Below are 118,015 nucleotides of genomic sequence, written 5' to 3' on the forward strand. Positions count from 1 at the left end.
TGTATAACTCCAGTTCCAGGGGTCCAGCACCCTCTTCTGGCCTCTGTGGGAACTGTGTACACACAATGCACATCATATGTGCAGGCAAACACTCATAGGCATAAAACAGAAATAAAGCTGGGCGTGGTGGCGCACGCCTGTAATCCCAGCACTTGGGGAGGCAGAGGCAGGCGGATCTCTGTGAGTTCAGGGCCAGCCTGGTCTACAAAGCGAGTCAAGGGCAGCCAGGGCTACACAGAGAAACCCTGTCTGGAAAAACAGATAGATGGATAGATAGGTTAAAAAAAAATTCATAGCCTAGAAAGTTTCCTCTCTTATCTCCCTCCTTCCTCGGCCTTCTGAGGCTACTGTGTGACAGGCACAGGACACTGTCCCCTTCTCTTTGAGGATAGTAACACCGTTGTTGATTTCTTGGAGGTTTTTGTATATTTTCCACCTGTGTTCTCTGTTCTCTGTTGATCATGCTCTGCCAAGAATCTTCTCCCTGAGTGCCATTTGCAACTTGTTTAAAATAAAATAGTAAATGTTTTAATTAGAAATAAATTGCATATGCAAAGGCTGGGTGAGTGAGTCAGAGATGGGAATTGGCCACCAAGCACAGAATAACTTCTCCACACAAACAACAACGGAAACTCTGTTCCATGCACAGGAGAGACTGGTGCTCTCTGAGGCTCTCGGACCCAGCAGCATCAGAGCCAAAATTAGACCCCTGCTCTCTCTATAACTGACCTCGCTCTAGTATCCACATGGTCTGGATGACTCTGGAAGGCTCGGCCCCCGGGCTGTATTTGGCCCTTTCTGAGGAAGTCTGCTGGTCTGGCTTGAAACTCTTAATTGCAAGTCCCTAACTCCCCTTTTCTGCCAGGAAGTAGCCATCCAGTCGCTGTGCACACTGGTTTGCAGCCACAACCGGCCAGTGACTTGCATGGAAAAAGGCTGCTTTCCCTTCCTTAGTAGTGTGACATCCTCGGGACAGGAACCCTGGGTCATCCGAGGTCACTTCTGGACAGTAAATGGCGGCACAGTGGGCTGTCCACACAGAGTGCTTAGAGCGTGGCTCTACAGGCTTTCAGTGCTGTGTACTTCAAGCTGAGTGTGGCCGGTGCATAGCCCTTGTCTCAGGACTCAGGACGCAGAGGCAGTCGGACTTCTGTGAGTTCAAGGCCAGTCTGCTCTACAGAGCTGGCTTCGTGGTTAAGAACACTGGCTGTTCTTCCAAAGGTCCTGAGTTCAATTCCCAGCAACCACATGGTGGCTCACGACCATTGATAATGAGATCTGGTGCCCTCTTCTGGAAATAAAGAAATAAATTTTAAAAATAAAACAAAACAGCGGTCCTGAGTTCAGTTCCCAGCAACCACATGGTGGCTCACAACCATCTATAATGTGATCTGATGCCTTCTTCTGGCCTTCAGGGGTGCAAGCAGGCAGAGCAATGTATACATAATAAATAAATAAATAAATCTTTTTAAAAAGTGTCATTTTAAATAAATAAAACAAAACAAAAAAAAGGGGGGAATAGAGAAGTGCCTCATGGTTTAAGAACACTGGCTGCACCCACATGGCAGCTCACAACTGAAGGAGAGATAACCCTGTTTTTGTTATGATCCCACGTGTGGGATGGGGAACGGTCTTGTGAGAGAACAGGTGAGGTTTATCCCCTAGAAGACCAACCACCTCGTGTGGGAGCTTGATTGTTGCCAGCTGAAAAGATCGGTGAACAGACTCTGGGAGGAGATAAAGATATAGATGAGCCCAGAACTGGGGGCGGGGCTTTTTGGAGACTTGGGATTGATTGGCTGTTCATCGCTCCACTCCAAGTCGCTCCTAGAGAGACCCGCTCCAGCGATGGCTGCTGCTGCTCCAGGTTCCAGTTGCTCCAGGTCCCAGCAGAAGAAATCTTGCCAACTACACCAGGAGAACTGCTCCTCGGAACTGATACCCAGAAATTTTCATTCTTGTGTTCTTTAATCTCCTTTTCCTCTTGTTTAGGTTAGTCAGGTTATAAGTGAGGTATGCTCGGTTAATAAGTTCCTAATAAAATATAATTGTTAAGAAAATTGAGCCTACACACAACCGTCTGTGACTCTGGTTCCAGCAGATATGACAGCGTCTGGCCTCTATAGACACCAGGCAAAAATACACATAACAAATAAAAATGTAAGTGGCTAAATAAATAGGATTCTTTTTTTTTTTTTTCCCAAGATAGGGTTTCTCTGTGTAGCCCTAGCTGTCCTGGACTCACTCTGTAGACCAGGCTTGCCTTGAACTCACAGCGATCCGCCTGCCTCTGCCTCCCAAGTGAAAAGAGTTAGGCTTTCTCTCAGTTCCTCTGTGGTAAGGATGCGATTTCTGCTCTTTTGGGTGAAGGTTTCACTTTGTAGCCCAGTGTGGCCTCGAATTCCTTATGGTCCTGCCTGAGCCTCTGGGTCCATGGGGTGACACTGGGGAGAGGACTTAGCTACCCTGAGTGAGTCACTGGGCCGCATCCCCAACATTGCATAAACAAAGCTTGCTGTCGCCTGTCTTCTCAAAAAACAGAGGTAGAAGAGTCAGAGGCTTAAGGCCATCCTTGGCCACATGTCCAGTTTGAGCTAGCCTTGGCTACATGAGAACATGTCCAAAAAGAAAAAGAAAATGCAGGTAGCAGGCACCCAGCATAGTCCTTGCCTGTCCTGTAGTACTTCAAGGTTGAACTTGCCTAAGGAGCCACTAGGGTAGCGCCAGACAGGAGATGACATTCAAACCTCCAAACTCAGAAAACTGGGCCACCAACATGCCAGCAGGTTTTTCCAGCCCTCGGAGTCCAAGGCATAGGCTGTACCTAGGTTGCTTGGGCTTGCTGGAATTCTTCCGCCGTACAGCAAGCTGACCCCATTGCAGGGCAGGCAGAGGAGGGGGAGGCTGGGTTCCAGCGCAGCCTGTAGGTGGCAGGAACCACTTGTTTCCTACTGTGCTGCTCCCTGGTGGTACAGCTCCAGTTCAGAATACTCCACTAAGGGGTTCAGGGTATAGTTTGGGGTGGAGCCACGCCTGGAAATTCCCAGAGAGGGGCTGGGGGCGTGGTCATGGTGGAGCCCCGCCTAGAAAGTCCCAGAGAGGGGGCTAGGGGCGTGGTCAGGGTGGAGCCCCGCCTAGAAAGCTACAGAGATGGGCTGGGGACGTGGTCAGGGGCGGAGCCACTAAGAATCCCCAGAAAGGGGTTGGGGGCGTGGTCAGGGTGGAGTCCCGCCTAGAAAGCCCAGAGAGGGGGTTGGGGGCGTGGCCAGGTTGGAGCCCCGCCTAGAAAGTCGCAGTGAGCTTCTGGGCCCAGGCTTCCACACTCTATATATAGAGGTGTGGAGGAACATTCCCCTGCTGTGTGAGTCTGAGGAAGCGGGAGGGACGGCGCCTCTGGAATGTCTGCGCCCCTGCCTGGGCTGTGGTGGCAGCCTAACCCTTCACGCCCCTCCCCCAGGCTTCTGCCAAGTCCAGACAGAGAAAGGAATTCCTGGCTAAGTCTAATATAAAACAAACAAATAAACAATGTTTGGAGGGAGGGGAATGAGAGGAATGTGGGCGTGGCCCCTCCCTGAGGGAGGATTGGGGCTCGCGACTTGCAGGGACAGAGGTCACCGTGACCCCAGCAACCGCCCCCATCCCTCCCCCCTGCATGGACCTGGAAAGCACTATTAAACCCACCTCAACCTCCAGGATTACTCTAGTTTATGGCCTTTTTGCTCGGCTGGCTGCAAATTAGGAGAGGGAAAAAAAATAATAACCCACAGGAGGCGGAGAATCAAAGAACAGGGTCCTGATGGGGAAAACCTTTGTTTCTTAAAGCTGGGCGGGGCTCTTGCAGGAAAATTTGGGCTCTAGACTTTGTCAGTGTTTTCCTTCAGAATTTCTCAGGTAGTTTGGAAACAGTGAGGCTTTTTGTTTGTTTTTAATTGTATTTCTGCAACATAGGTGGGTCTCAGTTGCCATCTCAGTACTCCAGAAGCTGAGGCAGGGGGATTGCTGTAATTTTATTTTATTTTTTTATTGTTGGTAATTTTAGTTTTCTATTTTATTTGTTGTTATTGTTTCTGGAGACAGGGTTTCTCTGTGTAGCCCTAGCTGTCCTGGACTCGCTTTGTAGACCAGGCTGGCCTCGAACTCACGGAGAACCACCTGTCTCTGCCTCCCGAGTGCTGGGATTAAAGGTGTGCGCCACCACACCGGTCCTATTGCTGTAATTTTAATGACTGGGCTACATGAGACCTTCCTCAGCTCAAAACATTGTTGCACACTGTCATCCCAGTACTCAGGAATTGGAGTCAGGAGGATCAGAAGTTCAAGGCTATCCTGGTCTACCTAAGACCTAAAAAAATATATTCTAAGCATAGCCTCATGGCAAAGCCCTAGTGTGGATTTGTCCATATAGAAAAATAAAACACATTTTTGCTGAGCCCCTTCCTGACGACCTTCCTTTTTTTGTTTGTTTGTTTTTTGTTTTTTGAGACCGGGTTTCTCTGTGTAATCTTGGCTGTCCTGGACTCGCTTTGTAGACCAGGCTGGTCTCAAACTTACAGGGATCCTCCTGCCTCTGCCTCCCAAGTGCTAGGATTAAAGGCTTGCACCACCACTGCCCGGCACCCCTCAGAATTCTACACACTACCTGGAATCCAAAAAACATCTTGGAGGCCATGGTTTGCCAGTGGTAGGAAATAGGAAAAGTCACTCATGTCTGTTTTTCTAGCAGGAAACTATTTTATCTGGATTTAGAAAGGAGCCTGTTCAGAAAACACTACAGTGAGGGAAGTGTGGGGAACTGTGGTTGACAGACCTGACCGATGAACCAACTGACCAACTGACCAGAGCGACAGACCGATTCTAGAATTCTCCAGGATAAAGTCTGTGAATTTTAACCCTGTTGGGACCACAGAGAAGTTGGGGCATCAGGCACAATGAGTCTCCACAGGGATCTCTCTCTCACACATTTGTGTGTATGGGTGTTTTGCCTGCACAAATGTCTATGTGCTGTGTGCATGCCCAGCACCCATGGAGGCCGGAAGAGGGTTTCTGAACCCCGAGATTGGACTTTAAAGGTTGTGAGCTGCTACGATGGCAATCTTTTATAACTAAAATAAGGTATAAGGCAATAAGGTAATAAGGTCCCAGGAAGCAGATAGTATGTTATAGAGGAGTTTATAAAGTGAGCATGGGGAGAGAAGAAAAGAAGAGGGGTACCCCAGACAGATGGACAGGGAGGGAGAGAGGAAGAGTAAGAAAAAGAGAGGAAGAGGAAGGGTCAGGGTGGAGCTGCCTTTTATATAGTCCTGGGCAGAGCCACGCCCCAGTGGCAGGTGGGCAATGACATCACAGGTAGGCAGATTCCTAACACAATCAAACTGGGTTCTCTGGAGGAGCAGCCAGTGCTCCTAGCCCATGGGTCACCTCCTCGGCCCCCCAAAAATGAGAATGCAACAGCACCAGCTTGTGTTGTTTGGGGAGTCACTGGGACTGCCCCAGCTCACTATGGCAAAGGCTCTTTCCTGCCTACTCCCAGCTTCTGGAGTCTGTGGTTCTTGCCGAGAGCATTGTCAGCCAAGAGGCTCCGCCCCCTTTAAGATATATGTGTACATATCGTGTATTTTAGGGAAATAGAAAATAAGGACTCTATTCAACAACCTTGGCATTGTCTCTCCTTCTTATTCCTCCTGCTTTCTCCCCCCTGCCCCCGGAGACAGGGTTTCTCTGGGTAGCCATGGCATGGCTGTCCTGGACTCCATTTATAGACCAGGCTGGCCTCGAACTCACAGAGATCTCATTGACTCTGCCTTCTAAGTGGAGGGATTAAAGGCGTGTGCCACCACACCCAGCTTCTTTTTCTTTTTTTAAGATAAAGAGAAAAAAATAAAGTTTGTTGTGAAGGGAGGTGGAGAGGAGTTGGGAGATGGGAAAAATATAATCAAAATATATTGTATGAAAAAATATTGCAGCCGGGCGTGGTGGCGCACGCCTTTAATCCCAGCACTCGGGAGGCAGAGGCAGGCGGATCGCTGTGAGTTCGAGGCCAGCCTGGTCTACAAAGTGAGTCCAGGATGACCAAGGCTACACAGAGAAACCCTGTCTCGAAAAAACCAAAAAAAAAAAAAAAAGAAAAAATATTGCTGGGCGTGGTGGTGCACACCTTTAATCCCAGCACTCGGGAAGCAGAGGCAGGTAGATCGCTGTGAGTTCGAGGCCAGCCTGGTCGACAAAGGGAGTCTAGGACAGCCAAGGCTACACAGAGAGACCCTGTCTCGAAAAACAAGCAAAAACAAAACAAAACAAACAAACAAAAAAAACCAAAACCAAACCAAAACAAAACAAAAAAAAAAAAAGAAAAAAGAAAAAGAAAAAAATATTAATAGGCCTGAAGAGATAAACCTGTTTTTGCTGATCCCAAGTGTGGGCTAGGGAACAGACTTGTGAGAGAACAGGTCATGTTTATCTACTTAGAAGTCAAACCACTTTGTCAGGGGCTTGATTGTTGCCAGCTGGAAAACATCCTTGAACAGATTCTGGGAGGAGAGATATACATGAGCCCAAAACAGGAGGTTGAGGCTTTTTGGGTCTTGGTATTGTTTGGCTGTTCGTCGCTCCATTTCGAGATGCTCCTAGAGAGAACTGCTCCAGTGAAGGCTCCAGGATTTGGCTGCTGCTCCAGGTTCCAGCAGCAACTTTTGTTGAGTTGCTGGTCTGCTGAAATCCTGCGGACTATGCCAGGAGAATCACTCCTCAGAACTGACACCCAGAAGGTTTCATTCTTGTTTTCTTTAATCTTCTTTTCCTCTTGTTTAGGCTAGTTGGGATATCAGGGAGGTACGCTCGTTTTATAAATTCATAATAAAGTATAATTGTTAAGGAAATTGAGCCTACATAGGCCAGCACTCGGGAGGCAGAGGCAGGCAGATCCCTGTGAGTTTGAGGCCAGCCTGGTCTACAAAGCAAGTCCAGGACAGCCAAGGCTACACAGAGAAACCCTGTATGGAAAAAAAAAAAAAGAAAATATTAGTAAAAAAATAATACAAAAGCCGGGCGTGGTGGCGCACGCCTTTAATCCCAGCACTCGGGAGGCAGAGGCAGGTGAATCGCTGTGAGTTCAAGGCCAGCCTGGTCTACAAAGTGAGTCCAGGATGGCCAAGGCTACACAGAGAAACCCTGTCTCGAAAAACCAATAATAATAATAATAATAATAATAATAATAATACAAATCTAGCCTTAGCTACAGGGTAAGGCACTGTCCCAAAAGGAAATGCTAGCCGGCTGGGGCAGAGGGTGAACACGGTGCTGCTGAGGCCAATGCCCTGAGGTAGCTGCCGTAAACAGTCCTCTGACCGTCCAGCTTGCTGCATCGCACGTGCACCCACACGAAATAAAGAATATACATGTACAGTGTCTTCTAAAAGAAATGAGAGAAAGCCTGGCCTGGCAGCGTACTTCAGGAGGCCCTCTGCCATGTCACGAGTCTGAAGAGAAGGAAAAGAGTGCTGACTCTTCAACGCTGTGTGGTTTTTCTTTGCCATAGGAGGCTGCGTGATGCTCACCAGGCGGGCCTGATTGGTTACATGAGGGTCATCCACTGGGCTGGCTCTAAGGGTGTCACCAGCCGACTGCACTAGAGCCACCTGAGCCGCTTCCTGGGACCGAGATCAAGTGTGTTGCTCTCATCTGGTATGAATTATTGATGCTGTAAAGATCATCACCCCCGCATGCTGTCAGCACCCCATCTCCAGTTTCCTGCGTTGCCCTTGATAAGCCCCTGGGGAGAGTGGTGACCAAGGCCAGCTACACGCTTAGCCCCTACATTCCCAGGGGTCCCACCTGCAGCTCGGTGGCATTCCAAGTCCAGGACACACGGGGACCGGACCCCAGGGCTCAACATCAGGGAGCAGTTTGGCTTTGAATGTCCTATTTCTTCAGAGATAGGGTCTCTGTATGTAGGCCGGGCTGGTCCTTCCCCAGAGCTGAGATGACAGATGTCATGGTGCCCCAGTGGACACTGTAGTTTTAATTGCACCACACATAGGGTCTCCCACTGGTGCTGTGGACATGGGGCCAGGTCTTTTTTTTTTTTTTTTTTTTTTTTTTTAAGAAAACGTTTTTGAGGACGAATTCTAAGTAGCCCTGCTTCTCCTCCTTCTTCTTCTTCTTCTTCTTCTTCTTCTTCTTCTTCTTCTTCTTCTTTCTTTCTTTCTTTTTTTTTTTTTTTTTTTTTTTTTTTTTTTGGTTTTTCGAGACAGAGTTTCTATGTGTAGCCTTGGCTGTCCTGGACTTGCTTTGTAGACCAGGCTGGCCTGGAACTCATAGTGATCCACCTGCCTCTGCCTCCCGGGTGCTGGGATGAAAGGCGTGCGCCACCACACCCAGCTTCTTCTTTTTTTTTTTTATAATAATTTATTTAGTTTTATTTTATGTGCATTAGTGTGAAGGTGTCAGATCCCTTGGAACTGGAGTTACAGACAGTTGTGAGCTGCCATGTGGGTGCTGGGAATTGAACCCGGGTCCTTTGGAAGAGCAGGCAGTGCTCTTAACCACTGAGCCATCTCTCCAGCCCTGCCCTGCTACTTCTTACCCAGTGTGAACCATACATATCGCCAGAGACCAGCCATTGTCCCTGGGACAGCTTGCCCCTGGAGGAGACACATTCCTTGTACTGTTGGGACCCCTGACTGCATGCTTTACTTTACCGCTGTTTGCTTTCTGGGTTTTTTGGTTTTTTCTTTTTCGGTTTTTAGAGACACGGTTTCTCTTTGGAGCCTTAGCTGTCCTGTACTCACACGGCTGGCCTCGAACTCACAGAGATCTACCTGCCTCTGTCTCCTAAGTGCTGGGATTAAAGGCGTGCGCCACCACTGCCCGGCTATTTTCTTTACATTAAGGTGTCACCCGTTGTGGTGGCATACCCCTTTAATGCCAGTACTGGGGAGGCAGAGGCAGGTGGATTGCTGTGAATTCAAAGCCAGCCTGGTCTACAAAATGAGTTCCACAACAGCCAGGGCTACACAGGGAGACCCTGTCTTGATTTGTTTTTTTTTGAGAGAGGGTTTCTCTGTGTAGCCTCATCTCAAAACCAAACCACATATCCTTACACCTGCTGATAACAAAAACTGAGGTCTAGATGCCACAGAGGTCCACAAGGTGGGTGACCCCTGAGAATTCACCTGGTACTATTGGCTGGAGGGCTCCCCATGTCCCGTTACCCCACAGAAGACCTGGCAGCAGCTGGATCCTTTCCAGCTGGGCTCCGGTTCCCTGTCTTATCTAGACATCTCTCTTGTAATAAATGTTGCAAGGCCACAGAGGTAGGCCTGCCTGCAGATGGGGCCTTTGCTTTCCAGGTCGGTCTCCATGGCTGCACAGAGGCCCGAGCTCCTGCCCCCCCCCCCCCCCCCGGGTGTGCTGGATGCTCAGCAGCCTGTACTGCAGCGATGTGAATGTCCCAGCAGCTCAGAAAAAGTCTTACTGTGGTTCAGTATTGGAAATTCCAAGGATGAGACCCCAGGCCAGTGCAGGGCTGTATCCCATCTGGATTTCTGTGAGTTCCAGGCCAGCCTGGTCTATAAAATTGAGTCCAGGACAGGCAAAGAAACCCTGTCTCGGGAGGAAAGAAAGAAAGAAAGAAAGAAAGAAAGAAAGAAAGAAAGAAAGAAAGAAAGAAAACAAAAATCACCACAGGAAGCACGCCTGTAATCCCAGCACTTGGGAAGCAGAGGCAGGTGGATCACTGTGAGTTCAAAGTCAGCCTGGTCTACAGAGCAAGTCTAGGACAGACAAGGCTACAGAGAGAAACCCTGTCTCAAAAAACCAAAAACCAAACCAAAACCCCCACAGGACGGTATTTGGTTCCTCCCCACACCTCCTCCATGTGGCTCTGGGCCTCTGTTGTTGTCTTTTTATTTATTTATTTATTTATTTTTGGGCCTCTGTTTCTTGGCGAGCCCTCCTGACTTTTCCTAGGGTGTTTCAAGTGGGGTCTGTTCCTACTGCAGTGTATTTACCCAGCATCTTCCTCCCCAGGGTCCAGTGTCAGTCACGCAGGGACCAGCCACAGGCTCAGATGTAGTATGTACCTCACGGCTGCTGACTATCGGTGACACAAGCATTCAGTGCTCGCATTGGAACCCAGGACCATTAGCATGGGAGGAAAGGACTGGTCCACCCCTGAGCCCCTCACTGGGGGACTCTAAGCAGAGGCTCCACTGGAGACACTCCTAGTATTATTTTCACTGTTTTGAGATGGGGTCTTATGTAGCCCAGGCTGACCTTGACCTTCTGTTCTCCTACCTCCATCTCCAGGGCACTGGGACAAAGGCCTGTGCCACCATATTCATTTTATGTGGAGCTGGGAATGGTACTCAGGGCTTAGCATGTGGAAGCCTGTTACCCACAGAGCCTACTACAGCTTCAGAATAACTTAAAAACAACACCAACAAAAGTTTATTGTGGCCAGGCATGGTGGTGGCGCACGCCTTTAATCCCAGCTCTAGGGATGAAGAGGCAGGCAGACTGCTATGAGTTTGAGGCCAACCTGGTCTACAGAGCGAGTACAGAACAGCCACTGCTACACAGAGAAACCGTGTCTCGAAAATCCAAACCAAACTACACTGAAAACACTATTGGGCTGCATATGATGGCAAACACCTTTAACCCTTGCACTCAGGAGGCAGAGGCAGCTGGATCTTTGTGAGTTCAAGGCCAGCCCGGTCTGTAAGAGTTCCAGGACAGCCAAGGCTATAATAGAGAGATACTATCTCAAAAAAAAAAAAAATCGGAAAAGTTTTTTTGTTATTTTTTGAGACAGGGTTTCTCTGTGTAACAAGCCTTGACTGTCCTTGAACTCCTTGTGTAGACCAGGCTGACCTCAAACTCACAGAGATCCACCTGCCTCGGCTTCCTGAGTGCTGGGATTAAAAGCGTACACAATGTCCGACATCCAATATCTTTTTACATGTGGTTGCTGGGAATTGAACTCGGGACCTCTGGAAGAAGAGTCAGTTCTCTTAACCTCTGAGCCATCTCTCCAGCCCCCGTTTTTGTTTGTTTTAAGTTGTTATTATGGGTGTGTGTGATATGCAGGTGTGGGTGATGTCCTCGGAGCTTTTGCATGCTGGTCAGAGAATGAGTCCAGGAGAGGGGTCTCCTTCACTGGATTCCAGGGGTCAAACACAGGTCATCAGGCTGGAAGCAGTTCTCCTGTTCAGCCATCTTAGACGATTGTAAGTAATTTTATTTCTTTTGGCTTTTTGAGACAGGGTTTCTCTGTGTAGCCCTTGCTGTCCTGGACTTGCTTTATAGACCACCGCCTGGCATATAATTAAAAAAAAAAAAAAAAGCCTTTAGGTAGAATTCACATCTTATAGAAGTTATACCTGTGAGAGACTTAAGATCTTCCCTTCTTCAGAAATAAAGATCTTGAGCTAGGCGTGGTGGTGCACGCCTTTAATCCCAGAATTTAGGAGACGGAGGCAGGTGGATCTCTGTGAGTTCAAGTCCAGCCTGGTCTACAAAGTGAGTCTAAGCCAAGGCTACACAGAGAAACCCTGTCTCAAACAAAAAAGAAAATAAAGAGTTCTGTTGGAGAGAGAGAGAGAGAAAAAAAGAGAGAGCGCGAGGGACCATTCATTTCTTCAAAGGAAGCCATGCCCCCATGCCCAGCCCCAGCATTTATGAATCCATCCACTTCTTTTCTCTGGCTCTCTTCTCCACGCTGCCTATCATAGAGTCCCACATTGTGGTCTTTTGTGCTTGGGTGTCTCACTGAGTGATGTCTTCAAGGTCAGGGCCTCATTCCTGCTTGTGGCTGTGGAGGAAGGGCTGAGTTGTGTACGCCCTACTATCATGGATGTACAGCTTGGCTGACTCCTCGGACACACAGGCCTAGAGACCTAGGGGTCACACTGGGTAGCCTGCTTGTGCCCCCACGGCCGCCAGGGATGGCCAAGGAGCCAGGGGAGCCGGTGCACAGGCTGACCACTCTCCCGCTCCATGGCTGGCTGTGCTCTAAAGCTGAGTGGATCTAACAGGGAGTGGTAGGGTTGAGTGGCCAGGGATTGGGGTCGGGGTGGGGTGACAAATGAGTTGATCTAAATCAGGGATGGTGACACAGGGCAGATTATTCTCAACAGGGAGGTCCCTTCAAGGACATGGACAAGTTAGGAAAGGACTCTGCTGTCACTGGCTTCCATCTTGGTGGTCAGTAGGGGTTGGCAGGGCTGCAGAGGAGGCTGGATGTTCTGAGAAGCCCTGTCCCTTCCTGAACCACCTTCTTTTTTTTGTTTTTTTTTTTTTGAGACAGGGTCTCTCTGTGTAGCCTTGGCTGTCCTAGACTCCCTTTGTAGACCAGGCTGGCCTCGAACTCACAGCGATCCACCTGCCTCTGCCTCCCAAGGGCTGGGATTAAAGGCGTGCGCCACCAAGCCCGGCTTTTGGTTTGTTTTTGAGACTGGCTTTCTCTGTGTAGCCCTGACTGTCCTGGACTCACTTTGTAGACCAGGCTGGCCTCAAACTCACAGAGATCCACCTCTCTCTGCCTCCCTGAGTGCTGGGATTAAAGGCACACTGCCGCCATCAAGGCTCCTTCCTAGATCCCTGGTGACACTGCAGCTCAGACACACAGCTCTGGATGACTAGCACTTTTGAGGCTGTGGGTTCCATCCCCAGCAAACAGAAATAGAAAGGACAAGCTGGGCATGGTGATGCACGCCTTTAATTCCAGCACTCGGGAGGCAGAGGCAGGTGGATCACAGTGAGTTCGAGGCCAGCCTGGTCTACAAAGCAAGTCCAAGACAGCCAAGGCTACACAGAGAAACCCTGTCTCAAAAAACCAAAAGGAAAAAAAAAAACAAAAAAAAAAGAACCAAGAAGCACAGACTGTTTCCTTTGGTGGAAACACTGGGCTTGTATCCCTGTAGTGGAGGAATAAACTGAGCTTGTCCCTACCTTCCTTGTATTGTTCAGAGAGTTTCGCTTGGCCCTGGCTCTGAGGGCCCCTCACCCCTGCCTCCATCTCCTGGAGCGGAGTATCACTTTCCCTGGTAACAAGCAGGCTAGTGTGTCTCTCAGACAAAGGCCAGGTGAGCTGTCCCTCCTTACCTCAATCATTCATGAAGACAGCAGCTGGCAAGGCTGCAGTGGGCGCTGGGCAGGCAGGAGACAAAGTCAGGCCAGCCATGCAGGATAAATAAATAATACGGCAGCCTGGGGCATCTTCACCAACAGGTGTTCTGCACAAGGACAGGGGGACTTGTAAAATGGCTGGTCACTAAGCCATGGCTCCCTTAAAAGGCAGCTCCTGGCAACCTGGGGTGCAGGGACGGAAGGTCATTCCCATCCTGAGATGTGAGCGGCGGTGGACCCATGTTCTGATGCCCAAAGCCCACCCGTGACCGAGGCATGGGACTCCAGACAGGAATCAGGACACAGTGAACGGTGGCCTGGGTAGAGGGAGTGGGGACTCATCTTTTTGTAGATGCAACTGGGGGCCCTGAAACTGAAATTATCCAGGTGGGTCAGTAAAGGCCAGACTTAGAGGCAGTGTGAAGATGGAGACCCAGACAGGGCAACTCTGCCCTCCACACCACTTGTAGAAGGCAGTGTGAAGACAGAGACACAGACAGGGCAACTCTGCCCCCTGCCCTCCCCCTACCCCCTGGAACTCAGAGTCTGGGAGAGGCAGGAAAGACACTTCCTTTACAAAGCCAAGCCTCAGACTTCTGGGCTCCAGATACAGAGCTCAAAACTGTGATGTCAGAAGCGTCCAGTGTGTGGGGCTGCATTACAACATCAATACAGACTATTAATCAATTTTAAAATGCCCTGGCAGCATGGGGAATGGTAGCCAGAGCCTCCTGCATGCTAGTCCAATGTCCTGCTGCCCAGCCACGCCCAGCCCCTAACTGGGAGACTAGGCAAGGCGCCACACCAGCGCCAGGTCTCTTGCCCTCTTTCCTAAGTTGCCCAACCTGGTCTCGAACTCACTGTCATTCCATCACTCAGGATCCTGAAACAGGAGGATCAGTGCAGGCTTGAGGCCAGCCTGAGATCTATGAATTCTAGGACAACCTGGGTCACACAGTTGAGACCTTGTCTCAAAGAAACAATTCTAGAGCCGGGTGTGGTGGCGCACGCCTTTAATCCCAGCACTCGGGAGGCTGAGGCAGGCGGATCACTGTGAGTTCGAGGCCAGCCTGGTCTACAAAGTGAGTCCAGGATGGCCAAGGCTACACAGAGAAACCCTGTCTCGAAAAACCAAAAAAAAAGAAAAAAGAAAAGAAAAGAAACAATTCTAGTTGGGTATGGAGGTGCATGCCTTTGGTCTCGGCACTCAATAGGCAGAGGCAGGTGAGTCCTAGGCCAGCCTGGTCTACAAAGTGAGTTTCGGGAAAGCCAGGGCAAAGCAGAGGGACCCAGTCTTGGAAATGAACCAGCCAACCCAAACCCAACAACCCATGCTGTACTCCAGGCTGGTCTTGAACTTGCATTGCAGTCTTACTGCTCTGCCTCTTGCATGCTGGGATGATAAGGCCAGCCTTCCGGGCCTTTATTCGTATTTGGATAAAGTGTCTTTGCTGAGCCTGGGCTATGCCGTCACTGTCTATGGCTCTGTTCCTCTCTTCTGGGAAGGCCAGCTCCTTGGGGCCACTTATGGAAGACTTGTCCTTAATGCACAAGCCTCCCTAAGACCAAGGTGAGCTGGCTGAAGCCATGTTCTCTGCAGCGCGGAGCTGAACTGCCGAGCTGTCATGGTGGGGCAGGGCACTGGTTTCCTGTTTGCTGGCAGGTAGGCTCTGAGTTAAGATGTAAGGAGAGTCAGGGCGGTGAGGCGAGCCTGCCCCAGGGTACCATGGTGAAAAGGCCCTGAGGCAGGGCTTGAAGAGACAGTCTGCAGGTTAGAGAGCCATCCGCACTGATCAGAAACCGGCCAGGAGTTGGAAATGAACAAGGCCATTCAAGTGTTCCGGGAGGGCTCCAAAGTAGCTTTCAACACACTCTGCTAGTGTGGACCTGTGCTTGGAAACCAGCAGTCTCCACCTTCCCTGGCAGCCACCCATGCAGGTTGGCTTCGGAGGGTGGGGCCCATGCTTGGCACCAGCCACCCACCGGGAGAACAAAGACTAGCAGCCAACCTTGGCCCTGATGGTCCAGGCAGGACCCAGGAGTCCCAGAGGGCTCAAATCCTACACCTCCGTGTGGGGCTTTTTGTAAATCCGCAGGGCCTTCCAGATTAGTGACTCTGGGCCTTCAAGCTAGCTGCTCTACCGGCTGGTGGGGCCTCAAAGGCCTCACTCCAGGCTCGGCCTCCGTGGAAATCGGCAGCCGCCCCTAATCCATGCTGGAATCCTCTGGCACCAGGCCCGCGTTGGGGCTCCAAGGCTGTTGGGCCCCAGGCCAGGTCTGCAAGAAACCAGCGCGGCTGCCAGGCTCCTTCCAGCCCTGCGCCCAGAATCACAGAACAGGGACTCCGGGTGCTGGGCTCACCTCCCATGCAAGGCGGAGGAGAAACTTTGCCCCCTTACCTGGGCTTTTTTTTTTTTTTTTTTTTTTTAGCAGATAACCAGGCCGACAAGAATCACCCGAATTGTTTGCATCTTTGGGAGCCCTACCAAAGGCGCCAGGATCTCTGCTTGCAGCCTGCACTAGGTTCTGGGCAACCCGTCTGGGCTCGCTTGCGGCCCCTCTGGACTGGAATGCAGAATCCTGCCTTCTGGGTCTATTTGTAGTGCATGCAACTGGACACTTTGGCAGAGCCTTCCTCAGTTTCCCCATTTCTGCAACAGAGGTGGAACTGGGCTGCTGTAAGGGTAGACAAAAGACGGAAAGGAAAGAGTCACAATCAAGTCGCCACTGCGCCTGCGAGGCACGTGGCCTCCATACCGCTGCTCTCCAGTCCGGGGGGGGGGGGGGGAAACCTAGCCTTAAAGTCGAAGTTTTGGCCACGTGACCACACCAAGCTGGGGCATTAAGGAGTCGCCTTGCCCGGTTCTAAGATGGCGACGCACCTCGCTGTGCCCTCATGTTTGGGGGGCCAACGGCTTCCATTTGCCCGCTTGCAATATGGCGGCAGCCTCCCCACGCTCACTTTTCTGCGCCTGAGCCGCCACGTACCCACTCTCAAGATGGCGTCCCCCGGGTGGTGGGGGAGTGACCAAGGCTCGCTCATTGGCTCACACGCCATCACGTGCTCCCACCCATTCACGCCCTCCCCCTCCCCCACAGGCCGTTTCCGTCCCCCGCCTTGACTGACAGCCACTTGGCCCAGTAGCGTTCTCCTGCCCGTCTGAGTTTCGCTCTCGGAGTAGCGATCTGACCAGTGGGAAGCCCTGAAAGGGGCGGGTGGGGTTAGCCACGCCCCCAGGCCGCGGCGGGAGCCAATGAGCGTCGCGCGCGGGGGACGTGTGCGGGCGTCTCCGCCATCTTGTGAGTCTATAACTCCGAGCCGTTGGGTCGGTTCCTGCTATTCCTGCGCCTCCGCTCCGTCCCCCGCGGGTCTGCTCTGTGTGCCATGGACGGGTGAGTAGCACCGCGCCCCTCGCCCGCCGCCCTCTCTGCGCGGCGTTCCAGACCCCCCCCCGCGCTGCCGCCCGCCCGTCCGCTCGCTGGGGCTTCCCCCCCGCCCCGCCGCCCCGTCCAACCGCAGCGGCGCGCGCGTGGCCTCCCTCCGCGTGGCGCGCTCGGAACCTCCGGCGTCCGAGGCCCGCGGGGAACCCGGCCGCACCCGTCCCTCGCTTAGCCCCGTCGCCCGGCGCACTTCCGGTGCCCGCGCGCTTCCTCCGGAGCGACCCGGCGCCCCCCCCCAAGCCCTCGCCGTGCACGCGCGCGCGCGCCCTCTCCTCCCCGGGAGCGGTGCTGCCGCTGCTGTGGCCCTTCCCGCTTCCCGTCCTCCCTCCCATTGGTGGCCGGTCCCCGCGTGCGTAGTAGCGCGGCGCGCGCCCCGCGGCGCGTGCGTGCCTTCGTGCGTGCGTGGGCTTCTGCTGTGGGGCGCGCGCCCTTCCCGCCTCGAGGGGAGTTGGTCGGGGGGGACGCGGACCGAGGGGCGATGGGGCGGGGGTCGGTTCCGTCGTCCCGCGTGCACCCCTGCCTCGCATCCGGGTCTCCTCCTGCGCGCTTCCCTGGAGATGCCACTGCGCTGGGCAACTTTTTGTTTGTAGTTTTGAATTTGTTTTGGAGACAAGATGTCGTTGTAGCCCAGGCTGGCCTTTCCGTCAGACCTGGAGCTCGTCTGCTGCTGTCCCCCGGGTGTTGGGACTGAAGGGCGTGCGTCACCAGACCCCAACTTTTTCCTTGAAACTTTTTTTTTTGTTTGTTTGGAGCCGAATTGACCTTGAATTCCTGATTCTCCCACCTTAGACTTCCTAGTGCTGCGAGTCGCCGGGCGTAGTGAGCAGCTTTTCTTTTTTCTTACAAGACTCAATTCTGTAGTTTGGCTTAGCCTCAAGCGCAGTACCCATGGCAGCCCTCCTGCTTTCAGCCTTCTGAGTGCTGAGGTGACAGGCAAGACGCCTTTTTAGCAACTTAAGGAGGGTTTTTGAGCCGGGAGTGGCGGTGCGCACCTTTAATCCTGGCAGAGACAGGCAGGTCGCAGTGAGTTCCAGCACAGTCGGGCTGTGTAGAAAAGCTTTGTCCCAGAAAGAATCTCTGAAGACACTAAAATCAGGTAGAGAGGTATCCGGCGAGGGACATGGCACAGCACAGCCACCACTGCCCGTGGGATCCCCTCTGTAGGCAGTCCTCCCAGAATCACTTGGGAGCCTGGCCAGCCATGGCAGGCTTGCTGCTGCCTGTCAGCAGGCTGGGTGCAGCAGGTGGAGCAGGGAGCAGTCACGAGGACCCGGGGTTGATCAGTAACCTGCGCAGCCCTGTCGGTTTGTAAGTGGTGACAACGCTGCTCTGACTGGCCCTGTGGCGCCCAGCCCCCACCCGGGAAGCACTGTCCTTGGGTTGCTGCCTTTACCTGTGTTTCAGGCTCCCGGCGTTACAGGATGTTTCAGGAGTTGATCACTGGTAGGCCTTGCAGAAATTGGGCCTTAACAGTGTCTTGGTCTTGTGTGGGCCCAAAGGAGGAGGGGCTCCGAGGACAGTGGTGGCCCCCTTTCAAATGGGCAACTCGCTTCCCTGCCGTTCTGAGCCGGACTGGCAGAGGCCCTAAAGCCCACACTGCACTGATGTCTGTTTTTCTCTCCACAGCATTGTCCCAGACATAGCAGTCGGTACAAAGGTAGGTGTCTCTAGCATGGCATTGCACCCTTTCCCTGCCACCCCAGCCCTGTGAGAGCCTAGGACCCTTTTGGGGGTCGGGTGGTTTTGGCTCTGTGCTGGCCTCTTTTTGTCTGTTCCCCCCCCCCCACCCCTGCCTTGTACTCTGCAGCCTTCAGCTAAGCAGTGGGCTCAGGCCATGGGGCATTGGTGTTGCCTGTGTGGATTTGGCTTGAGAGGAAGGCTACCCATGTTCTGATGGGAAGGCAGGCAGAGTTGCCACCTGTCGGTGCTGTCTTGTCTGCTCAGTCTATGCTCCTCTCAACCGAGGACTCCAATAGCTTCCTGAGTAGCGGGGGAGACAGTAAGCCTGCCTTTAGTTCCACTGGTACTTGGGGGTAGGGCCTGGAGCTAGAAGGGCTGCAGGTGTCCAGAGCCTTGAAATGACAGGCTTGTGTCAGGAATCCGTCTTGTGGTGTTAGGTAGACCTGGCCTGTTGAGCTGTAGTAGGTAGCAAGTGGTCTGCTCTCCTGGAGTTCCTCCCTCAAAGGCCCTGCAGGCGACGCTTTGGCCACTCCAGCTGCTGGCTGGTTTGCTACCAGGCTGCTGGCTGGACTAGTTGCGTTCTTTCCTGAGTGGACACTATCTCCACCTGCCTGCTGATCTTCCTCAGATAAACCTGTGTGTTCAGTGGTGGAGGGAGGGAGCCCCTCTTAGGCCCAGGCCTATAGGTGACAGGGTATGTCTGGGCAAATGGCTAACCTGGATTGCCTCTCGGCTGCTTGTTTGTCTGCACAGCTAGCCACACAGGGCATACTGGGCAAGTGAGGAGCAGGGCAGGTAAACAGGCTGGGCCTTCTGGCTCGGGATTGCAGAGAGCAAGCAGCCTTTGGGAAGGTGTGCTGACCAGTGGCTCCCTGGGCTGTGCTCTCACATGTCTGCCTGGGGCTGGTAGCTGGACTTGAGGGCTTCTGAAGAGCCTGTTAGGGCTCTGGCAGCTTGCCAGCAGTAGAGCTACAGGAAGTACTGCTCCCAGGCCCCCCTTCCAAGCCAGACGGAAGCCACCTCCCACCAAGGTCAGCACAAGGGACCTCATGGGTGAGTGGCTGCCAGCAGGAAGTGACTTCCTGCAGCTCAAGAGTGTGGACATGTAATCCCAACACTCCAGAGGCAGAGGCAGGCAGATCGCTGTGAGTTCGAGGCCAGCCTGGTCTACAAAGCGAGTCCAGGACAGCCAAGGCTACACAAGAAACCCTGTCTTGAAAAACCAAAACCAAAACAAAACAAAAGTGTGGGTAATGATGTTCTGAGCTTTGCATGTCAAGCTGGGCAAGTCTAAGCCCCTTCAGCAGCCCTTGCTCCTGAGGCCTTAGTGTGACCATATGCTCTTAAACTGCTCAGGACTTGGTGGAAAGCTCCAAATCCTGTGGGTGTAGGTCATGGGGGTGCTCAGAGTTCCCCTTTCCTCGTAGGAAGAAGAGTGGGCATGGTAGGGCTTTTGGTCTTTAGGCCTGTCTATAGGCTCACAGCAGGTGCCCTGGACCTCCCATCTTTGTGAGTCCCAGATAGTGTTGGGCTTGGGGGAGGGGAGAGCGGAGATGGGGGGCGAGAAGCTCCTGAGTAGATAGACCTTGTCTTGAACCAAATGAAACAAGCTGTGAATGAGATGGTCCTGACTCCCTGGGTGTTAAGAGTCCCTGGCTTCAAAGTCTGGCTGGTTGGGAGTAGCTAGCAGAGAGCTCTGCCCTGTGAAACCTGTCTCCATTGCTGTCCTGGTGAACCTGGATCTCTTCTGGCTCCCAGGGGTTGGCTGAGCCAAACTAATGAGCACAAAGCACTGCTTCTGGGGAGGAGACCTTCTTACCCTGGGGTCAGCTTGGGAGTTCCCCAGTGAGCTGCTTCCACCACTGGATGGTGCTACTCAAGGGTGCTGCCAAAGTCTCTCTCGTCCTCCTGGAGTGCTGGCCTTTGTTTCTCCAGAAGCTGCCAGCAGCCCTGCCAGGAGGGTACCGCAAGGCTGGCAGCTGTGCGCTCTGGGCAGACGACCTGCCAGGCGGGGGCCTCCCACATGGCTCCTGGCACGAGGCCCCAGTGACCATTGAACGGGGCTGGTAGTGAAGAGGCCACAGGCAGGCATGGGGCATTGTGCAAGTCCCTGGGGGCTGTGGGTGGGACTGCGGGAAAGGCGGATCAGCCTGGCGCTGAGGGTAGTTCATGCTCTCTCCCCAGCGGGGATCCGACGAGCTCTTTTCCACGTGTGTCAGCAACGGCCCCTTCATCATGAGCAGTTCTGCCTCAGCAGGTGAGAGGCCCTGGGGGATAACCCTGTCTTGGGGGCTGGAGGGGCCGGGGGAGCAGTGCTTGGCCACAGGCAGGGAAGGGAGCCTGCAGCCTCTCAGATGCACCTACCTATCCCTTCTCAGCCAATGGAAACGATAGCAAGAAGTTCAAAGGGGACAACAGGAGCACAGGAGTCCCTTCCAGAGTCATCCATGTCCGCAAGTTACCTGGTGATGTCACTGAAGGAGAGGTCATCTCCCTGGGGCTGCCCTTTGGGAAGGTCACCAACCTCCTTATGCTGAAGGGGAAGAACCAGGCCTTCATTGAGATGAGCACGGAGGAGGCGGCCAACACCATGGTCAACTACTACACATCGGTGGCGCCTGTGCTGCGCGGGCAGCCCATCTACATCCAGTTCTCCAACCACAAGGAGCTCAAGACCGACAGCTCGCCCAACCAGGCGGTGCGCCTGCGGGCAGATGGGCGGGTGGCCGGGCTCTGCCTCAGTCCTGGCTCCCAGCTTATGGCATGGTGGTTCCTCCACAGCGCGCCCAGGCGGCCCTGCAAGCCGTGAACTCTGTGCAGTCCGGAAACCTGGCCTTGGCTGCGTCCGCAGCTGCTGTGGATGCAGGAATGGCAATGGCAGGCCAGAGCCCCGTGCTCAGGATCATCGTGGAAAACCTCTTCTACCCCGTGACCCTGGATGTGCTGCACCAGGTGGGCGGCCGGGCAGATGCTTGTCCCGCACCGAGTGGGCCGGTGTCGTGTGTCGTCCCCCCCCCCCAATCCACAGCTAGGGCTCACATGGGTCTCCTTGTCGCAGATCTTCTCTAAATTTGGCACGGTCCTGAAGATCATCACATTCACCAAGAACAACCAGTTCCAGGCGCTGCTTCAGTATGCTGACCCTGTGAGCGCCCAGCATGCCAAGCTGGTGAGTAGGGGTGTCCTGGGTGGGGGACCCTGGGCCTGGCCCACGCTCACCTTCCTCTCCCTGTAGTCGCTGGACGGCCAGAACATCTACAATGCCTGCTGTACGCTGCGTATCGACTTCTCCAAACTTACCAGTCTCAACGTTAAATACAACAACGACAAGAGCAGAGATTACACTCGGCCTGATCTGCCTTCTGGAGACAGCCAGCCTTCGCTGGATCAGACCATGGCCGCAGCCTTCGGTAAGATGCTGTACTGAGACACACCAAATGAGTGGGGTGGGACAGGCCACCTAGCTATCAGGGCATCCTGGCACTGCACAGCCCAGCCACTCAACAGTCCTGCCATGCCTGTCCCAGCCGTGAGGTGAGGTGCAGTGATTAGTGTCTGTTTGTTTCTAGGTGCGCCCGGCATAATGTCAGCCTCTCCGTATGCAGGAGCCGGGTTCCCTCCCACCTTTGCCATCCCTCAGGCCGCAGGTACTCACGCTCATCCTGACCCCGGTGCCTGCATGACCACACAACCCCATAGCTGCCATACATGATCAGGATGCCATTGGCCCCGAGTGGCAGGTCCCAGGCCCCCTTCCTGGGAGAGAGGGGAAGGGGCCTCCGACAGCATCCACACAGCTTAGGGCAGGGTAGTAGTCTCAGGCAGGGCTGGGCCAGGTGCCCTGTGTTGGCAGTAGATATAAGCCACTAATCATTCAGTCTTTGGTCTGGTTCCCTTCAAGCACCTCGGGCGAGGACGAGGACGCAGTGTCCCTAGTAGATTGAATTTAATGGCCTGGTAAGCAAGTGGCCTCCAGGGCTGAGGAGCATGGGCCTCGGGCCTCCCGTGTGCCGCCCGGAGCCTGCATGGAGGAGTGGGCGCCGCATGCGTGCACAGCCAGACATACCTGTGGCAGGCCCTGCTTGCAGAGGGCCCGTGTCCACCAGAGCTTTTGTGCTGTCCAGGCGCATGCAGTCTGATCACACCCGGATTGGCCGTGGTGTCAGGCAGTGTGTGTGGCCTCTGTGGGCAGGTCATAGCCAGTCTGCACCTTGTGGCTAAGTGCCTGTCCCCTCTTGGTACAGTCAACCGGCTCACATCTACACTACCTTCCTTTGCAGGCCTCTCCGTCCCTAATGTCCATGGAGCCCTGGCCCCCCTGGCCATACCATCTGCCGCTGCTGCAGCCGCAGCTGGCCGCATTGCCATCCCAGGCCTGGCAGGTGCCGGGAATTCCGTCCTTTTGGTCAGCAACCTGAACCCCGAGGTATGTGGGTGTTGCTCTGCTTTGCCTGTACCTGAAGTGGTGGGGTGCTGGCTGAAAATGGGTCCATTCTAGGGGGTACACTGGTTGGCAAACGGGCTCTGGGTGTCCCAGGTGCCCTGGGCACAGATGCGCTGCTGCCCTTCTGTCTGCTGCTGTTGGCCTCCGCTCTTCCAGCTGCTCTGAGGTTTTCCGTTTTCCTCTCGGCTCCATTCACACCCTGGCCCTCAGCGCTCAGAGCCGCGGTGTTTTCCTTGCTGTACAAGACAATTAATTTGGCATGGCAAGGAGGCCTGGGAGTGCCCGTTGGGAGGTGGCTCGGACCAGTGCCGGCCAGCCTGTCTCGAGCCCAGGTGGCCTTGGAGCTTAGCGGTGCCTTTACAGGAACTGGTCTTGGTCTGCACATGGCCGGCCCTGCTCCAGCCAGTTTCCTCCGGCCTGAGCTCTGCTCACCACCTGGGAGCTAACAGGCCCCACCCCTTGCCTCAGTTCTTAGCCTCAGCCGCAGCGCTGGCCGGCCGTCGTCCTCCAGCCTGCGTGCAGTGCTTCTCCTTGTATGTGTGCGTGTGTGTGCACGTGCGTGTGTGTGTGTGTGTTACGAGTATGTGCGCAGATGTGTGTATGGAACACTGCCTTGTTTTCCTATGTATTTACTGACCTGTGTTTTGCTACTTTTTTCTTTCCTCCCCTCCCCTCCCAATTTTTTTTCTTGCCTGATCCGGAATTTCTTTGCCAACTGACTGCACGGTTCTTCTGCTTCCTGTTGTTGCTTGAAACAAAACATAAATCAATAAAAAAACAAAACTCCCCTCTCAAACCCGCTCTCCGGAAACCAACCTGCCCTTGAATATTAACATCCTGACAACTTCATCATCATGAACCTGCTCGCCTGCGGGGACTGTCTTCCTCGTGGACGATTGACACTCAACCCCTTGACCTCTCCCTCTCCCTGTCCCCTGCTGCCTTCCTCTGCTGTCTCTAAAGAGAGTCACACCCCAAAGCCTCTTTATTCTCTTCGGTATGTTATTCTCACTTTTATTACCTTGGTTTCGTTTAATTGGTTTATTTTACACCCTGCGATGTACTATTGAGTTTGTGTTTGGCCTTCTGCCTCGTTCCGTGATTTGCTTCCGGTTTGCGGATTGTACTGAGTAGACACGCATGGTTACCACCCTGCATGCTTCCAGAGCTAAGCGTGTCAGTAGCATGTGGACGTGGCTGCTGTGACAGCTGTCTGGAGTCCTGCGCCTGCCTAGTGCAGCACCCGTTAGCAGGCCTGGGCTGAGACTCCTGGTGCCCACTAAGCAAACCTGGCCCGCCGGGAGCTGGGACCGCGAGGGCGGGTGGTGGGTGTTGGGAGAGGTTAGGAGACCTGGCCACTCAGCCTCTGTCCTGGGTTTCAAAGGTGTCTATGGTGACGTGCAGCGAGTGAAGATCCTGTTCAATAAGAAGGAGAACGCGCTGGTACAGATGGCAGACGGCAGCCAGGCGCAGCTGGGTGAGAGCCCCTGGAGGGCGCGGCTGGGGCTGGGGCTGCCCCTGGTGGACTTGGGGTTCTACCGCTCATGTGCCTCCCACACTCTGCAGCCATGAGCCACCTGAATGGACACAAGCTGCACGGGAAGTCAGTGCGCATCACACTGTCAAAGCATCAGAGCGTGCAGCTGCCTCGTGAGGGACAGGAGGACCAGGGCCTGACCAAGGACTACGGCAGCTCACCGCTGCACCGCTTCAAGAAGCCCGGTTCTAAGAACTTCCAGAACATCTTTCCACCCTCTGCCACCCTGCACCTCTCCAACATCCCGTAAGTCAGCCAGACTGGCAGCTTGTCTTGTTCGTTTGTGAGGCCCAAAGGACTCCTCCCTCCGCCCACAGGGCCCAGGGCGTGCATGGTCCAGCCACATGCCTCTTGTCTCCCCACTAGGCCCTCCGTGTCAGAGGAGCACCTCAAGAACCTCTTTTCCAGCAATGGTGGTGTGGTCAAAGGCTTCAAATTCTTCCAGTGAGTGCAGCTCTGCCCTCCTCACCCCTACCCCCTCAGCCACACCCCGGTCCTTCTGATCGCCCCTTGTCCGCCCTGCAGGAAGGACCGCAAGATGGCGCTGATCCAGATGGGCTCCGTGGAGGAGGGCGATGGAAGCTCTTATTGAACTGCACAACCACGACCTGGGCGAGAACCACCACCTGCGCGTGTCCTTCTCCAAGTCCACCATCTAGGCGCCGCGGCCTGCGGCAGCTTCCACCATTCCAGAAAAGCCACTTTAAAAAGCAGCTGAAGTGACCTTACACACCAGAGATTTTATTTTTTTAAAGAGAGATCAGTTTACCTGTTTTTAAAAAAATTAAATCTAGCCCACCTTGCCGTGGCAGGAGATGGCTCGGGCCACAAAGGCCCAGTCAGGCCCGGCACCATGGTTTGAGGGGCTCAGGCGTGAGGCCACAGCGGTGCCCCAAACACAGCCGCTTTCTGTGCCTTACAAAACCAGCATGCCTCGCAGCCGCACGCCCACCCCCTCAGGCCACCAGTCTCTAGACTGTAGGTGAGCCAGGTGGTCCATACCATAGGCTCCCCATGCTGTGCAGGAGCTGGGGCCACCCCACCCCCCTTATAATCAAGTGACATGATTCTCCCATGTCCCTGGCCAGCCCAGAGGGCTCAGGCCATCCTCAGCTGCAGAGCCTTATGTGACCTTTGTGTTCTGTTCTGTGTGGTCGCAGACACCTGTGCCTAGCAATATTCCCACTTGACCAAATACCCAACTCTTTCCATTTATATGCAAGAGATATAGTTTTAAGTAACTTTTTATAGCAGTGTACAATGGTATGTGTATTCTAAGCTTCTGTGTCCCTGCGCTCTTACCTTCCTTCCTGGTGACCAACTTGCAGATGGGCCCAGGCCAGTGCTGCCTCCACCTGGGAAAAAGCTCTGGGACCAGTGGGTTCCCACCTTCAAATTTTGGACCAAAGTTTTGTTTTCTGCTCGCCTCTTACTGGGCCCAGTTGTGGGGCTAACCTCTAGGCCTTACTGCCCCCCCCCCCAGATGCTCACCTCCATCCTAGTCTGCCTCTGTGGGAGGGCTTCCGTGGACCTCGGTTCTCTGAAGGAACAGCAAGAGTGTACATATTTATGATTTTTATACCTGTGTGGGGCTCAGGTGGTGCAGCAGTTTTTTATGGTGACAGATGTATATTTTGGTAACAACTACAGGCTCAGTATTGTCCTGGGGCCGCCCTGGCCACATTCCACCCCATCCCAGATGGTGTATTGGGGGGAGTTTCCATTAAAGCAGTTTTATAACCTGTGCCTTCCCTGAGCCCTTCATTCTGAGCTGTAGAGGTGTGGGCCAGGCTGGGCCTGGACTCAATAAACGCCTGTGTCTTGCGCGTCTGCCTGTCATTGGGGATGGTGTAAGGTGCGCTGGGGGGGGGGCACAGCCCACTCAACTTTGTGTGGGACTTGTGAGAGCCCTCCCTCACCCTGTCCAACGTCCACCAGAAGGACCATCCTGGCAACAGTGTAGTGCCACCATCAGCCTTTTTATTGGTGCTATAGACACCCAGTGCCCCAACCCTTTTGACAGCTTCCACCAGGCTCAGTCCTGGTACCTTCGAGCCTGCATCCTCCTGTAGTAACTTTCCGCTTCAGGCTCCACCTCTCGTTCCCCCAGCCCGCCCACCTGGCGCCTCAGGGTGGATTCCCGGCTACCTGCACCCAGGGCCCCTTCACTTGCTCCTGGTGGGGGCAGACCCTCACCAGTGGCCAGGTTAACGGTGGCCACACCTCCAAACCGTGGCTCCTCCTGGTCCACATCACTGGCTGGAGACCCAGGGCCTATCCCAGGCTGTTTGCAGCTGCTTCTGAAGCCGCGTGCCAGATCCCCCAGCTCATAGCTACCATCACCCTCCACCACCTTGGCCTTCCACTCCCAGGGTGTGCTGCCGGCAGACAGGTGCACCACTGGGTGGTGAGGTGCGTGGGCATCAATTGTGACGATGCTGGCAGAGTCACGGTCTGATGGTGAGCGGTACTGGGAAGAGTCGGAGCTGGCACTGGATGATGAAGCTGTCTCAGCCTTGGGGCCCCCTGCTGCCTTGGACATGGCAATGACCTGCAACAGCCTCGGTGGGTTGGCCACCCGTGGCTGTGATGGACCCACAGGCACAGGGGCCCCACCCTTCTCTGCCATGGACACCCACTTGGCCCTCACTGAGGAGCTGCTCTTGGGTGACAGGCCAGCTGCAGCCTGCACTCCTTCCTCAGGGATGTGCACAAGGGGCTGGGGGGGCCCTGGCCTCGGAGGCAGAATGACTCGGGGCCCAAGCCCTGGCCGAGCCTGGACGGTAGGGTACAGAGAGGGCGGCACGGGTCCTTCCTCCTCCTCCTCCTCTTCTTCCTCTTCCTCCTCCTCCTCTTCCTCCTCCTCCTCTTCCTCTGCCATGGGCTCCGCTGGGGCCCTCAGATGCACAGGGCTAGCCTCGTCAGGCAGCCCCAGGCCACGGCCCTCCAGGGTCTTCTGTTTCCACTCACTGATGAGCTGCTTGGAGCGGGAGGCGTCGAGGGGCACATGGATGGTCATGTGGCGCCGCGCGGGGTCATCCAGCGAGGGCGTGCTGACACGGGGCAGTGTGTTGCTGAAGGTGACCATGCCCTCTTTGCCCATGGGGCTGCGTGGAGCCAGCAGGTCCACATCCACACTGGCTCTCTTCAGGCTGCCAAGAGACGTCTTCTCTCGGGCTACAGGCCGAGGCACACTCTCTAGCCTCCCTGGAGGGCCCAGCTCATCTGTGCTGACAGACTTATTCTGCTGATACATGGCCTCGTGGCCCCGCTGAGTCAGCGCTCGTAGGGCATCCTTGGCAGGCGCTGGGGTAGGCACCTTCTCTGCAGGCGGTGCCTGGAAGTTGCCCACAGCGTGGCAAGCCTAGGGAGGATAAGGACTGGCATGAGACCCGCTATCCAGCAGGGGGCAGTGCCTGCAGCCCACAGGGAGGTGGTGGCAGCAGCAGCATCCTACAACTTGCAGTGAGAGGAGCCTCCTGCCCTCAGACCCCAGGCCTCTAATGGGGGCAGGGGCAGGGGGTGGGGTGGGAGAAGGGCCTCCCCTCCCCGTGTGGCCATTCGCCTCCCTCAGACCTTCTCGTTAGCCCCCCCCCCTCACCAGGTAGGCAGCGATGCCAGCACCAATAAGAAAGCCAGCATAGACGTCCACAGGGTGGCTGCGGTACTGGGTGATCTGTGTAAGGCCGCAGACTCCAGCAGCTATGGCAAAGGCGAACACAAGGATGGGCTTCAGCAGCTTTGTCGTGTCCGAGATGACTGAATTGAAGTACATCTGGCCAACAACAGGTGGGCAGGGTCAGGGTGTAGCCTCGGTCCACGGGTGGACACAGGGTACAGCGTTGGGGGCCATCACTCACCGACACATAGACAGCAGCGAAGGCCGACAGAGTGGCATGCTGGGATGGAAAAGTCTTCCTACAAGAGGTACGGTGTCAGCCAGCCCTGCTGGTCTGGAGGCAACTAATCCCAGCCTCAGTTTCCCAAGCCAGTTCCCCTACAGTAGGGGGTTTGTGGCAGTCCCACCGCAGGGCCAGGAGTCCAGCTTACCGTGCCGATAGGATGGCATGGGTATCGTGGCCAGAGCAGATGTCCTGTGTGATGTAAGGGTTCGCCTCACAGGAAGTGCCCAGCAGGGTGTAATTGGGTTTGCAGACGGTTAGGAAGAAAGGCGTGTGGTAGCCCGTGGCCAGCTGGATGACGTCCGTCACCAGAGCCGTGGCACACAGGCCAAACACGTGCACACCTGAGGGCGAGAAGGCCAGGCCAGGGAAAGGGAGCGGGGAGGGGGGTAGGGGCGTGCCCCCCAGAAGCACATCTACTCCATAACCCCCACCCCCGTGGTAAGCGGACATCAAGGCAGGATCAGGGAACCCCGCGGCCACTCACCCACAAAGCGTACGGTGCGTCGGAGGAACGAGTTGAAGTTACAGCCTCCCGCGTTGATGCTGCCTTCTGTGCCCCCTCGACCACGGCCCCAGAGCCGGGACTGCAGACAGTAGACCATGCCCTCGCCGACCATGATCTGCTCACACACACACACACACACACACACACACACACACACACACACACACACACACACACGAAGGGACAGGCGAGTCAGGCAAGGTCACAGCGAGAGACCCTAGGCCCTGCAGCTGTGGCACAGGCTACTCACAGAGGCTGCAGGTGCAGCGAAAGCCAGGCTCAGCAACATAAGCAGTGGGATCAGCTCTTCGTTAGACTCCACGTAGGGCATGGACAGCGAGCGGTCGTAGCACTGAAAGCCCACCTTGGCCGGCTTGAACAGGTCAGTGAGCTCCAAGAAGTACAAGGACACAATGGAGGACGCCACGATGGGCAGCTGGGGGGTGGGGTGGGGGGGGGGGAAGACGGAGAGGGGGAAGACAGTGGCCTGGGTCACTGGCCGTACCACCACAGGCTTACCACGGCCCACAGATTCACACACCAATTTCTGCAGCCCCCGGCTACATGGTGAGAAGGAAGGAAATGCTTCAGCCCCACCCGCAAAGCCTCCCTCAACTCTCAGGCCCGTCTGTCCATCCGTCCATCCATCCTACACACACACACACACACACACACACACACACACACACACACACACACACACATGACATGCTTGCTTCTCTTTCCAGCCTCCCTAGGTTGCCAGGCTATGCCCCCTAGTCAGGCCTGCTTGCCAGCCTTCCTCACAGGAGGTTCCCTACAGGCACTGCCTTGGCCCTCCCTCCCTCCCTCCGTCACCCACCCACAACACAGCCTTGAATGGCAGCCAGCGTATGGCGGCTGCTGCTGAGCTCCCTCACTCCTACCTGGGTCTTCCCTACCAACCAGGCATGTGTCTCCACCCCCACCCCCGAGTGAGTCACTGCCCCCTTCCAAAGGATAGGGGGCCCTTGCTCCTGGAACCAGAGCCCTCTGGGCCCAGGTAGGAAAATGACTGTCGCTGAAGGCACCTGAAAAAGTGAACTGAGGGAGCTGTGTTAACGGCAAAAGGTGTGCAGCACCTCCTGTCCCAGCTGGCCTCAAACTCACTATGTAGCTGAGGATAGACCTGAACTCCTGATCTCCCTGCCTCCTCCTCCTGAGTGCTGCAGTGACAAGTAGGGGCAGTCACAAGATGCAAGTAAGAGAGATAAAATGGTGACAACATCTTCCCGGGGTCTGTTGTGTGCCCCAACTTCCCAAACTATAAAACAGTAAAAAATAAAAGTTGTTTTTTGGCCGGGCGTGGTGGCGCATGCCTTTAATCCCAGCACTCAGGAGGCTGAGACGGGCGGATTGTTGTGAGTTTGAGGCCAGCCTGGTTGACAAAAGATCCAGGACAGCCAAAGCTACACAGAGAAACTCTGTCTCAAAACAAACAAACAAACAAAACAAAAAACAATAAAAAGTTGTTTTATGCCGGGCGTGGTGGCGCATGCCTTTAGTCCCAGCACTTGGGAGGCAGAGGCAAGCGGATCGCTGTGAGTTCGAGGCCAGCCTAGGCTACAGAGTGAGTTCCAAGCACAGCCAGGGCTACAGAGACACAATGTCTTGGGTGGGGGCTGGCTGGAGAGATGGTACAGCACTTAAGACCGCTGCCTGTTTCTAGAGGGAGCAGCTTCGGGTCTCAGCACTCACAGGGCAGCTCATAACCTTCTGTAACTCCTAGTTCCAGGTCCTTCGCTATCCTCTTCTGGCCTCTGTAGGCTCCAGCACACGCATGCGGCTCACGGCAAACAGCCAGAAACAGAAATAAAAATCAAGTAGCCAGGACCAGGCGGCGGTGGTCCATGCCGCGGGAAAACACGCAAGGTCAGCCAGGGCTACATGCCCAGACCCTGTGGGCTTGCGGCTGGGCCTCAGCAGTGAAATGACACTTTGCAGCTTCAGCTATGCAGAGGATAGTCTGAGTTACCTGAGACTACTCAGGTAGTCTACTCAGGCTCAGCGTAGGATGGTGCCGGCCACACAGTCAGGGCTGCTCTGTTTTACCCTGTCTTTCAGTGTCTGCCACGCTGCATGACGAGTTTACCATGGAGATTTAAAACGTCTCATGCCGGGTGATGCCCCACCCAGGAAGGGGCCCTCACCCGGCCTGTCAGTTGAGGGGACAAATTCTCTCCTCTCCTCCTCTCTCAATTTATATATTGTATTTGTACATATTCTGCCCACAAGCCAGAAGAGGGCACCAGATCTCATTATAGATGGTTGTGAGCTGTCATGCGGCTGTTGGGAATTGAACTCGGGAGCTCTGGAAGAGCAGCCAGGGCTCTCAACCACTGAGCCAACTTTCCAGCCCCCAACCACTATGTACCTGACCTAGAACGCACTCTATAAAGCCAGGTAGTGCACCCCTTTAATCCCAGCACTCAGGAGGCAGAGGCAGGTGGATCTCTGTGAGTTCGAGGCCAGCCTGGTCTGCAAAGAGAGTCCAGGACAGCCAAGGCGACACAGAGAAACCTTGTCTCGAAAAAACAAAAAACAAACAAAAACAAACAAACAAACAAAACCAAGCCCCTCACTCTATAGGCTGGCCTTGAACTCAGAGATCTACCTGCCTCTGCCTCTAGAGTGTGTGTGCCACCACTGCCTGGCTTAATTATTACTCGTGTGTGTGTGTGTGTGTGTGTGTGTGTGTGTGTGTGTGTAAGGACAGCTGTGGGAATCAATTCCATCTTTCCATTATGCGGGGTCCCAGGCATCGAACTCAGGTTGTCAGGCGCATCTGAAGGCGCCTTTACCAGCATTGTCAACCTATCGGCCCCTAAGTGTCTTTCTCTATGTAAGAGTTTCCATTTATAGGAGTTTGTTGGAGCCATGGCTCCAACAGAAGGGAACCAGCATCTGCACCGAAAATAAAATAACAGCCGGTGAAGAGAGTCCTAGGCCCACACACTGGGTACGACCTGCTGTTCACACAGGGCACCAGGTGCCAGTGTGGGCAAACACAGCAGGGCGTGTGAAACGCTGCACTTGCCTCTGCCTGGAATGTTGGGACACACCTGTCACCCTAGTATTTGAGAGGCTGAGGCAGGAGAATGGCTCTGAGTTCTGAATCAGCCTGGCACACACCTTTAATCACAGCACTCTGGAGGCAGAGGTAGGTTGATCTCTGTGAGTTCGAGGCCACCTTGGTCTACATAGTGAGTTCCTGCACAGCCAGGGCTACACAGAGAAACCCTGTCTCAAAAAACAAAAAAACAAGGGGTTGGAGAGATGGCTCAGAGGTTAAGTGCACTGACTGTGCTTTAAGAGGTCCTGGGTTCAATTCCCAGCAACCACATGGTGGCTCACAACCATCTATGGTATGATCTGATGCCCTCTTCTGGCATGCGGGCAGAGCACTGTATACATAATAATAAATAAATCTTAAAAAAAAAAAAAAAAAGACAAAACAAAACAAAAGAAGAAAGAAAGAAAACTACCCTCTCCAACATGTTTTCTAGGGTTCCTCAATCTGTCCCCTCCACTTAGAGAATGACACTGGCTGGCTTTTCTCAGAGGCAGGTCTGTGCAGCAATGAAGATTCAAAAACAAGTTGGTATCCTGATGTGGAGGATGGAGTAAAAGGGCCCAGGCACCTTGTGGGTGCTGCTAAGTCAAATCCTCACTGGATAACAACCCTGTCTAAGAAGCCGGATGTGGTGGTGCACGCCTTTAATCCCAGCACTTGGGAGGCAGAGGTGGGTGGATCGCTGTGAGTTCGAGGCCAGCCTGGTCTACAAAGCAAGTCCAGGACAGCCAAGGCTAGCACAGAGAGTCCCTGTCTCAAAAAACCAAAAAACAAACAAACAAACAAAAAACAACCCTGGGCCGGGCGTGGTGGCGCACGCCTTTAATCCCAGCACTTGGGAGGCAGAGGCAGGTGGATCTCTGTGAGTTCTAGGCCAGCCTAGTCTACAAAATGAATACAAGCAGCCAAGGTTACACAGAGAAACCCTGTCTCGAAAAACCCAAAAACAAAAATTTAAAAAAAAAAAACAACCCTGTCTAGGGCCGGCAAGACAGCTGAGCATGTAAGGATGCTCGCTGCCAAGCATAATGATCAAAATCCCTGCCCCCACGTGGTGGGGGAAACAACTAACTCCTGAACGCTGCCTCTGACCTCCAAGCCACGGTGCGCTTGCACACATGAACACACGCACATAGGCACGCACGCACGCAGGGGCCGGGACCCGAGTTCCAGTAGTCAGCACCACAAAGCAAGGTGGGCGTAACTGGGTGTGCATGTAACTCGGGTATTGCAGGGTAAGGACACGTAGACCCCAGCAAGCTTCGAGCCCAGTGAGCACTGGAGGGAGACACCTGACATCAGCCTGCGCTCTGGCTGTTGGCACGAGCGCCTAAGCACTGCCACACAAGCGCAAAAGGGGCATCTCAGCACTGCGTGGTGGTCTGTGCTTGGCATCCCAGCATCCCAACACCAGGGAGCCAGAGACAGGAAGGCTGCCTGACCTGGGTCATACACCCAACTCCAATCCAGCCTAGGCTACAGAATAAAATCTTGGATTGGGGCTGAGCACCTGGCTCAGGGGTGGAGCCTCTACCAGAATCCACCAGTGAGGGGCTAGGGGCGTGGTCAGAGCACAGCCTAAACCTCGAATTCCCAGTGAGGGGCTGGGGGCGTGGTCAGGGTGGAGCCCCTGCCTAGAATCCCCAGTGAGGGGCTGGGGACGTGGTCAGGGTGGAGCCCCCCCTAGAGTCCCCCAGTGACAGCATGGGGGCGTGGCCAGGCATAGAACCCCCTTATGATAAGGTCCAGGCCCCGGATTCTATAGCCAGCACTAAAGACATATGAAAATAATTTTAAACAGTGAGGAAAAAAAAATAGCCTGTAAAGTAATTTCTGGAAGGATTTCAAAGGATTCTGGTGAGATTGGGCCTGACGGACTGGGCTAATCTATTGTCACACTTAAATGCCATCTTGGGACATAAGCATTCCCCCTAATGCTCTGTGGCCCACACCCGTCACCTGTTGGGGAAGGAACCGCTGTGGGGACAGCAGGCTCGGCCTGGCTCACAGCTCCTGTCACAGTCTTGTCATTCAAAGGGGGAAAAAATAAAAATAAAAAACCCTCAACCCTCCACATTTAGTATGCACCAAGTGAATGCATTTATTGTCTTCTATATTTAGACCCTATCAGTTCTCCACCACAGCTGGCTAGATCCACCAGCGGGTTGGGGAGCTTGGGGGTGGGGGGGGGCACAGCCTACCATTAGCAGAAGGGCATTTGAATTTAGATGCACCCCAGGGTACTATAGAGCCAAGTGCCCAGGATCCACCCTCATCAGTTGGGGTTTGCTCACCACCAATGCCCCAATTTCTACCCCCTCCAGTCAGCTTCTCGGCCCTGTCCTTAAAGAGAGCCCAGCGTGCTAGCATTCTCCCGTCTGCTCCCACTGTCTAAAGGACCCTTCTGCACCTTTGCAACTCCTATTCGACCTGTAGAGCCCTCTGCCTTAGACCCAGCCATGTCCCCATCCCAGCTCCAGGTGGGCCCGGTTCCGCGGTGCAGGCTCCTGCTCCCGCAGCACGGAGGGCACGGTCTTGGAAGCTCCATGCCAGGAAGACTTCTCTCCGTGAGCCCCACTCACCTCCACGAAATAAAAGCAAGGCAGGAGCGTCATGCTGTCCTTGGGCGTTTTATTCTTCTCCTTCATAGCAATCATGGTGACGCGCGGCGCTGTAGGCCGAGGTTGCGGGAGGGGAGGGGGGACAAAGGCAGGCTGGAGATCAGGAGGTGCGCAGATGGAGTCCCCAGGTGAGGAGATAGGGCTGGGGGGGGAGGGGCGGGGAAACTGAGGCTGGAGCAGAGAGGGGGAACTTGGGGAAAAGGAATGCAGGGACCCCCGCGCGCTCACGGCTCGCTCACCTGGCGGGGGCAGGGAGGGCAGAGTCCACTGCAGAGCGCGGACACAAAGCCGGGGTCCCCGCGTGGGAGGGACGCGAGGCCCTGCGCGGTGCGCGGGGCGCGGGCTCTTTGTCTGTGCGCTTTGCAGCCTGCTCCGGCCCCGCCCCGGCCCCGCCCCCGGCTCGGGCGCCTCCGCCTCCCGCTCTGCGGGTCCTGGGGTCTCTGGCCCCACGAGGGAGATCGCGATCCGGGTCCCTTTCCTGCCCCTTGCGCGTGCCCTCTGTGCGCCCTGCGCGCGCGCGCGATCGGCCTCGGGGGGCTGAGGGGCGCGCGGCCGAGTGTGGGGAAGGCGAGATCCCGCGGCCCCCAGTCACCTCCCTGCGTCCTCAGCCCCCACGGATCGCTGGAGTCCGTTTCCATGGTGAGGTCCCCGGGCGCCAGTAGCGAAAAGAGACAAAGAAACAGGGGTGGAGAGGCTGTCCTCCCCCTCCACTGCCCCTCCCACCTCTCCTTCAGGCCCCACCTCAACATCCTGACCCTGGGCAGCTAGTGCCTTGAAGATAAATGATTGTAGTGTGCACTTATGTAGCGCTTGCTGTTTGCAAGCATTTGCCTCTGCAGAGGCCGCCCTGTAAATGTAAGCGCTGGTTGACCCCACCCCATCCTAGATGGGTCAAACTGAGACCCAGAGAAGTTAGGGTATCATTCTGTCAGCTCAGTCGCTCTCTACTGAGTGCCTACTGCATACCGGGCCCTTAACAAACACTTGTGACTCACTAGGAAGTGGGTCTTAAGCCGACAGCCCCCCAACTCTCTCTGTTTGAAGTTGATGAGTGTAGTGGTATGCAGCTGACATCTCAGTATTCAAGGAGCTGAGTCAGGAGGATTGCTGTGAGTTCCACCCCAGACTGACCTACACAGTGTGACTCCGCCTTCATTTTTTTTTTTTTTTTAAAGAGGGGACCTGAAGGACCCAGAGGGTCCTAGAAACCTACAAGAAGAACATCGTGACTGGTGGATCGGGGCGCAGGGGCTTCTGCTCAAACTACTGCACTAACCAAGGACAATACAAGTAGTAAACATCGAACGCCTATTCTGATCTAGCCAATGGACAGGACATTCCCCACAGTTGTGTGGAGAGTGGGGACTGACTCTGACATGAACTCTGGTGCCCTGTATTTGACCACTTCCTCTTGGTGGGGAGGCCTGGTGGCACTCAGAGAAAGAATAACCAGGCTACCAAGATGAGACCTGATAGCCTATGACCATATAGTGGGGGAGGAGGTCCCCCTTGGTCATAGACCTGGAGGGGGATAGGGTGAAAGCAGGAGGGAGGGAGGAATGGGAGGATACAAGTGATGGGATAACAATTTAATTGTAATCTAAATAAATTAATAAAATTTTTAAAAAGAGGGGGGCTGGAGAGATGGCTCAGCCTGTAAAGTTGCAAGAATGAGGACCTGAGTTCGAATCTCCAGCATCACACACAAAGCCAGCCATAGTGTCAGGTATCTACCCCTAGCGCTCGGTAGAGGAGGACCGGAGGATCCTGGAGCTCTCCAGCCGCCAGCTTTACCTAATCAGCCAGCACCAAGGCAAGGGGAGACCCTGTTCAAAATGTAAGGCCAAACCAGGGGTGAAGCTGGGTGTGGTGGCGCTCGCCTTTAATCCCAGCACTCGGGAGGCAGAGGCAGGAGGATCACTGTGAGTTCAAAGCCAGCCTGGTCTACAAAGTGAGTCCAAGACAGCCAGGGCTACACGGAGAAACCCTGTCAAAACTAAAAACCAAAACAGCAACAAGAACAAAAACTGGGGTGGTTGTGCATGTCTGTAATCTCAGCTGTTTGTGAGACAGGCCGAGGGATTCCTTGGCCAGCTACATACTAAGGCCTGATTCAAAAAGCAAGACAAAAGTAGATAGCTCAGGGGATACATGAGTTACACAGGCACCACACAGCACACATGCACACACAATCAGGCACCACACACACACACACACACACACAGACACCATATGGTACACATACACACAGACACCACATGACACACACACACACACACACACACACAGACTCCACATGGCACACACACACACACACAGCACATAACACACACACACACACACAGACACCACATGGCACACATACACACAAACAAACCCCACACAGCACACACACACACAAACAGGTGCCACATGGCACACATACATGCAAAGGCACCACATGGCACACATACGAAAAATAAGAAAAGAGCCAGGCACAGTGGTGCACATCTTTAATCCAAGCACTTGGGAGCCAGAGGCAGGCAGATCAGATCGATGTGAGTTCAAGGCCAGCCTGGTCTACAAAGCAAGTCCAGGACAGCCAAGGCTACACAGAGAAACCCTGTCTCAAAAACCAAAAAAAAAAAAAAAGGTCATCTAGGCCCAAGGGCATCACCATCCACCAATGTCATGGGAAGGGGAGAGCCCAGTTCCCTGGGGGGATCCTTGGCCATTTTTCCTAGGTTGCAGGGCACAGGTAAGCTCCACTCAGTCCTTACAGGGTCCCAGCTTCAGGGACTGACGGTGGAGAAGCCCAAAACGGGAGACAGAGACTTAGCCAAGCCCTAGGCCTCAGTCTCCCTGTTAGTAGGGGAGGAGTTTGCCTGACCCCCTGGGAATTCCAGGGTTGGAAGAAGGGCCCCTAACTGTCACTCTTGGGGAGAAGGAAGAAGCTGTGGCCTGAGGGGGACTAGTGGGGGAGGGGCGCTTTGGGTCTTCCAGGGTGAGATCTACAGGTAGAGCAGGGGACAGTGGACTCTGGTGAACAATGCACGGCCTGGCTGAGGAGTCAGGCACTGGACAGCCATGGGTGAGCTCAGAGCAAGGGGTCCCAGCACCGGGGAGGCAGAGGCAGGTGGATCTCTGTGAGTTCGAGGCCAGCCTGGTCTACAAAGCAAGTCCAGGACAGCCAGGGCTAACACAGAGAGACCCTATCTCAAAGAAACACAAACAAACAAACAAAAAAGTAAAAGACTTCAGGGTCATTCTCAGCTACGAAATGGTCAGAGGCATGAATAGGCAGGGATCAGAGGTCCGCTCAGGCCTGGTCAGGACATAACATTCCTCCTGGTTCCTCAGGTGGGCATGAGACAGAACCAGATGTCCAGTCACAGGGCAGAAGTCGGGATGCATTCTCCCTGCAGCGCACAGAGGCGGGCGACAGCCACCCCAGGGACACTGAGGTGCACAGAAGATGCCGGTGGACAAGGAAGAGGAAGTGTGATTGCTTTCAACCAGCACTGACTCTGGAGTCATCACAGCCGTTGTGTTGTGTAAGAAAAACCCGGGAACAGAGAGGCAGGTCCCGGAACCCGCGGACCCCTGCCAGCCAGGCTTCATTTCCAAACCAAACCACAGGACCTTTTCTTTTTCCTTTTTTCTCCCAGTCCACTGGCTCTGTGGCTTCTTTCTCTTTGTAGACCAGGCTGGCCTCGAACTCACAGCCTGCCTCTGCCTCCCAAGTGCTAGGATTAAAGGCGTACACACCACCGTGCCCGGAGAGGCGATGTCTCCGAGATAAGGTGGAGAATCACTGAGGAAAATACCTCACATCAACAACCTACTCTGATGTGGTAGGGCGCGCGCGTGTGTGTGTGTGTGTGTGTGTGTGTGTGTGTGTGTGTGTGTTCATGTGTGTGTGAGACTGCGCGCGCGCGTGTGTGTGAGTGCCTGTGTGTTTGTACTTGTGTGTTGTGGGCCTCTACAGGCATGTGCATCCCCATATATGTCTGTGCATAAATAAATAAAATAATAAAAACAAGTTTAATATATATGTATGTATGAAGTAGAAAGAAACAGAAACAGGAAAATCATATACATATGTGAAAACGGGGCCGGGCGGGGAATGTAAAGAGAAAAGGATAGGAAATTGTCTCGGTGTGTGGGAGCGCACGCCCAACACCTAGCACGCACGAGGCTAAAGCAGGGGATCAGGAGTTCAGGGTCATCCTTGGATAATACAGAGTGAGTTCAAGACCAACCTAGGCTACATGAGACCCTGCTTAAAACGAACACACACACACATGCGTGCACGCGCCTTCACACACAAGTACAAACACACATGCACTCACACAATGCAGTATCACACACACACACACAAACACATGCATGTGCACACACACAAGTACAAACACACATGCACTCACACACACGCACTCTCACACACATGCCCTGCCACATCAGAGGAGAAATAATGAACTCCCACAAGAAAACCAAGGCATCAATGGGGTCACTCAAGGCCTCTTGTCCTAGGATCCTGAGCATGGCCTCCACAGAGACCCCTGTATGCTGCCTCACTGTGAACCGCCCTGGGCCCCTTTGCCGGTAGGAGGAAGTGGGACCCAGCTTCAGCCGCAGTTCAACGACTTCCCTCAGAGTGGGGCTATAAGAGGGGCCCAGCACGCAGCGGGCCAGGAGCCTAGCCATGCCTGGAAGCCACCGATCCCCCAGTGGGGTCCATCCATTCCTCCTGTTGGCCCTGGTCTTTGGTGGTGAGTGGGGCTCTGCCTTCTAGAACAGCGGGGGAGACCGAGGCACCCCCTGGGTAAAACATTCAGGAGGCAGAGGATAAAGAGGGGAGCCCTGAGCCGGGCGTGGTGGCGCACGCCTTTAATTCCAGCACTCGGGAGGCAGGGGCAGGAAGATTTCTGTGAGTTCAAGGCCAGCCTGATCTACAGAGCAAATTCCAGGACAGCCAGGGCTACACAGAGAAACAACAGCAACAACGGAACAAAAACAAAAATATTCAAAACAAAACAAAATAATAGAATTACAAGCCAGTCTTTTAAAAATTTTTTATTTATTTTTATTTTGTGTGCAGTGGCGTTTTGCCTGCATGTATGTCTGTATGAGGTGTCAGATCTTGGAGCTACAGACAGTTGTGAGCTGCCATGTGGGTGCTGGGAATTGAACCTGGGTCCTTTGGCAGAGCAGTCACAGCACTTAACTGCTGAGCCATCTCTCCAGCCCCTTGTTTTGTTTTGTTTGCTTTTTGGTTTTTCGAGACAAGGTTTCTCTGTGTAGCCCTGGCTGTCCTGGACTCACTTTGCAGAATAGGCTGGCCTCGAACTCACAGAGATCCACCTGCCTCTGCCTCCTGAGTGATGGGATTAAAGGCGTGCACCATCATCGCTTGGCCAGTGGTGTACATCTTTAATGCCAGCACTCTTGAGAGGCAGAAGCAGGCATATCTCTGAGTTCAAGACGAGCCTGTACCAGAGCATTAGACACTATCTCAAAGCAACAAAAATAATAAGCATAGATTCAAGGCAGCTCAGCCCCCAGCTCCTCCCCAGGCAGAGGTCTCCTAGAAGCCATAGACAGAACAGACCATGGCAGGAACCTTCAGTCTGCCGTCCTGACACCTACCTCCCCAGGTGCAGCCCAGGCCTCCCGGATTGTGGGTGGTCACGAGTCTCAGCCCCATTCTCGGCCTTACGTGGCATCCCTGCAGCTGAGCAGGTCTCCTGGGAGCCACTTCTGTGGTGGCACGCTGATCCACCCGAGATTCGTGCTGACAGCTGCGCATTGCCTGCAGGACATGTGAGCACCAGGGGGCAGAGAGGGCAGGCGGGTCTGAGCTGACAGTACAGCTTCCTTCGCTGGGTGCCTCAGTCTCCTCCCATTCCAACCCCTCTGCCTCTATACCTGCCTCAGCTCTTCCCTAGAGTCTTCTCCAGTGTACCACAACAGTGAGGGGCTGGGGGCGTGGTCAGGGTGGAGCCCCGCCTAGGATTCCCCAGTGAGGGGTGGGGGCGTGGTCAGGGTGGGGCCCCGCCTAGGATCCCCTAGTGAGGGCTGGGGGCGTGGTCGGGGCAGAGCACTTGGTAGCATGTGAGAAGCGGGGGGGGGGGGGGGGGGAAGGGGTGTCCCTCCCTTCCCCTGCAACAAATAAAGAAAACCCCACAACCTCCACCGCAGCCCGTGGCAGCTTGTGACAGTGGTGCTGGGTGCCCACGACCTGCTGAGCCCAGAGCCTGAGCAGCAGAAGTTCACCATCACTCAGGTCTTCCAGAACAATTACAACCCCGAGGAGAATCGCAATGACGTGCTGCTAGTTCAGGTAGGTCGGGCTGTGGGGATCGGCTCCTGCAGAAGACCTCACTGGACCTACGGAGCGTGGCACTGGGGCCCGTCTGTCAGCCTCTCACCCGGCTGTGTTTCCTGTCATGGCAGACCTGGGCCTAGGGTCAGGGCTCAGGCTAGGCCGTGGTACGGCTAAAGGTATGGTTAGGGCTATAGTAAGGGTTCGGTTTTATTTTATTTATTTGTTTGGGTTTGTTTTTTTCCGAGACAGGGTCTCTCTGTGTAGCCTTGGCTTTGTAGACCAGGCTGGCCTCGAACTCACAGTGATCCGCTTGCCTCTGCCTCCCTCCCGAGTGCTGGGGTTACAGGTGTGCACCACCACGCCCGGCCCTGGTCAGGGTTTTAGTTAAAGGGGGAAACAACCTGAGTTAGGGTCCGCGTCAGGATTAGGGTTAATGGACAGGGCTGAGTGTGGAAGCTGCACAACACACAGTGTCACCTCCTGCTACCTTCACCCCCAACCGCTGTACAACGGGTTCGGACTGTTCGCCAAAGAAGCTTTTAGCTCTGCACAGAACCGGTTCTGGGTGGGGGCGTGGAGATGGGGTTTCTACAAAGGCCAAAGGGAGATATTGGGTCCCCAGGGTGGCGTGCTCACCTCCTTTTTTCTGCAGCTGAACCGGCCAGCCTCCCTGGGCGAGCAGGTGGCGGTGGCCTCTCTGCCCCAGCAGGACCAGTCTCTGTCCCAGGGCACCCAGTGCCTGGCCATGGGCTGGGGCCGCCTGGGCACCCGGGCGCCCGTGCCGCGTGTGCTGCAGGAACTGAACGTCACGGTGGTCACCTTCCTGTGCAGGGAACACAACGTGTGCACGCTGGTGCCACGGCGGGCCGCTGGCATTTGCTACGTGAGTGCTAGGCTGGGTCACGGGAGGCGGGGCCCGAGGCGGGGCGGGGCCGTGGGCGGGGCGATGCCTGTGGGCGGGGCCTGCGGTGGGAGAGGCAGGGCTGCGGGAACCGTGGGTGGTCAATGGAGGGGCGAATCCCCAGGGGACTGTGGGGTCTTTGGGAATGTGGACTTCTGGGGGCGAGGAGATGGGCCTGCCTGGGCTGCTGAGAGTTTTTTTTTCCAGGTGGGTGACCTGGAGGGCGGGCCCCGGGTCGGGAGGCGGGGCTTTTGGAGGGCGGGGTCCTAGAGTAGGTGGGTTTGGAGAAGAGTGTTTCTTTTTGTTTGTTTGTTTGTTTGTTTTTTGTATTTCGAGACAGGGTTTCTCTGTGTAGCCTTAGCCATCCTGGACTCACTTTGTAGACAAGGCTGGCCTCGAACTCACAGCGATCCGCCTGCCTCTGCCTCACGAGTGCTGGGATTAAAGGCGTGCGCCACCACAGCCGGCTTGGAGGAGCGCGTTAGCCCTCTAAGTGTGGCTGCACGGCCTGTCTGTTCCATTCTGACCCATGGTCTCCACCCCTGTACGAGCAGGGTCCGTGTGGGGATGGCGGCCCTGGGCCCTGCAACAAACAGGCTTTCTTTTGTATATGACGCCTTTTGCCTCCACTCTTTGCCCCTTTTGGACTCAGCTTGCATCCTAAAAGAAGCGAGTGGATGGCTCCTGGGCATCCCGCGGGCATCCAACCCACGTAGCTTCATCTCAGCTGGCTTCTGTCAGCTTGGAGACTGATCCTGCTTCTACCCCCAGGGAGACTCGGGCGGCCCCTTGGTCTGTGACGGCGTCCTGCATGGAGTCGACTCCTTCGTGATCCGGGAGTGCGCCTCCCTCCAGTACCCCGACTTCTTCGCCCGAGTGTCCCTCTACGTGGACTGGATTCGCATGGTGCTGCGGGGCGCAGAGGCCTGAGCTGCGCTTTTGCTTTCCGAGCAGCATGATCCCCGGGCGACCAGCGAGCTCTAGTGGGAAAATCTGGAGTGGGGTCTTTCCTCCAGCTGCACTACCCACGCAGCCCCTGGTGTGGAGCCAGCTGGGTCCGGTACTGCCTGTCACCTCAATAAAAGCTGAGATTTATTTAAAAGCTGTCTCCTGTCTGTCTTACCTGGTGTGGACCTGGGATGTGGGCCGGATCTCAGGGTCCCGGGAAGCCACCATTCAGGAAAGAAAGGTGCTGAGAGGAAGCCAGACTCACTCCCCAGCCACACATGAGGGAACCACTGAGCCTGGGTTCAGCCCTTCCCGTACGACCGTCGCACCTCGGTGCCTCAGTTTCCTCACTAAAACCCGGACACATCCCAGCACTGGATAAGGAGCTGTGGCTGGTGGGGTTTGGTGAAGCGTCCCCCAGCTCCAAGCTTCGTGGGGACCTGGCTCTTTTCACATCTTTGGCGGGCACCCGGCGCCTCAGGGCCCGGACAGTCAGGGTGGAGGGCAGGGGGATGGCTGTGGGGTGGGGGTGGGGACCGACACGGTGTCGGGTGCACAGCGAGGCCAGAAGAAAGAGAAACTCTGCTCCAGGGAGGGGCAGACGTGGAAGCGGCCCGCTTTCCCCAGGCGTAAAGAAATGAGCTGGATCCACCCAGGGAGCTAGGAAGGGGGTCCCAGGCCTGCCCCGGAGGAGAGAGCGAGGGGCGGGACCCTCAGAAGTGAGGGGCGGATGCTTTCTGACCTCTTTTGCTGCCGCCACCAGATGGCGGTGTGTCCAACCCAGCAGGCGCCAGAATCCACAGGCTTGTTCCTTCCCTAACCTAGTTTTGGTTTTGGAAGGCAGTCTCTCCCTGTAGCCCAGGCTAGCCTCTAACTCCCTATGTAGCTGAAGATGACCTCAAACTCTGGATCCTCCTGTGTCCACCTCCCAGGTGCTGAGATGACTTAAGCGCGTCATCATTTCTGGTTTATGTGGTGCTGGGCTTGGTACATGCAAGGCTAGCTCACTGTCCACTGAACCCTGGACCCAGCCTCTCATCAATCCTCCCAACACCTGCTGAGGGGGTCTCCAATGTCTCACTGTTTTGGTGTGTGTATGTGTGTGGACTCTGGGGATCTGGGAACACTAAACTGAGGTCAGGGATCGAGAACCTGCTGTTCTGCGGTGCCAGAATATGGAATTCGTCCCTCAACATTACCTGACATGACAGGTAAGGGTGAGCTGGGCGTGGTGGCGCACACCTTTGATCCCAGCACTCGGGAGGCACAGGCAGGAGGATCACTGTAAGTTCAAGGCCAGCCTGGTCTACAAAGTGAGTCCAGGACAGTCAGGGCTAACGCAGAGAAACCCTGTCTCGAAAAACCAAAAATCAGATGCGAGGACATGGAGCCTGAGGCTCGCTGACTGGTGACCCTGAAGACTTCTGAGGGCTGGAACTGATCGTTACTGGTGGCAAGCATCTAAAAAGAAAACAGAAAGAAGGAGAAAAGAGCCGCACACACGTGGATCAGTGAGCAGGCACGGTCTTGACATGTAGAACGACGCCGGCGAGTTCGTGGACCTGTACGTGGCCCAGAAATGCTCCGCGAGCAACCGCATCATTGGTGCCAAGGACCACGCGTCCATCCAGATGAATGTGGCTGAGGTTGACAGGGTTACAGGCTGGTTTAATGGCCAGTTTCAAACCTATGCTATCTGCGGGGCCATTTGCAGGGTGGGCAGAGTCAGATGATTCCATTCTCTGTCTGGCTAAAGCTGGTGTAATTGTCTCCAAGAACTTTTGATCAGAAGAGATCGGGAATACTTGTCATAAATAAAAATGAGAAAGTAGCCAGGCGTGGTGGCGCACGCCTTTAATCCCAGCACTCGTGAGGCAGAGGCAGGCGGATCGCTGTGAGTTCGAGGCCAGCCTGGTCTACAAAGTGAGTCCAGGATGGCCAAGGCTACACAGAGAAACCCTGTCTCGAAAAACCAAATAATAATAATAATAATAATAATAATGAGAAAGTATCTGAAAGAAAAAAAAAAAGAACCGCACACACGCGCGCACACACACTTATGCTTTATGAAGAAGTAAGACAGACTCCAGTAGGTAGGTTTCAACAGGCCTCTTTCAAATTTCTCTTACTTTACACATTTATACACACATACACACACACACATATATACATACATACACATACGTACACACATACACACACATACATACACACACACACACACACATCTTGGTGGAGTCCCATCATGTCAGCCAGCATTGCTCTGGGCCATTGCTCTTGCTTTGACAACCCCAAAAAGTCCCTAGCTTTAGTAATAAGAGTGTACTTTCTCCCCCTGCCCCCCACCCCGACCGCCTCTCTCTTTTTCCAGACAGGGTTTCTCTGTGTAGCCTTGGCTGTCCTGGACTCACTTTGTAGACCAGGCTGGCCTTGAACTCACAGCGATCCGCCTGCCTCTGCCTCCTCAGTGCTGGGATTAAAGGCGTGCGCCGCCACGCCTGGCGGTAATGTTCATTTTAGCAATCTACATCTGGAGACTGTTTTCCAGGGGTGGTCGAGTCATTAACCTGCTCCGGCAGCGACGCCTGAAGGAGATCAAGCATCGTTGCTGTTGCTGTGGATGCCAATGCTACTGCCCAGTGAGGGGCCGGGAGCACAGGTCACACGCAGAGCTATGCTCCATGTTGTACATGGAGTTATGCCTCGCTGAGACACATCCATCGTGGGTTTGCTAACCAACCAGGAGGGGAGCCCCTGCAGCTGTTTTGCTGTTCCTCCTGCACGGCCCCCAACAGGCAAGAAAGAACCCCAACCACAGAGGACTTAGTTCTGGGCCTGAAGCTCGTCAGCGGGGCGCTGGAAATACAAACCTGAAGGCAAACCTAACCCTGCCCAGCCTAGGTGAGCAAAGGTATACAGGTGGTGCTCACTATGTGCAGCTGTGGTTAAGTCTGACCTCCTAATCTGACGTGTAGCCCTCTTAGCCCGTACTCCCTTCAGTGTGATATGGGATGAGATATGCAGCAGGCACTCACTGAGTGCAAGGAAGGGAGGCCAGTTGGTGTGTGTCTGAGTGAGCCGGGGAGACAGGACAGACACTGAGCACCAGCTGAGTGCACCCCCCTCCCCCGGTCTGGGCAGGAGAGGGGAGCTCTCCTCACTGGGGTCCCATGGACTGGGGACTCCAGCCTGGCAGGCGTCGGGCCCTGGCATCCTGCCCACCTGCCCATGTCCGTTGGATCCACCCCGCCTCATGCCCTGTCCTGGAGATGGGACGTTGGTTTCGCAACAGCCTTGGCTGGGGCTCCAGGGAGAGACTGGAGGGGAGCTTGCCACAGAGTGGGGGGCTGGGTCCCCACTGCCGTCTCCATTGTGAAAGGAGAACACTCCCTGTGTGGCTCCAATGGGAACCATACTATGGCCTCAGTGAGGACAGCAGCTCGCTCTCATGGGCCCAGGCACTGATGGGCCCAGGCACTGATGATGGGCCCAGGCACTGATGATGGGCCCAGGCACTGATGGGCCCAGGCACTGATGGGCCCAGGTGGGACTGAGTTCTGCTCTGAGAAGAACCTAGTCAGCTGCAGGGTGCTGTCTAGTCCTGACCCAGCTTAAAATAAACCCCTGTGCTGGGCATGGTACGGCACGCATGGAGTCCCAGCACTGAGAAGGCAGAGGCAGGGGGATCTCTGTGAGTTCCAGGCCAGCTTGGGCTACATAGTGATCTGTATCAAACACACACTCTCTCACGCACACACTCATGCACCTGACAGTGGGTGGGTGCAGCCTCCACGTCCCTCACATTTTTCTGCCTCAAGTAAGAATCCAGTCATTTCCTGTCACCCCAGGAAAGTCAGGCAACACACCCTGTGACAACTTAATATACTTATATGTTGCTGTTATTACTATGCCTGAGGTAAACTGAGGCAAAGGGACTGGCCCTCAGATATAAGCTGCTGGACACAGGGCACCAATGTCCATGGAGGTGGAACCCTGTCATCCCAGCACTCAGGAGGCAGAAGCAGGAGGATTATGAGTTTGGGGTCAAACCTGGGCACCGAGGCACACACCTGTAATCCCAGCACTCAGGAAGCAGAGGCAGGTGGATTGCTGTGAGTTCAAGGCCAGTCTGGCCTACAGAGTGAGTCAAGCAAACCTTGTCTCAGAAAACCAGAGAGAGAGAGAGAGAGAGAGAGAGAGAGAGAGAGAGAGAGAGATTGAGGTTAGCCTGGGCTACCTGAGATTTTATTTTATTTATTTCTTCCTTTTTTGACACAGGGTTTCTCTGTGTAGCCCTGGCTGTCCTGGAACACGCTCTTTAGACCAGGCTGTCCTTGAACTCACAACAATCCACCTGCCTCTGCCTCCCAGTCCTGCGCCACCGCCATCCTGCCCTGAGATCTTATTTTTCAAAAGCTTTGCTGAGTCTTCCTTGATAGCCAGCATCTTTCCACGACACTCCCATGGCCTGTCCCCAGGGAGGAAGTGGGCTGTGGCTGGCATGGGGCAATGCAACGGCCTCGGACTCCAGCTATAAGTATGGCTGCTAGGTAGGGGGGTGGGGACCGCAGAGCCCACAAGCCCACCATGGCCCTCGCCGGACCGTTCAGCTGGACTCTGGCTCCCACGCTGCTGGCCTTGCTCCTGGGTGGTGAGTGCAGAGGGACACATGTCCACAGCTCCTCTGTCTCCATTGGATCTTCCCATGTCCCTCAGGATTTAGGAAAAGACACGAAGGTTTCTAGTGTGGCAAGACCACTATCAGGAAACCGGGGTCCTAAACCTGGAAGGAGTTACCGGGACGGCACTAGGGTCTCATGTCTGGGAATACCCTGGGCAAGGTCCCTTGTCCTCTCTGTGCCTCAGTTTCCCTCATCAACCCTGTCAGTTCTCACTGAGGGTCCAAGCAGCTTGGGCTTCACTCTTTTTCTCCCGTGTGTCCCCAAGGCCAGGCGCTGGCCTCAGAGATTGTGGGTGGCCGGCCAGCCCAGCCCCACGCTTGGCCCTTCATGGCGTCCCTGCAGCGGCGTGGAGGTCACTTCTGTGGCGCTACACTCATCGCCAGGAACTTCGTCATGTCAGCAGCCCACTGTGTGAACGGCCTGTGAGTCCTCTCTCCATCCATCCATCCCTCGTGGGGAGATCAGCGGGGTCTTCCCACCCACTCTCCTCCCCTCTCCACTGCCCATAGGAATTTCCGGTCAGTGCAGGTCGTGCTGGGAGCCCACGACCTGCGGCGACGGGAGCTCTCGCGACAGACCTTCTCCGTGCAGCGGATCTTCGAGAATGGCTTCGACCCCTCGCGTCTGCTGAACGACATTGTGGTCATCCAGGTGGGCCTGCACATGCGCGAGCCGGAGCCTCACGGCCAAAGGCCCAAGGTTGAGGCTTGAGGGGGTTGCGAAGGGGCTCGGGGACAGGGACGCACTGGGCCTCCAGCGAGGTAAGATGTGGCAAGCTGCGAGCAGTATTCCACCAGGAGACTCCTCTTAACCGCGCTTCTCCATCAAGAGACTCCAGTTATCTGCGCTTCTCCACTCCCTGACCCTGTAGTTGGGAAATCCTGGGGAAACATTCATTTCTTCCTCCAGTACCTAAACGTTTCCAGTACTTGGTGGTGGGGGACCAAGGCAAGTGGGGAGGGTCGGCTGTGGACTGTGCCCCGCCTCTCACCCGCTGGCCCTCACTGCAGCTCAATGGTTCGGCTACCATTAACGCCAACGTGCAGGTGGCCCGGCTGCCCGCCCAGGGCCGCGGCGTGGGGGACAGAACTCCGTGCCTGGCCATGGGCTGGGGCAGGCTGGGCACAAACCAGCCGTCGCCAAGCGTGCTCCAAGAGCTCAACGTGACAGTGGTGACCAACCTCTGCCGCCGCCGCGTGAACGTGTGCACGCTGGTGCCGCGCCGGCAAGCTGGCATCTGCTTCGTAAGTAGCGGACCCCAGGGAGGACTTCCTGGTGCTGTGGGTAGGGGCTACCTAGAGGCCTAGCCTCTGACCTCCACGCCTCCGCAGGGAGACTCTGGAGGACCCTTGGTCTGTGATGGTCTCGTCCAAGGCATTGATTCCTTCATCCGAGGAGGCTGTGGGTCTGGAATTTACCCAGATGCCTTTGCCCCTGTAGCTGAGTTTGCAGACTGGATCAATTCCATTCTCCGCAGCCATGGCGACCGCCCCCGCACCCATCCCAGAGACCCTGAGAGCAGAGCTGACTAGGACCTGTCTAGTCCCCCCCCCCCAAGGGTCCCCCACCCCACCCCACCCAGGAGACAACCCATTAGGTTTTTTGTTTTTTGGTTCTTTTTAACCATAATAAAAGCAACGTTTGCTTTGTGCTCTGGGTCTGGTGTTTGTCGATGCTGCCTCCGCCTCGCGTGAGGGGCGCCTCCTGGGATGTTGCAACCCAGCTGGGGCAAAGCCATGGTAGGTGGTGTGTTCCCTACTTTGTACAAGAAGTTGTTGGACAGATGGCCCCTTTTGGTTTCTGTTCCCTAAACTCCATGTTCCGCTAGGTCTCAGCATTCAGGAGGTTGAGGTCCAGAGTGTGAGGACAGCCTGGCTGCAGAGTGGGACCCTGTCTCACAATTAGAGGCGCTGCAAAGCCGCCTCAGCAAGAGTGTGGGCTGCACCCACAGCGGACCTGCTGGTGCCCACATGGCGGCTGCAGCTGCCTATAGCTCCAGGTCCCGGGGACTAACGTCCCCGTGTAGCCTCTGTGGGCACCAGGCATGCACATGCACTCCTCACACATGTAATTAAGAATAACAAAAATAAGCCAGGCGTGGTGGCACATGCCTTTAATCTCAGCACTTGGGAGGCAGAGGCAGGTGGATCGTTGTGAGTTCGAGGCCAGCCTGGTCTACAAAGTGAGTTCAGGACAGCCAGGGTTACACAGAGAAATCCTGTCTTAAAAAACCAATAAAATACAATTAATAAAAAATAACCTAGGGCTGGAGAGATGGTTCAGAGGTTAAGAGCCCCGTCTTGCTCTTCCAGAGGTCCTGAGTTCAAATCCCAGCAACCACATGATGGCTCATAATCATTTATAATGAGATCTGGTGCCGTCTTCTGGAGAGCAAGTGTACATGCAGGAAAACACTGTGTACATAATAAATAAATAAATATTAAAAAAAAATAACCTAATACATCAGCTAGGACTGGTGAAGTGGTTTATCTGGTGAACGTGCTTGCCACGACGCAGAAGAAGAAAATGGACTCCAAAAAGCCCTCTGCAACCTACCCACATAGTACATAAATAAAACAAACAAAATACTCAGGTAAGTGGGGCTGTGGTGGCGCACGCGTTTAGTGTCAGCACTCGGGAGGCAGAGACAGAAGCATCGCTGTGAGTTCGAGGCCAGCCTGGCCTACAAAGTGAGTCCAGAATAGCCAAGGCTACACAGGGAAACCCTGTCTCGAAAAACCAAAAAACCAAAACCAAAACCAAACAACAACAACAAAAACAAACAAACAAAAAAAAACCCCAAAACCAGTCAGGTAAATAATAAAAACAGCTAGGCATGGTAGCCCATGCCTTTAATCTCAGTACTTGGGAGTCAGAGGCAGGAGGATCTCTGTGAGTTCTAGGCCAGCCTGGTCTACGAAGTGAGTTCCAGGACAGCCAGGGATACACAGTGAAACTCTGTCTCAAAAGACTGATGATGGTGATGACGATGGTGGTGATGGTGATGATGTCTGTGGGTGTTCAGGGCTATATACCGAAAGGCCCCATTGCTGTCTGACCCTGGGTAATTGCCAAATTTTGTTACACTGTCACAGGTTCCTGTTTTCACAATCTGGATTCTGTCCTAAAAGACTCTGTTTTGTTTGAGACCACAGGCCTGGCTGTCCAGGAACTCACTATGTAGCCCAGGCTGGCCTCAAACTCACAGAGATTCTCCTGCCTCTGCCTCCTGAGTGCTGGGGCTGAAAAGTGTGCCATGCAGGTGGCTTCTGATTTTAGTGAAATTCCTGGTGCCCAAGATGTCCTGCAGACATCACAACTGCAGCATCAGGTCACCCCTAAAGAGAGAACCTAATTCTCTGACAGGCAGTGGGTCTGCTGAGTCCCTAAGCTCCCCCTCCTTGTCCCAGCCCCTCCCCTCCACAACCCACCCTCAGGATCAGCTTTTGGGAGGAGCTTGTGACCAAGGCTGGGTGGGATTTTGTGCTCTGTCCCTGGAACCACAACTGTGATTGCACCAGGATTGAGCCCTACCTGAAGGCAGAATTCACAGGACATCCCTTTTCATCCCTTAAGACAGCGCTCTGCCTGGGAGGGAGGTGAGAAGCCACAGGCACAGGGATGAGGCTGAACAACCTTCTCTCCAATGGGAGGAGGCAGTGTGTGTGGGAAGAGGATGAGGGGCCGTGAGGCTGAGGGGCCGTCTCCTGCTGCTGCAGCTATGACAGACACCATGCAGGAAGGACATTTACAGAGTCAGGGTGCCTGGTGGTCCAGCCTTAGTGGCACCTATGCCTGGTGCTGCCACATTCAGGGTGGGTAATGATGGTGGGGAGGGTGGGTCCCATGCGGGAGGCAAAGGAGAGATCTCGTGCTCCTGGCAAGTTCAATCTGTCCCAGAAGGGCTGACACATCGAAAGTGGTAGGTTCCCCATTCTCTGGTTGGGTCTCTGCCCAGCAGGCATAGGGTGGGAGCCTCCTGCCCCATAAAACAGCCCAAGGGCTGGCCTGGGTCAGTGGCGTTAAAATGCTCAGCTCTGCGCACCTCATGTCTCTGCTGGTCCTGGGGGCAGCTGTATGTGGTGAGTGAACCAGGGAGGGACAGACAGCCTGACACCCCAGCCCCTGGGCCGCAGCCGCACCTGGAGTCCCCTGCCATCGAATACACTCCCAACTGTGAATCTGCAAATGAAGCCTTCTGGAGTTGGAGGGTTTTTGTTTGTTTGTTTGTTTGTTCTTTGGTTTTCGAGACAGGGTCTCTCTGTGTAGCCCTAGCTGTCCTAGAGTCTCTTTGTAGACCAGGCTGGCCTCGAACTCACAGCGATCCACCTGCCTCTGCCTCCCAAGTGCTGTGATTGAAGGCGTGTGCCACCACACCCTGCAGGTTGGGCGGTTTTATTATCAGCAAGAATCTGGTGACTATAGAATTAAAGAACTAGAATTCAGTTTAGGGCCGGCATGAAGGGTCAGCAGGTAAAGGGGCTTGCGGCCAAGCCTGAAGACACTAGTTTGATCCCCGGGATCCATTTGGTGAAGAAAAAAATGATCGCTGCAAGTTGTCTTCTGACTGTGGCAGGTTCGCTGCGGTCCTTAGGGGTGTGCGCCACCCACCAGACTTCTGAATTTGCCGTCAGTCGGAAATGCACTTTACAGTGAGGGGTTCTGGGTCTGAGGCAACCTAGGGCTTGGAGTGGGTGGGACCAGAGTGGGCTCTCTGTAGGCGCAGCCCACCTAATCCTTACAATCTACCCGCCTTCCTCAGCAGGGCAGCCCCGAGGCCGGATCCTGGGTGGCCGGGAGGCCCCAGCCCATTCTCGGCCCTACATGGCTTCGGTACAAGTGAACGGCACACACGTGTGCGGTGGCACGCTGCTGAACGAGCAGTGGGTGCTGAGCGCTGCACACTGCATGGATGGAGTGTGAGTGGCGCGCGTGGGGTGGGGTGAGGGTAGGGCGTAGCGGGGCCCCTCGGGAGCCTGGAACGTGGATCCGAGGTGCGTCCTTGTCCTGTCCCCAGGATGGAGAACGAGACTGTGCAGGTCCTCCTGGGTGCCCACTCCCTGTCGAAGCCTGAACCCTCCAAGCGGCTATATGATGTGCAAAGAGCAGTGCCTCACCCAGGCAGCCGGCCCGACAGCATTGAGGACGACCTCCTTCTCTTGAAGGTGAGGTAGCTCGGTCCTTCCTACTCAGGGTCTAGCCTCGAACCCTCCTGCTGCCCCAGAATTCCCGTGGTACAGCTTCGGGGCTCATGTCTCAGCCTGCCACTGCTCCCACATTCCGCTCCTCCCACCCTAGCTGTCCCAGAACGTCTCGCTGGGCCCCTACGTGCAGCCTCTACCCTTGCAAAGCAACGACACAGAGGTGGAAGCCGGCACGCTCTGCGAAGTGGCTGGCTGGGGCGTGGTCAGCCACGCGGGGCGCAGGCCGGATGCCCTGCAGGTTCTCAGAGTGCCAATCATGGACCGGAACACCTGCAATCGGCGCGTGCACCACGACGGGGCCATCACCCAGAACATGATGTGTGCCGAAAGCAACCGCAAGGACAGTTGCAGGGTGAGAGAAGGACATGGCCTGGGTCGCTCGGTGTGGGTGCGTGGAGCCTGAGGGGTTGCCAAGGCTAGGGAGGGGCGTGGCTTGCGGGAAGGGTCCAGGAGTCTCGGGATCTACATGGAGTCGTAGTGGCTTGGCTATTGGATGGGCTGTCACTCGTGGCGCCGCCCCACAGGGAGACTCCGGCGGCTCTCTGGTGTGCGCCGACGTGGTGGAGGGTATAGTCACGTGGGGTTCTCGAGTCTGTGGCAACCGTATGAAGCCAGGAGTCTATACTCGCGTGGCAAACTACGTAGACTGGATCGAAAACACCGTTCAAGACTTTGGTGGCGAGCCGGGCGTGGTGGCGCACGCCTTTAATCCCAGCACTCGGGAGGCAGAGGCAGGCGGATCGCTGTGAGTTCGAGGCCAGCTTGGTCTACAAAGTGAGTCCAGGATGGCCAAGGCTACACAGAGAAACCCTGTCTCGGAAAAAAAAAAAGACTTTGGTGGCTCAAGCCTTTAATCCCAGCACTCGGGAGGCAGAGGCAAGTGGATCGCTGTGAGTTCGAGGCCAGCCTGGTGTACACTGCGAGTCCAGGACAGCCAAGGCTACACAGTGAAACCTTGTCTCAAAACACCACCACCACCATAAAACAAAAAACCACACACACACAAACACCCTTAAAGATGTGGCCTAAGGGGACACCTGAGACACGTGTCTCACAATAAATGCATGCATCTGAGCTCTGTGAGTCTTTATTGAGCACCTGCTGCACACACACCCAGGAGCTTCCACACTTAGCCACACAGAGGCATGCGTGCTCTTTTGGAACCGAGGGGGCGGGTCCCACTCCTACCCTACTGAGGTCCTGCTGCAGCCAGGACCATTGTATGGGCTCAGACAGCATTGCCAAGATGCTCTGGAGATGTGCTGGGCGACATCAATCCTAAGAGCAGAAACATGCGCCGAGAGACTTTGGACAAAGCCGGTCGCCAACCCAGCTCCCTCAGAGCCTGGACTGTTTTACTGTGGAGAGTTGGGAATGTCTGTAGTGCCACACAGCTGTACCCCTGTGGGTGACAGTGGACAGAACCCAGACCCAAACCCCATGCCTTCCCTCCCACATGGAGGACAGGGCCACTGAGGCAAAGGGAAGCTCCTGGCTCTGGAGGTACTGGAGACTGGGGTGAAGTCACTGGTGACCCTGCTGGCAAAGGAATTGTTTCTGCTAGGCAGGCTCAGCTTGGAGTCATCTTTAGGAACAAGCACGTATTGAGCACCAGCTGTGTGCTGCTCCCAGGCTGGGGGAGAGGAGTAGCCACCGACACAGGCAAGCCCCAAGTGTGCTCCCTCCGGAGGCTGGTGTGGCAATACTGCTTGTCCCACAATCCCACAGCGTTCCAGCAGAGGCTTCTAGCATTCTCTGCAGGTGGTTGGTCCTCACAGACATGCATGGTCAGCACTCTGCAAGAATGGGTGGGGGCAGCCTCACAGGGCCAGTGGCCAGGTTCCCAGCCACAGGAAGTCAACAATGACTTGTGTTGTCAGAGTAGTGCCTGGGGGCAGCACTGTGTGTGGGGGGGGTGGGGGGGGGGGCACAGGGAAGTCACAAACCCCTGAAGGGGTACACCAGTCTCCTAGGCACATGCCTGCTCTCCCAGCACTCAGTAGAGACAGGAGGGGCCAGGGTTCAAGGTCATCATCAGCTACATTAACAAAATGTGGGGGAGTAAGGGGGGGTCAAAGTTGGGGGACCCTCTTCTCTGTCTGTGGCTTACTCACAGGCCACATGACAGCACAGTGAGGTGGAGTGTAGTGAGAATTCTGGATTCTGGTTTCTTTAAAAACCACAGAACCCGGTGTGGTGGCATAGGATACCTTTAATCTCAGCACGTGGGAGGCAGAGGCAGGTGGAGCGTTGTGAGTTCGAGGCCAGCCTGCTCTATAAGCTGAGGTTCCAGGACGGCCAAGGCTACACAGAGACCCTGTCTCAAAAAACCAAGCCAAATAAACAAAACACAGAAGAATGTTTTCTTTTTTTCTTTCTCTTTTTATTTTTTTCGAGACAGAGTTTCTCTGTGTAGCCTTGGCTGTCCTGGACTCACTTTGTAGACCAGGCTGGCCTTGAACTCACAGAGATCCACCTACCTCTGCTTCGAGTGCTGGGATTAAAGGGGTGCACCACCACACCCGGCAAATGTTTTCATTTTAATTCAAGGAGTAGGACATGGAAGCTGACTATGATTTTGGAATTTGGGGTATTTTTCAGTGGGTATATAAACTCTGGGGTCCTGAGGGCTGTGGGTTGTTGGTTGGTTGCTGTTGGTCACAGTTTGTCAAAGAGCAAAGAAGAAATTAGATATTCTGATGATGAAGCTCAGACCTGCCCCAACTTGGTGTCCCCAGCTGGGAGGAGGCGGTCTAACGGTGACATGGCACCTGCCCCTCAGTCCTTCCTTCTCTATTTAGCGTTGGTGGCTGAAGAAATAACCCACACAATAGGCAGTTGCTGGCTGTGGTGGAGCTCTGCCCAGCCTCTGGAGTGAGGACTTAAGACAGGGCTGTCCCCAGAGCTGGGTTATGTGTGGCCACTGCCCTGCAGTCAGCTCCACAGAGTCCCAGGGAGAAAACAACAAAGCCAATTACCAAGAACCAAGAGCCTGTGCCTGGGCAGCTGCAGGGGGCAGCGATGTGAATGCTGAAGGCAGGCGCCCTGCGGACCATCGGCTGCAGAAACCAGGAGATGGAGACAGCTGGGGGGGGGGGGGTGGCAGAGTCCGCTGAGATACATGTGGGCCCAGCAGTCACTGGATTTCCAAGTGTGAGTGCCTCAGCACAGAGCCCCACCTGGTGTGCAAACGATGGGGGCCACAGGGAGAGATAAGCCTAGTGTCCAAAGAACTTTATTTGGCCTGCCTTCCCCTCCCATAGGTCCGAAAGGGAAACAGAGGCAGATAACCCCAACCTGGACGGGGGCATGTGGACTGTGGATCTCTTTTTTTTTCTTCTTTGTTTTTTGAAGGGTCTCTCTGTGTAGCCTTGGCTGTCCTAGACGAACTTTGTAGACCAGGCTGGCCTCGAGCTCACAGCGATCCGCCTGTCTCTGCCTCCCGAGTGCTGGATTATAGGTGTGGGTCACCACACCCAGCTGACTGACTGAAGACCTTTTAAAGGATGGACATGCAGCCCAGCTCCTTCAAGCTGGCCTGGATGTGACTGTGTGATTTCATGCTCAGGAGGTGGCATGCACCCTGTACCCTCAGAAGGGGCAGACCCGGGCAGTCCCCTGCGTGTGTTCAGAGCATGGCTGTGGCTCAGGGACAGCTGAGCGGCACTCTCCTCCACAGCCCGCCACACAGGCAGTTCTTGATCCACCGCTGTTCCCACTGCTTCACGGCTGTTGTCTTGTTGGGTGACTTCAGCATGGTGACACAGCCACACCTGGGGACGGGCAACTGTTGACACCCACCCTACCCTCCCATCAACCTCACCTGCTTCTGCCCTACACGTGCTGTTTGGCCCACCCACCCTAGGAATGAAGCAAGGCCACACTCAGGGCCTTCCCAAGCTGCTTGGCCCCACAGGTCTCAGGCTGCGGGGAGCAGAGAGAATCCTGAGCCTGCAGGCCTCTCACCTGGTTCAGGCCCCTATCCTGGTGCAGCTCCTCAGCTGCTGCAGCCCCTCACCTGCTGTAAGCCCCTCACCTGGTGCAGGCCCCTCACCTGCTGCAGCCCCTCACCTGGTGCAGGCCTTGCACTCCTCAGTGGGGTAGGCACCCAGGTGCAACCTTCGGAGGTGGTCAATCTTGGGCTGGCCTGGGGTTCTGGGGATGAGACAGGAGTGAGGGGATATGAGGTCTGTGTCCACAGTGCCATGCCATCCAGGCAGCAGAGGGTGGCTTCTGGTGTGTGACCCTGGGGCTCAGCCATAAGAAACACCAGCTGGGGCTCGAGAGATGGCTCAGAGGTTAAGAGCAGTATCTGCTTTTCCAGAGGCCGTGAGTTCAATTCCCAGCAACCACATGGTGGTTCACAAACATCTATAATGCCAACAAAGCAAAACAAGAGCCGGACTGTGGTGGCACACGCCTTTAATCCCAGCACTTGGGAGGCAGAGGCAGGCGGACAGTTGTGAGTTCAAGGCCAGCCTGGTCTACAAAGTGAGTCCAGGACAGCCAGGGCTACACAGAGAGACCCTGTCTCGAAAAACACAACACATCACAATACAACACAACAAAACAACCCAAGCCTCCATAGTGAGATCTGGTGCCCTCTTCTGGCCTGCAGGTGTACGTGCAGGCAGCGCTCTTATTTACATACAGTTATATTCTTTAAAAATACAAAGTTAAAAAACCTCAGCTGATGGCTTTTTCCTGGTGACTATGTGTTGCTGGGACGGCACGCACAGGCAAGGGGTGGAGGCCTCACTGTGCCGGGCAGCTCAGCCCTTTATCAGCAGATCCTGAGGCTAGAGCATCTTGGAGGTGAGAACTGGCCTGGCAGGGAGATGCTGCATTACCAGCCTCAGCAAAGCAGTGGAAGAAAATGAAGTCTAAGTGCAGAGCTGTGAACTTAGAGGCGGAGGCAGGAGGAGCGGAGTTCAAGGCCACCTTGCCCCAACAGGGAGTGTGAGGCCAGCCTGGGCTACACCGAGAAAACCCTGTCTCAAAGAACAAGACAAAAGGCTCTGTCTGTGCACACAGCAAAGGCTGATGCCAAGTTCTCACGCAAAGAGCTGATGAAACAGAACTCAGCTTGAGACACCAGGTCTTAGAAAGTGCTGGGTCCTCTGTGTGAGAGAAGCTGGGGGCACAGCTGTGGTGCGCAGACCTCCAGGGGCTGATGGGCTGGTGAGGGTTTAGGGGGACGGAGGGATGGGTGGGTGCCGCACACCTGGTGAGGCCGTCCAGCTGCAGTGTGGAGTTGCTGCTGGGCAGAGTGGGCGTCCTGCCGAAGCGCAGGCGCAGGGGCTGTTTGGGCTGCAGGCGGCTGACCAGGCCATCGCTGGCCGGCAGCCAGTCCAGGTTGGGGAGCAGCAGCTGGCTGGGCAGCAGGCAGCACTCATCCACCAGGCTCTCGTCCGGTTCACTGGCCGGGCCATCATCACGGCCTGTGGGGGGGGGGTGTGCAGGGGTCACTGCACTGAACAGCCTCCCCAGGAAGCTACTGTCACCCACCAGCACCCACTGTGGCCTCCCTAGGGCTCATGCCAAGTGCTGGCGGGGGCTGGTGGTGGGCTGGTGGAAAGGTGAGAGCAGGGGGGACATCTTACAGCACATCCAGAGCTTGGTGAGCAGCCGGAAGAGCAGGGACATGCTGTCCTGGGTGTCTGAGGTGGCCGTGTAGACGGGCAGGCAGCTGGGTTTCAGCAGGCCCCAGATTCGGATGACAACCATCAACTCTCGCAGCATGCCCAGTGAGGTACCATCACGAAGGAAGCTGTGGCCGGGCCTTAGTGGGGAGCCCTGTGGGTGGGGTGGGTAGGTGGGCCAGTTAGCGGCTAACCCTTAGACCCTGGGGAGGTCTGCAGACACAGGTGGCACAGAGACGGGGGAGGTCACAGCTGTACTCAGCACCCTACAGACCAAGAGTGGCCTAGAAAATGACCAGTCCAGTATAGTCCAGTGTCTAGGTGCTCCAAGGGACCTGGCAGAGACTGGCCCAGGCAAGCATGGCTGTCTGAATCTCCCACAGAAGCCAAGAAGCCAAGGGCTTGACCCTGCAGCCTGGAGGCCTTTGCAGGTTAGAAGCCCCAGGTGACTTGGGACAGGCAGGGAGGTAGAGTCACCCTTTTTGGGGTGGGGGCCATGAAGATCCTCAAGGCGGTTACACAGAGAAACCCTGTCTCCAAAAATCAAAAAGAAAAACCAAAAAGAAAAAAAGAAAAGGAAAAAAAAAAAAGAAAGAAAAAAGAAAAACCAAAACCAAACCAACCAGCCAACCAAACACAACCCACCAAAATAAAGGCTGGGGCTGGGAGACAGGAGTTGGGGAGCACTGAGGGTCAGGGAGGGGCTGGGAGACAGGAGGAGGGGGAGCGCTGAGGGTCAGGGAGGGGCTGGGAGACAGGAGGAGGGGGAGCGCTGAGGGTCAGGGAGGGGCTGGGAGACAGGAGGCGGGAGCGCTGAGGGTCAGGGAGGGGCTGGGAGTGCTACCTGGTTGGGCAGGCTGACCAGGAGGTAGAGCACGAAGTCTCCCACCCACTGTAGCAGCTGCTGCAGTGCCTGCAGAGTGTTCATGTCCAGGACGAACTCTTCAGTCTTCAGGTTGATCATGACCTTGTCGATATCTGTGGGGGCAGTGGAGGGTGCTCAGGGAACATCTCAGAAACACCCACAGGCCCCAGGGCAGGAGTCCCACCCTCGCAGGGCAGTGGATAGTGGACTTCAACCAGCTTCATTCAGGACAGCGGGAAGCCACTGGCACAACTCTGCAGGCAGGAATATCACACAGCTGTGAAAAACACGCAATACACCACAAGGAACAGCTCTGCCTTCTGTTCACACATCTGCAGTGTGAGTGAGATTCTAGGTAACGTAGGAAGAAATTTTTTTTTTTAAAGGCAGGATCTCATGTAGCCCAGGCTGGTCATTAACTTGTTATGCAGCCAAGGATGACTTTGAACCTCTGACTTTCCTGCTGGTTTATGCCAGACAGGTGCTTGTCCACCAAGTCGCACCTCAGACAAACGAACAGAAGGGATGTGGGTGGCTGCACAAGGCTTGGGCTGAGGTACAGAGGTGGGCGCTGCACCCACCTTAAGGGCTCTGGAGTAAACGGTCACTATGACCTTGCTCTTTACAGGCAGGGAAGGCGGCACACCCACCAACGTCAGTGATCTTGGCGCAGATCTCGGCCAGGCGGTCCCCAGGACTCTTGTCAGGGGTGTTGAGGTAGTGTGGGCGCAGCAGTGACTTGAGGGTGGACGTGATGGCCATGAGAAACAGCTTGGTGTGGTAGTCGCACACCCTTGCCACCGTGCAGGGCGACAGCTTACAGAGGGAGGCCTTCATGGCTAGGATCCGGGTGGAGAGGACCTGTGGGCACCACACAGGCGTAAGTGGAGGACCTGCCAGGCGCATACCCAGGGCCCAGGGAATACTCAGTCCCCAGAGCATGGGATTATGGGGAAGGGCCTCTGTGTCAGGGTACTTGCTGGGCAACCCAAGGCAGGTGGGTCACGTCTCTGGGCTTCCCTCTGTGTGATTCAATGGGTACAGATCCCAAAGTCCTGAGCTCTGTGAGGACACTCATTAGCAAGGGTGAGTCCCCACATGCTTTGATGTGCTCCCCCATCTTCCCTGACTGCTTAGCTTTGAGACAAAGTCTCGCTCTGCAGCCTGGACTGACCCCCAAACCATGGCCCTCCTGCCTACGTTTCTAGAGTGAATACTCTGCAAGCTTGCACCCCCATCCCATGCCCCTATAGGGACTCTGAGGTCAGCCACACAGGTGCTGCCTGGGCTCCACCCACAGGCCCATAGAGGGGAGGGGCAGTTTCTGTGTAAGCCCCGCCCATCCACGCAGGACCCCGCCCGCCCGCACAGGGCACCTGCTGCAGGGCGGGCTTCTGGCGCGTGTACTCCTCGTGCAGGCGCTCCACCAGGCTCTGCACCATGCCGGGTTGCACGTGCAGCAGGATGTCCCACCAATCGTAGCCGGTCACCATGCAGTACTCCAGCAGGAACAGCAGGTGCTGCAGGGCCAGCTTGGGCTCCAGCGGGTGGCCCAGGGACGGAGAGATGCGCAGCATGCTGAGCTGAGAGGAGGCCGTGCTGAGGGGGCGTGCAGCCCACCCAAACATCCCCCTCCTCAACCTGCCCTCCCCTCCCGATCTCAGCTGCTCCTCAGTGCCCCTCCCCGTGTGGGCGCTACCTTCCCGTGGTTGTCGATGCCCACCAGGGCCAGCGAGGTCCAGGACAGCTGCATGGCCTTGAAGTGTACAGCGGGGCCTGAGGTGCGCGGGCGCTTCAGGGCGGGCTCATCCAGTGAGCGCGGGCTTGAGCTGTAGAGCACCGCCATGGTCTGCAGCGACAGCCGGTGCACCATGTGCACGCTGCCGTCCTGGAAGGCCAGCGCCAGGCCTGGGGGCAAGGATGTGTGCTCAGGGTGGGCCTGGGAGTTCCAGGGTCTGTCCCATTGTCCTCAGGCTCAGCCACTGCCCCTTTAATGTATTGTCCCACCATATAGGAGACAGGAAAATAAGGACCTAGGCACAGGGAGGCACCCCCACCTCACAGCTGAGCGGCAGGCTGGAGAAGGCACCTGACTGACTTACTTGAGGTACCAGACCCTGGACCATCTGTAATATACCTTGGTGATATGTATTTGTCTCTGCAAAAGGATTTCACTTGTGTTCCCAACTCACTGTCAATTAGCCACAGCACTTTACATATTAAAGAGGACAGCTATTTGGCAGGCTTTTGTTTGTTTGTTGCTGTTGTGGTTTTTTTTTTTTTTTCTCCTCTGAGCCAGGGTTTCTCTATATTATCTTGGCTGTCCTAGACTCAAGGCTGACCTTGAACTCCTAGTGATCGCCTGCCTCTGCCTCCTGAGTGTTAGGACTAAAGGCGTGTGCCACCACGCCGTGCATAGTAGGCAGTTTGTGGGTCAGTCCACACTTATCATGAGAGCAGGAATCCCCAGCACTCAGCATCCACACCCCACCCCCAGGTCCAGGTGCTGGACTGGCTGCTCCTGGGCTTAACCTACCAAGTCCAGGGTAGAACTGGGTGTCGCTGGCCACCTTGAGGTCAGTGTTGGTGAGCGAGATGGGCAGTTTAGGCAGTGCCACTGCTGATACACGGTCCAGGTCGTTGGTGGCTGACAGGATCCGCCACTTTAGGATCATGGGCTGTTTGTCACCAACTGAACAATCAGGGACAGGAAAAGAGAGAGGTGTGGGAGGGGTGCAACAGGCCAATGAGCTCTCCCTCAGGGAAGTAGGGCCATTGCTGCCTCAGGCACAAGAGGCCTATGGCCAGTCAGGGCGCTGCCGCAGCCTGGTGTGTTACAAGACCTAGTCCAGGGATTTTTCTTTTCTTTTTTGAAACAAGCTCTCAGAGATCCTTTGCTCTCAATGTAGCCCAGGCTAACCTTGAGCTTTCCTGCCTCCACCTCCTAGGTGCTGGGAAAACAGGAGTTCCCCACCACATCCAGTTCATTCTGTGCTGGGGATGGCCCCAGGGCCTCATAGGAGCTAGGCAAGCCCCTCCCGAACTCTCTGCTTGGATGGGTTATCTATATGTCAACTCCTAGCTTTGAGACCAGTCCTGACCCCACAGGGAGCCCCAGCAAGTGTCAATCCCAAAGAGAAACAGAGGCTGGAGTGTTTAGAGCAGTCAGGCTTGCTGGCACTGACGGAGGCTCTCATGAGAGGCTGAGGTAGGCGAGGAGTGCATGCCTGTTACCCCAGCTCACCAGAAAGCAGGCCTCAGAGCCTAGGACTTTTCTCAAAACTCAAACAAAAGAGTGACGGAAAGACACACCAGAGGTCAGCAGCCAAAGGCAGCTAGCAGCTGGTGTACAGGGCACCTTAGCCACAGCCCTGCCTTCACCACAGTTTCTGTCACCATGGACACCAGCCTCGGGCTAGGGTACGCAAGGCTGCTAGGCACCACCCACTGAGCGTCTGCAGCAGGCACGGGGACAGGTGCTCGTGTGTGTGTGTGTGTGTGTGTGTGTGTGTGTGTGTGTGTGTGTGTGTAGTGTGGGTGTGGACTGGGGAGCCCAGATTGCCTGGTGATTCACAGCCATCTGCAGGAAACACAGCAGGACACTATCCACATTTAATTACTCGCTGGCCACAATGGGCAGCTTACTGTAACTGCAGCGAGAGGCCTCCTGTAGGACAGGACTTCATTAGGTGGCCAATCAGGTCCCCTATAGCCACCTCCACAGCCAGGAGTCCACTAGCACCCGCCTGCCAGCCCCCTTCCTGTCTGGGTTGGGGAAGGTCATATAAGGGCTGAGACAGGGCACCTCGGGGCAGCCTCAGGAGCTATTGGGGGGCAGAGCCCCATTTGTAAGCAGGAATGGGTAGAGGTCTGGGAGACCTGCAGAGGACTACAGGGGATGATCTGGAGAAGGGAGTGGCCTTGGTAAAGCTGCCCACTCCACTAGACTCCAGCCTCCTCTCTGATGGGTTTCTAGAAGATTCCAATGGCTTTTAAGGCGAAATGCCTTGCTTGGCTATGCACTCCCCAGGACCTTTGCACAGGGCATTCCTTCATCCTGACCAGAGTCCTGGTGCCTTAGCACCCTACTCTAGACACCAATAGCCTCCTGGGGCTATGGAGCAAACACAGGCCACACCGCCAGCCCCGGGTTCGGGAGGCAGAAGCAGGTGGAGTTCTGTGCATTCAAGGCCAGCCAGGGACACACAGTGAGACCCTGTCTCAAACCCCCAAATCCCTTCAGCCTTGAGCCTGGCGGCCCTGAAGCTCAAGTGGGGCCCTGAGCCCCCTCATGCGAGGAGCCAGGGTGACTCACCCACAGGCGAGATCTGCTGGAAGATGTTGTTTACAGGTAGGCCTTCCTTTCGAAGGGACCAGCACTCCACCAGGCTGCTGGTCTGGCTGGACGCACACAGGAGCACCTAGGGGTGGGGCTCGGTGAGGGGGTACCTCCTGGGCCCCCGCCACCCATGCCTGATTGTATCCTCCAGTGGCGAATCCAAAGAGGACTGTGGGCACAATAATGCCAGGGCTTTCAAGAGGTGTGGGGCCTCCCGGCTTCACAGATGCAGGGGCCACACTTACCTGCTCAGACATGTCTCGGGCCAGGAACTTGAGGTGTGTGATGGCAGGGAACCTGTCCTTGCGGTTGGGGTCGGTGGTGCAGCGCATGAACAGGGAGGGCAGGATCTCGGTGTCGATGCGGCACTTCTCGCTCACCACGCTCACGCACACCTTGTAGAACTTCACGGGGGACGCGCTGCTTCCATCTGCCGCAGCCACCACGATGTTCCCACCACCCGTGAAGGCGATGTCGGCCAGAGCCACTCGGCCACGCAAGCGACACAGGCTCTCGGTGGACGTTAGCACTTGCCCGCTGGGCTTCAGGAGGGACACAGTCACCAGGCCACTGACCGTCACTGCAATCCAACCCTCCATCGGCTTGCCACCAAACAGTGTGAGCGAGGGAGAGAATTTCACACGTGAGAACTTCTCTCCGAAGCTGGAGGCACCCGACTGCAAAGCGAGATGGGAGGAAGGGCTTAGGGCTTGCTTAGCTTCTTGAGGCAGCCACCTTCTATGGGCTGCCCCCCCACACCCCCGCCCCCCCCCAGCCCATAGAGAGCTTCAATGTGGCAAGAGCACTGCATGATGGACGTCTGTCTGTGGTGTGCTGCCTCAGTACTGGCTACTCCTGTCTTTATAGCCTGTATTTCCAAATTGGTGCAAATTACATACAAAATTGTTTGTTTGAGAGACTAATGTAGCCCAGGCTAGAATCCAAGTTATCATCCTCCTGCCTCAGCCTTCCAAGTGCTGTGGTAATAGGCATGGACTATCATGACCAGTTCAATATAACTTTGTATTGGGGTTTCAAGACAGGATTTCTCTGTGTAGCCCTGGCTGGAACTTGCTCTGTAGACCAGTGTTGGCGGTTGGGCAGATTCTGTGTCCTGAAATCTGGTTGCAGTCCTCACGTGGGCACTGTCACATTCAATGATCAATGCTGTATAAACAATGCTCTCCAATTATTGCTGGCTGGTTAGTAAAAAAAAGCTGAGCAGCAGCCAATGACTGTGCAGAGGAGACAGGAAGGCTGGCCTTCGCCTTCCATTCCCAGTCTTGGGTCTCAGGTAAGGACCACGAGGGAGAGAAAAAGAGAAGAAAGAAGAAGAGGCAGAGAAAGGACATGGCCTGATGGAACAGACACTGCCCAGGCAGGACCAACATGGCCAGTAACTCAGGGTGTGTGGCTGGGAAGGAGACTAGTATAAAGATTAGAGTAGATCATAACTGCCCAGTTATTGAGCCTGAAGCTTATTAATATGTCTACTAAGTTTCTGTGTCATTTATGTGAGAGTTAGAATGGGTGATGAGAAGAGTAGGGTGTGGTGGCGCACGCCTTTAATCCCAGCACTCGGGAGGCAGAGGCAGGCGGATCCCTGTGAGTCTGAGGCCAGCCTGGTCTACAAAGTGAGTCCAGAACAGCCAAGGCTACACAGAGAAACCCTGTCTCGAAAAACAAAAAACAAAACAAACAAAAAAAGGATTAAACATCTTTACAGACCAGGCTGACTTCAAACTTAAAAGATCTGCCTGTCTCTGCTTCCCAGTGCTGGGAATAAAGGCGTGCACCACCACGCCCAGCTATAAATCATAAAAAACTAAAGTGAAAACAATCTAATTAGCTGGGTAGTAGTGGATCTCTGAGTTCAAGGCCAGCCTGATCTACAGAGCAAGTTCCAGGACAGCCAAGGCTACACAGAGAAACCCTGTCTTGAAAAACTGGAACAAAAAAAGAGATTTATTTATTATCCTGTGCTTGAGTGTTGTCCCGGGATGTATACATGTGAAGCACATAGGTGAGGTATCTGTGGATGTCAGAGGGGGATCAGGTCCCTGCAGCTGGAGTCACAGGTGGTTGTGAGCCACCATGTGGGAGCTGGGAACATGACCCAGGTCCTCTGTGGGGCAGCCATGCTTTCACCAGAGTCACCTCTTGGGCCTCTATATCAAATTTGGCAGCGTGTCACCTGTAGCCCCAGCTGGCCTGAAACTGGATATGTAGACAAGGCTAGCTCTGGAGCTCAGAGAGAGTTTCTCCCTCCCAAGTACTGGGACAGGCCTGTGTCACCAGGCCCAGCCTTTTCTTAAGAGTTGTATTGGGGGCCGGGCGTGGTAGTGCACACCTTTAATTCCAGCACTCGGGAGGCAGAGGCAGGCGGATCACTGTGAGTTCAAGGCCAGCCTGGTCTACAAAGTGAGTCTAGGACAGCCAAGGCTACACAGAGAAACCCTGTCTCAAAACAAAAAAAACAAAAACCAAACAAGAGTTGTACTGGGGGGGGGGGGGTACAGGTAGGCAGTGTGGAAGCTGCAGGGCCCCAGACAGATTCGAGGTGCAGAAGGGAGGCTGGGGGCAGCAGTTTCCAACTGACAGGCATCCCACAGCTCAGGATGCTGAGAGGAAGAAGCAGCTGGCTGCTCACAGCCCCATGTATTATGCCCCTCGGGCCCCTCGGCCCCTCAGTGGGTTGCTCACCTTCTCCACGTGCAGTGCCAGTTTCACACCATTGTGCAGCCAGGACAATGCCACGATGGGGTCCCCCTCCACCTGGCTGCCCACTGAGCTCTCCCAGCTGTTGGCCAGGTGGTCAGCCATACTCCAGCATTTGATCTGCCCATCAGCATCAGCTGACAGGAGTCGGGACCCTGTGGTGACACAGCTGTGTCAGGATCCCTTCTGAAAGGCAGGCCAGAGGCTGTATGCACAGCCCTCCCCACTCTGGACTTCCACAGAGAGGCCGTCCCCTGGCTCTGGGTCTCCCAGGCTCCGGGACTCCCACCCCTGCCTCCAGACTCAGGACTGATGGTGCTCTGGGCTCTGGATTGAGAGCAAATCTCGTGGCCTCACCTGACTGGTCCCACTCCAAGCAGGTGATGGCCTCACTGTGGCCAGAGCTCACAGAGTGCACTTCCCAGGGGTGTTCTGTGTCCAGGATATGGATCATGTGTGTTAGGTCTGCAGTGGAAGGAGAACAGGTGAGGTCAGTGTGGCTCACAGCACCCTACTTTACTCTTCCTCTGCGCTTCCTCCATGGAGGACAGTGACCCGTGTGTGGTCACCCGGCTTTCCTTGGTTCTCTCTAACAGAAGCCTGGCTCTGCCACCAGGACACAGTTTGTCTGGAAATCTGAGGCACAATTGAGCCACCTGGGGTACAGCTACGTACGTGGTCTCTATCCCTAGGGCCCAGGCGGGTAAAGAGCACCAGCACTCACCCTGGTCATCGTTGCGTAGGTCTGTGGTGAAGGCGATGAGGTTCCTGCAGGACCAGGCGCAGGCCAGGGGCAGCGACGGGCAGTAGGTGCTCTTGGTCCACTTCTCCCACTCGCACACGTAGGCCAGGTCCATCATGCCCACCGCACCCAGCACGTTCCCTGGCTCCTGAGGAACACGGAGGCACCGCTCTACAGCAGCTCCCAGCTAAAAGTGGGTCTAGAATGTTCTCCAGGCCCTGAAGCCTCGGGCTATAAATTCCATAACGCCTGGCCTGAAGTCACCCCTCCCTATCCCAGATCTCAGCCTCCGAGCACTAAGCACCCTCCACACACGGAACTAGGTCCACCCCTAATATCTGAGCCTGAGTCCACACTCCAAGTTCAGAACCCACGCTCTGCGCTCCCGACCTAGTAGCTCAGGCCCCGCCCTAACCCATTAGCCCCACCCACCCCCAAGGCCGCGCCCTAAGATCCAAAGCTTGTCTTAACCTGTACTCCAAGTACCTTCACCACGCCCCGCCCAGGCTCGTTAAGCTCCACCCACACCATCTAGGCACCCAAGCTCCGCCTCCAACCCAACCATCAGCCTCAGGCCCTGCTTCTTCTCAGTTTGTGATTATCGAGCCACCGCCCGTCTCCATCAGTCTCAGATCAGCACCCCCAAGGCCCCCGATTCCCGTTAGACTGTGCTCCCTAGGCCACGACCCCCCTCCCCATCCAATTTCGTCAGGCTCCGCCCTTCCGCTCAACTTCTGGCTCCCTCAGACCACGCCCCTCCCCGCGAGTCTCAGACCACGCCCCTCCTCAGCCTAACCACGCCTCTCCACGCCAGGCGCTACCCAGCAAGCTTTGTTCCTTGGTCCGCCCTCTGACCCCGCAGGCCCCGCCCCTCCTTGGATTTCCGCTTGCGGGCCTCGTCAGAAACGTGCCGGCCACGGGTCCAGCGTCCCGCACTGACCTGTCCGCCCCGAGCTCCCAATCGGCCGGGCGGCCGCGACCCACACTCGCCCCAACGCACGGGATCCGACGCCGCCATCTCGGCCACGCCGGGCCCCGCGCACAGACTTCTGGGAGAACCCGGGCTCCGCCTCTAGCCTTGTTAATTTGCATATAGTAATTCCTAGTAACCATTGCGGCTCCATGTGCGATAAAAGACAAATAACTTGTCATTTCTGATCAATGACTAAATCTTATATGATGAATTTAGTTTTATATCAGGAAAATCAATAATTACTATGGTTTTTATAAAAAAAAAAAACAAAGTCACCCTAACTATAAAGAAATTGCAGTATTAGCCTATAAATACGTTTTGTACAAGCGCTGTGTTCGTGCTCGCTTCGGCAGCACATATACTAAAATTGGAACGATACAGAGAAGATTAGCATGGCCCCTGCGCAAGGATGACACGCAAATTCGTGAAGCGTTCCATATTTTGTCATCAAGGCCCGCAAGCTTCGCCCCATTTTTGAATCTCGAGACAAGGGCTCACTTTCGCCCTCACACTGTTCTCTTGTCTCAGCCTCCAGCGCGCTGGGTTCCGTCATGACCGGGAAGCTGAATTGGTTTTTTTCCTCCCTCAGGTTGCCACGCTTGGCGACAAGCACCTTAACCTGCTAAACCATTTTGGGGGGCTCGTGACTTTTGTTTGTTTGAGGCAGGGTCTCACTGTATGACCGCGGCTACGTGCTCACAGGACATCCATCCACCAGCCGCCGGTGTGAGTGTTGGGATTAGTGTCCAACCTAGACCTGTCCATCGCATGTGACCCAGGCTGGCCTCAAAACTCACTTGAGCCAGTCGTCACCATGTGGTTTCCGTGGTGCTGGGGATAGAACCCAGGGCTTTGAGCATGCTAGGCAATCAATCGCTCTCCCCACAGAGCCAGAGCCTAGCGCCCCATCTGTAAGCATTTGACATGGTTTAAAATGAACTAACACAAGCCGCCGGGTGTGGTAAGAGTGCTCTGTGGAGATACAACCGCATGTGCCAAAATCCCGGGATAGGACAGGCTCAGTGTGGGTGTGAGAGGTCACAGCAAGTCCCTGGAGCAAGAGAGAGGAAGGAAGCAGGGTTAGGCAGCGCAGGCCTATAACCCCAGCACTCGGGAGGCGGAGGCAGGCGGATCTCTGTGAGTTCGAGGCCAGCCTGGTCTACAGAGCCAGTTCCAGGACACAGAGAAACTCTGTCTCAAAACAAAAACAAAAAGCCAAGAACCTAAGCATCAAGACTGGGGTTCCTCTGTGAGCAGAGGGCCCACAGCCCTCAGTGACCCACCTCCCTCATCCCCATCCCAGTCCCCCACCCCACCTCCACCCCTGCCAAACCCAAAGACAAGCACACAGCCAGGGCCCGAGCACCAAGGCTTTATTAAAAGTATCCCCTTCCCCAAGCACAGAGAATCACACAAAAAGGGCAGGGCAGGGACCAGGCCTGCTGAGTACATAAGGTCTCTGCTGGGTAGCAGAGGTCACAGGGCGAGGGAGAGGGCACACACACAGGCCAGGGGCAGCAGAGGTGACGGGCCAGGGAGAGGGTACACAAGGCCAGGGGCTTCTGGCTGGAAGTCCTGGATCCCTGGTATGAACAGAGAGGGGCGGAGGAGAGGGAAAGCAGCCTGAAAGGCAGGCAGGGCCCAGGAATTGGGGACATGATACACAGATCACACACACACAATCATGCACACGAGTGCACACACACACACACAAGCATGCACATGCGCGTGCACACACACAGAAGCACGCGCACGCACACACAACAAAGTGCCCCAGGGAGACTGACAGAGTCCTAGAGAGAACCAGCCACCCCAATCAAAGCTGAAACCTGGAGGGGTGAGGCAGGGTCCCCGCAGAGCCCACTACCAGCTGGCGTTTTGCTTGTGCCTCCCTGCTTCAAGAGAAATTAAAATAAATCAACCCCAAAACCCAAAACATGCCAAATTCATTAAAAGTGATTGGAGGAGAAGAAAGAAGAGCCTGCTTCTCCTCGCCTGAGCTTCAGACTGGGCCAAAGAAAGCCAAAGAGAAAAACACAGGGTACGCCCAGGTCAGGTCTCCCACCCAAGTACAAGCAGGAGAGTGAGGAGCTGCAGGGCTGTCCCGTGTGAACCAGGACACGAAGGGGCAAGAGTGGGCCTCAGCGCAGACGGTGGAGGTCTGGGCCAGGCGAGGCGGCAGGCGGGGGCACCGCCATCACTGCTGGTCCAGGTAGGCAGACAACAGCAGCTCTGGAGGCAGGAAGTCCAGGTGGCGGTTGCTGACCTTCATCTGCCTCCGGCCTTCCAGGTCAGCACCTGTGGACAAGCCATTGCGGACAGAGGGCTCCCTTAGCACGCACAGATGGAGCCCTGGAGGCTGGAGGCTCAGAAGTTCAAGGTGACCCCTGGCTATACACATACCACATTGGAGGCTAGCCTGGGCTATGCCCAAGACCCTGTCTAAACTACAAAATAAACTGGGGGAAGGTGGTCTGGCTAGCCATGAGCTGTCCAGACCGCAGCTCGATCCCCACAGAGAAGACTCCCCGACACTAAGACCGTCCCAGTTCCCGGGTATGTGAGGAACAATCAGGCGTGAAGCCCAAAGCATCCTCCCACAGTGGGAACCCAGAGGAGCCAGTCTGAGGTTGTCACGGAAACCATCACCACAGCAACTCCAGGCAGGAGGCAGAACCAGGTACTAGGACAGGGAAGGGCCAGAAGGGGCCCTGGAGCCACCGAGGCTCACAGCCGTCATTAGAAGTGGGTAGTGCTGCGTAGGACAGAGAAAGGCCCATGCTCTGGGGACTTGGTCTCTTTTCTTTCTCCAGGTCTGGGACAGACCTTCCCCACCCCAGGCTGTAACAACCCCACCTCCATCCCCTTCCCTGGAGCTCTGGTTTTTGTTTTTGTCTGTTTGTTTGTTTTTGTGGGTTTTTTTGAGACAGGGTTTCTCTGTGTAGACCAGGCTGGCCTTGAACTCACAACAATCCGCCTGCCTCTGCCACCCAAGTGCTGGGATTAAAGGTGTATGCCATCACTGCCAAGCTATTTTGTTTTGTTTTGTTTTGTTTTCGAGACAGGGTTTCTCTGTGTAGCCCTGGCTGTCCTGGACTCACTTTGCAGACCAGGCTGGCCTCGAACTCACAGCGATCCGCCTGCCTCTGCCTCCCCAGTGCTGGGATTAAGGGCGTGGGCCACCACGCCTGACTTTCCCCGGAGCTGTGAATGGAGGGTGTCTGCCCACTGGAAACCTTTCATGAGTTAAGTCAGTACCAGGGCCCCACGGCCACTGCTCGGCTATGAAAACACCCTGGACTCTCCCTCCCTCTGGGCGCCCGGCCTCTGCTTCCTGGGGGTGAGGGCAGTGGGAGCACTCACTGGCCGAGATGAGATCCATGTACTGGCAGACGGCATGAAGCAGGAGCCTCTCAAAGCTGGGGAGGAAAGGACATGAGTGGCTGAGCCAGAGCGGGCAGCGGAGAGCACGCAGTCCCCTGGCCTCAACCCCTGTACCTGTTGTCCAGCATGGCAGTGTACACAGCTTGCGGGGACACCGAGAAGAACGCCAGCAGTCGCTCTTCCCAAGTCTCCAGGGTTTCCTGTGGAGGTCACAAAATCCCCATGAGGTGCCCTTGCAAGGTGTCAGGGACTCAAACATCACATGTCCCGCCCTGCTTTTGTCTGCCAAACTCCTATATACTCTGCAGCACCCGCTTCTCATTGCCCAATCCTCCTCTTCCTGCCCCTCCCGTCACCTCTTCACCAAGTCAGACCGGTGACACTGACAGGGAAAGACCAGGTTGAGAGGAAGATGGGGCACTCACCATCGGGATGCGGCTGCGCTTGAGCACTGAGCGCAGGCGACGGCTGATGCGCCGGAAGCACTCGTGGGGTGAGAAGGCCGGGTCCTCTGTGAAGGTGGCAAGAGGGGAGGCCCAGGGTGAGCTCAGGCCCCGCCCCCAGGACGCACCCGCATCTGACCCCACACCTGCCAGGGCACCCCACCCCTCTGTGGCCTGGCCCCGCCCCCAGCCAGGCCCCACCTCTCCGTCGGTCCTCCCCACGGCCAGGCCCGCGCCTCCTCTTGCCCTGGCCCTCATCCTCCAGGTAGCGGAGCACTCGCTCTTGCTCTTCTCCAGATCGGTTCATAAAATCATTCCAGACCTGAAAGACAGGGATGCAGGCTCACTCTGAGGCCCCTGGGTCTGTTTCCCCACTTGACAAATGGACACACAAGGCCACCTGGCACACGGTACTCCATCTGTAACCTGCTCACATGTGCGCGGCCTGAGCGGGATGCTGGAACTGGGGTTTTAAAAGCTGCATAGGAGCTCAGCAGGCACAATCCACTCACACTCCATGGCCGCCAGGGCGGGATGCGCCCCTGGGACGCGCTACAATGTGCATCAAATAGTCTCCAAATGGGTCTTTTATCCTAACGTGAAGAGCAGATGGACCCGGGATCCGGAAGCATCCAGCAGAGGAATGGGACACATCTCAGGGGCTGCAGGGGGCCTAGGGCCTCACCTCCATATAGGTAGCATTGCTGCAGGCCTCTGCGAAGATGCCAGGTGCCGCAGGAGGAGTCAGGTCCCCATCTTCCAGCCCTGGAGGGTCCCCAGCTGTCTCCAACAGTGTTAGGAGGTACTGGGCTGGAAGGAAGCGGAGCGTCTATAGGCTGAGGCAGTGTTTGGGTCCCGACTCACTTCCACTGTCCCAAATTTTGTTTTTTTTTTCCACCTGTCTCTCCTTCCCCGCCTTGCGGAACTCCTGTGCACACTCGGGAGCCCTCACTCCACTGTCAGAGCGCACGCGGCTGACACACGCTGACGCACACCCCACTCCCTGCTTACTGTTCTCCAAGCGCTGCAGACTCTTCCTTCCCTTGGCTTTGGGCACCAGGTCGGAATTCCGCACAGCCTGGTTGATGAAGTGCTGCTTACGCCTGGAAGCCGGGACCCTCTTCACCTGTGAGCCGTTGAGCGCCGGCAGGCAGCCGGGAAGGGACCTGTGGGCCAAGCCAAGAGGTCATTAGGGCCACAAACAGGTGCTCGGGTTTCCCTGGCAAACGGGGACTTTACCCTATTCCCACCCCAGGACTCATGTTATGATCTAAGATGGGTAAACTGAGGCTTCTAGGAGGTAAGGCATGGGCCCTAGTCACACAGAAGGTCAGTAGGCCTCTGATCACCCCCCCAACCTTCCAGATTTAAGCCACAAGACATCAAGCGCCCCACCCCCCCACCCCAGGGTTTAGACGCCAACCATGGTGGAAGCTGACCCTCTGCCTCAGTGCTCTGTAAACCAGACCCGCCATAGGGTCTCCAGGCCACCACCTGCCTGGCACCTGACAGGGACTGGGGAGCTGATGGATTCCAGGAAGCTCAAAGAGACCAGCTAATTGCCCCCCAGGAGCCTCTCAGCCTCCCTCTAGGCTGCGTTAATCCTGCAAAAGGATTAGCTGGGCGCCTAGGAGTTTGGCAGGACAGGACAGGGGAAGAGCTGCAGGGTGAGAGAGAGGGCTTGGGGGAGCGTAGCAGGCTCAGAGAGGCCACCTGCCTCAGGTTCCCCTGCTGGCGGCCTCATCCAGAGACCTTTGGCTCTGATGGGGTGTGCTGCCCTGAGAAGGTCCCTGTGGACCATGGGGGGGGGGCTCCCTCTTGAGAACGGGAGTCAGTCCTTAACCTCTACACCCTCGGGGTGCAGCAGGGTGAGGCCTGAGGTTAGGTCAGCTGCAAACTTTCTACCGGGTCCCTGGCAAATGTCCAGGGTTACGTCAGCTCTGAGGTCTGAGGCTGGCCCTAGCTTCAAGCCCAGCCTTCAAAACTCCACACCCCCTGCAGCTGGTGCAGACTGATAACAAACCACAGCAGGAAGGACAGACAGACACAGCAGGGAGGGGAGGCTCGGAGCAGCCTTAAGGATACAAGGACTGATGCGAGCCTGGGTCCCAGCTTCCACAGCTGAGTCCACTCAGACCAAAGCCCCGCCAGACCGGTGATGCCCTTGTTCCGATGCCAACCCTCCCTAGGGTGAGCCCTCGACGCTCCTCGGCCTGGTACTATACGGCACATGGTCCCGTACTCTAGTCTAAGGGTTTGGGGATGTCACCACCCTTTGGTGTGTGTGGGGGGACACAAGCTCTGGGAAACAGACTTGCCCCTGAGCCTTGGCACAGGCAGAGACCTCCAATCGCAAACGCCTCTCCTGGTTCTGCCTGATTCTCGTTTCTGTCCAAATGTCACCTCCCAGAAGGTGGCACTGCCCATCCTATCAGCACTATGGGCTGCTATGTCAATTGGGAACCAGCTGGTCAGGGTTGTTTACTCCTTAACTCCGCATCGGACCTCCCAGGTGTCCAGCAGGCCGCTCCCAAGTGATAGGACTCCTCCGAGCAGCTGGCTGAGTGAATAACCTAAACTTTTGGGGTGTTTTGAGTGAATATTCCTTGCCCCCCACAGCCAGGCCACTTTACAGAAGCAGCTGACGGCCAGGAGGAGGTGCCTGGTGCCTCAGCCTGTGTCTCGCACCTGACGCAGGGCAGACGGTGCCAAGTCTGGGGGGCTTGGGGAACACAGGCCTTTCTTGCATTCTGCTGTTTGGGTCACGGGACCCCCGGCTCCCCGAGACACACCCTGGATACAAACAAACCTTCTTTGGCAAACACTCCCGGAAAGGCAGTGAACCCACTTCCCCAACAGGAAGCTGAGCGGAGATGACTCAGGGCCCCCAACACCCAGCAGGCAGGTGGACACCTGGGTGAGGCTCTGCTGGGAGGCAGTTCACTAAATTAAGCTTATTACAGCACAGCCACATTCAGCATAGCCAGGCGGGGTCCAAGGGGGCGGAGGCAGGAGGCTCAGGTGCTCAGGGACATCCTCAGCTGCACACAGAGAGATTGGGGCCAGCCTGGGCTAGGAGTAACTCTGAATCCAACAAACACAACAAAACAAAGACTGGGAAGGCAGCTCAGTGGTCACAGCAAGGGCCGCTTTTGCAGAAGGGCTGGGTTCCGTTCCCAACACCCACATGGTGCCTGTGACTCCAGGATCCATCTGACCTCTGCAAGCAGCAGTCACACAGGTAGTGCACGCGCAATTTTTTAAATTCAGCCAGGCAGTGGTGGCGCACTCCTTTAACCCCAGCACTTGGGAGGCAGAGGCAAGTGGATCACTGTGAGTTCGAGGCCAGCCTGGCCTGGTCTACAAAGTGAGTCCAGGATGGCCAAGGCTACACAGAGAAACCCTGTCTCGAAAAAAAAAAAAAAAAATTCAGCCAGGTGTGGTGGCACACGCCTTTAATCCCAGCACTCCGGAGGCAAAGGCAGGCGGACTGCTGTGAGTTCGAGGCCAGCCTGGTCTACAAAGTGAGTCTAAGGCAGCCAAGGCTACACAGAGAAACCCTACCTTGAAAAAACAAAACAAAACAACAACAACAACAAAAAAAAAAGGGGGCTGGAGAGGTGGCGCAGAGGTTAGGAGCACTGGCTGCTCTTCTAAAGGTCCTCAGTTCAATTCCCAGCACCTACATGGTGGCTCACAACCATCTATAACAAGATCTGGTGTCCTCTTCTGGTGTGCAGGCAGAATACTGAATAAATAATAAATAAATAAAACTTTAAAAAATAATTTAAATTCAACAAGCAAAAGTACAACCATATAGAACCCCAGATTGCTACAGAACATGGGGAAAGGCTTTGCCCCCGCTGCTGCCCTCTGAAAAGAGGCCACTGTCCACATCCATTCACAGATGGGGAAACCGAGGCAAAGAAAGACTCAGCAACTTGGCCAGGAGGACAAGCCGGCTCTTGGTTGTTTTTCGAGACAGGGTTTCTCTGTGTAGCCCTGGCTGTCCTGGACCCACTTTGTAGGCCAGGCTGGCCTCAAACTCACAGTCACCTGCCTTCTTCTGCCTCCTGAGTGCTGGGATTAAAGGCCTGCGCCACCAAACCCACTTCACCCCACAAAGGTGACTGCCAGGGCGTAAGGCTGATGACACAGGGCCATGGGTCACAGGACCGGAATCCCTGCACACCTGATGCCCCAGCTCACTCCACTGCCCACCAGAGGCACAGAGTGACCAAGGGCGACCCACAAAGGCTGGGCAGGGCCACTGGCAGCACACCTCTCCAGTCCAGCGCCCCCTCAGCCAGCGGGGCGGCTAGGGAGCCCTCCCCTAGGAGCCCAGAGCGGGAGGTCCCTGAACCTGTGAGTGAGCAGCCAGCTAGAGAAAGGGGTGTGGGTGGAAGGGAGGCAGAACTCATCCAGGGAGGAGGGGTGGGGAGGAGGAGGAAGCCGAGGGGAGAAGGGAAAGAGGAAGAGGAGGAGAGAGAGGAGACCCCAGCCTGGGGGCTGGGGGGAGGGGGAGGAGAAAGAGGAGGAGCAGGGGAGAGGAAACCCCAGCCTTGGGGGGGAGAGGAGGAGGAGACCCCAGCTTTGGGGAAGGGGGAGGAAGAAACCCCAGCTTTGGGGAGGGGGGAGGAAGAGACCCCAGCCTTGGGGAGGAGGAGGAAGAGGAGGAGACCCCAGCCTAGAAGGGAGAAGGAGACCCCAGCCTGGGGGGGCTAGGAGGAGACCCCAGCTTGGCGGGGAGAAGGAGGAGAAGACCCCAGCCTGGGGAGGAGGAAGAGGTCCGGGAGGAGGCCCAGCCCCGCTGCCCTGCTCACAGCCTGGTCCCGGCGCTCGGGGTCCCCTCCGGGCCGCCGTCAGGGTCGTCCAGAGCCACCATGGCCTGCAGGCGCGGGTGCAGCCCGGCCTGAGGCCGCGGAGGAAGTGACGCGAGGGGCGGAGTCTGCAGCGGCCCGGGGCGGGGACAGCCCGGAACGGCAGCAGCCGCCGGGGGTGGCCTCGGAGACAGCGGGCGGCGTCACCCACCGGGGCGTGCTGGGGACCAGCGGGGCTGGGGACGGAGTCTGGGCCACCCGGGAGGAGGGGGTGGGACACCCGACCCGGAGGCTCCTGGGTCGGAGACGTGCGAGGGTCGTGCGCGCCCCGGGAACAGCTTGGGGTGACGGAACACTGCGGGGAGACCGAGGCCGCAGACCAGCGAGCAAAGGGGAGGAGGCTGGCGGTGCTGCACGCCCCGGCACTCCGGAGGCTGAGGCAGGAGGATCATTAAGAGTTCCAGGGCAGCCGGGCGTGGTGGCACGCGCCTTTAATCCCAGCACTCGGGAGGCAGAGGCAGGCGGATCGCTGTGAGTTCGAGGCCAGCCTGGTCTACAAAGTGAGTCCAGGATGGCCAAGGCTACACAGAGAAACCCTGTCTCGAAAAAACCAAAAAAAAAAAAAAAAAAAAAAAAAACCAAAAAAAAAAAAAAAAGAGTTCCAGGGCAGCCTGAGCTACAGAATTGGATTGGGGTGGGGGTGCAGATGTGGTGCCCACCTGGCCTTCTAGCATTGGCAAAGAGGATCAGATGTTCAAACCATCAACTAACAGCAAGTTCAAGGCTGACCTGGGCTACGGGAAAGGCACACACATTTATATATTTATTTATTTTAATAAAAAAGCAAGCCTGTTACAAATAAATAAATAAATAAACAAACCGAAAAGTCACCACTCTAAAGCTTTGTGTAGGCAGGCGAAGCAAAGCCCGTGCGCATGGATGAGGCAGAGGGAACCCCGGAGAAGGGTCTGCGAGGAGATTTGGAGGCTTTCGATACCTGGCGTCTAACCGGAGTCACTCTGAGGGTGAACGGGAGAGGAGGGGGTTTCACTCTAGAGCCCTCAGCCTGCAGCTTGCTCCCCGGGGCACTGCTCAGCTGCCCACACTGCCCACACCATCAGAACCCCTAGGCTTTCGCTCGCTGACCCCTCATCCACGCCCTCGGTGCCGGGGTGGACCTGTAGCCTATACCAGATAGTTACACTACCACTGAGTCACCTCCTTTGTTGTGTTCCCCCCGCCCCTTTTAATTCTTTCATTTCTTTATTAAAACGGCAGCCTCTTTTTCTCTGCTGCGTAGTACTCAGAGGGCTTGGCAAGCATAGCCTCTCAGGTAGCGGGGGTGGGGGGAGCCTCTGAGATACAGTGTGGCTGAAGTCGGTTCCTCACTCCCCCTGCTGACAGTTTTCTTCGAAGTGGCCGCTCTCCCGACAGGAGCCCTGCCACTGGGTTAGACCATGGACCTTGTAGCTATCCGCTAGCGCCAGCGTCAGCCAAACGCTGAGGGTCCAGGTACGGCCGCGGTCCTGCCCTGGAGAGAAGAAATGTCGGGTTCTCCGCCAGGGCTTCCCCAGAAGGTGGGCCTGGGCCCACCCGCCTGCAGCCCGGGGTTGAAGCTGACCTCAGACACAGGCAGGACCGTCCCCTGTGTCGTGGCCGGAGCCCCTCCCTTCAGCGGCCCACCCCCTCCTCCTGTCATCCGGGCATAGTTCAGCGAAGAGGGAGCGAGCCGAGCGAGCGAGCGAGCGCAAGGCTCTGAAGCGGCTACTACGCGTGGAGACGCGAAGGCGGGGACAAGGGAGGGGGGCGAGGGGGTATAAGAGTAGCCGCTGCGACACTGGCAGAGGAGCCGCTTTCCAGACCCTGCCGCCTGCAGCAGAGACCAGGGCGCTGGCATCCCGGGAGGAGCAGGGATCCTCCCTCTGGTCCCCGCGGTCCCCGGACCGCAATCCGCGAAGGCTGCCTGGAGGAGGAGGAGGAGGAGGAAGGTGACGGGCGATGGCCACGGAGGCGACGCTAGGTCCCAACGCGACCTGGTGGGCTCCGTCCAACGCTTCAGGATGCCCAGGCTGCGGTGCCAACGCCTCGGATGGCCCGGGCTCCGTGCCTAGGCCCCTGGATGCCTGGCTGGTTCCCCTGTTCTTCGCTGTGCTAATGTTGCTCGGGCTGGTCGGGAACTCGCTAGTCATCTACGTTATCTGCCGCCACAAGCACATGCGGACGGTGACCAACTTCTACATTGGTGAGCGAGCGCCTTCCTGGGGTTCGCGGGTGAGCGCGCGGGGTCCGGGGTCCCAGCTGGGAGCGCGGTGGGGCTCCTCAGACACTAGTTGCTACCGCTGAGCGTCCTGCCTCCCCCCCCCGCCACTCCCCCCCCCACCCCCCCGTCCTTTGAAGGCTGCAATTATAAACGTGGCCAGCCATTTCTGCAAGATGTCTGCGCTATAGACGTGAGAGCCTCTGGGGACGGTGTGCGATACGTAGCTTGGGACTGTCGGGCTGTCTCCAATTTAGTGATAGGGAAACTGAGGCACAGAGTGCAATGAAGGCAGAGGGTGCCTCAGCTTCTGAGGTGGAGGATGTGGGATGGAGAAGTCAGGAGCTCCGGGCACCCCACCTTCCAGCATCCGCGTGTCCCCCACCTGTAGCCAACCTGGCGGCCACGGATGTCACTTTCCTGCTGTGCTGCGTGCCCTTCACCGCGCTCCTCTACCCGCTGCCCGCCTGGGTGCTGGGAGACTTCATGTGCAAATTCGTTAACTACATCCAACAGGTGCGTGGGCTGGGGCATGGTGGGGAGTTGGGGAGACCGGAAGTCTGGAAGCAGGAATGGGGTTGGGGCGGAGCCGGGAGCTGGGCCAGGTGTGTGCTCTGAGAGAGATGTACTCAGCACATGGGCAGGGCTAGAGCCAGGGTGGGTGTGTTTCTGGTCTTTGATAATGTCAGAAGGGGTGGGGGCCTGTTATGGTCAGGGTCTGGGGAGGGCAGGGGAGGGTCATACTCTGAAATGAGGCGTGGTCCTATATTTACTTTAGATTTCCAAAACACAGTCTGTATAGATCAGGCTGGCCTCGAACTCACAGGGATCCACCTGCCTCTGCCTCTTGAATGCTGAGATTAAAGGCGTGCGCCACCGTAGCCGGCTTCTTTTAAATTTGTTTTAATTTTCTTTCTTTCTTTCTTTCTTTCTTTTTTTTTTTTTTTTTTTTTTTTGGTTTTTTTGAGACAGGGTTTCTCTGTGTAGCCTTGGCTGTCCTAGACTCACTTTGTAGACCAGGCTGGCCTCGAATTCACAGCGATCTGCCTGCCTCTGCCTCCCGATGTTTTTATTTTCTGTGTATGGGTGCTGGCCTGCATGTATGTGTGTGCAGTGCCCATGGAGGCCAGAAGGGGGCGTCAGATCCCCTGGAATTGGAGTCACAGGTGTTTGTGAGCGGCTTTGTGGGTGCCAGGAACCGAACCCATGTCCTCTGAAAGAGCAGCCAATGCTCTAACCACTGAGCAATCTCCCCAGGCCCCATGGTCTTACATGGCAGGGGTCAGAGCCTGCTGTGGGCAGGGAGGGGTTAGGGCATCTTTCGGGGTGTGTGGGGTGGGGGTGGGGGTCAGGGTTAAGTCGAGGCCAGGGCTTCGTAAGTAGTATGGAGATCTGCCAGTCTGGTGGACCTTGTCTGGTGTGGGCGTGGTCAGGTGGTGGATTTCGCTGTGACCCCAGGCAGGGGTGGGGAGGGTGAGGTGACCAATAGTCTCGACAGTGTCTTCAACGCAGGAAGGTTTATGATTTCATGCCTAGGCTTTGGGGTACCCCAGTGCTTGACTCACTTCCTCCCTGCGCACTCTGCTAGGCATTAGGTCCCACTGCGGTGTTCCCTCAAGCCATGGCCACTGGTTACTCCTCCCAGGACATGTTCGTGCCCACCTGAGAGGTTAAGTAATGAGTGGGACTGGCGGGACCCACACTCAGACCTTGGCCTTTCCAGGTCTCGGTGCAAGCCACCTGTGCCACGCTGACAGCTATGAGCGTGGACCGCTGGTACGTGACTGTGTTCCCGCTGCGTGCCCTGCACCGCCGCACTCCGCGCCTGGCCCTGGCTGTCAGCCTTAGCATCTGGGTGGGTGAGTGCGGTTTGTAGTCCGGAGAGGGGGCGGGGGGGGGGTTGGACGGGACAAGGTGCTGAGCCTCGGAGGATGTGTGCACCTGGGGCGCAGGCGGGGCAGTCGTGTCCCCACTCCCCAGGCACAGCGCTCATCCTGGGCGGCTGGTGCAGGCTCCGCAGCCGTGTCCGCCCCGGTGTTAGCCCTGCACCGCCTGTCCCCTGGGCCGCGCACCTACTGCAGCGAGGCGTTTCCCAGCCGCGCCCTGGAGCGCGCCTTCGCGCTCTACAACCTGCTGGCTCTGTACCTGTTGCCGCTGCTCGCCACCTGCGCCTGCTACGGTGCCATGCTGCGCCACCTAGGCCGCGCCTCTGTGCGCCCCGCGCCCACTGACAGCGCCCTGCAGGTGCGGGCCGGGATGGAGGGGCATCTGGGAGGAAGGCGGGAGCCTGGATTGTGTGTGTGTGTGTGTGTGTGTGTGTGGCGAGGGGAGGGCGGAAGCCTGGAGAGAGAGAGAATGTGTCTGTAGCAAAACCGGCGTAGGGATTGAGGCGCTGTGTGGGATATCGGATGCCACAGTATGTGTGCATGCGGGGGAGACCCAGGATAGGGATGGAAGGGCTGTTGGGGGTGGGGAGTCGTAGCCTGGGGGACGTGTGTACATGTATGGGGGTATCCAGGAGGAATCTCTGAGGCTGCCTGTCCCGCTAACATCCGTGAGTCCCCAGGGGCAGCTGCTGGCACAGCGCGCCGGAGCGGTGCGCACCAAGGTCTCCCGTCTGGTGGCCGCCGTGGTCCTGCTCTTCGCCGCCTGCTGGGGCCCGATCCAGCTGTTCCTGGTGCTTCAAGCCCTGGGGCCCTCAGGGACCTGGCACCCTCGCTCCTACGCCGCCTACGCGCTCAAAATCTGGGCGCACTGCATGTCCTACAGCAACTCGGCGCTCAACCCGCTGCTGTATGCCTTCCTGGGATCACACTTCAGACAGGCCTTCTGCCGCGTGTGCCCCTGCGGTCCGCAACGCCAGCGACGGCTCAACGTGTCTGCACATTCGGACCGAGCCGCAAGCCACACCGCACCACACAGCCTGGCTGCGCAGGCCCATGCCGCCGCCCGGGGCCGGACCCTGGAGCCAGGGAACCCCGCCGCGGCGCGCTCACTGTGCATGCCCGGTGAACCCGCTGACCAACTCTGAGCAGCCCCCGCCGGATAATCCAGCCCACGCTGCTTGGGGCGGGGGGCGCAGAAGAGTAGTTTAGTTAATCTGTGTGAAGACCTTTCTCGTCTTCTCTTCGGCACCACGGGACCCTGGGTTTTGCTGTGGATGTTTCCATAACTCTGTACTCTGTACGGGGGGGGGGGGATTTGTTTGAAGGTTAACGTCCCCACTTTTTCTACCTACTTTCTCTTTTCTGGTGCTGGGACCTGAACCCAGTACGTTCTATTTATTAGGCAAGTGACGGATTCGACTACTAAACTGACTGCCCAACCTCTTTTCCTCCTTCCCCACTTTTTTTTTTAAATGAAACAGGGTCTCAAGTAGCTCAGGCTGGTCTCCAACTCTATTTAGCTGAGGCTAACCCTCATCCTGTATTACTATGGCCCTGGATCCTTGGCCACCAAAAAGCTTAGCTTTTCTGTTTTGAAACAAGGTCTGAAAATCAGAAGAAGAAGAAAAAAAAAAAAAAAAAAGTAAGGTCATGTGTCATATTTAAATTAAAAAACAAAAAAACAACACAACACACACCCCTTATGGTACCTCATGACTGTCACCAGAACAGACAGGTTTGAAGTCCAAGGCCATACCCAGCTACATCAAAAGCCAGTCTGGCTGGAGGAGACCTGGTGTCAAAAGCAAACAAGCGCCAGGGCATGGTGGCACATGCCTTTAGTCCCAGCACTTGGGAGGCAGAGGCAGGCAGATCTCTGAGAGTTTGAGACCAGCCTGCTCTATGAAGTGAGTCCAGGACAGTCAGGGCTACAAAACAGAGAAACCTTGTTCAAAAACAAGAACAAACAACAAAAATGTTTGAGGGAGAGAGAGAGAGAGAGAGAGAGAGAGAGAGAGAGAGAGACCACTGGCTGCTCTTCCAAAAGACTTGAGTTCAAATCCCAGCCATCCACAACCATCTGTAAGCATAGCTCCAGGGTACCTGAAGTCTTCTGAGAGCCGCAGGAACCAGGCCTGCACATAGTGCGCAGTCACGCATGCACGCAAGACACCCATACACATACTTTTTAATTAAAAAAGAGCTCATCAGCAGGTAAGTGCTCACCCTGTGTTTCCAGAGGACATGAGTTCAATTCCTAGCACCCAGGTCAGGTGGCTCTCAAAGGCCAGAGGTGGGAGCCCCTGGGACTGGAGTGACATAGGGTTGTTAGGTGCTGGGACTTGAACTCAGGTCCTGTGGCAGAGCCTCCAGTGCTCTTAACGCCTGAGCCATCATCACCTGGCCCCCGCCCTGTGGCTGTCAGCTTTGAGATAAGGGTCCCACTGTGTAGCCCTGATAGGCACGGAAGTCACCAGTAGATCAGGCTGGCCCAGCAGGTAAGCTTCCCGCTTTGAGAGCTGAGAGGGAAGGACCTATCTTGCTATGGTGGCAGGGTCTCTTTCTGGACCTGGAGCATGGGATTCCTCCTGCCCCCAGTGCTGGACCCCAGGCCTGGGTTTCTACAGAAGTCCTGGGGATTGAACCCATGTCCTCATACTTGCAAGGGTAGCCCTTCATCAATGGAGCCATTTGGGGGCGGGGAGGGAGCACACTCTGCAGAAGGAAATGGTCCCTTTGCCTCTGGGCTAAGGATCACAGAAGGAGAATGAAGCTCACTCGCCCGCCTGGGGTGAGCACAGGACAAAATCTGTCTCTTCTGCCAGCAACCCACTTCCGCCAGTCCAGCCCTGGCTGCCACTTTCGCCACAGCCACTCTGAAATTAGGTTATCCTCAAGAGGCCCACAACCAGCCTGGTCTACAAAGTGAGTCCAGGATGGCCAAGGCTACACAGAGAAACCCTGCCTCGAAAAAACCAAAAAAAAAAAAAAAAAAAAAAAAAAAGAGGCCCACAAAGCTCCACTCATCGGGAAGGAGGTCTCCAATGGGGGATGGCAAAGCCCACCACACTCCCAAAAGGCTCAGACGACCAGGGGACAAATACTCAATTAGTTGCTTTGGATGCTGTGGTGGGTGGATTTCTGTGAGTTCTCAGCCAGCCAAGGCTGCACCTTGTATGTTTGTTTGTTTGTTTTCCTAGACAAAGTTTCTTTCTTTCTTTCTTTCTTTCTTTTTTTCCTGAGACAGGGTTTCTCTGTGCAGCCTTGGCTGTCCTGGACTCACTTTGTAGACCAGCCTGGCCTCGAACTCACAGCAATCCACTTGCCTCTACCCCTGAGAACTGGGATTAAAGGCGTGCACCACCACTGTCCAGATTAGACAGGATTTCTTTAGGCAAAAGTGTATCCCTGGTTGTCCTGGAACTCGCTTTGTAGAGCAGGTTGGCCTTGAACTCTGAGATCTACCTCAGCCTCAGGCGTGCTGGGAAAAAGGCATGGGCCACCACTGCACTTGTGGCTCACCTCCTGCCTAGCATCCTCCCCGCCCCCAATGAGGGACTGGGCTTGTTCAGGGGTAGAGTACTTGTCTAGCGTGGACTCCATGCCCAGAATCTAAAAGTATAAATAAAATTGAAAATGAAGGCCAGGTGGTGGCGGCGCACGCGTTTTAATCCCCAGCACTCAGGAAGCAGGGGCAGGTGAATCTGAGTTCGAGGCCAGCCTGGTCTACAAAGGAGTTCAGGACAGCCAGGGCTACACAGAGATACCCTGTCACGGAAAAAAAAAATTGAAAATGACGTGGCCCTGTGCAGCGGCCCCTGCGTGTAATTTTAATTTCGTGGTAAACGGATGCAGAGGGATCATGAGTTTAAGACAATCATGAGCTACCCGCTCACGCAATGTCTGAACAGAAAAAGCTATGTAACTTTAGCCCTCAGTTACTCCAAATCCAACTTGGGAAGCTGGCTTTTTAGGTGCACAGGCACCACCTGGCGGCCACCCATCGTTTGATGGAAGCTCCGCCTCCGCGCTGAGCCTCACCCTGGGCGCAGTTCCGCTGGCGCCCGGCAGGGGGCACGCACACCCTGCGGCGCCAGTCCGAGGCCTTTCAAGTCCCCAAAGATGGATCTTGCGAGTCCTAGGAGGAAGTCATTAGGATCGCCACCTGGACCCTTGGCTACATATATCCAAGCCATAAAAAGGGACCAGCAGATTTTGGCTTTTGGCTTTGAATATTCTATTAGAAAAATGACTACTATGAACAGTATTTTAGGGGCTAGCAAAAGCTTAGCATCCTGAGTTGGATCCCCAGAATTCACATAAAGGTTGAGGAGAGAGGTGACTCCACTAAATTGTCCTTTGACCGCCGTGCGCCGTGGAAGCCCCCCTCCCCTTATCATGCGCGCATACACACATATAAATAAGTAAGTAAATAAATAAATGTTAATGTAAAAATATTATTTTGCCAGACATGCTAGTTAGATATAAATTATTTATAATATATATAATGCTTTCATTATCTAGGCAGGATGTTTTTGGGGGATGCCCAAACTCAAAGGGCACCCACAAAATGATTAGAGTTGAGGTCGGTGTGGTCATTGCCCAGGCTGAGAGAAAGATCTGTAAATACACCTGGGTGGTGGTGGCGAACGCCTTTAATCCCAGCACTCGGGAGGCAGAGGCAGGTGGATCGCTGTGAGTTCGAGGCCAGCCTGGTCTAAAAAGCGAGTCCAGGACAGCCAGGGCTACACAGAGAAACCCTGTCTCGAAAACCAAAACCAAAACCAAAAAATCTGTAAGCCCATTTGATGCTGGGAGAAGCTCGGATACAGGCCTAGCTCCACCCTGGGGCCACGCCCCAGCAGCTCAACAGCTTTTTAGCCTCGAGGGCCCAGGCTCCAAGCACCTGTTGCAGTCTCGGGTCCTAGGCCACCCCATCTAACCAGACTTCCCCCCCACCCCCACCGCCGCGCTGTGGCTTTTGGGGGGGGGTGGACAGTCTGCTCAAGATTCCCGCAGCAACCGTCCAGCGAGGGGAACTTGGGGTAGCGAGGGGCTGCCTTGAGCGCTGGCATTACTCACTAGGGTCGCCCCAACTCCTAGCTGAGCTCACAACATGCCTCTGTTTTCCATCCTACAAAATGGGGCCTCAGAAGGCTGGGTAGACTGAGGCAGGAGCTTCCCTGAGCGGGTGGTTAGGGGTTGGTCCTCCTGTCCCTCGCTCCTAGGCGGGGTCATCACGGTTCCTCGCATTTCCTCGAACGCACGCGCAGCCCAACTCTGTGCATTTGCGCACGCACCCCCTTCCCCCCGCTGCTCTAGCCTCTGCGGAGTTTTAAAGCCCCTTTCAGGGGTGTGGAGACTCAGGCTGGGAAGGTTAGGTAGCGCACGGGGTGGAGGTTCCAGCTCCAAGCCTGGCTGATCTATCTCCCGTTCCGGGTGGAACCAGGAAACGCCCGGGGACCCAGGTGGCTCTCTGCTCCGAAGTGCGGTGAGGAACCTTTCAACTCTTCGGGATCCCCCCGCGACCCGGCTCTCGGGGCTCCGCCCTCCCGCTCTCCGCCCGGGCGCCGTAGGCTGCAGGGTGCACTTTGCGCACGGTCCCTAAGATGGGGGCGGAGCGTCTCTCAGTCCGGCTCCCCCTTCCTTTTATTATTTATTATCATTTAAAGGGGCCGCGACCTGAAATTTTCCGTCCACTCTGTGACGGCTCTCCAGCTCCCCTCTACCTCCTCCCACCGTGGGCGTCCTCAGATTGAGTTGGAGACGGGGGACCCCGGGGTGGTGTCCTGGGAAAGCTTGGAAAGGGGGGGACCCTGGAGAGACACCCACCACCTCCTCCTGCGTCCCCGGGGCTGCTGAATCACCGGCGAGGTATTTGCATCTGAGAGCAATTTGTCACACGGCGATTCGTCTGCTGGGTGGGGGAGGGGCGGGGCGGGGGGCCGGTCGCGCGCGGAGACCTCGTCCCTATCCGATCCGAACGGATAGAGCGGTAGATGCAGCCTGGAAACTCGGTGAGGCGGGTGACCCCGGAGCCAGGAGCTTGCACCAGGCACCAGGGGGAAGCCAAGGGGAGAGAGGCCACCGGAGGCCACCACCGGGCTGGACTCTGGGCTGGACGCTGGGCACCTAGGCATGCGCCCCCCAGGCCACCCCGAGCGGTAAGGCCTTTTGCAGCGCGGCTACAGCGATCTCCCCTAAGGGTGGCAGCGTAGGGCACCCTGGAAACCGACAATTGCGGGGTCTCCAAAGTTAGGCAAAGACGTGCGCGCGGTGTGGGGTGCGGGGCTAGGTAGGCGACTCGACAGGATCAAGCTTGGAGCGGCTGTCGGGGCCGTAGATCTTGGAGATCTTCATCCGGTACACGAGTGCGCGGGGGTCGCGAGTGTGCGCTGTCCCTTGGCGGAAGGAAACGGACCCGGTGTGGTGTGGGGTGTGAGTGTGTGTGTGTGTGTGCGCGCGCGCGCCTGCGAGCGTGCGTGCGCGCCTGTGTGTGTGTGTGTGTGTGTGTGTGTGTGTGTGTGTGTGTGTCGTATACGCGCGCAGGGGGCTAGGGGCTGTGCCTGGGGACATGGTTTTGCTTTTTCTTCTTAATTAAAAGAAAATGTTTGAGAGAGGATCTCATTGTGTAGTTCAGGCTGACCTAGAACTCCGCTTAAAGCTCAGACTGGCCTGGAACTCGAGGCCATCCCCCTGCCGCAGCTTTCCTTCCTAAGTGCTTGGGAAAATCCCGGGCCGGGCGGGCCACCACGCCCCGGTGCCTTCAGTTCTTTTTCTCTTCCAAACCTCTGTCCACCAAGGTCCGCGTTCCCTCCCGTTTCGTTTCCTAGCTCCAGTGAACTACTGGGGTCCCCACTGGGCTGGCGGGGTGCACCCATCCAGATCCCTCCCGTGGAGTTCCAGCCCCCCTCCCCCGCCCCCGGACACAAAAGAGGGAGCAGGAAGCGCGGGGTGTGCGCGTGTGTGTCAACTCGCAGCGGGTTTGTCAAATATCTTCCGTTTTTTACGACTTGGGCAGCAGGGGCTCCCCCCCACCCCCCTGATCTCGCTCTGCGCTTTCCAAGAAGCCTTTGAAATCCCGACTACGTTGAGGGGGTTGTTTGTTTTGTTGTTGTTGTTGTTTTACATTCGTCCTCTGGGATGTTTTTGCACACGTCTCCTGGTGAGGGGGGCACGGACACGGTGCCCTCTTTCCCAGCCCCCTCCCCAGCTCCTGCCCTTCTCCCTCCACCTCCCTCGGAGGAGAGAGGGGCCCCTTTCGCCACCCTCGGGGCCCTAGCCTTGCACAACTCCAAATAACCGTGTTTTGCAAGGTCTGGCCGAGCTGGTGACCTCTCTCTCTCTCTCTCTCTCTCTCTCTCTCTCTCTCTCTCTCTCTCTCTCTCTCTCTCTCTCTCTCTCTCTCTCTCTCCATGGAGGGTGGGGGGACAAGGGTGTGGCTCTGGGTCTCCCCAGCCAGATACCCCCCACAAACACCAGCCACCAAGTACCCCCTCCTCTCTCTCTCTCTCTCTCTCTCTCTCCTTCTCAGAGAATGTCATAAATTGAGGGTGGGGGCCAAGGACAAAGGGCTCAGGGGCGGGGTCTCCAAGAATGGGCTACAGCAGCTTGGGGGCACTGGTAACCCTGGTGGGTGAGGGTATGTCCAGGCCTGGCCTAGGACTGCTCCCGGGTTCCCATCTGCCCCCCTCCACCAACACCCGCCCCACCAGTGGAGGCCTTCCCTGTTCCCCTCCCCCACCCCGCAACCAGGAAGGGTCATTAACCCAAGCAGGCCTGGGGGGGGGGACGGGAGGCTGGGAGAGGGGCTTCCTCTAGCCTTTTCCTTGTGAGTTACCCCACCCCACCCTCAAAGAGGGGGCGTCGCTTTCAGCATTTCCGTAGGGGTGTGTGTGTGCTCAGCTCCAAGTTGTCAGAGGTGGGGGAAGGGCGGTGGGCCAAGCCAGACAGTGTCCAGAAATGTCCCCTTCAGCATTTCTTGGGTCTGGTGGACCTGGGTGCCCGGCGGCCGCAGGGTGTGAAAGGACTGTGGCTGTAGAAGCCGAATGGGCCACTCCAGTGCCCAGGCCTTTGCTTTTCCTGTCTTGGGAAGCCTAGGCTAACAAGGGTCCCTTGTGGCCACCCACCTGCCATGGCTCTGCTGCAAAGCCCAGGGCTCCTGTGACCAGATGTCTAAAGAAAGGGACTGGGACACAGACTTCCCCAGTCTCCATAGAGACCTTGAGGGTCCTGCACTGCAGGGGTCCTCTGGGTGGGGGTCCCTAGTGTAAACAACAGCCAGGAGTTATCTGCTCTCCTGACACGCTGAGGTCAGTGCATCCATCCTGGGAGCTATGAATGCACAGATTTTGGGGTTCAGGTTAGGCTGAAGGTGACCTCTCTTCCCCGGAGTCCCTTGATCCCCGCCTGTCAGCCCTGGCCTCCTGGCTGCTGCCCACTGTCTTATTGGTGGCTTATGTGGGGGGCTGAGGGTGTGGCCTGGGGCCAGGTGGCCCCTGGATCCTGGTGCTAGCTGGAGGGAGGGCCAGAGGTGCCCCTGGTAGAGACAGACACTGTATTCTGGGGCATTTACAATCCTGTGGAGCCCTACAAACTGATGATGCCATCCCATGTCCTCTGCAGAGAGCCTTGAGTAGCACAGGACACGCTGATGACAACCACACACACACTGTCACCTGAACGGTGCCCACCTGGCCTGCCTCTCCCAAGTGTGCCTCACAGGAGGCAAACCAAGCTGGCCCAGAGGCAGGCTGAGGTATCTCTGAGAAAACACAAAACTGTATAAGGGGGGCTCATTTGCCTAGGGTTTGTATACAGCAAGAATGTACTCATGGCCACGGTTCCCAGGGCCTCTGTGGGCCAAAAAAACGTCTAGAACTTAGAGCTAGAATCCAGAACCCAGAGGGACACTGTGGTCTAGAACAGGGTACAAACAATAGGAGAGCAAGAATGCCAGGCCCCTCCCCCACTACCCCGCTTATGGGACAATAACCCACGGGGTCCCTGGTGGATCTGACCGGAGGGGACCCAGAGATTCCCTAAGTGTCCACTGCAGTGACCCTGGTCCCAGGCACCTGCCGACAAGTGGATAGCAGAGCGTATCCCCAGCAGGCGTGAGCCTTTGCCGCGGACTTCTGGGGAGGGATGTGTCAGTGAGGCGCAGGTGCAGTCTGACCTCATCTCTCGCTGTGTCCCCTCAGGAGTCTACAAGTGTTTGAATGAGCCCGACACCAGCCTCTGTCCTTGGGTGCCCGACGTGACAACAAGGAGCCCACTGGTCGCCCCTGGCATGCCCCACCAGGCCTCAGCCTGAGTCGGCGGCCCCTGCCCCTGCCCCTGCCAGCCGCCACCCTGCACTGTTCCAGCTCCCCCGAGGTCCCCACGCTGCAGTGCGGCCGAGACCCCTCCCCGCAGGGGCCACCCCCACAGCCTGCCCCTGGTGCCCGGGGTGGCCCGGCCCGCAGGGCCATGAAGCTGCAGGCTGTGATGGAAACCCTCATTCAGAGGCAGCAGCGTGCCCGGCAGGAGCTGGAAGCCCGGCAGCCGCCGCCACCCGCACCCCCTGAGCCCGCCGGTGTCCGGGTGCGGACCGCCGTGACAGAGGAGGACAGAGAGCCTGAGAACGCGCGGATGCATAGGACGCAGATGGCAGCGCTGGCCGCCATGCGCGCCGCTGCTGCCGGCTTGGGACAGCCATCCTCTCCCGGGAGCTCTGAGGATGGACCTCGAGGCTCAGAGGACGAAGAATCAGTCCAGGAAGGGACCCTGAGTTTACCCGCCCAGCACGGAAGAGCTCTGGAGGCCCCAGGACACACGGAGGGAGATGGACATTTGATGGACGTGGGCTCTGATGACCACTCGTAAGTGTTGGGGTTCAGGACAGCAGCATCTAATCGGGTTTTTGTTTGTTTGTTTTTTATAACTGATTTAGCCAGGCGTGGTGGTGCACGCCTTTAATCCCAGCACTCGAGAGGCAGAGGCAGGCGGATCTCTGTGAGTTCAAGACCAGCCTGGTCTACAAAGTGAGTCTAAGACAGCCAAGACTACACAGAGAAACCCTGTCTCGAAAAAAAAAAAACTGATTTATTTTTAGAGCATTGATTGGTTTTTACTAGCATGTGTCTGTGTGAAGGTGTCACATCCCCATGGAACCGCAATTACAGACAGTTGTGAGCTGCCATGTGGGTGCTGGAAATTGAACCCAGGTCCTTGGGAAAGAGCATCCATTGCTCATGACTGATGGGCCATCTCTCCAACTCCATCTAATCGGTTTTGTGCATGTGTGCGTGCATATGTGTGTGTGTGTGTGCGCGCGCGTGCGCATGCATGTGCACACATTTGAAAAGTGGGAGCCAGCCAGGGTCACTGAGGGGGATATGCTGGATGTCTGAGCAACTGTTTATTTATTTATTTTATTTATTGCATATGAGTGCTTTATCTGCAGAAGAGGGCATCAGATTACATTACAGATGGTTGTGAGCCACCATGTGGTTGCTGGGAATTGAACTCAGGACCTCTGGAAGAGCAGGCGGCTCTCTTAACCACTGAGCCATCTCTCCAGCCCCTGAGCAACTGTTTGTTAAGAGCGAAGCTGATTCCTAGAGAGCTCACCACACCGGGATCCTGAGACCCAGTGTGTGTGTCTGGGGTTGTGCCCAGTTCTGCCAACATCATTAAGCTGGCGTGTCACCGGGGAGGAGGTGACCTGAGGAGTGGGTGGAGAGCCGTTCCTCGGGAGCCTGGCGCTGGGAGCCACGTGCGCAGAGGTGCTAGGACAGGAACCTTTGAGAGGATGTTTTGGGGCCCCTTGTGGGAGCTTGTTTAGGGGTGGCATAGGATGTGGGCAGGGACCCACTTGGTGCCTTGAGAGGCCTGTGGCTTCTCTTGTTTGCAGAGGGGAGCAACTGAGGCTGGGGCAGTGAGTGGGCCTGTGCCTGCCCCTCTCCTGACTGGATGGCGCCCTCATCCGTTGCAGGAAGGCCAGGTGGGAAGAGCAGGAACTGGGGGAGGAGGAGGAGGAGGAGGAAGAGGAGGAAGATGACTTCGAGGAAGAGGAGGAGGAAGAAGAAGAAGAAGAAGGAGGAGGCCTGGGTGCCCCAGAGTCCACTACCCTGGGTTCTGCAGGCCTGTTCCCCCGCAAGGCCCCACCGGCCCAGGCTTTCCGTGGAGATGGTGGTCCCAGAATGCTGAGTGGTCCTGAGCGGCTGGGACCTGGCTTGGCCCACCCCAGTCACGTGTCGTCCCAGATGCCACCGCCAGACCATGGAGACTGGACATTTGAGGAACAGTTCAAACAGGTAGGCCATGCGCTTTGGGTCCCGTCCCTTACGAAGTGGACTTTGATCGTCCCACACACACCCCAGCCATGTTGACCTGGGCACTGCAGAATCCTTTGGGAGTAATGCGGGGCTCTGCCAGGTCGTCCTCAGCTGAAAGGTGGTTTGTAGATGGTGGGTTAGTCATGGCTTTGTGGATAAAGAGCTTCCTGTGCAAGCTAGATCACTAAGTTCGGGCCCCCAGCACCCACTTAAAGAGCTGGGCACAGTGGCCTGTACGTTTGTAACCCCAGTGCTGGGAGATTGAGGCAGGAAGGCCCCTGGGGTTCCCAGGCTTATGCAAGACTCTGCCTCAAAGCATAGCTGGGAGAGCAACGGAGGACAGTGTCCAGTGTACCTCTCTGGTTTACACACTCGTGCGCACATAGGTGCATGTGGCTTGGTGGCGTGAGATCAGAGTGTGGTGGAGCCCGCCTCTGGAGAGCTGTGGGGTTCATTTGCCTAGCATGTGGCCTGGGCTACAGTGCTGGATGCAGGGGGTGGGGGTGGGGCAAGGGCTAGGGTCCCGTGCCAGTGCAGTGCTGATTCAGGGTGGTGCCAAGGGACACTTGGTAGCCACAGAATTCTGAGTGTGCCAGACCATCGAGGCTTGAGGCAGACAGACAGTTCCAGGGATGCCGGTGCTGGCTGGCCAGGCAAGGGGGGTGGGAATGCGTGTGTGATCCGTGGGACCCCCACACAGGCTTCCTGGGCCCGGGAGGGGCATGAGGAGGATACTCAGACTGCCCTAGCCCTTTCCTGCAGGCGGCCCAAGCTGGAGGAAGTGGCCAGCAGGGAGTCTTTGACGCCCGGCAGGCCTATGGAAACCAGATGGCTGGCTGGGGCCTGCATTCCAGGCTGGCCAGCTGGCCCAGCCGACCCCTGGGTGTGTGGCCGCGCTGGAAACTGGCTTAGGGGCTGGCTCCAGGGCCGAGTCTTGTGTGGGCTGTGAGGTGGGCCGAGGACTCCAGATGCTCCCTGGGTCTGAGCTCCCCGCTTCAGGAGACAACCCCAACTCCTCTTTTTTTGGTGGGACCCAAGGAACAGGCCTGAGGAAAGGGTCCCCTTCAGACGCCTGGGGACGCTGTAGAGCTGAGGCACCAAGGGGGCTCAAATTGAGTTAGGATTAGGGTACCTGTGGGGCACCCTATTCTGCCAGTATGGCCACTCAGAGGCCCTAAGGTGCGAAGAGAAGTTTCGAGGAACTGAGAGGAGGCTAACCCTCTGTGCCCTCGTGGGACCCGCTGAGACGGGCCTGGCCTGGGTGGGGCGGCCTCACCTCCTGTCTCTGCTTCTCGCCCCGGCTTGCTTAGATGTGTGTTCGGCAGCCTGCCAACTGCCCTGTCAAATGGATGTCACCGCTCTTGGGTGTGACCCAGTCCCACCCCAGGCCCAGAGGTGGCATGGGCTTCAAGACTGGGTCCCCCACTCCCCAGGAGGTCCTCTATAAATACACCCCACGTAAAAGTGTTTGTGCCTCATGGGGTTCTGTTGGCTCCACCTCACTCCGTGACTCAGTTTCCCTGGTCTAGCACAGAGGCAGCCTGGGCCCTTCTGGAGTGGGTCTTAGGAAGGAGTTGACAGGTCTGTGGCCCAGACAGGACCGCTAGTTGGAAGTTCTCAAGGCCCGTGTTTTTCACTGGCGTGGCTGTTTTGAGACCAGGTTATGCTTTTTAATTTTCCTGACTTTTGCTCAGGGCCCGGGATTTAGTTCCCTGAAAACCCCAGCACCAAGCAAGTTAGACATCTCCGCCCCACTGTGTCACAAGCTGAGACTGTCATTTATGATCAGAGACCCGCAGGCAGCCCCTGTGCAGGCTACGCTACCAGACCCCACGAGGCCACAGTGGCCAGGCTTAAAAAGGGCAGCAAGGCCAGAGCCCCCAGTGCAGCGAGACAAAGGAGGGCCTCCAGAGCCGTTGTTGGGACCCTTCTGGGGGATATCCTGGGTCAGGGTCAGAGGTTGTACAGAGACACAGCCTGTGAGGGGGGTTCTGTGCGGCTGGAGACAGTGCAAAACAGAGGCTGATGGGAGCAGCTCGTGCTTGGTCTCATGGGTGAATAGAGAAAAACTTCAAGCTTATCAAAGATGTGTGTGTGTGTATGTGTGTATGTGTGCACGCATGCACGTGTGTGTGTATATATGTGTATGCATGTATGTATGTGTGCACACATGTGTGCGTGTGTGTGCATGTGTATGTATAAGTGTGTGTGCATGTGTGTGTATATGTGTGTGCGCGTGTGTGTATATGTGTGTGCATGTATGTATGTGGGTGCACACGTGTGTGTGTGCGTTTGTGTGTATGTGTGTGTGTGTGTGTGTGTGACTACACGGAGCACTGGGAGCCAGCTCATTAGAGAAAATGTCTGCCGTGTAAGCATGGGACCCAGAGCTTGCATCCCGTGGGCCCACGTATAAAGCCAGGCAGGCTGGTGTGCGTTTGTTGTCCCTGGGGCTGGAGAAGCTGAGATAGTAGGGCCTCTGAGGGAGAACACCCAAGCAAAGGTCCAAGGGTACCAACTATGTGTTGGGGCCAACTGATCTTATGGGAAACCAAGCCGATGACAGCTGGATTTGGGGGTGGTGTTCGCAGAAGCTGGTCCTGCGGTCCGCGGGACTGCCAATTTCAACCGTCTGTGGGAGGTCCCACATTGTGGTCGGCTGCCCTGGCACCTGTGCAGTCTATGTCAACAGTGGTCCAGCCAGCCCCACAGATGTCAGCCCCAGGCCCAGCCCATGTTGACTCTGGCGCCTGCCCCAGTCTCTTCCTGGCACGTGGCGGTGCTGGCTGGCTGGCCACTTGGCACTGTCTCCGCGTCTTCCTTCCAGGTCTCGGCCATGGCTGGCTTCCACCAACTGAGCCCGGACAGCTGGAATCCGCTGGGGGTCTGAGGCCTGGCCACTGGGGAGTGGTCAGTGACTGTGATTACAATCTGGGCCTCCTGGCATGGGACGCACATCCTGTAGCCTTCCTGTCCCTATAGGGCCACACCCGGGCTCTCAGTGGCCTTGCTGTGATTTTTCAAGCTGCCAGTCTTTTGTTTTGTTTTGTTTTGGTTTGGTTTGGTTTGGTTTGGTTTGGTTGTTTGAGACAGGGTCTCTCTGTGTAGCCCAGGCTGTCCTGGAACTCTCTTTGCAGACCAGGCTGGCCTCAAACTCACAGAGATCCTCCTGCCTCTGCCTCTCCCCGAATGCTGGGAGTCACTATTTGTGCCACCGTGTCCAGTTTTATGTTGTTGTTGCAGTTTGAGAATGGGTCTTGCTGTATACTCCAGGCTGTCCCCCTGCCTCAGCCTTCTGAGTTCCGGGATAACGGGCTTGCACTGCCATGCCTGGCTTTTAGCCCATTCAAGGGTCCAAGGTTATGAACCTTCTGTCAAGGTCAGAAATGTTTCAGTTTGTCCAGGTTCATCCCCACAGCTTGGCCACTTGTCACCTACACAGCTGACAACGCTCGCGTCCCTGGCCCGGAAGCTGTACTGTTCTTCCGTATGTCAGAGTCCCCGCTCCTGCCCGTGGCCGTCCGTGTGATGCTCTGGCGTGTGCGTGGACTACCGCGTGCCCATCCCACTCGTGCTGGGTGCTGGGCTCTGCAGCCTCCGCCACTGGTTTCCATGGGTTTATTTTTGCTCCTCTTGGGCGTGTGCCTGCAGTGAAATTGCTAGGTGGACCGGTAGTCAGAGAAGTGCCTATTAGCACTGCCTGTGGGCGGCAGCTGTCTGTCCAGGCTCCCTAGGTGCAGGGTCCTGTCCTGCCATGGCCTCACCCATCCCCTGCTCACTGCATCCCCCAAGCCTGGCCTTGGTGATGCAGAAAGGGAGCCCGCCGTGGTAACACATGCCTGGCACCCAGCACGAGAGAATCGAAGGGTTCAGGGTGCTCGTCTCATCCAGCACTTAGGAGGATGACAGTTTCTGCCTGAGCTACATACTGAGTTCCAGGATACCTGTTGGGGGCTGGGGGAAGGTAAGGTTAGCAGGTTCCTCACTCAATCCACAAGGAAGGAACTGTGGAGGGGAAACTGAGGCATAGATGATCATTGTCCAGGGTGGATGGACTGGGGCCCCAAGGACCACAGGGCTTTAAGGAAACCTGACAGCCTCACTGAGTCTCACTTTACCTCACAGACATGGTGAGTCCTGTGGTGGCGCATGCCTTTAATCCTAGCACTTGGGAGGCGGAGGCAGGCGGATCTCTGAGTTCAAGGCCAGCCTGGACTTCAAAGCCAGGGCTACACAGAGAAACCCTGGCTCACAAAAAAGCCAAAAACAAAACAAAACAAAACAAAACAACAAAAAAACAAAGTGGTGAGTGGCTGGCAGGTCAGAGGTCAAGCATCCCCCTCACATCTAGACCTCAGCACCTGGTAATGTAGCCTAGGCTGGCCCAGAACTCGCCGTCCCTCCTCCTACCTCAGTATCCTGAAAGCTGGGGTCCTAGGCACACTTCCCTCTTTCTTCTTAATCCATTAAAAATATTTTCCATTTATTTATTTACTCTGTGTGGGCAGAGGCATGTGTGTCATGGCCTGTGTGGAGGTCAGAGGACAACTTGAAAGAAAGAGTTCCCTCCTTCCTCCTGTGGGGACTGAACTCGGGTTACGGGGCTTGGCCACAAGCTCCTTTCCCCTCTGAGCCATCTTGCCCCCTTCCCCCTGAAGTCTATGTCTAATTCCGGGACACCGGACAGCATTCCAGTAGAGAGGGAAAATGTAGTATCCCGGGAGGCCTCTGGCCCGAGGGCAGCTGCTGTGACTTTTCCCTCCCTGCCTCTCTCACACAGGGAAATGGACAGACAGCCAGGTGTGGGAGGTGAGAGCTCTGGGCGGGGCTCACAGATCTGTCTGAAGTCAACTCACAGCTCACGTGTCCTTGTCCCTGTTGGCCCCAGGCGGAGCTTTCATGGCTACCGATAGACATAGTTTCGAACACTGGTCACTCACACATGCTGTTTCTCCTGTTATAAATGGCACTGGGAGCCTCTGGGGCCACATGGGGTGGGGACTAGGGAGGAGGTGGGCAGATTATTACCTGCCCTGCCTTGGGGACACAGGGCTGGACTGCAGGAAGGGACATAGCAGCTGGGGCTTTGTTGAGTGAGTAAGAGTCCACTGACCAGGCAGGAACAGCAGGGTCTACTTCTTGGAGCAGGACATTTTTAGAACATTCTAGAAACCCAGAGTTAGCCTTGGTGGGGGCAGTAAGGAGGTAGCGAGATGCTGGGTAGACTTGGAGCCAGGGACTGATGAGGCCGGGAGGTGGAGGGTAGGCTAACATTTTCTGGAGCAAAGGGTGTGCCATGCAGGCCCAGCTACCCAGGTAGTGGCTTGGAGATCAGGCTCCGGGTTCTAATGGTGGGAGCGTCATTATCATCGCTGTCCTCGTCACCATCGTCATCTGGGGCATGTTTGTCTCTGGGCTGACAGCCAATGTTGGCGGCCAGCCCCAGTTGAGAGTCTTCCTGGGGCTCAGGGGTCCCTGGTGCTGGGGAGTCGGGCACTGGAGGTGTCAGGAAGCCCCTGGGCAGCCTCATCAAAGGCTCTGTGGCTGCTGGCACTGTGCCAGAGAGCTGTGGCAGGCACAGGAGGGCGCCTGCCCGCCAGCCCTGGCACCGCGCCCCGCCGGCCCGTGCCAACCCCCCCCTTCCCGGGAACCACGCTGAGTCAGCGGAAGAACCTTATCTGGTCCCTATGCCGCCAACTCGGCCACCAGGTCACCGCCGCTGGCCAGGCTCCCCACCCTGTGACCCGTTGCCAAGCGTCCCGCCCCACGCTTTCTAATAACACACGCCGTGGCAGAGGGAGCGGTCGGTGTCCCTGAAGCTGCCATCCCTCAAGAGGGTGTGGTGGCTGAGTTTACAGCTAGACGTGGGGACGTGACAATGAAGAGCCTAGTGGGCCGTTTGCCATGGCTTTTCTGACTGCAGCTGTGGGGACCGTGCAAGGGGCCACACGGGCGAATCTTCCAGCATCTTTGTGCTTACCTATTCCTTCTGTCTGTCTGTCTGTCGGACTGACTGAATGATTTGTGTCTGTGTGAGTTATGTCCATGTGTCTCTGTGTGTCTGTCTGTGAGATGGAGTGTATCTGTGTGTGTGTCTGTGTGAGTTATGTCCATGTGTCTCTGTGTGTCTGTCTGTGAGATGGAGTGTATCTGTGTGTGTGTCTGTGTGAGTTATGTCCGTGTGTCCGTCTGTGTGTACATGTGTCTCTGTGTGTCTGTGAGATCGAGTGTATCTGTGTGTGTGTGTCTTTGTGTCTTTGTGAGTTATGTCCGCGTGTCTGTCTGTACACGTGTCTCTGTGTGTTTGTGAGATCGAGTGTATCTGTGTGTCTGTCTGTCTTTGTGTCTGTGTGAGTTATGTTCGTGTGTCTGTCTATGTGTATGTGTGTGTGTCTGTGAGTGCCAGTGTATCTGTGTGTGTGTGTATCTGGCTGGCTGGCTGACTTTGTGTCTGTGTGAGTTATGTCCGTATGTGTGTCGGTGCCTATGTGTGATTTGTAGTACACCTACCGGGCAAGGTGTGTGCCCATCCTGGTCTGAGAACAGGGAAGTGGTGAGGGACTGACTGTTTACTGTCACCTTGCAGGTCTTGTGGTCACTAGTTCTAAAACTCCCTGGGCGCACACAGGTCAGCTGCCAGCCGCTGCCCACATGGGCCTGCACTGGCCTGGCTAAGGCAGTGCCTGCCTGTGGTAGCCAAGGCGTGAATGGATCTAATGCTGGATGCTGTACCCCACACCCCCCAAGGGGGCAGGACTCTGCCTGACACCCCCCCAATCTCTGTTTCCCTGCTTGTCATAAAGGCCTGGGTTTTTTGTTTTGTTTTGTTTTGTTTGCAGGGGTGGGGTGTCCGCTCATATAAGCAGTTGTCCTCAGCCAGGCAGGGACCGTAAGCAATAGCACACATGTCACTTGGAAAGGCTATTTCTGGCTGTCAAGCATGACCAACCTTGTCCCTCCTCAAAACCAGACCAGGAACAGGCCAATGTGGCCTGGTGGGTGGCGTGCACGGAGTGGCCACAGCCTGCCCCTTCCCGGCTCGCCTGGCTGCGCATGACCAGGGGACAATTGGGGGGTCACAGGGTTAAATGGTAACTAATGTGTCCATTGAAGGGCCCGGTCTGGGGACACGGCCTTGCCCTATGGTCAGGGCCAGGACAGAGTCTGTGGGTCCTTGAGGAGGTGGGTGGCTGGCTAGTGGGGTCAGCTCCCTGCCCCTCCCCCCAGGGAGGCGGGGATCTGCTTCCCAGCAGACTCAGATGTACTGGTAGACATCCTCCACTGTGCCTGTCACTCAGCTAAGGGGCTCGTGGCAGGCCCCACTGCAGAGCCCTGGGTCCCCCCCCCCCCCACACACACACACCCATTCTAGGCTCAGGAAGCTGAGGCAGGAGGGAGGACTGGCATTTTGAAGCTGGGGCCGGGGCTGGGTAGGTAGAGCACTCACCAGGCATGCTCATGGCTGTTCCCCTGTCATCCCAGCCAGGGATGAAGGGCAGGGAGTGGGCCTTCCGGGTCCTTTATAAACTCTGCCCCACACATCTCCATGAGCAATAGTGAAGCGCCTGTTGTATACTCAGGAGGCACATTCAGAAACCCTGCTAGGCGGTAGCTTGTACCCTTAATCCCAGCGAGGTGGAGCAGGAGGATGTCTTCGAGTTCGAGGCCAGCCTGGTGTGAGTAGTGAGCTCTGTGATAGTTAGGGCTGTGTAGAACCACAGAACAAGAAAGATCCCCGCTGGGGGAGATCCTGTGGGGTGCGCTGGGGCAGGCAGGGTGTGTGGGCCTGTCTGCCTGGGGGAGGTGGGTGTGTCCTCCTGCCTGGCTCAGGGTGCCAGCTGTGTTCCCAGCTGTGTTCCCAGCTGTGCCCAGTATCTCCTCCCAGGCTGGGTGCATCTGTGCCTTTGTGTGGAGCTGGGGACCAGGGGCTAGGAGACCCAGGGGCATGCTGGGGGTAGTTCACTCGTTGGTCACCTTGTCTGCCTAGCTTGTCTCTCTCCAGTCCTCACCTAACTCACCATTCACTCATTTCCTCCTCTCAACCTCAGTTTCCCCCTCCGTAAAACAGACAGGACTTAGCCGGGCAGTGGTGGCGCATACCTTTAATCCCAGCACTCGAGAGGCAGAGGTAGGTGGATCGCTGTGAGTTTGAGGCCAGCCTGGTCTACAAAGTGAGTCCAGGGCAGCTACACAGAGAAACCCTGTCTCGAAAAACAATAAATAAATAAATAAATAAAATTAAAAAGTTAAAAAAAAAAAAAGAAAGAAAAGAAAAAGAAAAAACAGGATTGCTGTCCAGAGCACAGCTGGCTGCTGTCACTTGCTCAGATCTTTGCTAATGAGTGTTCTCATCTGCCTCCACATCCGGTTCCATAGCGGTGGATGGGGTGCCGGCTATATTTATCTGTGATTATCTGCTCTCCATTTCCCAGGGATGCTAAAGTGTGGCAGGGGCTCCCTGTGGCGGGAGGTGGGTGTTTGGAACCACCACCCTGGGCTGGGCTCTGCTGGCCCTTTACTCAAAGTATGGGGATTCCAACATGGACTCTGGATGGAAGGTGAGCCTCCACTTCGGTCTTAGGACATAAGCTCCAACCTGTCCATATCCTGTTGTGCAGCCAGGGAAGGGACACCTGAGACTCCACTATGACAGCCAGGGGACCTCAAGGTCACGCTGGCCAACAGGGAAGTCCCTTCTGAAATTTCAGGGCCTATGCAGGAATACAACCAGAGAAATAAGGCACCAGAGGATTCTAGGCAGGGCTCCACCCTGACCACGCCCCCAGCCCCTCACTGGGGGATTCTAGGCGGGGCTCCACCCTGATCACGGCCCCAGCCCCTCACTGATGGGATTCTAGGCGGGTCTCCACCCCTGACCACGCCCCCAGCCCCTCACTCGGGGGAATCTAGGCGAGGCTCCACTATGACCACGTCCCCAGCCCCTCACTTGGGGAGTCTGGACGGGACTCCACCCTGACCACGCCCCCAGCCCCTCACTGGGGGAGTCTAGGCGGGGCTCCACTATGACCACGCCCCCAGCCCCTCACTGGGGGGAGTCTAGGCGGGGCTCCACCTCTGACCACGCCCCCAGCCCCCTCACTGGAGGATTCTAGGTATGAGCCATTACCCCTGCACCTTCTTTGACTTTGTGTTTTGAGACAGGGTCTCACTAGGGATCACCACGTTGTGCCACGACGCTTGGCATCCTTCCGATCCTTGAACGATTCACCCGCGCTCTGCTCTGCTCTGTCCTTCCTTCACTGAGCTCTGTGAGGGCCACTGATTCTCCGAAGGGCTCCATCTTGGCTCTCGCCCCATCTCTTTTGCTTCTGAAGTATTGGGCTTCCGTGGGGTGTAGGGAGGTCACCGTGGAGGCATTTCCACACAAACCTCTTTACACTTTCTGACAAGTGCCCTTGTCCTGGCCTTTGCGCCCATGTCAACCCCTGTGCCTCAGTTTCCTGGCTGTAAAACTCAGGCTAACACCTGAGCAGCTTTGTTCCCCCACCTGGCACCTCCCTGGGCTTGACCTTTGCTATGCACACCTGTCCTGCCCTCCACCTGGAAACTCTGGGCTGGACTCCTTCCTTCATAGAAAAAGAGGCTCAGGTACCAACGTGGCCCCTGGTCAGATCTAGAGTCTGTTCAGGAGAAAAAGGCAGGCTGAAGGTCTTCAAGCCCCCCCCCCCCCCACAGTCAGGAACCCCAGAGGCCAGCATCTGTGGCAGCTACTCCCGTGGTCCTCCCAGGAGGGCTATTAATATCTGCCTCATGGGTGGGGCGCCGAGCGTGTTCAGAAGGGAGAGGGGCCAGCCTCTGCGGGAGGCAGCTGAGCAGACAGATGTGCAGCCCAGCCCAGAATCAGTTCCCCAATTTCCTGAGAGCCAGAGCTGCCCACAGAACTGACGGGAAATGAAAGAGCCGGGTGGCCAGCTTGGAAGGGGAAGCCCCAGCCCTCAGGTGAGCCGGGAGGCCACCGGGTGGCCCGAAGGGCCCAAAGAGAGCTGGGGCAGCGGGAGGTGGCCTTCGCTGTGTGCCCAGTGCCTGGCATGGCTCTTCTCCCCTGGGAAGGAAGCCAGCGCCGCATGCCCACTAGATAAACTGCTCACCCCTAACCATGCCTATTTTACACCCGCCTCCCCCCTTCCCCCTCCCTCCCCCCCGTCCTCTCTGTACTTTTCATTTTGAGGCAGGGTCTCACCAAGTTACCCAGGGGCGCCTTGAACTTGCTGTGCGCTCCCCTGCCCGCCCCAGCTTCCCAGTGCCGCTGCAGTCCAGCGTCTGCCACTGCCCTGGCCCGCCCATGTGTTAGCGTGCGCCCAGTACACATAATCGGCCCCATACACAGAAAGTGCTCAAGGATGTCTGCAAAAACTGCTTGGATTTCCAAATATGAAAACAGCAACCCAGATCTCCATCCTCCCTTCCCTGGGCTCTGGCGGGCTGCGGAGGGCTGGCCACTGTGAACCCTTGGCTTGCAGAGGAGAGCAGGCTGGGAGCAGCCAGGACCCCGCCCACCCAGCCGTGGACTCTTGCCCGCCCATTCCCCCCCCCCCCCCCGACTTCACTCTTGGTTTCATTTCTTTTTTTTGTTTGTTTGTCTTAGTGTTTTTGTTTTGTTTGTTTTGTTTTGTTTTTTTTGAGCCAGGGTTTCTCTGTGTAGCCCTGACTGTCCTTGAATCACTCTGTAGTCCAAGCTGTTTTCGAACTCAGAGATCCACCTGCCTCTGCCTCCCGAGTACTGGGATTAAAGGCGTGCGCCACCACGGTCCCGCTGATTTGATTTTGTGAACCTATGGTCAATCTCAGGCATCTCTTAGATTCTATTTTGTGTTTCAATACAGGGCCTGATGTAGCCCAGGCTGGCCTCAAACTCTCTATGTGGCCGAGTCTAGCCTTGAACTTCTGACCCTCCCGAACTCTTGATTCTGGCACGGAACTCAAGTTTGTTTGACGCAGGGTCTCCCTATGTAGCCTGGGCTGGCCTGGAAGTCACGGCCATCCTCCTGCATCTGCCTTCTGAGTATAGGATGATAGATACTTACTATTATAACACCCCGGGCTACCATGGAAAAGGCTCTTTCAAGGGCTTGGCTGGTCTTGGCACTCTATTACTCACAGGTCACCTCTGCCTCAGTTTCTCCAAGTAAAGAATGGGTCCCAGGTGAATCTGAAGCAGTCCTCAGTGGCGGGATGGAATGGGCGTGTCTGCCCAGGCGACTTCAAACCTCCCCCCCACTTCCCAGCAGTCCCCCCATATCCACCAGCCCCCCGTCCCCGCCGCCCAGGGCTGAGGGTACCCAAGGCTGCACTGATGTGGGAGCAGGGTTTTAGGAGAAGGACCAGACAGTGCGAAGGCCAGGCCCAGTGCGAAGGCCAGGCCCAGTGCGGGGCGGCCAAACACGGTGGAGGCTGGCAGGGAGGAAGAGGGGGAGACTGGGGACCAGCCCTGAGGTTTCCAGAGCTCAGAGCCCTTCATCCCTGGCCGCTGGGGGAAGGCAGGGTCCTGGTCATGCTAGGGGTTTTATCCAGGCGAGGGAGGAGAATCCCAGCCATTGTATTTGGGCGTTGGTTGTAAACACTGTGAAGAGTCCTGCCTTCATGGTACACGCCAGTAATCCCAGCACTCGGGGGGAGAGGGGGCAGAGGCAGGCAGATCTCTGTGAGTTCGAGGCCAGCCTGGTCTACAGAGTGAGTCCAGGACAGTCAAGGCTACACAGAGAAACCCTGTCTCAAGGGAAAAAAATCGTCAAAGAAGGTGGTGGAGATAAAGGCTCCTGCAGCCCAGAGACAGATGGATGATGGACACACAGTGTGGTCTGTCCATACACTGGAATATTATTTAGCTAGAAACAGGATTGATGCCCCACTGTACTTTGCAGCATGGAGGGACCTGAAAATACTGGTCAGCGACAGACCCAGACAAAAAGCCTCAGAGTCAAGAAGTGGGTACCTGGGTGTCAGGGGCTGCAGAAAGGATGCAGACAATGTTTCTTTTTGGGTGGTAGAATATTCTGGAAATAGCTGGAGGTGTGTGATTTATGAGATCTGAGATTTATTTTATTTTATTTTTTATTTTTTGGTTTTTCGAGACAGGGTTTCTCTGTGTAGCTCCAGTTGTCCTGGACTCACTCTGTAGACCAGGCCGGCCTCGAACTCACAGAGATCCACCTGCCTCTGCCTCCCCAGTGCTGGGATTAAAGGCGTGTGCTACAGCATGGGGCTGAGATCTGAGATTTATATTCATGACTTCCTCCCCCGTCAAAAAAAAGAAAAGCGCCAGGCATGGTGGCCCTCGCCTTTAATCCCAGCACTTGGGAGGCAAAGACAGGCAGATCTCTGTGACTTTGAGGCCAGCCTGGTCTATGGAATGAGTTCCAAGACAGCAAAGGCCTCACAGAGAATTTTAGGGGGAGAAAAATAAAAAAACAAAACAAAACAACAAAAAAAGAGCTCCTTTCAGAGAGTAGGCCTCTACTGAGAGATGCAGATTCATACATTCACTCTTGCCAAGCTAGCAGAGAGTCCCCAGGGTCCCTGTGTCCCCAGATGGTTTTGCTGGGTTCCCCCCTCACCTGGGAGTGGGGGCTGCTGAGTCAAATCTGATCCACATTTTCTGATCACTAAAGAGGAAAGCAGCCTGAGTTCCCACAGCAGGTGCCAGTGCGCCTTTCAAACGCCTCCACAGTTGGGTAGGTGGGGCAGCTGCCACCTGTGGGGCAGCACCAAGGGGGTGAGGAATGAGGTCATAGGATTGCTTCAAGTGAGGCCATCCTGGGCTACAAGAGCCCCTGCCTCAAAAACAAAAACAAAAACAAAACAAAACAAAAAAACCAAAGTGGTTCCATCTGCCAGGGGGGCTAAGCTGGGAGTCAAACCTCGCCTCCAGTGTGCCTCTCTGTGCCTACTGTACCACAAACTGAGTGACTGTAGGGAGTGTCCAGGCTGGGGCCAGGCCAAGCCCCTACTAAACCAGCTTCGTTCCTGGGGTCCACCCTACCTGGCGCCTGTCCCAGGTGGGGCCCTGTGGACTTTGGAGCCCTGGGGAGCCGGCAGGGGGCCTGGGCTGCCACAGCCTCGAGGACAAAGGTTTCCTCAGGGGCCCCCCATACACGTGTACGTACACACACACACACACACACACACACACACACACACACACACACACACACAGAGCAGTCTTTTTTTAAAGGCTGGGGACAGCCAGGGCCCCTTGCTCTGAGGACACCGCCCTGGGCCCCTGTGGGAACAGCCCTGGCCTCCAGGTGTGGTCAGAACAGAAACCTGCAGATGGGATGTGACTGTGGGCAGCTGGGCCCCAGGGCCAGCCAGGTCTAGAAGGCGTGGTGATGGCCGGGGCCTGTCATCCCATCTCTCAGGAAGTAGACGCAAGGCTATTTGGCAGGAGTTCCAGGTTAGACCCTGTCTCAAAACAAAACCCCCAAAAAGGCAGCTGAGAGAAAGGTTCCCGTAAAGGAAAAACAAAAACCCCACAGACAAACAAAAAAAGTTCTTCCTGGTTGGAGCAGGCGACAGTGTGAACCAGGAGACACGCTCCCCCTCCTGAGAAGAAACTGTTTGGATGGCTTGTGTAGGGAAGGCGAGGAAAGGCTGTGTACACTTAGTAAGTGCCTGCTGTATGCCTCTGTCCCAGGTCACACTTCCAGTTTGCAGATGAAGCCAAGAGAGTAGGAGGGGGTTAGGACCACGCCGCAGGGAGTGAGCACCCACTGCAAGGCCCGAGAAACCATGCATATCGAATGGGCATTTATTAGACGCCTGTCGTGTGCCCTGTCTGATTTCAGACAAGAAAAACAGACCAAAACCTGTCCCAGCGCTGGGCCTGTGACTAGAGGAGCCTGGACACTGTCGCCCAGAGCCAGCTCTCCAGGGTGGTACACACCCTCCCAGAGGCCAGCCGGAAGGAGGGCCAGAGCTCCATTAAAGCCTGGGCTTTTACAGCCTGTCTTTGTTGTTGGCCCTTCCCCCACAGGCAGCCGGGGGATCCCTGTGGGTCCTCGGTTATGGCTTTGAATTGACGTCCTGTCCCCTGTAGGCATCTGACCGGGTGCTGCCACCGTCTGGTCCTTCCTACGGGAATGGGCATCCGCGGTGCCTTCCCTAGTGAGGCAGCTACTCGCTGAGCCGGGCCTCAGTTCCCCCAGAGGCACTAATGCTTTGAGGTTCGAGATAGAACTGTTTGTTTGGGGTGGCAGTTGTTGTTTTGCGACAGGGTCTCATGTAGCCCAGGCTGGCTTTGAACTCCCGACCCCGACCCTCTCTCCTCCCCTTCCTGAGTGTGGGAAGGACAGGTGTGCAACCACTAAGATGCCTCCTCCATTTATGGGGTACTGGGGGGTGGTACCCATAGCCTTGCACGTGCTGGATGAGTGTTCCACCTGCTTAGCCGCACCCTCAAACGGCCATGCACTTTTTGTCTTTTGCTTTTCTTTCTTCTTTTTTTCTTCTGGTTTTTCGAGACAGGGTCTCTCTGTGTAGCCTTGGCTGTCCTGGACTCGCTCTGTGGACCAGGCTGGCCTCGAACTCACAGCGATCCACCTGCCTCTGCCTCCTGAGTGCTGGGGACTAAAGGCGTGCGCCACCACACCCAGCGACTTGTCTGGTTCTTTTCAGTGAAGACAGGGAAACTGAGGGAGGAGGGCTCTAACAGGAGCTGTGGAGGGGCTAAGCCTGTGAGTCCTGTGTCCAGGAAAGAGTTTTGGCCATAGCAGTTAGGATGAGCTTCTGGGGTGTGCACAGGGGATCCCCTACCTCCCAGGGGAGGGTCCTTACTGACTCTCCAGTATCTGGGGCTGTGGCCACACCCCTGGTCCCATGTCCCATGCGCCCCACCCTCAGGTAGCCCCTAGAGGAAATCAAAGTGCAGCGTGATGCATAGGTGTGGGGGGGACCCACACCCTCTGCAGCGAAGGCAGAGCCTCCTTGGGAAGATGCAGAGGCCCCAGCCAGGCCCAGTACTTGAGTGTGGCACCGAGAGGCACCCGTGCTGGGCGGCCCCTGCTACCTGCAAGGCCCCGCACCCCTCAGGCAGCCTGGAGAGGGAGAGTGGGCCTCCCTGGACTTAGGAATGTGGGCCGGCCAGTCTGGTGTAGGCTGGCTCAGGGCTGGGGCGGGCGGGCGCACACAGAGCTGGGCAGCTGGGCTACTGACAGCTGGGCCACCCAGCAGAGGCCTGGGCTCTGGGCTCCCTTCTAGGATGGCGTCTACCCCGTCCATGATCTCCACTGAACAAGATGGGGAAACTGAGTCGAGGGCAGGGCCTGTTGGAAAGGTGGCCTAGGGATGGCCCCAGCTGCCCACTCTGAGGCTCCCACCAGGCTTTCGGGTACTAAATGATGGATTATGCAGACCTAGGTGTAATTGGTGGTTTCAAGGCCCCCCACAGTCCAGCCGGCTGCATTCCTGGAGGTTAATTTGGAGCCTGGTATTCAGCTGAGCATGTTAATTATCTCCGCCCCACTTCCCCCTGCTGGGTCAGTGAGTCCCAGTACCCAGAGGCACCCAGGACACAGCAGTCCCCAACATCACCCCACCACCACCAGCCACTGCAGCCTGGGTGAGCAGAAGGTCACTTAGTCACTCTACACGGCAGACGAGAAAGGAGACCCCCAGCCTCCAGGGTGCTCAAGAGTTAAACAACTCTCCTTGTCACTGTGCCTCAGTTTCCCAGAGCTCCTAACCCTTCCTGGGGGCACTGGTTAGCGACCCCTGGATATGTGTGTATGGGGTGCCCAGCATTGTCTGCAGCTTGAGGTGTGTGGGGTTAGCTGAGTTCCTGTTGCTGCCACCCACCCCACCCTACCACTGCCCATCCTGTCACGGTGGGTGGGTGGGTGGGGCGCCGCGTCCCTCCCACCCGCTGACCCATCCCCATTCTGCCCGCAGCTCTATGAACTGGACACGGACCCCAAGAGGAAGGAGTTTCTGGATGACCTTTTCAGCTTCATGCAGAAGCGGGGTGAGCGCGCCTCGCAGGGCAGGCGGGAGGGATGGGGGGACCGGACAGTCCAGTCTCTTGTGAGTGGGGGAGGGCTCCCAAACCCTGTGGCTGTGGACTCGGACCCCCCCCCCCAGAACTCCCTCTCGTGTGGCAGGGGTGGGGGGGGGGACCAGCAGGGGCTGGGTCATTACAATGCCCGTGTTTTCAGGGAGGAAGCTGAAGGTCCACAGAGGTTCCAGGCCTCAGTCAGAGCTGCAGGAAGGGGCGGAGGAGGGGACCCGAGGCCAGCCTCGGCCAGGGCTGGGGCCCCTGGCTTCTGTAAACACAGGCCTTCAGGCCTGCCCACCCACCGGAAAGCTACCAAGAAAGGGGTTACTGTGGCCTCTGAGATTAACCCCTCCGTGTCAGGGTGGAGCAGGGTCCAGCCCTGCTGCCCTCCCGTGTCCCAGGGTTATCGCACTGCCCCACCTGGCCCAGCCCCCCACCCCCCAGACACAGCAAGAGGCCTCCAGCTGCCTCTAGGCCAGCACTGACCCTCCTACACGCCACCCCCGCCCCCACCATCACGGGTCAGCAAGTCGGGCACCTCAATGCTGCAGTATAGCCACTGAGCACGAAGGGCTGTGAAAGTCCGCATCAGACAGGGCCTCCTTCACCATGTCAAGCCAACCAACTCCTCCACATCCCTCAGAACCCCACGTCCCTGCCCGGTCTGGCACTTTGTTCTGAGGCCTCTGGAAATTAGGAACTGGAATTCAAACCGCCATCTCTCGCCCTGTCAGAACCACCTACTTGCCCACCGGGCCCTTCTTTGGGAGGGAGAGATGACCCCTGCTCCTTCGCAGCAAAAAGCAGAGACCTTGAAACAAGTTTCTCTCAGAATTCTCTGGAGACAGGAAATGGAGGAGATGTCTTGCCTGTGCCCCTGCCATCTTCCTCACCCTTTCTCATCTCGCTCCCAGACTTTATATAAACTTCCTCCTCTACCAGACTGGCCTGCCTGCCTCCTGGTCTCCCACTAGGGCCATTGAACAGGGCAGTGGGTTTGAGATCCACCTCTACGTGGCCATCGCGGGGTCCCCCTGACCTGGGGAGTGTTTGCTAATTAGACGTAGGGAAAGTGTCTCCCAGTGCCTGCTTGCTGGGTCCGTGGAGTCCCCTGTCAAGCCAGGCCCCAGGGCCTCAGCTTCCCCGGCAGGAGACAGGCTGGACTGGTCAGCGGATCTGTGGCTGGGGTTGAGGCCTGTCAGGCTCCAGGCTTCTCTGTTGGACACCTGCTGTGTGCCAGGCTGGGTCTTGAGGGCCCTTCCTAAGCCAGCTGGCACGTGCGCGCGTGAGACCCAGCTCTGAGCTGGGCGTGGGGTGCCTATGAAGGGTTCAGGACCCTGTGTGTAGCAAGTTTGGGGATGGAGGTTCTGGGAGGTGAGGTGTAGAGGGATGAACAGGAGGCCGGGACGGAGGGGGGCTGGTGGGGGTGTCACCAGGTGGCTCCTGCTTCTTAAACTGCCACTCCTATTAGCTGAGCCACCCCCGCCCCCACTGGAGTCTGCCACTCTGGGGAGGGTGGAGGCAGGGAGGCCTCTGGGGATGCTTTGTGGTTGTTTTGGCAGCTACTGTTGTTGGAGACGTGGAGTGGGAATACCCAGCACCCTGGAGACTCCCGTGTGTCCCCAGCATGGCCGCTGGCCTCTCCCTTCTAACTCCCTCCCGGGGAGGCCCTGCTGTCTGTTTTGCCAGTGAGCGTGGGCTTCTCTTGGGGAAACTGAGGCAAGCAGGGACGTCGCCTGAGGGCAATGCTGCTCTAGGAAGGGTTAGGGGGAGTTAACCTACGCAACCGCCACACGGACAGTCCTGGTGTGGAGTTGGGGAGGGGAGGGGTGGCACTCCTCACCTGTAAGGCCCAGCGTGCCTGTGCGTGCAACGGGCGTGTTGCCCAGGATGAGTGTTCGGCGGGCGGTGGCCATGATGCCAGGCTCCCCCTGCCTGAGCCCCGCCAGGTGCAGCGGCGCCTGCCCTCAAGCAGCTCCTCCCTGACGTCCCTCAGGCACGCCAGTGAACCGCATCCCCATCATGGCCAAGCAGGTCCTCGACCTGTTCATGCTGTACGTGCTGGTGACGGAGAAGGGCGGCCTGGTGGAGGTCATTAACAAGAAGCTGTGGCGGGAGATCACCAAGGGGCTGAACCTGCCGACCTCCATCACCAGCGCAGCCTTCACGCTGCGGACTCAGTGAGTCTGGGGGGTGCGGGGGGCTGCCCCTGCCCCGCCTCCTCAGATAGCCCGCCACCTCCCCCTCAGATAGCTCACAGGCTTCCTGAAATAGACCACCACCTCCCCCTGAGATAGCTCGCTTCTCCTCAGATAGCCTGCCACCTCCCTCCTGAGATAGCCCACCACCTCTGACCTAAGACAGCTCCTCACCTGTGTTCTGAGATAGCCTCTCACCTTCCTCCTCAGACAGACCTCCGTCTGTCTCCTGAGATAGTGCGCGTCCCTTCCCTGAGCTTGTGGCGCTGCCCCTGGTTTTGCCTCCGGTGCCATCCCCTTCCCCTGCCCACAGGTACATGAAGTATCTTTACCCCTATGAGTGTGAGAGGCGAGGCCTGAGCAGCCCCAACGAGCTCCAGGCTGCCATCGACAGCAACCGTCGCGAGGGCAGGCGCCAGAGCTTTGGGGGCTCGCTCTTTGCCTACTCACCCAGCGGAGCCCACAGCATGCTATCCTCGCCCAAGCTACCAGTGTCTTCTTTGGGCCTCGCCGCCAGCACCAATGGCAGCTCCATCACCCCGGCGCCCAAGATTAAGAAAGGTGAATCATGTGAGGGGAAGAGGTTATCCCTTTATTTCTCCCTGTAACCATGATAAATCCATTAGTGTAAAAGAATTCTCCTGTTCATCAGTGGCTGTTCCCAAGGCAGACATTACTAGTCAATCCCTGCTCTCTAAACCCCCTCCCCCATGAAGCAGAAAGACATCACTAATCTTCATTCCCCAGTTCTTTGCCAAAACAAATATGCCTCAGATATGATGTGCATGATTTATCTATCTATTGCCTGCGGCAGACTTTACTAATTGAGTTCTATTCTTTTTTTTTTTTTATGTCTGCAGTAGGGCAGACATTATTAACCGAGTACTGTACCCCTTTCTAAACCTGGCATCACTAATCAATCATAGCACCCGTGTCTTGTGCGTGGCAAACATTGCTAACTTGTCGCTTCTGTTTCCTTCTAAGCTCTGGAGACCTTTGGCACATACCAGACCCAGCAGACATGTGCAGTGTCGATCATGACACATTGACCCTTGAACCACACTGAGTCTAACGCTGGGGGGTACCCCTGAGCAACTCATTAATCCTTTCTGAGCCTGGCTTGTGAATCAGAGGTGGGAAGCTGCCCGGCTTCTGTAACGGTGTTGGGAGGCGTCCTGTGTATGACGTCCCCAGCAAGCGCACAGCCCAGACCCGCACGTTCTCAGGGTGTCCCCGCTTGTGTGGACCCCCCAGTTGGGTCATTGTCAGCCCTCTTGTCCGCTGAGGTGGTAGTTTGGTGGGTGCAGCATTTGCTTAATGGGCCAGAGCCCTAGGTGCCACCTCAACACCGCGTCATCTCTCATCCCAGTACTTGAGCAGTTGATCAGGAGTTCAAAGTCAACCTAGACTACATGAGACTCTCAAAAACAAATCTGAGGTGCAGGGGGTGTAGACATCTGCTCACCTCTCACCTTGGTGGTGGCAAAGCCAGCTCCCCCCCAGGTCCCCCGCTGACCATCTGCTCTTCTCCCAACTGCAGAGGAAGAGTCAGCCATGCCCATGGCTGTGTCAGGCCGCCTGCCTGTGTCTTTGGCCGGCCATCCTGTTGTGGCGGCCCAGGCAGCTGCTGTTCAAGCAGCCGCAGCCCAGGCGGCGGTCGCGGCCCAGGCAGCCGCCCTGGAGCAACTCCGGGAGAAGCTGGACTCCACGGAGCCGCCCGAGAAGAAGATGGCCCTGGTTGCTGATGAGCAGCAGCGGTTCATGCATCGAGCTCTGCAGCAAAACTTCCTGGCCATGACGGCCCAGCTGCCGATGAGCATCCGGATCAACAGCCAAGGTACCGAGAGCTCGCAACGTCGCCACGTTCCGTGTGTGCGGGGCAGGACGGGTGCCTTGGCGTCCCGCCTGAGTCTGAAAGGGGCAGGTAACTCCATCACACCACCAGAAGAGTGGCCTTCGGGGCTAGTACTCGAAAGACCGAGTCTGTCTAGCTGGGACTCCGCACGCTGCCGTGTTGATGGGGATCTGTTTCACATGGGGTGCTTGGGCTCACAGGTGGCGCTGCTGCACACCTGTTATCCCAGGAGGAGGTCAAGGCTAGCCTGAGCTACATAGTGGCGCCTGGGTCATAATAATAAACAAATGAATGATAAGAGGGTGGAGGAAAGCCGGGCGTGGTGGCGCACACCTTTAAGGCGCACCTTTAATCCCAGCACTCGGGAGGCAGAGGCAGGCGGATCTCTGTGAGTTCAAGACCAGCCTGGTCTACAAAGTGAGTCCACGACAGACAGGGCTACACAGAGAGACCCTGTCTCGAAAAAGCAAACCAAAACAAGAGGGTGAATGAATGAATGAATGAATAAATGAAATAACCCCACAAAAAGGGTTGAGAAGGCCTTCTAGAGGAGGTAGGCAGGAGGCAGGCCACTCCCCAGGGTTACCTCTGACCTGGATGGTGGATCTCTTGCCCCCCACAGCCCCAGAGAGTGGCCAGAACTCAGCCGGGAGTGCAACCAGTGCCAACGGCAGCAACAGTATTAGCATGTCAGTGGAGATGAACGGCATCGTGTACACAGGTGAGGCCACAGCCTGGCCCGTGGCTCTGCTGCCAGGGCCTACAGGAGCCGCAGCCTGGGCCGCACCCGTCTGCCCAGCCCTGTGACATGTCCCTTCCTTTGTCTCTCTCTGTCCCAGGGGTGCTGTTTGCACAGCCACCGCCCCCCACGCCACCCTCCGCCCCCAGCAAAGGTGCCATCGGCAGCATGAGCACCAGCAACACAGTGGGTAACCGGACAGGAGCCAGCGGCAGCACCAGCGGTGGCAGCCAGGTGGGGCTAGCCGGGGTGACTGCGCCCCCCACGTCTTCTACCTCAAATAACTCCTTGCCTTAAAGGAAACCAAGACACGTTGCTGCCGCCCGCCATGCCTGCCACGGGGACCACACAGCCACCAGGGGACCTGGGACATCCATAGAATCCCAGCGGGGCCAGGCAGATTCCCAAGGAGCCACACTGATGCCAAAAAGGAGAGAAAGAAAAAAAATATATATGCATATATAGAGAGATAGATAGATAGATACAAACAGATGAATAAATATCAGGGCAAAGCGAAGGACACTTGAATCTCTCAGGTTCGGGGACTCCGAGAAGTGGGTTTGACAAGGGCCACCAAGGCAACCTTCCCAGAGGCCTCCATGGGGGGTTGGGCTTGACCAGCCCAGTTCTAGCATTTACCTCATCAATCCCGGAACTGTGTGTTCTCATTTCTCTTTCTTTTTTTTTTTTTTTTCCCTTTCTTTTCTTCTTCTTCTTTTGTCTTCCTCAGTCCTTAACCATGGTTCCTTCTGGGCAAAGCAACCAACTGGAGCCAGGAGCGCTGTTTTCTTTTATTCTCCTCGGAAGCTATGAATTTTTTCCTTTTTTTAAATGAGAGCTCGACGTTCAGACGCGACTTATTTTTTAAGGTTTTGGGGTTTCCGATTTTGTAAATATTCTATTTTATTCTTGAGGGTGGGGATTTTAGGGAGAGCCTATCTGTATATCTATATATTTGTGTTCATTCAGGGAAACAGACTTTAAAAAAAAAAAAAAAAAGAAGAAGCAAACTACCAGCTAGAGTCCCCACCCCTGTCACCCCACAGCCTCTGCACTGTCCTGGGAGCCACTCAGTCAGGCAATGCAGGCTCTCAGCACTGTCCACACTTCTCTCAGGCTGGGCCCTGTCCACTGCCTCCTTCATTCAGGGACCTGGATTGCTTACCCAGGGCACAGAATGTTCTAGAAACGGGTAGGGGAGCAGCACATGGAATGCAGTGGCCTCGTGCATCTCAGGGATGAAGGTGCTGGATTCTCTTTGCCTGGGTGGGCTCCTTCAGGGGAGACAAGACCAGTGCAGCAGGCCTAGCTGAGGGCAAGGATCTGGGCTGAGTCATGCCCGATCCCTCGTGTGTCCCCATCTCTCTTTCTGTCTTTGTCAGTCCCCTTGCTGGGGCAGCACCTGAATGTCACAGTACGTCAGCCAGAGGTCTGGCGTCTCCGTCCCATGGTCCAGCCAAACTGGGCATCCTGGCACAGGCCTGTTGTCCCAAGTCCTAGGAGGATCGAGAGAGAGAGAGAGAGAGAGAGAGAGAGAGAGAGAGAGAGAGAGAGAGAGAGAGAGTTCAGAGTTCAGGGCCATCCTTGGCTTCATATGCAGACTGAGGCCAGCCTGGGCTCCTTGAGACTCTGTCTCAAGCAAAATAAGACAAGGTGGTGGCGCATACTTTTAATCCCAGCACACTGTGAGTAGGCTAGTCTGGTCTATATTGCAAATTCCAAGCCACCCAGGGCTACACAGTGAGACCCTGTCTTTGAGAGAGGGAGAGGAGAGAGAGAAACTTGCATTTCATTTTGGCTGGAGCCACCTTGCAGAAATGTGCTGTGTTGGAGGACTGGTCCTGGCCTCGGCCTTGGTCACCTTCCCCAAGGGGGCAGTGTGGACTTTCCTGGGCTAGGACTGCAGTAGGTGCTGGGGGCTGCGAGCTGCTTGTCCGTCAGCCCCTCCTGCTCCTCTTCCCAGTGTAGGCTGTGGGATCTGACCCTCTCTGGTCCTCTGTCTCAGGGTTGTCAGCGTGTCCCCTCTCTATCCTCCCAGGAGGAGGGTGTTGCCTGGCTTGGAGGTGGGGGGGGGCCTCAACTCTTCCTTCTGGAAGCTTCTACCTGCCCCATCTTGGGGCGACTGTCTTAGCCGCACAATCATTCCTGGTCACGGGTTTTGAGGGGTCCTTGTCTGCCCTTCTGGTAAGTCTGTCCAAAGTCGGCCTCTATGGGGAACTGGCTCAGGGAGACGGCAGCCAGCCTCCTGTGTCCCAGGGCGCAAAGGGGGGATGTCTCTGAGGGGGTCGCCTTGGTGGGCACATCCAAGGCATGTCTCTTTCTACCTCAGGTCTTTTGATGCCAAAAAGCAAAAAAAAAAAAAAAAAAAAAAGAAAAGAAAAGAAAAAAGAAATGCGCCCAGGTCACCCATTTCTGTGTGGTCACCTGCTTAATCCCAGTGGGGACTTGGTGTCCTGGTGCTCACTTGTATCTGGAGCTCTGTGAGTGGCCGTAAAGCACCGACCGGATCCTAACTCAGGGGACTTGCCCACCACAGCTCTGTGATTGTAAAGGGGGGTGTCCTCTGCTGGACACACTCGGTGGCCCTCTATGGCCCTATCTGTGCCTCAGTTGCCCCATCTAGCCCTTGGCATTGGGTTCAGTTAGCACTCATGCAGATTGGAGTGGGGACAGGGCTGGACTCGGTCTCTCTCCACCTGGCACCTCAGGGCTTGGCGTGGGCCAGGCGAGACCCCAGACTCAGGGCAAAGAGGGTGGAAGGGCAGGCGCAGGCTGCTTCTAGAACCTTCCTGGTAGCCCTTCTGTTGGCCATCGGGCTGTGTGTCTGTCTGTCTGTCTGTCTGTCTGTCCGGCTGCAGTGAGTGGGTCGGTGGGGATGGGCTTGGGGACAGCTGGGTTAGTGTTTTCTGAGAGTTAAACATCTGTATAGTCTGTGGGTTGTTGTTTTGTTTTGTTTTGTTTTTTCCTTTTTTAGCATTTTTATACACTTCATTTTTTTCCCACTCCCACATAATTTCGGCTTTTGTGGATTTTATTTTTTCTTCTGAGTAAGTAAGTGTGAGCTGAGCTGTTTTGTGAGGAAAGTGAAATTTTCAGTTTCTTAGGGTGGGAGGGGCTTGTCCGACAATGTGGGGGTCTCACAGGAACTCAGGTAAAATGAAAAAAATAAGTGGATTTTTAAAAATAAAAAAAATTTAAAAAAAATAAATAAAAGGAAAAACTCTCTTCTACCTCTGGTCTGGCCTCAGGGTCAGTTCCCGCCTAGGCCGTGGCCTGCGATGGTCACAGCTGTGCGGAACATTCAGGAAAATTCAACTATTAACAGGAAAACTCAGACAACCGGGGGAAAAAAAAGGTGTGATTTTTTTTTTTTTTTTGAAATTAAAAAAAAAAACCTGAAAGTTTACATTTTATGACCTTGTTGTGGATTGTATTTAAACCTCAGAAATATTTAACTCGATTGTAACCCTGTAAATCCGTGTGATTAAAGAGCTGAGACACTTCTGTGAAAGAGCGGCTCCATAGTGGTTTTCGGGGTTTGGTTTTGGTGGGTGCGGAAGAGCCTCCCGGGTGTGTGGAGGGGACCCCATGGGACACACACTGGGGGGATGTGAGCTCATGGCCTGTGGGGGAGGGTCTGCCTCTCTGGGCTCTGTTTCCCCTTCACGTCTGTACGGTGTGTGTTGGGTGCAGGGTGTCACCGTGGGTGTCGAGCACGGCTTCTGGAAGTTGGTTCTCTCCTTCAGCTGGGACTGAACTCGGGTCACTGGGGCGGCGGCTGCGGGTTCCCTGCCTGCTAAGCCATCTCCCTGCCTTGCATAAAAACAAAAACCAAAAGCTTCGCTATTTGAGAATTTCACACACTATACGGTGAGCATATTCTTTTGAGACAGGGTCTCATCACTGCGAAGTCAAGTTCACATGCCTCTGCCTTCCAGGAACCCGGGCTAAAGGTGTGACCCACGCTCTTAGCTTGGCCTGCCTCAGGACCTTTGCGCAGGCTGTCACCGTGCATGCCTTCCCCTTCTGCCTCCCATCTGGGACCCAGTCCCTTCTGTCCCCACCCTCCGCTCCCCCTGGGACACCATCATTCCATCTTTGTCCCCTGGGCTAATTGCATGTGACACTCACACCTCTCTCTTCCTCCCGGCAGCCAGGTGGAGCCTCTCTCTGAAGTCAACTAACTCCCATGGGCTTCCCATCCCCACCCGTGTCTTGCCCCCCCCCAGGCCCTACTGTCCCTCCCCCACACACACACCCATATGCCCTACTGTCCCCCACCCACCCACACGCCCTACTGCCCCACCCACACATGCCCTACTGTCTGTCCCTCTCACGCCCTACTGTCCATGCACGCAAGCATGCGCCCTACTGTCCCCCCAGGGGCCGGAGCTCCTGGCAGCCTCCTGGAGACGGAACACTTGCCCCCTTTCTCCCCAGGCTCTGGGGTGTTAGTACCTTCTGCTTCCAAGAGATGCGATCAGAGGCTGTGCTGCCACACCCAGCTTGGCCACTTCACAGTGGGCACCAGAGAGAGAGGGTCCCTGGGTGGACCTTGATAGGTGGAGAGGGTCCCTGAATGTCAGCCCCAACGCCCAGGGCACTCAGGAGACTGCATGACTCAAGGTAATTGAGGCCAGGTGGACGGGCCCAGACCTCAGCCATCTGACTCTTCATCCTGCCTGCTCTGACCAGGGCTGGCCCCTCCCTATGTTGCTGACAGCAGCTGCCTGGCTCCTACTGGCCCCTGAAACCAGCATTTTACACGTGTATGTCACCCACCTGCCCCTAACACCCGCCTGGAGGGAATAAAGAGCCAGCAATTTATTCATTTGTTTGTTTGTTTATTTATTTTTCCAAGGTGTATTTCAGAGAAACTGGCTCGGCTGGTCCCACTTCTCTCACTCCTTGGCCAGAGAAAGAAACTGAATGACCCTGAGGCCGCACAGCTCTGTGCAACTTCTGGGGGGCCCTGCGGCTATCCCACCCAGGGACCCACAAGACTATTCTGACTGGCAGAACAGAATTCTGGAGGGGGGGGCGGGAGTCAGCTGGACCTTCCTCCTTGTGGGGTCCTCTGTCCTTTCTCTCTGAAAAGTCCCCAGATGGTGGGCTGGTGTGTGGAGCTCACCAGGGAGAAAGTGCACACAGGAGTTGCATGGGCACTGACAGAATGACAGTGGGGCTTCTCTATGGGGGCATAAGGGTGTTCTTGCCTCAGTTTCCTCTGATTTGGCTCCCCAATCATTTGTTGTACCCTCTGTTTTCTTAGCGGTCTGGCAGCTGGGTGGTCCTGAACGCCCACGTGTGGCCTTTGTCTGTAAGGCCTACACAACTGGACTGTCTTCACGCCGGAGGCTGGCTGGGGGCAGGCTGACCTCTAACCTCATAGTTGGCCTGGCTGCCCACGTCCAGGGAAGGAAAGTGGCCAGG

General features: G+C 56.1%; 9 protein-coding genes, 1 non-coding gene and 1 pseudogene across 13 annotated transcripts; 8 read left to right on the forward strand and 3 right to left on the reverse strand.

Moving 5' to 3' along the window:
• Window positions 1-20,043: 20,043 nt before the first annotated feature.
• On the forward strand, window positions 20,044-26,035 carry Ptbp1 (polypyrimidine tract binding protein 1). The gene is given in 13 exon segments (XM_051172731.1): window positions 20,044-20,503; window positions 20,625-20,944; window positions 21,028-21,198; window positions 21,305-21,415; window positions 21,482-21,656; window positions 21,816-21,893; window positions 22,527-22,672; window positions 23,654-23,687; window positions 24,075-24,167; window positions 24,257-24,473; window positions 24,594-24,671; window positions 24,753-24,798; window positions 24,800-26,035. Coding segments are annotated over 13 exon segments (1,644 nt in total). The 5' UTR covers window positions 20,044-20,415; the 3' UTR covers window positions 24,887-26,035.
• A 222-nt stretch (window positions 26,036-26,257) lies between these two features.
• Plppr3 (phospholipid phosphatase related 3) lies at window positions 26,258-34,486 on the reverse strand. The gene is made up of 7 exons (XM_051172730.1): window positions 34,311-34,486; window positions 28,888-29,073; window positions 28,617-28,752; window positions 28,278-28,473; window positions 28,088-28,145; window positions 27,829-28,002; window positions 26,258-27,591 (listed from the first exon to the last, which is right to left on the reverse strand). Exons 1-7 carry the CDS (start codon window positions 34,383-34,385, stop codon window positions 26,263-26,265), a joined length of 2,154 nt encoding a protein of 717 aa, XP_051028687.1. The 5' UTR covers window positions 34,386-34,486; the 3' UTR covers window positions 26,258-26,262.
• A 4,547-nt stretch (window positions 34,487-39,033) lies between these two features.
• On the forward strand, window positions 39,034-42,487 carry LOC127183701 (myeloblastin). Its single transcript, XM_051139790.1, has 5 exons — window positions 39,034-39,100; window positions 39,986-40,151; window positions 40,530-40,671; window positions 41,309-41,539; window positions 42,329-42,487. The coding sequence occupies exons 1-5, from the start codon at window positions 39,034-39,036 to the stop codon at window positions 42,485-42,487; spliced, it is 765 nt and encodes a 254-aa protein (XP_050995747.1).
• A 1,550-nt stretch (window positions 42,488-44,037) lies between these two features.
• On the forward strand, window positions 44,038-44,290 carry LOC127183752 (40S ribosomal protein S21-like; annotated as a pseudogene).
• Window positions 44,291-47,073: 2,783 nt separating this feature from the next.
• On the forward strand, window positions 47,074-48,734 carry Elane (elastase, neutrophil expressed). The gene is made up of 5 exons (XM_051139883.1): window positions 47,074-47,156; window positions 47,453-47,609; window positions 47,697-47,838; window positions 48,198-48,431; window positions 48,519-48,734. The coding sequence occupies exons 1-5, from the start codon at window positions 47,093-47,095 to the stop codon at window positions 48,717-48,719; spliced, it is 798 nt and encodes a 265-aa protein (XP_050995840.1). The 5' UTR covers window positions 47,074-47,092; the 3' UTR covers window positions 48,720-48,734.
• Window positions 48,735-51,645: 2,911 nt separating this feature from the next.
• Window positions 51,646-54,041, forward strand: Cfd (complement factor D). Its single transcript, XM_051172715.1, has 6 exons — window positions 51,646-51,763; window positions 51,908-52,106; window positions 52,205-52,352; window positions 52,486-52,743; window positions 52,916-53,083; window positions 54,024-54,041. Exons 1-6 carry the CDS (start codon window positions 51,646-51,648, stop codon window positions 54,039-54,041), a joined length of 909 nt encoding a protein of 302 aa, XP_051028672.1.
• A 1,981-nt stretch (window positions 54,042-56,022) lies between these two features.
• On the reverse strand, window positions 56,023-67,786 carry Med16 (mediator complex subunit 16). Of its 4 annotated transcripts, none has more exons than XM_051139592.1 (15): window positions 67,638-67,786; window positions 66,680-66,845; window positions 66,313-66,420; window positions 65,941-66,110; window positions 63,483-63,914; window positions 63,214-63,319; window positions 61,435-61,590; window positions 60,598-60,806; window positions 60,275-60,481; window positions 59,549-59,759; window positions 58,878-59,011; window positions 57,995-58,187; window positions 57,616-57,832; window positions 56,463-56,546; window positions 56,023-56,164 (listed from the first exon to the last, which is right to left on the reverse strand). In XM_051139592.1, exons 1-15 carry the CDS (start codon window positions 67,713-67,715, stop codon window positions 56,038-56,040), a joined length of 2,598 nt encoding a protein of 865 aa, XP_050995549.1. In that variant the 5' UTR covers window positions 67,716-67,786; the 3' UTR covers window positions 56,023-56,037. The 4 variants fall into 4 exon arrangements, with proteins under 4 accessions (XP_050995549.1, XP_050995548.1, XP_050995551.1 ...); XM_051139591.1 differs by having other exon boundaries at window positions 66,680-66,884; window positions 67,638-67,767; XM_051139594.1 differs by lacking the exon at window positions 67,638-67,786 and adding an exon at window positions 67,224-67,287.
• A 221-nt stretch (window positions 67,787-68,007) lies between these two features.
• Window positions 68,008-68,114, forward strand: LOC127183848 (U6 spliceosomal RNA). The gene has a single exon (XR_007830092.1). It is a non-coding gene; the product is annotated as a U6 spliceosomal RNA (small nuclear RNA).
• Window positions 68,115-69,431: 1,317 nt separating this feature from the next.
• On the reverse strand, window positions 69,432-76,428 carry R3hdm4 (R3H domain containing 4). The gene is made up of 8 exons (XM_051139760.1): window positions 76,321-76,428; window positions 72,509-72,663; window positions 72,183-72,307; window positions 71,699-71,819; window positions 71,480-71,565; window positions 71,169-71,254; window positions 71,034-71,089; window positions 69,432-69,968 (listed from the first exon to the last, which is right to left on the reverse strand). The coding sequence occupies exons 1-8, from the start codon at window positions 76,380-76,382 to the stop codon at window positions 69,868-69,870; spliced, it is 792 nt and encodes a 263-aa protein (XP_050995717.1). The 5' UTR covers window positions 76,383-76,428; the 3' UTR covers window positions 69,432-69,867.
• Window positions 76,429-78,315: 1,887 nt separating this feature from the next.
• On the forward strand, window positions 78,316-81,605 carry Kiss1r (KISS1 receptor). Its single transcript, XM_051172716.1, has 5 exons — window positions 78,316-78,559; window positions 78,966-79,090; window positions 80,298-80,433; window positions 80,586-80,818; window positions 81,141-81,605. Exons 1-5 carry the CDS (start codon window positions 78,316-78,318, stop codon window positions 81,603-81,605), a joined length of 1,203 nt encoding a protein of 400 aa, XP_051028673.1.
• Window positions 81,606-107,423: 25,818 nt separating this feature from the next.
• On the forward strand, window positions 107,424-110,811 carry Arid3a (AT-rich interaction domain 3A). Its single transcript, XM_051139641.1, has 4 exons — window positions 107,424-107,499; window positions 107,688-107,760; window positions 109,787-109,970; window positions 110,302-110,811. The coding sequence occupies exons 2-4, from the start codon at window positions 107,748-107,750 to the stop codon at window positions 110,594-110,596; spliced, it is 492 nt and encodes a 163-aa protein (XP_050995598.1). The 5' UTR covers window positions 107,424-107,499; window positions 107,688-107,747; the 3' UTR covers window positions 110,597-110,811.
• The last annotated feature ends 7,204 nt before the right edge of the window (window positions 110,812-118,015 follow it).

Source organism: Acomys russatus, chromosome 31, assembly GCF_903995435.1.
Source record: "Acomys russatus chromosome 31, mAcoRus1.1, whole genome shotgun sequence".
NCBI classification, from domain to species: domain Eukaryota; kingdom Metazoa; phylum Chordata; class Mammalia; order Rodentia; family Muridae; genus Acomys; species Acomys russatus.

What these genes read in the sequence shown, in the direction of transcription:
- R3hdm4 (XM_051139760.1), bottom strand. Translation starts at nt 76,382, where the DNA reads ATGGTGGCTCTGGACGACCCTGACGGCGGCCCGGAGGGGACCCCGAGC. An exon ending in CCGAGCGCCGGGACCAGGCT is followed by an intron (nt 72,664 to 76,320) that starts GTGAGCAGGGCA and finishes CTTGGCCCACAG; the next exon opens with GTCCCTTCCCGGCTGCCTGC. An exon ending in ACTGCCATGCTGGACAACAG is followed by an intron (nt 71,090 to 71,168) that starts GTACAGGGGTTG and finishes TTTCCTCCCCAG; the next exon opens with CTTTGAGAGGCTCCTGCTTC.
- Kiss1r (XM_051172716.1), top strand. Translation starts at nt 78,316, where the DNA reads ATGGCCACGGAGGCGACGCTAGGTCCCAACGCGACCTGGTGGGCTCCG. An exon ending in GGTGACCAACTTCTACATTG is followed by an intron (nt 78,560 to 78,965) that starts GTGAGCGAGCGC and finishes CCCCACCTGTAG; the next exon opens with CCAACCTGGCGGCCACGGAT. An exon ending in TCGTTAACTACATCCAACAG is followed by an intron (nt 79,091 to 80,297) that starts GTGCGTGGGCTG and finishes TGGCCTTTCCAG; the next exon opens with GTCTCGGTGCAAGCCACCTG.
- Plppr3 (XM_051172730.1), bottom strand. Translation starts at nt 34,385, where the DNA reads ATGATTGCTATGAAGGAGAAGAATAAAACGCCCAAGGACAGCATGACG. An exon ending in CTTGCTTTTATTTCGTGGAG is followed by an intron (nt 29,074 to 34,310) that starts GTGAGTGGGGCT and finishes CCCACCCCCCAG; the next exon opens with CTGCCCATCGTGGCGTCCTC. An exon ending in ACGCACCGTACGCTTTGTGG is followed by an intron (nt 28,474 to 28,616) that starts GTGAGTGGCCGC and finishes TCTCGCCCTCAG; the next exon opens with GTGTGCACGTGTTTGGCCTG.
- Arid3a (XM_051139641.1), top strand. An exon ending in GCCTTCACGCTGCGGACTCA is followed by an intron (nt 109,971 to 110,301) that starts GTGAGTCTGGGG and finishes CCCTGCCCACAG; the next exon opens with GTACATGAAGTATCTTTACC.
- Cfd (XM_051172715.1), top strand. Translation starts at nt 51,646, where the DNA reads ATGAAGGGTCAGCAGGTAAAGGGGCTTGCGGCCAAGCCTGAAGACACT. An exon ending in TTGTCTTCTGACTGTGGCAG is followed by an intron (nt 51,764 to 51,907) that starts GTTCGCTGCGGT and finishes GGCTCTCTGTAG; the next exon opens with GCGCAGCCCACCTAATCCTT. An exon ending in ACGACCTCCTTCTCTTGAAG is followed by an intron (nt 52,353 to 52,485) that starts GTGAGGTAGCTC and finishes CTCCCACCCTAG; the next exon opens with CTGTCCCAGAACGTCTCGCT.
- Elane (XM_051139883.1), top strand. Translation starts at nt 47,093, where the DNA reads ATGGCCCTCGCCGGACCGTTCAGCTGGACTCTGGCTCCCACGCTGCTG. An exon ending in GCTGGCCTTGCTCCTGGGTG is followed by an intron (nt 47,157 to 47,452) that starts GTGAGTGCAGAG and finishes TGTGTCCCCAAG; the next exon opens with GCCAGGCGCTGGCCTCAGAG. An exon ending in GCCCACTGTGTGAACGGCCT is followed by an intron (nt 47,610 to 47,696) that starts GTGAGTCCTCTC and finishes CACTGCCCATAG; the next exon opens with GAATTTCCGGTCAGTGCAGG.
- Med16 (XM_051139591.1), bottom strand. Translation starts at nt 67,715, where the DNA reads ATGGCGGCGTCGGATCCCGTGCGTTGGGGCGAGTGTGGGTCGCGGCCG. An exon ending in AGAAGCCCGCCCTGCAGCAG is followed by an intron (nt 59,760 to 60,274) that starts GTGCCCTGTGCG and finishes TGGTGCCCACAG; the next exon opens with GTCCTCTCCACCCGGATCCT. An exon ending in CGCCAAGATCACTGACGTTG is followed by an intron (nt 59,012 to 59,548) that starts GTGGGTGTGCCG and finishes CTGCCCCCACAG; the next exon opens with ATATCGACAAGGTCATGATC.
- LOC127183701 (XM_051139790.1), top strand. Translation starts at nt 39,034, where the DNA reads ATGCCTGGAAGCCACCGATCCCCCAGTGGGGTCCATCCATTCCTCCTG. An exon ending in GCGCATTGCCTGCAGGACAT is followed by an intron (nt 40,152 to 40,529) that starts GTGAGCACCAGG and finishes CCTCCACCGCAG; the next exon opens with CCCGTGGCAGCTTGTGACAG. An exon ending in ATGACGTGCTGCTAGTTCAG is followed by an intron (nt 40,672 to 41,308) that starts GTAGGTCGGGCT and finishes TTTTTTCTGCAG; the next exon opens with CTGAACCGGCCAGCCTCCCT.